The 123998-nt window shown below is 38.4% G+C and overlaps 1 protein-coding gene across 2 annotated transcripts; it reads left to right on the top strand.

Annotated features, from left to right (window-relative positions):
* Window positions 1-57409: 57409 nt before the first annotated feature.
* tusc3 (tumor suppressor candidate 3) lies at window positions 57410-121227 on the top strand. 2 transcript variants are annotated; one of them, XR_013786981.1, is made up of 11 exons: window positions 57410-57542; window positions 80621-80790; window positions 82834-82951; window positions 85854-85994; window positions 89522-89662; window positions 90295-90384; window positions 109152-109215; window positions 110662-110736; window positions 118621-118679; window positions 119115-119205; window positions 119637-119771. XR_013786981.1 is itself a non-coding variant. In XM_079461636.1 (10 exons), exons 1-10 carry the CDS (start codon window positions 57438-57440, stop codon window positions 119650-119652), a joined length of 1011 nt encoding a protein of 336 aa, XP_079317762.1. In that variant the 5' UTR covers window positions 57410-57437; the 3' UTR covers window positions 119653-121227. The 2 variants fall into 2 exon arrangements, 1 of the variants encoding a protein (XP_079317762.1); XM_079461636.1 differs by lacking the exon at window positions 118621-118679 and having other exon boundaries at window positions 119637-121227.
* Window positions 121228-123998: the final 2771 nt, after the last annotated feature.

Genomic DNA, 123998 nt, shown 5'->3' with positions numbered 1-123998 from the left:
CGCATTGCAATAGTCCTGTCTGGACAGGACAAGAGCCTAGACTAGGAGAATTTGCTCTTTTAGAAATATGCTCTTTGAAGACACCTCCGACCAGCTACTGAAAGGTCCAGGGGAATCACAAATGCCAGGAAGAGGTCCGCTGCTCTGCGTCATAGATCCAGTAGGAAGTAGGCTTGTCATGATTTTCACCCATCTGCTGGTCTGCTAGGCATTGTCAGGGACTCGTCACCACAGTCAAGCTGTGTTCCCAATTTCTAGCTGACTGTTTAGGAACATGCGAAGAACAAACAGACCAACAGACCTTACACAACAATGAGCACTGATACAAACATGCTAGCTTGGGTCAAAGTGGACGTTGACCTCTGGGATCAGATGTTAGAATGATAGGTTATACAGAGTTTTACGAGTTGGCTCACCCGCATGTCATTCAAACCTTTCTTCTAAAAGGAAAATATTTTTTTGAGAAAAATCTCAGTGGTTTTGTATCCACACAATGGATGTCAATGGGGACCAATCTTGTTTGTCCCAAACGCAACATAATTGATATCTAATTTGGTGTTCTGCACTACAATGAAAGTCATGTAAGTTTGGAATGACATGAGGATGAGCAAGTGATGATCTATTTAGGTACTTTATATATGGTGGTGCTAACAATACTGAGGTCATAGGTTTCAATCCCAGGGAACATACAAACGGATATTTAATGCTCTTTAATGCCTTTAAACATTTGCTTAAAGTATAATTTAAGTGTAAATTACTTTTGTACCCTTTATGTACAGTGAACTACTAACATTTTAAGGTGTGAAACCCAATTGCCAGTGTTCTTGGGGCCTGGGGCGCACTAAAAACCCTGATCAATATATGACCTTTCGCTATCATTGTAATATGTATGTATTGATTCTGGGAGACAGTGTCCATCGTGGAGCTTTCCTGAATGTCAACCGGTTTTTAAATATGAATAATTTCATGCTCAGAAACAGGATACTGGCGCCAGTGGATTTGATGTATTTGCAAAATACAGCTACCAGGGAGTCAACATTACTTGTTCTCTCTCCCTCTTCTGTCCACTTCCAGAATACTGAGCAGTTAGTAGCAATTATGTCTCATTGAACTGACTTTATAGATTATTGATTGGTTTGCTTTGCTATCCAAGACTATTTATGAGTCACAGAGAGACCTTTTTACAGCGCTGTGCTATGCTGATCCCTTCCTGTGCATGCCACTGTGTTTATGCGTAGGGGATATCTTTTGGGAAATCCCAAATAAACCTTGTGCCAGTGTTAAGGAAATCTTTAGAGAGAGCAATACTACCTGCAGCCCCATTAAACCAAATAACCGTGTGTGTCATTCTCAGAAAAGATAAAACGAACTCCAATGTCACTTTGACAAATTCTCTCATCTGAAGTCAAAAATAACACAAATGAGTGTTTAAACACGCTTGCAAAATCATCAAACGGGAGGGGGGTTGCCATAGAAACGGCAAACCTTACAGGTCAAATGCATTTTACTGTACTGAACATGCCCGAATAAGCACATCAAATAAAGGGAAAATACTGGAACTATGTGACCCAGTCTGTGAAAACCCAGCTAAGGTAATTTTTTCATCCAACATATTATAAAGAACATTCTGTGAAACCTTGATATCTTGATATATATTTATTGAGTGGGTAAGGCCATGTCAAAAACTTAAGTCAGTGTGAAATAAACAGTTGAAATACAGCATTGATGCATAACTCAAAATTTGATTTTGAGACTTTAGCCTGTTAAACTAGTATTTCCACTCATTTTAGGTCATATTGCATAGTACAATTGTACAGTAAGTACAATGTCCTGAAAAGGAATTTAAATACAAATGGGGAGATTTGCATATATCATTGACTTATTCGTTTATATTGCTAGAGAAACAACACTACTGATACTGCTCATACTTTTGGATAAGAGATCTTCCAAAAAAAAATTAATTATATGAATGTGAATGATTTAGAAACCAAACATCCGACACACTTGGGGTGGGCCACCCAGAATCCCTAGCAACCAAATAGCAACATGCTAAAAACCACTCCGACCACTTTAGCAACTACCTAAAAACACACTAGCATCACACTGGCATGCTGCAAGGTCAATTAGAACTCATCAGAAAATGTTAAAATCTATTAGACTTTAAGGTGTAATTCACCCACAAATGAAAATATTGCCATCGCGTATTCACCCTCGTATTATTCAAACCTGTATGTGAAGATATTTTGAGAAACGTCTCCGTGGTTTGGTTTTGAAAACAAAGGAAGTCAATTGGACCCCTGTTGTTGGGACATCAATGTTCTTCAAAATATCTTCTTTTTGTGTTCTGCAGAAGAAAAATCATACAGGTTTGGAATGACATGAGGGAGAGTAAGTGCTTGGAATTTTTATATTTGTAGCATTTTCATGTAGAAGTGCCAGAGCTTCACCATCAGACCTCATAGGAGAAGACCTGTGGGTTGGCCTTCATTATTAAAGGGTCTTTGCCAATCATTCTGATTTATAAGGTTTACAGCTTTAACTCTCCCGTTAGGAATCAGCGGTGGTGTAATGATGCTAAAAATAGAGTATCCGTTGCATGAAGGCTTCTCAGTGGTGCGGGTATTCGGTCAGGTGGTCCCGTAAAGGTTAAGAGGGGTTAAAGGCACAAGATCACATACTCTAATGAAGTCTCAACACTGTTGCGCAGAACTCTGATTCCTCACAGGCCATTACCTAACCCTGAACTCCTGAGAGCCGGGCGGTCATTATGGATGTTCCCAACAGCCAGTTTCCCTTCCACGTAAGAGCTGAGCCAGCCACTGCCAATTATCTCAAGAGAGAGTCTGAATATGGATATCCACCCCTCCTCTGCATCCATCTGGCCTAAAAACAGCCTCAAAAAGGGGAAAATTGGGAATTAATAAGCAGCATTGATGTTAGATAGGTTTCTCCGTCTTTTCGCAAGTTTTTGACGCTGGATTTTTCATGTTTCAATGCAGAATGTGGTGCTGCAATGTCTTCGAGTGTATCTCTCCCTCTTATTTGACTCTCTCTCTCTCGATCATTCTCACAGTCAGCTATCACAGTCCTTCATCTTATCATTCTGTTGAAGGATTTTTCACCTGGAGTGCAGAGGCAGGCCTTGGCTAAACCCAATTTATTATTTTTTAAAATCTTTTTTCCCTTTCATTTCTTTTAGTGCGTGGCAGCTACGTTCGATGATAAATATTCATAACCAAAATCACCACCGAGTGATGTGGCTTAAACAATAACCCACTGTGAGCAGGAAGGGGGAGATAAGGGGAGTGTAGGAGGAAAACAACATTGTTCAACAAACTGGGGAGTGTTCACAGGAGGCAAGGAAGGCGGGGCGCAAATCGCAGCCAATGGCTCACTCCATTCCTCCGTTTCGAAGCACTACGGCGGCTGACACAGCACTAAAATGACCTTCATTTTGTAAAAAACATATGAAGACATAGTTAAGTATTTTATATTGCATTAATGTCAATAAATCTTTAAAAAAAATACACAGTAGTTCTTTAAGGCACTGCTTCCATGTTACTGTGACTAGCTGATTATCCTGTCAATGAAATAATGCCTGTCTATCACGTTCACAAATGTGCATGACTGTAAACCGTTGGAAACAGACAGGCTTACTAGTGAGTAAACAACTCGTTCACTCGGACGTCAGTACATTTTGCACATGTCCAAATTTAAATGAACGTGAAATGATGATCTGTGAGCGGGGCAATTTTAGCAACCACTCAACTAGATTACATTTAAGGTGACCATCAATATACTTGCGTCATTCACCGAGCATTTGAGGGTTAATGAAGTGAAACTACGGTGACCATAAATAATAGTCGAACGACAAGGTAAAAGTCTAAAATGCATAAACAGAGACTTTGATGTGACTTGGTTTAAAATAAATAGTATGTTCATAGAAATACTCACACTTTGCTTTAATATATATATATATATATATATATATATATATATATATATATATGTGTATATGTGTATGTGTGTGTATGTGTATGTGTATGTGTATGTGTATGTATATATGTATATATGTATATATGTATATATATATATATATATATATATATATATATATATATATATATACACACACACTGTATATATTATGAGTATATATTCATTAAGAATAAAACCAATGGCCTTGGTGTTGCTAGCAGTTCAGATACACTTTTAACGATTAGAAAATAGAAAAATCATAATATTTGTTCTTAGTTGATCATTACACCGCGTCATAAGCAGATTTGATATATCAAAAGTAACTAAAACGTTAATTATTAAATGAATAAAGAAAACTCCAAACTTTCTCATCAATTGTAAGTTGGCACTACACAACTCTAAATGCACATCATCCAAAGACATCACAAATGCCAGGTGAGAACAGAAATTAAGAACACAAAACAGCTTCATCGAAAATACATCGATAGTGCAGGTCAACAAAAAATGCCGTCTGACGAATCTGATGTGATGCCCTGAAGCTTGTGTGAACATAAAAAGCTTATCTGGATTGATATACATAATATATTGCTTTTATCCCAGAATCCTTGACACATCCAGGGCCAGCACAGGGCTGCTCTCTTTATCTCCCCTCTGATGAAATGAACTCGCTGGTCCGCGCGCAGCACGATCTGATAGGCGATTCTTAAGGTGCTGTGCACGGGTTTATGTGCGACTTGTTTACAGGCCTCATAAAAGCTTTTATGGGGTTATCAAAGATAATAATGCCCAGAAAGACACAGAGAGCCCTGTGCCCCCTCAGCAACTTCCTCGGGTGATATGAAGACTCCCAGTCATCACAGATTGAGTTTCCTGTTTCTGTGAATTCATTCAGTGAAATCCTCCAGGCTTAGCCACTAACTACCACTGATTCTTTCAAACATAAGCCCTCTTTCAAAAATCCTGCCCTTTAGAGACGTGTTAGCATATGTAGGCACTTAAAATTCCCAGAAAAGCATATTTTTCAGGACACTTATTGTATTTACATTGAAATACAGCTTTAGACTAGTTGACAGTTCACCCAAAAATGTCAGCATTTACTCACCCTGTTGTCATTTGTATGACTTATTGCTTGCACATATTTCTAAGGTCATGATTTCAAAAAGCAAACATGTTCTGATAAAATGTACTTTGAACGCTGCTTTGGATATACACGTACCACCGAATGCACAAAAACAAACGTACAAATGCTTTAAACACAACATAAAAGCACCAAAAACCTTGTCCGACCCGCACCAGTCTGCGTCTAAACAGTGGCTGGGAACAGTGAGACGGGAAATAATTGTTGTTCTTGCCTTGTCAGGCCTGAAGTACTCTCAGGGGAGTCACAGTGTTTGCCTCATAATTGGCTCCAAGCTTCCACAAAACAACTCTTATCCCCCTTTCCACACAACACTCCATATAGTCCGGGCTATCTGACAATATCGTCACAGCGTCTGCACATCACTGGCCCCAGGAATCAGGAACAGACACCCGCTTCCCCCATTTTTAATGGTTTAAGATGGAAGTAAAGCGAGTCTTACTGGGTATCAAGCGCCCACAAAGTGCTGGTCTATGGGTAAACACCCGTTGAAGATCTGAGAAGGTCCAATGACCTGGATATCTTTGATGATTGGGGTGTCATACAGGAAGGCTCAGGTTAAGGCTTTGTCCACCAGTGTACATATAAGTTTCCAATAAAAGGTTAAACTACAAATAATAAGCTTAAAGCTTCAATTTATAACAGCAACCTGTCGTTTGGATAATTTTAGCCCTTTGTGAAGAAATGTAACAATCACATTTACATATAACATAATTTACATTGCACTAATATGAACTGTTGCGAGGTCTTTAAATTAAATTAATCTTTTCTCCAGCTTGTCCAGTCTCTTAACTCGGTTTCATTTCATGTGATGTCCACAAAAATTATTTGCACATTGTAATGAGGAAAAGGTTCCCAGGTGTCCATGACCTTTGCCCCTCAACAGACTTCATTCAACAATACAGAATACAGAAGCTTTGACCCCGTCACTCCAAAAGACGCAACAACATGGTATGTATAATTCTCTATCTACCTCCCTATTCATTGAATGCTTCTAAAAACCCTTACAAAAAAAGTGTTCTCTTGTATTGCCAGGATTTCAATGCTTGTCATTTCCCTGTTACATTTAGTGACACTGTATCCATGTTTTTACTCTACCTGGAAATCTTTCCGTGGATGAGTCAAGGTTTTGACATGAAATATTCACAGATGAGAAGGGTGTGTAAACTTTGTATCCACGGCATAAGGGGAGGTCCCAAAGTCACACAATATTAGTGGGAAAGGATTTTATTGGGTGTAGAAGGGTGAAGGACTTGAGGTAAAGTGAGGAGATTACAAAGCCATCATTTCAGTAGTAAAATCAAACCTTGTCCTCACAAGAAGAGGAGGCGGACAAAGTTTTGGTTGCTGGGTGATACAAAAAGTTATTAGGAAAGTTACGACAGAATAACATGGAATAAAGTGCAGCAATCATGTCGCCATTTGCAGTGGTATGAGTGAAAGTTTACTACCATATGAGGACTATATGTATGTCTCTAACCACCCCGAGAAGATATAAATCATAAGAGATCTCTTTAAACTCTTTCTTGCATAGTGAACAGAATCTCTTCATTGGAAAAATGGAACAGAGCACGAATTTGCCCTGGCTGCTATAAAATTCTATTCAAAATGAGATATTATTTATTATTTATATTAATTAGTTATTATCGAGATTAAATATATTAAAGATTTCATGACCTCTAACATTTCGTCAGAAATGTATTAAAAACCTGATGTATACAATCGAGATTTATTTAATATCCCCATATTCTTAATGGATTTTATGTGTCTAATTTTGATATATTTGTAATGCTAAATGATTTTATTCTAAAGAATGCAAGGCGTAAGTTCAGACATTAATAAAGTGTAACTAAGAAGTGAGCTCCTGAGATATGAAAGAGCTAAATGTTTCTCTGGGCCAGTACTTTACATGCACAACATATGACAGCGCATGTGGGTGCACTGCAAGAACTGAAACACTGGAACGCCTGCTGATCTCCAGCTGATCTGAAGAAAAGAGAAATTAATTTTAAAGTGTAACCGGTTTTAGATGCAAAGATGCCTACACAGGTTTGGTTCAGATGAACAATTCCCAAACCACCTATTATTCAAATATACCCACGTTCGGTTTGCTAGTCTGTGTTCGACATATTTTACAACAATTTTAGTGCAAGTCATTGCTGTAATGTTTATCACGTAACATTGATATTAGCATGTGACAGAATATGTACTGAGTGTTTGTTACAGTAATATAAAGTGAAAGGTCAAACTGTTAACAAAGGCATAGAGCACACTTTAGCTCACCATTCATTCAAAATTGGAATGTGGCAGCATTGAACCTTAGAAAACGTATTTATCCTGTGTTGCATTCCCAAATTGAAGTTTGGATTATTCCGAGGACATCTTTATTACTCAGAAGCTGTACCTTCACAGTTCATGAACCATGCAAGTAACAACTTTCTCAATTTTTCTTCTCAAATTGAAACACTCAAAAACGACAACTGGCGACACACAGTACAACAAGAGCACAGAACTGCACTATTCATGTAAAAACAGCTCATATATTTTGGACGAGGTCATCTTTGACTTCAAAAGTAGTGAATTTTGTATTTTGGCGAATGAGAATGTTGTGTCTTTTGAAACTCCAGAATAAGGCCTTCACAATATCAGATTTTTACTACTCCACAATAATAATGGCCAAAGATTTCACAATAACAGTATCACCGCGATGAATTGTCATTCAATAAGACTATCAGTCAAATTCATCTTTATATTTGGTTTCTTTTGAGTTCTCCAATGAATCACACTCAATGTATGAGTGTATGGAGACAGAGAAAGAGCATCTGTAACCATTGTGGCTCATGAAGCAAAGTTGAAAACAAGCGTTGAATGATTTACGATATAATCATGTGTGTAGTTTTAACGCTATATCGACAATAAAACTGTTATTGTCAATACAAGTATATTGGGCCAGCCCACTCCAGTATAAGTCTTTCTCTGGAAAAACAACAGAGAAGCCGTAGAGTTAAGCAAAAGTCACCTAATTGCATTGCCGTCTATGAGAAACAATGGAGATATTAAACAAGTGATTTTTCTATCTTATGAGTCACTTCCCCAAAAAAACACCCACTCCAAACGCCCGAGCCAGTTCATCCAGAAGAGCTGTAGTCATGGAAGGCCTATTCCTACGTTCTCTGAGGAAACAATATGGGCAGCTGCTGGTCTCCTACCGTCTCCCACTGACACTAATTAAGCTCCATTACATACACCAACACAGCACTAACAAACAACGCTGGTCGGGCGAGCGAGAGAGTGCTAGACAGATAGAATTACGTAGAGGGAGAGAGAAGTAGATAGTGATAGAGAGAGAGGCAACATAAAAGAATGAGACGACGGACTCTGAGTAAAAGCTAATGTTGTATGAAGCATATTGAATTATCCCAGCAGCTGATTTGCTGGAAGGCTGGCGGACGGATAGCAGCGGAGCTAATGCATGGGGCCGGCACCACATAATCGCTCCCATCGATGTGCTCGGCTCGTACCGTCATTTAAAAAACAGCTGATCTAGACAGTAGGGTCAGGAGGCCGGATGCGCACACCTGCAACATGCTCTCTCTCTCTCTATCTCTATCGCGCTCTCTCTCTCTCTACTAACATAATTACTGCCTGGTGCATCATTTACAGTGATAACATTGAGTATTTGTCCAGTTTAAAACTTAGTCACCATGTTATTTGTCCCACGGACTGCATTAAACAGAGGCTGCCTGCGTAATTGAGTTGGCCTCTGATGATAAAGCATGTTTTAGAATTCAATTAATCCCTCACCCCCCTGGACTCCAGCGCCATAAACAAGCCTTGGGTTTAAAACCAAGTGCCTTGTTTTTCTTTTATCTACACAGCCCGATCAAATGGAACTTGGAGGGCTACGGGAGGCTGAAAAACACATTTAGCGGTATGTATACCAGAAACCGAATGTAAAATAAAGGGCAGAGCTATTTTTTTTATTGTTCAGAAATATCATACCTTTGGCTGAATCCTTAAAAGGATCCTTGGGTACAGAGCTATGTATGGCTTAAAATATGAAAAATGGCATTGACTTTATAATTGTGATATAAATAAACAGTGTAACCATCACACTATTCATAAACTTTGAAAAAAGATTTACTTGGAGGCCGGCAATTTTTTTGCGTCAAAATCCCTGATGTCAAATGGTTGCAACCAAAACCTGTTCTCTTTTGCAACAGCGAAGCAGACACATTTTCCATATATAACAGCAAAATATGACACGTAAAACATAAGATCAGATATATAAACACACAGGGACAGGTGGCGGTATGTCCTCTTGACACAAGCCAGCCTGCCTGCCATAAAAGAACTCGTTCAGTATTTGTTCAAGGTAAGCGTGCATTAAATCATAGCTTTAAACTACCGCCTTTAAGACATTCAAGATTATTCCAGACATCAGCATCCACTAAAATCCTATACTTTATACATTATCAGAAAATACTGATAAACACAATAATAAGATGCTTGCAGTTCCCTATCGATACTTCACTAGCAGGAAGTAGCAGGACGCTTTGGGAAAACATTTTAACAATTTATTTTCCAATAATGCAGTGAAACTGCACAGCCATCGGTTTGTGAAAGGCAAACTTTAAACCAATGGCAGCGAAACTGTCTTTTCCGCCTGGTGTGCATCCCGCAGCACAGGCCCGGAATCTTGCGATGTATCATTGATACATTTTGATTTTCTGCAAACAGAAAATGGCTTTGCAGGCGTCAAGGATCTCTGCTATAGTAAAATAAAAAACAGCTACGATTAAATGCCATATCAGCACCTCAAAAGAGAAAATACTGTGGGCATTTCACACCCTCTGAATAAATTCCATAAATCACACTATGAGCGCGTAAAAATGAAAGGACGCCCAGGTCAGCGTTGCAACTTCGGATCTCTCCTGTGCCCGGATTTGCCAGGTGCACACATGACCGCTCTCAGCATCTGCGTCTGTTCTAATTGGCCCATCCTGCTGAAGTCAACAAGGGTTTTCACGTTTTAAAAAACTGAGGACAGATCCATTAGTTTAAGACTCTCACTCTCGAACATCTAATAGACTGTAGGCTCCTCCGGTCGGATAATCAAGGGCACACAAAGATTAGAGAAATATTTCAAGGCTTCTGTGCAGTTAAAGTCAGAATAAGCCACACTCTTGTTTCTACATTTCGTTTGTTAAAAGTGCAGCGGAAGCCAGGAATACGCCTGCGAATGAGACGAAAAGGAACTGATAGATAGCCCGACCAATGGGTGAAGCCAAGAATGTGAGATAAAATCATAAAACCTCTCTCTCTTCTTTCCTGAGCAAATCGATACTCCTTTAAGATTTATTGGGGGGAATTTGAATAGCCAAAGTTTTCTTCTTTTTCGGTGAACGCATTTCCCTGTCAACTGTTAACCATTCAGCAAAAACACAAGGTCAATATTCAGGCAGAGTCTGGGGGATGCAGATTGGGTGGACCCCTTACAGTAATCAAAATAAATTTATAATTTTTGTTTATTATGATTTTGATTAGAAATATTTAATAATGACTTTTATGCTAAAACATATTCATCACAACTTTAGAAGAATTATGTTTAGAATATTTAAAATAGAAAAAAATTGTTAATGTACACCTGGCATTTCATTAACCAGCTTCCTGAGGTTTCATGCTAAGATGCTTTCAATTTGTGTTAAAAGTAATAGTTTTAGTTCCAACATACAGTCTTCAGGGCTCTTATTTGCGGGCTTTTTCTTCATTATTCAGTCAAACATTCCGTTTTTAAATAAAAAGTTTAGTTTTTTAATAAGATAAATGGATGTGTTGATTGGGACAAGTCAATTCTAAATCTAAATAATGTCAAACATTCAAGCAGGCACTTTCAGATTAGAAGACTTCATGTCTTCATGATAAACATTTATTGTATTTATAAACAGCGAGATAGCATGCCAAGATATAAAGCTGTGTTTAAAATATTTTCAAACCATTAACCTATTGTTGGGTATAACATAAACCAATATAAACCCAATGGTTGTGTTCGTCCCTTTTAGACCCAATGCTGGGTTGAAAATAAACGTTTGAGTGCCTCTTTTTTTTATTAGTTTGTCTCAATAATTGTTTGCATAAAATGCAAATATATATATTTTTTTATTCTGGATCATGTCAGTAGTTCTGAACACATACAGTATCTAAAAATATTAAATTCAGAAAAAAAAATCGATTTTCTAAACCGTATCAGCACAACTACACAAACTACAATCCTATTTTTCCAACCCGTCAAAAGGAAACAAATGGTCGGTGAAGGTTGCTGCTTAACAATGAGAGGACTATATTTGATATGTATGCTATATGTGTGACTCATCGATCAAAGAAAGAGTGACCTGAATTGAGTCTTTCTGAATGATTCCAGGAACAAACAGAGGGCTGAGCTATCAAGACAAAACAGAATGGTAACTCTAGGCCATTGTCAAAAAGAGCAAAACATATGGTAGCAGGGGAAGATCAGCAATCCCAACATGTACACACAAACCCACACATGTGCAGAGACACACAAAATGACACCAACAGTAATGACCTCACTGTCTGATCTGTCACTTCCATCTGTCTTCTCTTTCTCACTGTATAACAGCACGGCTCTTTTTCCCTTTATCACTGTCCAGATCTCTACAGCAGCAATTCCATCATCGCGCTTTCTACCTCTGGCATCTCTTCTCTAACAGCATTTTTATCCCCTCCACTCCACCCCAGCGAATGCGTGACAATGCTCTCAACAACAGGTCTTGTTCCAACAAGGTCGTGAGGGACGGAGCCTTGATTTACAACCTCAGTCTTTTCCACGTCTTTATCCCCTTCTCGCGAACTCTCCCCTCCCTTGCCGATAAAGAGCCGCACTGTTGCAGTGGTGGACAGCAGGTGCGAGCTGGATCAGAGGGGTATCATAAGGTAGTGAATACCAGATGAGGAAAGCAAGGACACACCTCGTGAATCACGCCTGAGAGTCCTCGCTCGCGTTCCCACAGGACGAAAACAGCAGCAAGGACAGAAGCTCTTAAACTCTTTGGTTTCCTCCAAATTCAAATATGACAGGGTCAAAAGCATTTGGGATGAGAAACTGTCTTTTCGCAGCCGAATAAAAAGCTGAGAATACTTAGCAAAAAATGTAAGTTAATCTTCAGAACGTTTAGTCTACAAGGCTTCCATGAATCCTTATTTAAAGGAAATAGTCTGGATGTCAAAATAGTTTGTCTTATTTTCACAACATATCAAAGAAAGATAAGTAAACATTCACAGATCGGCCCCTACCAAAACGTAAACATTAAGACTCTGACATTAACACTTTGATGTTTATATCTTACACGACTCGCTCTGCCTTACATGTCACTCTCTACCAATGACGTATGTTTGGAGATGGGGCTACCTAAAATCAGACAGACAGCACAGGTACGTCTGTAAGACATCTGCTAAAGATCTGGAAAACATCTGCTGTGTAGAAACATCTTAGAGCAGCTTTACATACATTCTTAATCATAAACATCTATCAGACATCCTCTAGATGTCTATATGACATCTTAGAAGAGGAAGTCTCAGAGACATATTGCAGATGAGCAAACAATCAAAAGTATTTTCAGACATCAAGGGGTAGTATACCATAAACAAGTCTGACATTTGAAAAAACACATATCCAAAATTTTGAAAGATTGGCAAGACGAATGCAACACCCCACCCGTAACTAGAAACATAACTTTTAATGCGCTTTAATTCACTTGTCAGGCTTTGAAAAGTTTTAAAGGAAAAGTTCACATTGACGTTATATAGGATAAAATAAAAAAACAAGGTTTTCTAATATTATAACAAATAAAACACCATTGCATTGGTCTATACAACTTATGTGTTGCATTCAAAGTCTTTTAAAGCCGCAGGCTAGCAATTTGTACGGAGAGAAATTTAAAACAGTGTCGGGCTTAAAGGTTATCCTTAATACTCTGTTATATCCAGATAGGTTGTCTGACATGACACCTAAACAACATCGAAATAAGACCAAGAGTATTGATTGTGACATCATTATAAATCATTTGATATGAAAGATTACACGTTATCCCAGAAGATCCTATTGAAACATTTTGTATTCACACATGGATATTTAGCAGAAGTCCTTTACCAGCTCTGCGAGAGATGGATTAGAAAAGCATGTGGATGCTTACTAAGATTCGAGATGGGGTTGAGATTCAGAACGGGTAATTCAAGAGGCACCTTGATGCATTGGGGGCAGAATTAAAAGAAAGAGGGGAGTATTATTTTTTCTCCAAAATCTCACTTTCTGCAACAAGTTCAAGCTCCGGGGATATGAAAGAGGGATTTTTTGTGTATGAAAAAAAATTGCGTGACATCAAATCCAATCAGATCTTTCGTCCACCCACTCTTTCAACCTTAAATCATCTCTTGCGGGAGAAGACAGCATTGGGAAAAAGTTGAGATCCTACTAACTTAACTAGATTGTTAGTAGTGTGACAGTAGTTCAGGTGGTTTGAAAATAGTATCGTTTTACAGCAAAGTGAGAAAATGTAGATGTATGGGGAATAACAAAAAAACTTTCATAGGTTAATGTGTTACATTCCTGTTTTAACAGTCGCTGTATATGTGAAGTGATTAAATGTTGGGTGAAGAAAAGGAAAATATGCAAATGTTCATGTTAGAAGTGGCGGCCAATATTTAGAAAAGGTTAAGAGCTCTGCCTGGGGTTTGCCATAAGAGATTCTTTAATCACAACATTTTAGCATGTTAAAGGGTACAAAAGAGAAAAATGACAGAGAAAAAAGACTAAAACAAATGGATCATCTTTAATTTGATAGATTACCAATGTGTTTTACTGCTTTGGTTTATGGGCCTGGAACAGATGGCGGTCTTACAGCCAACCCCTCCTTCAAACGGCTGTTTTCCACAACACTCGCCTGCTTTTGCGGCATTAAAAGAGCATGCAGTTTAAAAACCTTGAGACGTGCTGGGCTGTTTATCTGGGGGAACATTCATAAAAGTGCAGCGCTGTTATCTAAGCCTTAAAGTTCGAATTAAGAGCGCCGGTTCTCTCTCACTCGCGATGGGTACACGCTTTAGCTGTGAGCATACTGATGTTCCACTTTTGATTTCCCTGCTGGTGGAGTCTGAGGGGCAAGAGTATTTTTCAGTACAGATATGGGGGCAAGTATTTAACTAGCTGATATAACAAGCAAATGAAGCCCGTTTCCATTTAGCGGTTTGAAATGACATGAGTCAGAGGCTTAAAATACTTCTCATAATCCCTTTGAAATTTACAAGGTGGCACGTCAAGTCCTTAATGAATTGATTGTTGGGAAAACAAACTGATTTTGGGCACGCTTTCAAGAAAGAGAGTTATTTTGTCCCCTGACAGGCACGTTTTGGTTATTCTTCAAATGGGAAGAAATACACTCACTCTTCATTTTGAATGTAAACAGTATGAATTTGTTCATCTACTGGATGGTCCTCCACAGATTAGTTCACCTGAAGGAACGTATGGTGTCAGAGTCCAAGAGCAATGCAACCTTTACTGTGGGCGCATCTTGAATGTGGGAGGAAGTGGGAAGGGAAAGAAAAGCGTTTGTTTTTGGTTTTAGCATGCACATCAAAACTGCAATGCACTTGGGATGAATGAGAGGAATTGGTTGAGCTAAGAGTTGTTGACCTTTACAGCTGAGGGCCATGAGAGGTAATGATACACGCTTATTAAACTATCTTCTCATGTACTTGGGCAAGGATTTTTTGAACAAGTGCCAGAAGAGGCACTACACAAACAAACACACACAGAGGAAAAGCATGGTATCATTTCACCCCTTGATATTTACCAACATCAAAACCACTACAGCTTGATTCAGTCACATTCAGTGACATGCACTTAGTTTAGCGGTAAACGCTCAGGGAAAAAAAGTTTGTCTCCTTGAACTCCTCATGAAGTGACCAATCATGAAGTGTGCTTACCTGCAGGTATCTCCAGAGGACTGTTCTGTAGGTCTTTTTAAATAAAAGCAACTGTTAATTAACCTACAACCATCCATGTTTTTTCAGATGTATATGCTAACCCGCAGCTATCCCTGTTGGATTATTTAGTCCCTTTTTTGGTTGCTCAGTCGATTACCACTCAGTCACCTCTCTCACTCAGTCTCACCCAACCACTCATTCTAACTCTCTCACTCAGTCTCACCCAACCACTCATTCTCACTCTCTCACTCAGTCTCACCCAACCACTCATTCTCACTCTCTCACTCAGTCTCACCCAACCACTCATTCTCACTCTCTCACTCAGTCTCACCCAACCACTCATTCTCACTCTCTCACTCAGTCTCACCCAACCACTCATTCTCACTCTCTCACTCAGTCTCACCCAACCACTCATTCTCACTCTCTCACTCAGTCTCACCCAACCACTCATTCTCACTCTCTCACTCAGTCTCACCCAACCACTCATTCTCACAATCTCACTCAGTCTCACCCAACCACTCATTCTCACTCTCTCACTCAGTCTAACCCAACCACTCATTCTCACTCTCTCACTCAGTCTCACCCAACCACTCAGTCTCACTCAGTCACCTCTCTCACTCAGTCTCACCCAACCACTCATTCTCACTCTCTCACTCAGTCTCACCCAACCACTCATTCTCACTCTCTCACTCAGTCTCACCCAACCACTCATTCTCACTCTCTCACTCAGTCTCACCCAACCACTCATTCTCACTCTCTCACTCAGTCTCACCCAACCACTCATTCTCACAATCTCACTCAGTCTCACCCAACCACTCATTCTCACTCTCTCACTCAGTCTCACCCAACCACTCATTCTCACTCTCTCACTCAGTCTCACCCAACCACTCAGTCTCACTCAGTCACCTCTCTCACTCAGTCTCACCCAACCACTCATTCTCACTCTCTCACTCAGTCTCACCCAACCACTCAGTCTCACTCTCTCACTCAGACTCACCCAACCACTCAGTCTCACTCTCTCACTCAGTCTCACCCAACCACTCATTCTCACTCTCTCACTCAGTCTCACCCAACCACTCAGTCTCACTCTCTCACTCAGACTCACCCAACCACTCAGTCTCACTCAGTCACCTCTCTCACTCAGTCTCACCCAACCACTCATTCTCACTCTCTCACTCAGTCTCACCCAACCACTCAGTCTCACTCAATCACCTCTCTCACTCAGTCTCACCCAACCACTCATACTCACTCAGTCTCACCCAACCACTAAGTCTCACTCTCTATTACTCTCTCACTCAGTCTCACCCAATCACTCAGTCTCACCCAATCACTCAGTCTCACCCAACCACTCAGTCTCACTCAGTCACCTCTCTCACTCAGTCGCAAAACAGATTTTTTTTTTGTGCACAGCATCACCTCCATTGGTTCAATATCTCAGGTCTGAGAAGAGCACCACAGCCTAGCTCTGACAAGAGAAGGCAGATCGAACTGAAAGTATTGCATGTGCAATCATGAAAATGGCTTTATGGCAAGCGATGAGATAGACACCTTCCGACATTGCGAGCCAGACGCAGGCGTCTTCACAAGACTATCTAAAAAAGCGATGGATTCACACACATCTAACTGATGGCTGAGTGGGTCACTGGGGATTACTGTGAGACGGGAGTCGGCCTGCCAGGGATTGAGAGAGCGAGAACTGCATTGTCAAGAAGAGTGAGGTGTCGGTAATCGACAGCCTCCCGCACAAACCCAAACGAGCGCATGTGCGCGCACACACCTGTGCATTTCTCCAGACGCTCCTTTGCCCATAAGCTTGACGACGGGAAATGCAATCTTCAGAGAAATGCAATCTTTTCGGCATCATACTCACACATGCGGGGACCCTCTGAGCTCCTGAGAGCAATACTGCCTCTCTCTGTTCATGTATTCTGTCTGTAGATCATAATGACCTGATCTTCGCTGCTTTGATTTATTTCTGTGCCGGCCTTTTCATACGTGCAGGGTCATTTCAGCCTCACACACAATGTATCTTTCACAAGTGTACACTGTGCAAACAATGCTCCCACTAATTCTCTGTTGGGATTTTAATGGTCAGATAAATACAACACACGGCGAGACAAACTCAGTTCATTTACATTAGCCACCAAAGCGGATAATTAGGGGTTTGCTGTGACTCAGTGCAGGATATAAACTGTGTTTGTGTGTGTGTGTGTTGTATAAGGACCCTGTGTGATGTTGCCCTAAATGACAGAACCATAAAAAAGCACATAACTTCCAATCTCTCTCACTGCTCTGTCTCGACGAGGCGAAACGAATTCCAGACAAAATTACTAACAAAAAGGTACACCAAAGGCACTCGAACCGAGCAAGCTTTCGTCTGAACTTGCTGAAACAGTTATTCACATAGTTAATCAAAATAAATCCTTATTTTTAACTCGATGCGGAGCATATGCTAGTAGCTGTGTTTTTAGCAGCTAGACAATCTTGGACCGGCAAAAAACTAGCTACCAGCTAGTCATACTGGCAATTTTGAAAAGCCCTTTAAAATAAAGTATATCAAACGCAGACTTGTAAGGTCTTTTAAAGTGATCCTTTCTATTTAAGATACTCATAAATTATTTAAATCATGTTTTGCTTGGATTCTAATTAAATCAATTTGTGTGTACAGAACTGACTATTATTGAAAGGGCCAATTAAAAAAAATACCTTCACAAGTCCAATGGAACACGTTGACTGATCTGAAGTGGTCCTTACCATTTAAAAAACTTCTTAACAGGCCAAATCGTGTGGTTTTAAATCTAATTATGACAAAATTTTTGCTTAAGGGTTTAGTCTTTATAGTGTGCATAGCAATAATATAATCTTAGTGTGCAACCATTGTATGTATGAGCAGTCGTTACTTATACAGTATGCGTACATACTTTGGAAAGAAATTTGCCCCTAAAAGAAAGCCAATTCAAAAATATTCTAAATATCCAAATATAGTCTATAGAACTTTTTATCAGATATTTCTTAAAAAAAACTCCCATGTTCCTTATTTAGAAAGCTAGGTAAATGGGTCTGTGTGTATTCGCATACATAAGATTCAATAATGTAACAATAACAATAGAGACAAACTGATTTTAGGAAGTCTGGCCAGTCCAGCTGCTGAGGTATCAAGTTATCATATCCTAATCCATTTTTAGCACTCTGGAGGAGAGAAAGAGAAAGTGCTTGTAAGCCCCATCACACACAAAACACACACCCCGGTGTTTATTATTAATGAAAAGCTATCTGTCTCTACCACATCTATAATGTGACTGACCGACTTTGTTCTCTCAGATCCACAATAGGTCTAACATCAGGGTGCCTCCAATCATAACCGACCACTTTGAGTTCCCATGGCTACCAGAATATTCCACCATCAAAGACCCATCACATATCATGAGTGTACGTCCAAAGAGCGCAGCACTCTGAATATCTGTCTGCATGCGGTCGGGGATTTTCAATTACAAAGGCTCCATTTGAAGTAATCCGGATGTTTAATTAGTGATCATTTTGATCTTGGCAGGCATCCTTTGAACGTCTGTTGGTACCTGCTAATGGAGAGAGAAGGGTAAAGAGCAGAATGTGTCTTGGCGCATTAGTCAAACCTTTGTCCTGTACTGGCCATAAATAATTTGAAGCTTACACACACACACACACTTATATTTGTGTTCTGTACTGAACACAAAGTCAACCTAGATATACTGTATAATGTTGTTTAGAATCTATTGACAGAAATGCTATATAACATACATAATGTCTTAAGAGGTGTTTAAACACATTCCATAATGAACCGTTGTGTATTTATTACCTTAGAATGAGCTTTTTATATCTACATACACCACTGGTCCCCTTGCAAGGATTTTGCCATGTTGTTTCTACAGTAGCCCTAAACAGACAAACGTTTAGTTAATACGTTCTTCCCTACGGTCAGAGAAGCAAAAATGTGACAAATTTAGCCACCGTATTGCTTCGAAGGGAAGGGGGGGGAAGGAGCTGTTGGTTGCAATGCGCTACCTCGCCGCTACATGTTGCTAAATTTCATGCACTGGACCTTTTAATCATAGTTTAGTCAAGTTTACTGCACGATAATTGTAAAACAAAATATTTAGATGATTAACTTTTGAACAGCAGTGTACAGTACATACCCAAGCACATTAAAAATAGAACGAATCCAATCAAAAGATATAAGAATGTGAATAATACATTGGAAGAGCGAGAGAAAGCAGATGAAGTACTTCAGAGGTCAAGAGTTGAAACATGCAGTAATACAGCAGAACTCTATATTGAAACCCACGTAAACCACGGTGGTCAAACCATAGATGACCACCGCTGAAACGCACACAGACTTAAGAATCAAGATGTTTTTTTTAAAACAAAAGAGTGAATGTAATACTTCAAAGGGCCTAAAACAGAAGAAATTAAGCCAAGCTATCCATTAAAATGCAGATTTCAACTTAAGATAAAGTGTAAAAATCTAAGCAAAACATCTCGGCCGCATTCACACTGTAAGGTCTGCCGCACAGATCCAATATTCTGAGACAAAAGAGGAGACAAAAAATTCAGACATAACCGACTGTGTACATTAAAACTTCACCAGACAATTTATTGATTTGTGCCATGCAGTTGAAACGGGTCTGAAGCGCGCTATCAGTGGGTCTCGCAAGCAAACGGATGTGCTCCCATGGGCTGTGCGGCTATTGGTCAGAGTTGCATGAGTTGCAGAGCGAAACGGTTTCGTTTTCGGTTGAGAGGCACATTTACATTCATCCAAAACAACTAACTCTGTATTCAAGTTATCAGTTTGTGTGTGTCTGTATGTTATTGTAATGTTATGAAATTAAAATGTATTTTCTTCTGATATAATTAGGTCCAAGATGGGGGGTGTAGATATTAAAAACTATTATACCATGTCTATGCCAAGTATAACCCACTGGATAAGTTCAAGCCTCACATCATTTAAATTTTCTGTTCAACAATAATTAAGTTAAACATGTAGCAAATTACATCTGATGTCTTTAAATAACCCAGAATGAGTTTCCAGTCACATCCAAACCATTGTTCTAACATCATTACATTTTTGCTGATCAGCTCACCCGTTTGCCTCTGTTCTTTCACGGACTGACAGCACCTGCAAGGGATTTCGTCAGAATACGTCAGAGCCGCAGCTACGTCCTTTCATCTGTAACCGTGAAGGTCCCACAGGTTGGCACCTCACCCTCTTAAATCGTGCTCTACCCCTGCATTCTCCACATTTCCCCTTCACCCTCTGCCACTCTCTGAGAAAACAAAGCTCATTCGACACGAGGTGAAGACAACATGGCCGCTCAAAACTGAAAACTGTGAATACGCGCATACGGAGTCATAACCAAGAAGCGATTTATAATTAACTGTCACAGAGTTCGGAGGGGCGAGATCCCTACACTGGGAAGCCTGTGGAGCCGGAGACATTTCAGAAACGTGTGTGTTTTGTGTTTGCACATGAACGGTGCGATCACACGCCACATTGTTGGCGTAATGGGGCAATGTGTCGTAAACAATCTGCGGTTAGATAAAGGTTTTGTTTGGGTTCCAGCACCGAAGCCTTCGCGGTGTGCAGGACAATGTAAACAGTGCTGTTGGGCTCTTGTCATTTTATGGTCACTTTCCCATGAGCACACACGGTGAATGCAAACCAAACACAGTTACCGCTCTGCCTCTGCAGATCACACACACTTTCACATGCGGTGCTATATACAAACATACACTGCCCCAGCCAAATTTTCTATACACACAGATAGCCTTGGTCAGGTAGTCCTTGTAATGCTGGCTGGTTTTTGTGGGATTTTACGAGGATTAGAGCAGAGTGCATGGCTGATAGCACACACACACATATACACACACACACACACAAAAATAAAAAGTGCTTAGTTGATAACAGTCCCCCACCTAGTTGTTTATGCCATAGGCGCTGCATTTCCACTGCAATGTATTTTTCTTGCCTTCGTTTTAAGAGTTGGCGAAAAACTTCTCTCCACATGGACCTTACAGGCCAGGTCAAATAATATATAAACTTATGAATACCAAAATATTAAAGGTCACAGAATGGCAGTGCAGGGCTGCAGAGTTTCGTATTCTTTAGGATTTCCTGCACTCGGCAGATGTTTTTAATTAAAGACAATTTTATTATCTTGCTGTCTACAGTAGTCCTATTGCCTAAGCAAGTAAGCTAGCTGCCTAAGAAACAAGTATTCTAACCGAAAGGACACCTATAAATTACCCTTAGAAATGTTTAATTTCAACTTTAAATTGACGTAACAAAGAAAGTTATAATATATTGCCAAGTTAACAAAACAGCCAAAACATCTTTTGTAAGGCTGCACTGTGTTACTTTTGTCTCTATATCATTATCTTGGTTCAAAAAGAAAAATTGCCGATTACTAATATAAAAATGGGTGGAATTCAAAAGACAAAAAACGAACATTATAATTTATACATCATTATCTTAAGATTAACAGTGAATCGGTAACGTAAGAAGACAGTTTTGAAAACTGATTTTTCTTATCTATTAAGTAAAAAAATGCATTCTGGAAAAGCATTCTGTAAAAACACATACAATGCTGCTCTAGAACCAAAACAAGAAGTGTTGGAAAGCATCATTATGCCGCCCACGTTTGGAGACAGACATGTCAGGACGGTGTCTAGGTAATGCTGTCTAGGTAATGCTGTCTAGGTAGGGCCCTATAACTAGGCATTGAAACAGAGATGCTGTCTCACACGGCTCACCCTGACCTCCATATTCTCCATCTCTATGTAAATGTCTGACTGACTGTAAAATAACAAGCTATGGAGGTCTGCAGGGGACAGTCCATTACCCACTACACACAATCATAGAAGGACTATGTATATAATCACAATAAATCAAGCTTTTTGTAAACAGGTCGGTTTTGTGAGCTGGTCGGGCTGGAATTGGAAGATAGCAGGTAAGACTGACCGTATGTATTCACAGTACAACGCACGCTTCACACTCTCCGAATGGGGAAACTGTGCACAGAAATGTGTGTGGAATGAGCTATTGTGTATGGAGAGAGAGATGCGTGAGTGTGCCGAGAAGGTGTCAAGGTTTTGCTTAGAGGTGAGGAAAACACTTTTACCATACGAATGGTCAAGAACAACAGATGTTTGTGCGCATGTCAAGGACCGGACAACCGTCCTCACCAGAAAAATAAAATTAGGTCATGAATTGTAAAAACAGCAGCAGTCAATGAGAAGCAATGACAGAAAAACAGATTCTAAAATTACAGCTTTCACAGTTGATGTCCTTCCTCATCACTTACTGTAGCCTACTTTTTTGGAATGAGTATAATCAGGAATGAGAAAAGGTCTCTTCACTCGCATTCTTACCGATGACCTTTCTGAAGAGAGACAATAGTGATTGTGTGTCTGAGCTCATAGACAAGAAAATCCAAAAGTCAATTCTCTTTTAAATCTATTTTTTTCTTCTAGACAACGATGAAATGAAATTAAGCTCAAATGGAGGCTTTTGAGATGTCTCCCGCATCTGAGGTGTTTCTTTGAGAAACCCAGTAAATCAAAAGCTTTAGAGGACATTTGCAGAAGTCTGATATGCAGATAAATAAAATAAAAACTCATTTTGTAATCAAATGTCTCACAATGCAAGTGGCACAACCTTGGCATACGTTCATCATCTGTGTCTAAACTGAAAGCAAAATTACAAACATTAGTCGTGATAAAGTTTTTAAAGCATGTACCAAATCCGACAGATGCCAGGTTTAATGAATAAGCATTTTCACAATGTCGCAGACACGTTATAACATTGTTAGCACCTCACCTGTTTCACTAACCTGCTACTACATATGTCGCTATCTGTCATGATTCTGCCTTCTCTTGTCTTGCTTTTCTGGTGTAGGGGAAGAATCATGACTGGCCCACATGTTTTATGTGTAGAGAGATGCATTATTGTCAATCAGGACATAATATGCATTCTCTCCAGTCTCGTCATTGGCCCCGCCCCTCTCGTTCCTAGTATTGCTTTCCACTTGTGTCTCATTCCGCACACCTGCCCATTGTTATCTCCTTTGTTAATTTCCCTATTTAATGCCCTCATGTCTATTGTCTTGTGCTTGTTCCTTTTGGTTGTCTGCTGTGTTCCATGCACTGTTCTTGGTCCGGTCATTTTGTATGTATTGTCCAAGTTCTTTGTTTATTATTCCTAGTTGGTTGTTTTTGCCCCCTTTTGGGAAGTATTTGTTTTCAGTTTTTGTATTTAGTTGGTTAGTGTTTTTCCCCCATCGTGGGTGTTTGTGTTATTGTGTTTATATATATTGTAGTTATTGTTTAACCCCTTCATCCTCGCTGCCTGCACTTGGGTTCTTCCACCCCAGATCATGACAGCTATCAAAATGTCTGTACACTTTCATCTTTCATAATAAAATGTTCATCTGTACTATAAAACAAAAGAGATCATATTTTATCTATAACATGCACCTTAATGTAATTATGACATTATACGTCAATATTAATAGCTTTTTCTGCTTTAGTCGGCTGATTATGTTTTGTGGGCCCATCTACCAAAACGCAAAAATGTCAATGCACTTAAAACCAAAATATCCCACAAGTATGTTCGTCTGTTTTTAGTTGTGTAGTAAAAACACTTTAAACAGATGTTTTGAATCAACTCAACAACATTTTTGTGATTTCTTGAAAGCCGACTATTTTCAGGCTTGGTCGTGCAACCCCTGGTGTGTGTCTGAGCCAACAAGCAAATCAAAAGTGCCCTTCCATTGTCCCGCCGTAATAAAATGCTGCTGGCTTACCATACAATTTGTTATTGAAAAAGACAGCAGAAACTCTCCACGGCTTTTCATCAACCGTTACACAATAAAGAGTCTAAAAATACCTTGAATGTTTCAGTGAAACATTCCTGTCGGTTTTGAATGGATGAAACACTTTTTATTGAAAATATGTTGCATGTGCATTTAGAGAAAAGCTAGCATATCAAATGCTTAGTCATTTAATCTTTATATTCTAATGAAAGTGGTATTCATTTCAAGCCTTTATCATATCAAGCATTTAAAAATACACCTTTGCATACATTTTTTTAATCATGACAAACAATCAGTCAAGTGACCCCAAACTTTTGATCAGTAGTTTAAGAGACAGAAATGAAATGTAAGAAAAATTATATCTAGAAAGGGAGAGAAAAAAGATATAAAGCGAGAGCAAAACAAAGAGCGAGAGAGAGAGAGAGGGAGAGGGAGATGAAGGAGGCTTTGACACTGCAGTCTATCAATTTAATGTGGTGCCAGCAGGAGTTTCACATCTGTTAGGGATGAGGCCAAGCTCTCCCTCTATATCTCGCTGTCTCTCGGCCTCTCTCTCCGTCCCTTTCTTAGTCCATTCCCCTCTCTCCCCCTTTGACAGGAGCTGGACTCATTATGCTTTTATTAGGACAGAGGAATGTGTGTGCGTGTTTGTGTGCCTGCCTTCACAATGACATCACAGAGCCGAAATGTCATTTTCCTGTGGGACGTGACTGGCTACACTTTCCTGCTGTAGTTCTTGTCCTTTTTGCCTTTCTCGTGTACTCTGCGGTTTTTACACTGCCAAACACTATGATGACAAGCTGCCCTTTTGACATAGAGTTAGACAATGTGAAATATGCATCCGTGCATTTGAGAGAAAGATAGGGTTGGGAGATGAACGTGTCAGGTGTGTTCATGAAAGCTAAACAAAGATCTGAATCATTACTGTTGGCCACATGATCAGAGCAGGTCGAAATAACATCCGTGATGTCGATATGCACTTATCACAGTGACACAAAAGGGCCCAACAGTAATAAATCATGACTCACGCCCTCTGGGGTTCAAACAAGCAATTTTCAGTTTTTTTATAATATGAAGAGTTTTATTCCAAAATTAGATTTTTCAAAAATCATGATTTTTATGATGTTATCATGTTTTTATTGTGTTTTATTTTGATAGTTAGCTGTATTGTAGTTATTATGGCTTAAATCAAAACAAAGCAACTGTAGTTTGATTGATATTATTTGGAAAGCACTATAAAGTGAGAGTTATCTCCTTTTGGAACGCAACTCTTCATAAACACTTATAAAATCCACTCCCAACCTGATCTGATGGGAATTTGTAACTATTTTACGAGGTGTATACATTTTTATCATGTGAATTAAACGAAAAAGCCCCTTCCCTAACCCCACCCCTAAATCTAACATCACTTGTACAAAAGCAAACTGTAGACCTTTTTACATGAAATAAAAACTTGTTTATATTTCTCTGTGTCATTATATTTTAAAGAATCTTCTCTTTACATACATGTTTGTTGATTTCATCGGGCATTGGGGTCAATGCTGTCACCATCTATACAAGCCCCTATCACTTCACTCACAAGCCCCTAGGGGGTCGCAAATCCCCGGTTGGAAAACCCTGCCATTAAGGTTATAGCAATAAAGGCAAATAACAATTTGAAATAGAAGTGGTACCGTCTTCTCTTGAGGGCGAACGTGACCTTCAGCCTCATCGACAGAAGCCAAAGAAAGCCTTTTAAAAGTGGGTGCCAGGGGGCTTTCAGGAAGCTAGTAGGGTTCAGCTGACTGCAAACTTGTCACACCCTGCATTTTTTTCATGGAATGTATAGCTGTGCTCATATACGATAATATAACTGTGTGTAAAAATGACAGAAACGTACAAAAACCGATATCCAGGGTGCAGGTGAACCATGTTCGGGCGGGGGGAATGTAACGTACAGAAGAGGTGAGGGTACGTACATGTAATGGGAATACATTTACATATGATATATCTAAAGTACGCATGTAGGAAATTGTGTGCGAGATAATGGCATCTGTATTTCTCTTTGTGCTTTCTCGTTTCTCAATCCTCTATTCCTCCATCATCCTCACCCCGTAGATAAAGCTCTGAGGGGCCTTCAGACGGAATAAAATGGTGACAAGACATCATCATTTTTCAAACGGGTTCGAGGGAAGACAGGATCAGCAAGAGAATGGCCTCTTACTTCAGTCCATAGAGAGATGACTTGGACCTTTATCTAGTCTCTCTCTCCCTCTGTTTGCGAAAGGCGAAATCCAACCTCGCTACACAGAACGTTTCTGAAACTCTCAATCACACGACGCCTTGAAACTCTTAAAGCCAAGCTCTCTTGTCTCCACAACCGCAGCCAAAGAGACACAGTTACACATTTCTATTTTTCACGCTCCGTGGAGAAAGAAAGAATACTGGCTTTCTTTGTTTCCTCAACTGCTTATGGTGGTAAGATGAAAGCATTGAGATCAAACACTTCATGTACCTGATAGAAAGTATGTGAGGGGAAGAAAAAAATCACAACCTTTAGCATTCTCTCTGTCCTCTGTCCTGGTTTCCCTTCTAATACACGGTACATGAAACAACTCGCTTGGCTCCCAGTGAGCACACGGAACATCAAGACCACAGTGGCACAACAGGAGTGAAAGATTGAGGGGTTTTGACCAGACCGACGGCTGGTTATGCATTACAAGCTTCACAGCTGGGGCTGTATGGGATTCATGAAGTCGGTAACAGAGTGTGGAGATGCATATCATAGCAATTTACAGCAAACAATTTCCTTTAGTTAATCGTGGGGTTAAACATCTAGCTTAAGTGCACATTGGTAAGGATCACGATTCAAGTTCAACCCAGCAATCTTTGGGTTATCTGCCCAAATGTCCAACCGCTGAGGAAATCACCCATGAAGCAGCACCACAGAACACCATTAACAGTAAAACGCAGCTTTACCAGACCATATATGAAATACCAGTACACCAAGCTACCTATTAAACACCATTTATACGATCATGTATTCACTTATTTACTCTTATGTCATTCAAAACTCTATGACTTTTTTTTTATGTTGATTTTAAATAATGTTGGTCACCGAACAATGGTGGCACCCAATGATCATTTCTCAAAATATTTTCTGTTGTGTTCCAAAGAAGTCATAAAGCTTTTAAATGACACAACGGTGAATAAATGATGATAGATGTTTTATTTTATTTTTGGGTGAACTATCCTGGTAAGAAATGCACAGAAAAACACTCAAGGAGCAAAATACACTGTGCATGTGTCCTATGGTGTAACATAAAACTGTTTATAATATTTATTAATTGATATTATTCACATTTCATATTATGCTTATAATATAAAACAGCATGAGGGAGATTTATCTTCATTGTTTACTGGATTTAATAGATTCAACTTCAAAATGTACACATACTGTAAGCATAACACACACATTCTGTATACACCAGTAAACACACAACTGGTCATAACATATTTTGAGGTGTCATGAAAATGAATTATGGATGCAAAAATATAATCGTGCCTACATTTGTAATTTTTGTTTGAGTAGAAAACTTAAAAAAAAATGTTTGGATGACTTGATGGTTAATAAACAAAAGTAGACAATAAGAACCTAGCATATATGCCAAATATTCAGATTCAAGCAGCTTCTTGTATAAATTACAAGGCAGAAACCAATACCACAAATTCTATGTCCTGAGGGAGCAGACAATCTTGTTTTAGGGGGGAATGCAGCATGCCTATCATTCAGTTTCCTACAGCCAACTGGGAATAGAGTTTGACGTTTTGGGGGCAGTTGACAGAGTGATAAAAAAGTACAAGAGAATGAAAATATCTTTGAAAGTAGGATTTGCATTTAGTGGTCCAAGAGTTTTGTGAGACCAGATGGTCCTCAGGGCTAGTAAGGGACTTGCACACACAGTGCAGGGTAATTTATAACAAGAGACTATCACTGTTGTCATGATGATTATCCCACATAATCCCATTCTAATGTGTCTCTGGACATGAACATATGGCAAATTAATCAAACTCCAGACACTGTCAAACAGTACAAGATCTGAAGGTCAGCTATCAAGGGCTGAACACCCAATATTAATTCTCATTTCAAAAATGACATTTTCTGCCTTCAACATGAAGTTTACAGTCTGTCCCAGTGTATGTAATTTGACATATATTTATAGTCAATTACAGACGAGTAATACAAACAATGCTGTGGGAAATAAATTATATATTATACGACAACACAGTGTATCGTTCAAGTTTGGTTATGTATTGTAGAATTTCCTTCGCATCGCTTTGTGAGATGAATAATCTCCGCTCTAAACCGATATTAATACACAAGGTGAGGATCGGCTCCTAGAAGAGTATGCAAAGCTTTCAAACTCATAGCAGTGCATCCTGTAAGGAAGCCCAGAGCGGACATAGCGTACAGTATTTCATCCGAGACACATGAAACACTGTTTCGTGCGAACTGTACTGTAATTTAAGATGTTTGAGGCAGGTGGGGCACATAGTAATGATGATGTGCGTCCAGCAATAACAGATCGCCAAAAACATGGAATGTAATGTTTTTAACTTTGCTGAGATTGGTATCTTTAAAATGTTTTATTTGTTTGTTAAAAGTATTGCTTAGCAAAAGAAAATTCATGTTTTATGTGTAATTCTTGCTGTAGCTATGGGGCGGTTTGATTTGTAATATGCATGTGATATTTTGTATGCATGTTGTGCTCTCTAGTCTGTAGTCAAGTGCATGGAATTCTCTTTTTGATTTAGTGTCCTGTTTTCTAGGTATGTTCAGTTGACAAAAATACATAAAAGTTGTTTCAAATTATCGGTCTTGGTCAGGTGACGTCACGTCACGTCGAAAATGAAAGTACATTAAAGGTATTTGCCGCCATTTGTAAAGTATCAATGCTGAGATGTTCTATCTTCTTCATTCAATTTCAGAGATAAAATGGTACGTTCTTGTTGTGTATTATGTTGAATACTAACACACGCGATAGAAACAGCCGAAAGCTTCACAAATAGGAAAGATGTTTTATGGTTTCCCTCTTGGAAAAAAGATTACGGACAGCATGTAATAGAACATTCTGTTATGCATTTTAAAACAGATTTTTAACCTTGTGTTACTTTAATAATAAAGTATGTACAATGGAATTGTCATATACTGTGTGTTTTTGGTTGTTATCAGTATTACATGACAGCCAAATTAATTATTGAAAATATTGAACAAACAGAGTAAGGTTTATTTGTAACGGAACCCACATAACGCATATTGCAAATCAATGGGAGACAATTACACTACATAATGAAGTATAAGTAAATGTACGTTTTAAAACCGTAAAGAACATTGTAATATCCAAAAATGAGGTTGGAGGCAGCAATGCCGGGGCACTCGACTATCTTGCGGCCAGGTAGTATGGATCTGTGTTGTTAATAAACGACAAATCATATACATTACCGTCTCTGACATATTTGGTGCATATTTGTATGTAATTGGTTGGCTTCTGTTTCTCCAATATGATGGTTTAACTGGTCACTGTACCGCTCGTATACTTTCAGGTCACTCCTCAATGCAGCGATACCTCCAAAAATGGCGCCTCAGTGACATCACACACATTAAACCCACGTGTCTGACAACTACAGACTGATACGTATAGTTCGCTTAAAATACGGTACATTAGTAATTTAAATAATTTAAAGCATCCACACGTTCTCTTTTTGCACACTCATAATGTGCAAACGCTCTTTATTTGATGCGTATTACTTATGAGTATTATAATATATGTGAGTAATGCTGAACATGCACACTATACATGTCTCATTAATTATTTATCATAGTACTGTTATACTGGACAATGTTTGTCAGGCCATCCATCCACAAGAAATCACAATCTCAGCAATAAAATTTGAGGGAACGTTCCTCGAAACATGCAATTACAGTAAAAGTCACAAGACTGCACAAAGCAACACCACACGCGGGCTAGAGACAGAGACATCTTCTTTATGAGGATGAGTAATGAGTTGACTAGTCGAGAACAAAGCTCTGACCCATGTTGTGAGCAATTAGATTAAAGAAACGCAGCAATTTGCTTTAATTACATGTTCCACACTCCCCCCTCAGGAGTGAAGGAGTTGGAGAACGAGGGAGTGAGACACTTAAGGGGCCGAACGACTACACAGGCTGTAAAGATAAGCTCAGAATGGTATGAGTAAGGCTATGGAGTGCATATAAAATGGCTGTCTGCCTTCAGTTTTACATGGGTTGACGAAAGACCAGAAGTGAGTGTGAGTTGGTGTCACCTTTAACCGATAACCGGAGGTCACCAATGCCTCCATTTTTGTTTCCAGGCAGGTAAAGTTTATTACAATAACAACCCAATCAAATACTGCTCCTTATGTGGTCCTAAAAATACCTTTGCTAATTTTACACATTTATAAAGGCACATCAGGACATAATCAAATCGCCGCCATGGAAACCAAGCTTGTGGATTGTGGAGACACATACCTGTGGCATAGTTGTCTTTATAATGTGCTATTTTCAGTGCCCCTTGACCCTTCTGGGGGTTTTCTCCTGAATGCTGGGTGTTTGGAATATGGGTTATTTCATTAGCAAAGCTTGTCTTATGCTGATGCTGATGCTGGGCATAATAAGACTCTAACTGTCAATGAGCGCAGTCCTTTCAACTACCACTCTAATTGTCGGACCTCTTTTTTTCTGGCTGCCCACAGTGCCTTTTTTAATTAAAATGCCTCCTTTTTACCTCTTCATCCAAGTCAAGAAGATTAAAGCAAGTAGATTTAAGAGATGGAAAGAATTAGTAATAGAGCCCAAAATGACCCTTTCATAAAGTTGCTTTATGAGTCTGATCCTAATCTAACCCCCTTTAACTCTATTGCTCAGTATCTAACCTTGACAGGAGCTTTTCTGTATATGCTCAACTGAGCTTTTCTGTATGTGCTACCACGATGCAATTTTGGCCATCTCCATACCAGGATCCAACACACAGGGTACGACCATGTACGTCAAAGACCTTGTATCTCATACCATTTAGATCCCACATCTTTGTGCAGAGTGTGTGTTTTTTTTTTACGGATCGAAGAGGTCAAGCCTGCTCCCCGCTCTGAGCGATGATGTGTTCCTACCCTCCAACCCACTCCACTCCCACCCACATCACGCACCAATGCTATGATACATCCATTACTGCGAAACAAAGAAAAGGGAAGGGCTAAAAACGAGTATGTGATGTTGATGCTAAAACGAGTGCACAGAGCACTAACCCAAATTCTGAAACCAAACCCTAAATTAAAAATATCCTACTTGGTAGCATGGTAAAATTTGCAAACCCATACGCCGAAAAGTTCTTAACGTTTTGTCGCAACATGATTTTTCATGTTCAGTCATCAAGCCTGATCTATACAAGTTGGGATTACATGAATGATTAATGTTGTGTAAAAATAGAATTGTTGGGCAGAGGATTTCTAGTTTCCAGCATGCTTTGCCTGAGACTGCATTAGGAGATGTTATTTTTTGTGTTTGAAATATGTGTTTATATTGTTTGAATGTAAATTATCTAGAAGAAATATTTTTCTAGTTTTGTGTTTCATTGTTTAGAAGCATTACTTAAGTTTTATTTGAACTTTTACAAATTTAAAGAGATAGTTCACCCAAAAGTGAAAATTCTCTCACCATTTAATCGAACTGAAGTTGTTCAAAACCTGTATAAATGCTACAGAAAGATATTTGGAAGAATTTTGGCAATTTCCAATTTTGGTGCATCATTGAATATTGTATGCATTTTATTTGTTCTGTTGACAAACAGAAGATATTTGGAAGAATGTAGTAAGGCGAACAGTTCTGGGGCACCCCCTTTGACTACCATTGTAATTGTTCCTATTATGATGGCCAATGTAGACCCAGAGCTAAAAATTGCTAACATTCTTCCAAATATTTTTCCTTGCTGAACTATCGCTTTAAGTCACACTAACAAAAGATAGATATTTTTCAATATGAACTGATATTCATTATAAAGTTCTATATATAAAAATCATGTTATTTATCTTAAACTTGAACATTTGAAATAATGGCGAGTGAACAACATTAATATGTGCATCCAATGTACATATTATGTTTGTTAATCTAAAAGATTTGTTGGTGTATCATGTGACATTTTTGAGAGAAACCTGATTATTTAATGTGGAGCTGAAGAAGATTTTTGGCTATTTGTTAACACTGTCAAATGTTATAACAGCCCAAAAGTGAAGCTGTTTTTGACTGAGAAAGCTTTTACTTTTTGTCAAATAAAATGAACCTAAAAGGGTCAACTTTTAATTTCATGGTCTCATGACGATTTATTTTAGCTTACGTTGCCTAGATGTATGGGGTACATTTGGGATGTCCTCATTGGACAGTTGTACAGATGCGCTGCTAATATCCTTTCCAGGCACCATTTCACAGATCAGGCCAATGTCCTGCTGTGACACATCTGTAACAGAACTTGTTCAACCAGCACGGGTTTGATATCTCACGGGCACACTCCCATCATCTCTCTCAAACACACTGACACACACCAAATGTCAAATTCAATTTCCCTCATTTGGGCTCATCTTATCTATCTCATTAGGTCTTTCACTCAGCACTCCAAAATTATGGTAAAAGCCTCACCTGCTGGGCAGCCGGGCCAGATATAGAACACACACATATTGATATGAATGCACCCTTGCATCATACAAATGTAAATACAAAAAAATATTATTTTGAATAGTAAGGACTATTTTAAATCTCATCCCAAGTCGATATGTATATTTGTGAAGACATTTGAAAAAATAGTGGCCCTCATGTGTTCAGGATACCCAAATGTGTACACAGGCACACGTGCTGTCGTACAGTCACAAACACGACGGAGAAAAGCAACAAGAAGCAGAGTTGATAGAAGGGCCTCTCGGTGACTAGAATCAGGAAGTGGGAATTTAGCGAGTCCTCCGTGAGCCAGACCCCTACTTGGCAGCCGAGGACTCTCTGAGGACTGCTGGGACAATTCCACAGTATTGATTTTTGGTCTTGTATCTGCAAAGAGTCTACAGTAAAGCTTCTGAATCGGGGAAGTTGTCTGTTTGTGTGTGCGTGTCACTTTAATGGCCTCTCGAGCCATCAGGTGGATTTCTCTCAGGAGGAATGAACAGAGCCTCGAGTGTTGAGACGTTGTGTGGAAAACACAAAAAGATAAACAGGACCGCTCTCTAAGGACCACGACTCCATGATCCAATTTAATCAGGAACCGCAGGCCACAAACTAGATTCACACATATCTTCAAAGACAATCCTGTGAAATCTTTAAAGACAACCAGGAAGATCTAAAGCATGTGCGCACCCATTGCCAACAAAACACAGACATATGACTCAGTTTCACTTACTGCATGCGGTTCATGTCCGGCATCTCCAAATGCACCGTTATATCCACCGTTTGCAGTTAACAAACAAACACAGCTGAACTTTGCGAACGCAGTGCTCTCTCTCTCTCTTGCTCCAGCTGGTTGATGTGTGGGCTTGCTCTTTCTCCCACTCTTCTTTGTTGATGGGTGGGCTTGCTTTCTCTTCTCCCTCTGGCGGGTTGACGTGTGGGCATGCTTTTTTAGGGAGAATTGTCCGATAAGGGATTAAGAAAAGTGTTTTTTGTTAGGTTTTCATGTTCTAAATACTTTCCGAAACCTATACGAATGTGGGGGAGTGTATAGAGCACAGAAATACTACATCATATTTCTAACTTGTTTTTTGACAAGTTGACCATCTCAAGCATGAGAATAAAAATTGTAGTTTAAAATTGTAAAGAAGTCGGAACGCATGAAACACGGTTGCACATCCCCTTTAAGATGTGTAGTCAATACAGGACGCAAGTAGTAGAACAGTGATCATACATCTGTCAAAAGACGTGGTTTCTACTCTTACGTTATGAGAAAATCATGATTGATTTCCTTAAGGGCTTTTAAATCCTACTATAGTAAATAAAACAGTGTACTACAGTATATGTTACAATTGCTACAGTTTACTATAGTAAAAGCTGTAATGTACTATATCATTGTTTCATGTGGTCACACTCATTTTGTCAAAGATGTTATTGTGGCTTTTAAGTTTGCTTGTGGCCTACAGCAGCACTCTGTGCTCGACTCCTATGTCTGAAGCAAGACACGCCTCCTCATTACCATATGGACACAGAAATGTAGAAATAAATGTGAAAAATAAATAAATGTGAAAATTAAAAAATGTGGATATACAAACAGTATATACTAACAAAAAAACAAAGTAAAAAATTTCTAAAATATTAATGATAAAATAAATACATATTAAAAAGAATGAAAAATATTTATTTAATCGTATATTTTTTATTTTCTGTATCTATTTTCGCTTTTAAATTTTTTCTTGGATTTTTTATTGATTGATAATTTGGGCAGGATTGGAATTCCATATCTAAAAAGAGCCAGGAATTAAAAAATGCTCAGATGTCGTTCGCCATTCAGAGGTCACCTACGCATGCTTCCCATCCCACATACTGTATATATTCTGCTTCACCAACTAGTGCAAGCTATAGGGCTCAATTTTTTTTAAAGAAATATCAGTAGGTCTTAAAAGTAAACTTTAATTTAAAGCTGCGACCTGTAACATTGTTGAGTCAAAAATAAACAAAAATCTGTGCTCAACGTTGACTGGTTTTCACATTGGTAAGCTTATAATAATGATTGTAAATTTAGCTGTCTGTATTATTTAGCAAGAAACATTAATTTGACATTATCCGGCGTAAATGTACCTAAAGTAACCTGCAATTTTTCGCCAGAGAGAATATAATTGAGCACATTAACTTACATTCATAGTTCTTCATTTTACTCTAGGGGTGAAATGTTGTGCATGTATTGTTTAGCACTCTTAAGTGCAAAACAAGGGTTAAGACGGATATTTAAAATTCTGTTCTGTCCACTTCAAAGCATTGTGTTTACATGAACCAAGAAAATCCATTGAAATTCAGCCTGGCTGTATCCGCATTACAAATGACCAATCCAGTGAACCTGCTGTCTAAGGAATGATAAGGAGGAAGGCCAAACTGTGAAAGGAAACCTGATGCTTTGACCCCAGGGAGGGCCAATGAGTTAGTGAGGAGAGTGAGATGAGTATGGTTCATTAGCATAATTACAGCTCTTGGAAAGTTTGGGTTTGATTAATGGTCGACACTCATGCTCTGACACTGGAAAGCCGAGGCACATCATTTGTTGTGTGTCATGAGGGGATTCTCTGTCTTTAAAGAGAAGCATTCGAATCTCTTTCATCTTTCACTGTGTAAATGCAGATAATCACACACTCTTACACACACATACAAACTCTCTCTTCTTAAGAAAACTTACTTAAAAACTTGACTTTAAAAAGGATAGTTCACCCCAAATTAAAATTCTGACATCATTTACTTACTCTCAGATTGTCCCAAACCTGTATAAAGTTCTTTGTTATTTTCCCTACTATGGCAGTAAATGGGGGATGAGATTTACATTTACATTTAGGCATTTGGCAGACGCGTTTATCCAAAGTGACTTACATTGCATTATCCTATACATTTTACATAAGTATCTGCAATCCCCTGGGATCGAACCCACAACCTTGCGTTGTTAACTCAATGCTCTTGCGTTAAGATCAGATGAGATCTGTTTGGTTACTGACATTCTTACAAATGTCTTCATCAGAACAAAGAAATTGATACAGGTTTGGAACAACCTGACGGTGAGTAAATGATGACAACATTTTTGGGTGAACTTAATCCTCCGGTCCCCTCTGGTCGTACTTTATCATGGATTAGTAATAAATCCAACAGGTCATCATGTTTTGGAGATTCACACAGTATTTTTTAAACCCAGAATTCAGGTTAATATTGGGATGTTTATGAGGCTAATAACATTGAGTGGACAAATATAGCGTATTTAATGAGGTAGGGACTTCATTATAAAAATGGACAGTTCACCCAAAAATGAAAATTCTTTCATCATTTAGGCCTACTCCCCCATGTCATTCCAGATCTGACTCAATATATTTTGGTTATTTTGGTAACTAAACATTGACTTCCGTGGTAGGCCTGAAAACATGTCTTAAAATATCATATTAGGTGTTCTGCAGGGAAAAAGAGCAATATCCCTCAAATGACATGAGGGTGAATAAAAGATACGTTTTCGTTTCTGGACTTAAAGGTGCTTAAAAGGTTCTTCACAGCGATGCCTTAGAATAACCATTTTTGGTCCCACAAAGAACCATTCAGTCAAAGGTGCTTTAATGATATACTGTATTTCTTTCATACCTTTTAATAATCTGAAGAACCGTTTTTACTGCAAAGAACCCTTTATGAAACAGAAAGGTTCTTCTTTATAGAACCATTTAGACAACAAAGGTTCTTCTATGGCATTGTGAAGCACCTTTATTTTTAAAAGTGCAGGTGAACTATAAAGACCCTAAAGTGAAACACAATACATTTACATTTACGCATTTGGCAGACGCTTTTATCCAAAGTGACTTACATTGCATTATACTATACATTGTATCCGATTACGTGCGATACCCTGGGATCGACTTCGGCGTTGCTAGTGCCATTATTTAACCATGGAGCCACAGTAACATGTACATGTACAGTACATCTACCTCCACCATCAGAGAAATGATGCACATACTGTATCAGCAAAAAACAAATCTCAGAAAAAGAGATCCTCCTGACTCCAGACAGTCGAGATACTGACGCTATCTCCTCCACTAATCCGGCGAGTGCTAATGTAAACAACCCGTGAGCGTGCATTGCAGCGATATCTGTCCTGAAACTCACTCAGTGTGCTAAATCGACTCATGTGTTGCTCAAAGCTTTCACTTATACATGCTGCGAATCAGCCACGCTTTTTCACCAGAAAAGAATCTGTCCGTCTCTTTCTCACTCTCCCTTTCAGTTGCCACGTCTATTTAAGTTTCTGTTCAGTAAAAGGCTAGTATAGAACCAGTTTAAATTCCCCATATTGAATACACATATCCCATGAATATTCAATTTTTCTGGCACGATACGGGAAGGCGTGGTGGAAACGGAAGGCGCTCACGGGCCGTGTCAACTCACACAGTTTGAATTTCACAAAGGCCCCTTCAAAGCGGCTATGCTGTGAAAAGTACAGCGCCCAGGTCCTCCGAGAGAGAGTTTATTTGGCAGGTTTATAGGTTTATGAGGCGCAATGTAATTAAGCAGCAGTGCTACACTGAGATCTGATTATCACAGGAATGTTAAACCTTACGATGGTAACCACGTTCTTTCAGTCGCACGCATATCTTGCAGCATGCGAGACAGAATCACTCGAATTACAGTCGTGCCTGGGATAATAAGATTAAAGGTCTACATAATCAGGTCACTAGATTGTCAGTTTACATTGATATTTTACAGAACATAAGGCTGATAATATTCCTGTAATTTATGACTGGATCATTAGGGTTTTCCGATTCATTTTTAAAATGCTGAGCACTCGGTGGCAAAACTACTCCCTTCTTTTATATGTAGTTTTTCTTGTGAATTTTGTAGTTTTTCTAACAAAATGCACATTTTGCTGTTATCCTCTGTTAAATATAATTCTGGAGAACGGGAACAGACACAGTGTCCTTGTTATTGTGATATGCCTCTTGTTACATGGCAGACGCTTTTTAAGGTATTTAAAAGAACATTCTTGCCCTTCTTTTTCATATGCTCCTGGTTCCATTCGGGCTGTTTTAGCAGGATTTGAAGCAGCAATGTCATATGTCCTGCACAGCTTTTTACATACTAGCTGGTTTCCTTTACACATTTAGATGTACCTAATGTGACAAATATTGGCATGGTATATTAGGAATGTATGCGAATGTGGTGCAGTGCGCTACAGAATTTCTGTGTATCATGCTTTGATACAGCATGAGGGTGAGGTCTCCCAGTTTAATCAAGTTTTTAATATTTCAAATGAGGAAAAAAGTATATTGAAATGATGTATTCACAAATCTAAATTACTGCAGAAGAATGAAGAATCTGTTGTGGTTGGCTCGATTTAGACAATGAAGGAAAACATGTTGGAATGAGGAGTGGCTGTTGATGGAGGAAGTGGAAGCTCTAGCTGTACATTAGATGGAGAGAGAGAGAGAGAGAGAGGGGGGGGAGAGAGAGAGAGAGAGAGAGAGAGAGAGAGAGAGAGAGAGAAAATAAAGAAGAGATAAGTGCATCTCTGGCACATTATAGAAAAACGAGACGCCACGGTGACGGGAAGTGTGGAAAAAGAGGTTTAGTCAATTCAATTGAATGCACTTTCAAATCCAGTTTTTGATTTATTTATTTGTTTGTTTATTTGCTATTGCTGTGGGCTCAGCTCTATGAAAAAGGCCTGTGACACCCAATGCATCACAATTGTTGTTCTCAGTTCTTTGGGTTTTTAAGAAATTCAACATGAAGTATGATCTCTTTCTCTTTCTGCTTTTTTGGCTAGATATATAGAATATAGAAGGAAGTGACAGAAAACACTTTTTCACACACATATCCTCACATATGTTGAGTAAACTGTATGTGTTGATGTTTAGTGGACCTGTGGCGATCCATCAAAAACATGAGCCAATGGTGTGTATCACAATCCAGGAAATGACACAATTATTTCACTATCTGAACGATGACACGTTCTCACGGAAACTATGCCAAATTTGTTCTAAGACCAAGAAGCTATTTAAATGGCGAATGCTCATAATGTGAGTAATTTAGCCCAGCACTATCTGGCTATGATCCTGTGAGTAAGATCTGTGTCTGTCTGAATGGCCGTAAGAGTTCAGTTATTAGATTACAGTTATTCTGCATTGAGGCTGTTTATTCAATGACATGAAATAAAACACTCACATAATGGAGCCCTATGAGGTGGCGTTTCAGCGAGTTAGTGCACCTATTTAGATGATATAAACAATTTTCAGTACCATTGTCCGTGCAATTTGCTGGTAGACCTCAGCTAGTGAAAAGGGAAATATTTTGCACCGTGTTCTCCATGTGAAGAAAATAATTGTTCATCTTGGAAATAACAGGAAGTTCTGCATCAAGTGTACGAAGACTTCTATTGTGACAATTTTACATAATTTGATAGCAATATTGTCTTGCAAATTTGTGTTTGCTATAGATGTTTGTAAGATAACTACACTAACCTGACTGCTGTGTTAGAAAGAGCTGGTTTGTAACACCACTCCCCCTTAAACAGGCTTTTACGACCTATATTGATCCATACTGTTTAAGAATTCAACCCAAGGACTTGTGGGTAATTAATGCTGGGTTTAAAGCAAACATCATCGTTCTTCTGGAAAATGTGTTTGGTTTTAGGGTTTAGAAGGAGAGGAGGTGGAAACGAGCACATGGGTCTTTAAAATCATGCTGACATGTACAGACAGAGTGTGTGAATGTGTATCTAGTTCTACCTCATCAATATCTAGACCCTTGAAACCAATCACAGTGAGGAAATCATATAAAATGCATGAATCTACAGTGAGTCGGCTTGTCCGTATTTTTATACATTGTCAGAAGAAAAATGGTCAAAAGATGTACCCAAGCTGTTACTGTACCCTTTAAGTGCACCCTTATATCAGTCAATAATCTGTATTCGTTGATAAAATCAATTTGTCACACCATTAGCTATCGGCCGATACTGTAGGTTATAAACAGCAGATGAATAGGGCCGATATAGCCTGTCAATCAAAAGAGGACACGAAAAATGCAATGAGTTTGTGCTCTGTATACACAAAATGTTAAGAAACATCGCCAGTTTGATGTTAAACATTAATAATCTTTACATGTATTAATAACATTCAGAAAGTTAAGAAATATTCATTTTATCTTTAGAACCGATATCGGCAGATATCACTCTGAATAAATGGCTATTGGTATCGGTGGAGAAATTTAAACTGTATGGTGCATCTCTATGGTACTAATACTGTATGTATTATGCATTACATATTAAATGTACCCCTGAGGTACCCCTGGGTGCCAGGGGTGGACTGGCCATCTGGCGTATCGGGCGTGTTCCAACGAACGTATTATAAATGCGAATACACGATCCACAAGTTGACTGCATCCGCAAACGTTTAGGAAGAGTAGCTGTAGGTTTTACATAACAGCAAAAATATCTAAAAATATGGTGGAGGAAATGAGGATAAAAATACCAAAATATCAACCTAATTAATAACAACTAGTTTACCCAATTTTTATGCTTATTAGAGTTCATTAATAGCATCATTAGCATTGTCATTAGCATCAAACTAATGGACTCAGTTTTGAGTGGCTTCCTTGCCTTTCATGTGAAGAGCTCTATTTGTAAAGGCCTATAAATAAACCTTCAAATCACTCACTTATGACGTTCAATTTCAGTTTGGATGCTGCCTTTGCAGGCAGCAGATAGCATGGCAGGCCATTAGGTTTTGAGATGGAGCTAATATGTTTGGAAAAATAACACAAAACACACTGTGACTCACGCATGCGCACAAAAAAGACAGATGGGCAATTGGGATGCTATTAACTGGTAATTGGTTCTTTGAGGAGAAGTAAAAAGTACTGGCCGAGCTTCTAGTTAGAATATTTTTCCAACCATACAAACACTTTCCACATCAACACACTCTCTCTCGCTTCTTCCTCAGGCTTTCCACATTAGATTAAACCACACTGGCACATCAAAGGTCTGTATGCCTTGACTTTTGCTTTTCTGCTAATTCATATAAGCCCAGTGCGTGCATTTGTGTTTATGTGTGAGCGAGTGCTAGTAGGTCCACAATACATCAGGTTTGAGTATAATCTTGTAATGGCCCAGATTGTTTCAGATTTATACCTCCCAGGGTTGGATGCTTTTCAAGAGGTGGCAATTCAATAATTGATTCAGACAGAAGAGAACCTCTTGGTCTCTTAAAATGATTGAGGTAGGGTACGACAAGAGAGAGAGAGGGAAGGAGACAGAGCGAAGTAGGCTATATCCCCTCCAACCAGCTTCACTTCTGAGTGGAGTGAGGAAAAACTAATAATGAAAATTTTTTCATTGTAACACGATGTCGTGAATTTAGTCATCTATAAACAGAAACCCAAACCAAAGATCTACTTCTCTAGTAGTCAGTATATTGGGACTGCAGATGTGACATAAATGAGGTCAGCGTAAGGGAAATGCATGAGTCTGGATGAAATCCCCCTCAACTATTATGATTTGTTACAGATAATATTTTCTGCATATTAGTTGACTTTCATTATTGATGGACTCGGAGAGGGATGTTGCTCATAAATATGCATGAAAAGCGCAACCCAGATAAAAAATATTTCTCAAAGTTAAGCTCAGAAGACAGAATGGAACTCAAAGCTGTTACATTAACATTTGGCGGACGCTTTTATCCAATGTGACTTTCATTTTTCCTATACATTTGTTTCTGAGTAGGTGTAATGCCCTGGGATCTTACCCACAACCTTGGCGTTGTTAACACCATTTTCTTACCACTGAGCTACAGGAAAGCTATTTCATTTAAGTATCAATAACTTTGTTTCTGATGGTTCTCCTAAAGATTTGTAAAAGAGAAAATTGGTGATATATAATAATAATAATTATTTATCAAGGTTATGAAAATGAGCCGACGATTTGCTCAAGGAAGTTTTTGGTGAGAAAGATTGAGTTTGTATTTGGTTTGTATTGAGTTTGACTTGCGACAGTTTATTGAGATTGTTTCAAAAACTTAAAAAGTAAGATAACTGGGGACTATTTTTCTTCTTTGCTCGACATTCAATCTCACTGCTGTCTAGAAGAAACATTTGGGACATTAAAGATATATAACTTATGGTTTAACTATTCTGTCAGAAGGCCTTATCTGATTGTAAGCAAAAAATAGCAGAGTTTCCATATAGCATATGTAACCCAACATTGACATTTTATTGACCTTAACATTTTCTAACACCAAAGTCATGGGTTCAAACCCCAGGGACTATGTAACTAGTATGCATCTTTATATCATGAATGCACTGTAAGTTGTTCTGGATAAAAGCATAAAATCTATGATGTATGTAGATAGAAATAGCTCATTCTATGGTAATACAAAACATAACGCTTTATTATTCATTGTGTAAGACAGTTACGTATATAGTATTATGTATATAACTTAGATCCAAGAAATTACACACTGGTTACATTTGTCTGTGCATCTGAATTGTTACTAAGACACCGCTTGCTAGTATTACCACCAGAAAGGCTCGCTTCCAACAAATCCACACTTAAGTGGCTGAGTTGAATCATGCTCCACTCACATATATATTGTCAACTAAAAGCACAACAGAAGCTATTTTAGTCAAGGAATGCAAACCATAGAGTCTCCAAAGCTGATCACTGTTTTGTCGCGTGATCTATTACTATAAAGTGACTGATAAATAAATAGAATCCTGCCGCTAGCAATGCAAAGAGGATGGGTTCGATTCCAGGAAACATACATGCTTAAATTTGAAATCCAACTCGTGTGGATGCAATGTAGACAGAAACAACGAAGAAGGTGCAATAAAACGTTTGCAGAATGAGTTCAACAGTACTGCTTGACTGTGATACCAGATAGTTTCCTTTGATCCACTTTTAATGAACTCTTTGTTAGCACTGGACTGCCTCAGCAGGCAAAGGTTGAGAGCCGGTGGTGAGAAACGCCAGGAGGGGGAGCAAGGGTGATCAACAGCAGTTCTTTCCACCTTTAGTTTCTCAACAAAGCTGCTATTCTTTTTGAGTGTGCTGCGCGTTTCGCTTTCACAAGCCCCCTTTCAAAATAATGTTCTACTGTAGGAGGAAATTGCAAGACGCGTGGATGGAGAAAAAGACAAAATGGGGTGGTATTGGGGTGTACGGGGAGTGAAATGACGTAACTGTCGGAGACGATTGGAGGATGAGGAAAAGAAGATAACAAAAAAGAGAGAAAGAAGAAGAGATAGGGGGCTGTAGATGCCATAGAACAGTACTGTGCAGTGCGGGTTCTATTTCGAGTTGCTGCTTAAGTTGAGGTCAGTGCTTTTCACTGTCAGACCGGAATGGTAATTAGAATGCAGGCTGATCACAAGGGGAATAGTACCAAAGAGCACTCCAATTCATACTTGCTATGCCAGCCCAACACATACAAACAGTGGAGTGGTAAAAGCACCAATGACAACGGTAGCTGGAGCAATAACATCCAATGGGAATGCACCTCCAGTGTTGTCTTCTCAAATAGGGTTGTTAGTGGGAATGCTGTGTTATTATAAGGTTTTGATCAGCGTGTAGTGTTTGATCAAAGGAATGGTGTGCCATTAAGACTCTCTCTCAAAGAGATGACAGCAGAATGGTCAGGGGGACCATTTGTTGTTTAAAATGTACCAAGGTGGTGATAAAATGTGAAAATGTGAAGCTAAGGGACCGGTTGCATTATTTGTTTTAAATCAGACATTCAACAGTCTGTTGCCATGCATTTACACTATTCACAGTCATCTTTATTGAGGTCAACATTTTGAGATTTGGGTAGGTAATAAACATTACCATGCATCATGTGGTGTGACAGCAAAAATGTAGAAAACAAACTGTTGATACAATTTATTTTTATTAATATTATTATTATTATATGTATTATGCATTGTTGGAATGCAGCTTTACACACAAATAGGTAGTGAAAATGTAAAGCGGTTATTCAACCACTTGCAGGAATTTCTATCCTTGTGATACACAAGCAACAGGCTTACAACAAAAGTTAATAAAAATACAAAATTTATTTATACAACCATTTAAAAACTAAACATAATTGTATGCATAATCCATTCAAGGGCTAGGCGTAAAACCACAATCTGGCACCCCCGGGCTAGACAGCGAATTAGAAGAGGGGCACACAAATCACCCCAATGAAGTCGTATGTAACGGTCACACGTGATATTTACACAACAATAGCAAGCAGCAAGTCAAAAAGGTATCAGTGTAAACACTTCAAACTAAACCCCACACATTAAGCAATAATTATATAACTAAAATCAGTTTGATCAGTATATTAGCCTTAAAACCCATTCGCGGGCACAAAGGCGGTCGAGCTTAACGCGTTGCGGTATCTCTCACGGTCGACCAACCTAGAAAGGACTGCATGCTGGTTCTTTTATCCAATGGTGGTACCGATGGTGTTGTACCACTGGCTCGTCAGTAACATTGGACACACCTGCAACAAAGACTTGTAGATACACATGCACACCTGATAGACATTAACCCCCCCAAACAAGTCGTCAAACAATAAGTGTTTTCCTCCCGTTACAAATACTGTGAAGAAAATAACCCAAAAAATACATTTATAAATAAGAGACACAATATATGGTATTAAACAAATGAAATTAAATGAAATTATTTTTAAGATTACAAAGTACATTTCTATAAGGTGATCCATTTGAACAGTAGTCTATGTTCTTATGTCTGCGGTTCAGTGTATATTTACACAATGCAATGCTATGTGAATTAGACAGGCTATTATAGTTGAAATAAGATTGTTTTATGCACCCAGTTTTTCTTTAGTTAGTCAGAAACATTAGACACAGGCTTATGTTCATGCAACTGGCCTCCGATACATCCAGACAACATCGAAGGACCAGACACTCACCTGCTTGACACATGAAGAAAACACAATTGAATTAAAAGTATACAAACGCATACTTCATATACTTTACAGATCTTTCTCAGCATTCTCAGCATCACAAACATGGAGTGTTAAACTATTATGTGTGTTGATGCTCTCCAGAAGCACAAGGTCTTGCATTTCCTTCATAGTCTTACCATCGATCCACGGTCTGGAAGATTCAACAAGGGAAACAAACCTTTGAGGGTGGTTTATGAGCTTCCGTGTGATGGTGCATGCCCGCGCCACCTTTAAAAATTACTATGTCACTCTCAGGTCAAGGTAAAACCTCAGAGACAATGATATGAGTTGAACACATGACACATTTGCCTATGGCTAACATCGATCAACTGTCGCTTTTTAATAAACATTTTATGAAATTGGGAGTTTACCCTGGTGCTAAACCTGCCCGGTGACTGACACCAGCAAGCTCTGAACTGTCCGCTACAGTCTCAACGGATTGAACATACTCGACCTGTCATACTTGAACTAAGAGAAAGCGAAGAAACAGAGAAAGTAGGGAATAGAACAGAAATGAACACGTTTGGGTAAATTGCTGTACTGGATAGCCGGTATATCATAACAGCTCTCGAATGGCTCTGAAATTGACCACTCAGTGGCTGCAGAAATGTGCCGATGGTTAGTGTGTTAAGTGTTAAAAACGGCTTTTCCGGCACATCTGGGACTCTGGGAAACTCTGCTGGGCCTTAGCCCAAACCTCACAGTCAACATGACCCTGATCCAGTGGGTCTGAATGCTTTCCCCCCAGAGGAAGCCTGTTCTCAAAAGCTTTTCTGCGCTCGTAGACAAACACACACACATACATAGACACACAGTTGAGCAAAGGCTCCTGCCCACCATTCTGGGAAGATACCAGATGTCTGTGGTCAGTGGGGGATGACATGGCAAAGTATGTGGGGGTAAATCCTCTTTCCCTTGATAAAAGGCTATTGAGGTCTGACTCTTTATCACCTGTTAAACAGTCTCAGATGATTATGGGAACCATAAGGACACAAGGCCATATACTTTAACTTTAAAGTATTTGGGCACAATATGGCAGTAACCACATTGTCCATTATTAGTGTTTTTTAATAAGTACTTTTTTATTAGCTTAAAGAGATCATTCCAACTCAAATCTGGTTCGAACCAGCGATCAGGCTAACTTTGCAAGAGAGTCTGACGCTCTAATTTCCAAGTAAACCAGCTCTGAGTTCAAGGTTTAACCTAGAGTTGGTTGAACCTCCTTATTGAAACGGCCCCCAGGTAATATCCAAAAAAAATAAGAAGCAAGTGAACAAATTTTATTTTCTAGGTGTAACGAAACCAAAAAGTGGTCAATTTTTAGGAACATCCACTACTCTTTAAAGCATGAGTAACCACAAAACTGCATTCGGCTTACTGACCAGACATCTGGTGACAACCTGTTGCACAAAATAACAACTACTGCTCAGTCCAACACTCAATAATATCTACGCTCAGTTGCACAGAAGGCAGATTAAAATACAGTCGTGGAGGGTGTCGGTTAACCTACCTTAATACAAGGCTCTGTTATCTTGTCAAATCAATAAACCACAAATAATTTTCTAAAAGTTCATCTTGTCAACAGCATTTTAAGGACATTTGGGATAATATTGATTTATGGAGATGCACACTGCTCAATAAACATACGTTATTGAATAAAAAATAACCAAAGTGCTGGTTAACTGGCCCATGACCTGCATCCATATTCACGCCTACAAAATCACAACAGAGAATCAGATATGTTTCTTTCAACATTACATACAATATCCACTGATTATTTGAAGTTTATATCAGTCTAACTGTTCCTGCTAAGACTAAAAACAGAATTTAAATAATAACAGACAGAATTTCTCACAAGCTACTTTTTTGTCTTTATTATTCATAGAACAGTAAGTGGATCGAGAGGTGACCTGGGTCGAACTCGAAACCAGACATGCTGAGTGTTACAGCTCCAACGTGGAATGTTTTTAAGCAAGTACGCTAAAATTGGGCGTGAACATGCATGTGTTTTGTGTTGCGATTCGTATTTTTTGCTCCTTGACGTGATCTTGATTGTTCTGCTCTGCCTGGACTTTATGACAAAAGCATCAAACATAAGGGCTTTTTTTAAAAACCTTTCATGTACCAGATAAATCAATGGCAAGGCAGATGAAGGAAAAAAATATTATTTGGAAGGCCAATTTGAGAAACCTGTCGAAAATCTATCACACACTTTGTCTGATTTCAAAAGACGACGATTTTCTATATTGCAAATTCAAGCTGGCATGAATAGAAGATGTTTCGCAAGCAGCCACTTCAATTACAGTACACGACTCTCTAGGTTAAACCTAAAACTTTAGATACTTTAACGACTAAAGAAAGTAAAAGGTAGAAATCTATATCTCAAGCAAATAATGATGTATAAATTAATAAATCGGATTTTAGTATAAACTATCCTAGAGAAAAGTAATGCTTCCACAGCTTTTTAAAAAGATAAAAAATGAAAGGCTTTTCCTAGAAAACAGTTTCAATTTCCTCATCAAAAACGTTCCACTGGGATTCTGCACCAGAAATAGTTTTGATGTCACCCATGAGAAAAAAGTAACACCGAAACCTTCTTAGGAAAGGACGTTTAAAAAAGCAATAAAACACAACTGAACAAGAGAGCTGTCAGAAGTAGTTTCTGTTTTTGTCCTTCATTCGTCTTACAGAACAGGAAACCTGTAATTCTACAGCATCTAAATGTCTTTGCTGTATTATAAAAACATTCTCTTTGTACCTGGTCTCGGCTCTGCTGGAGATTCGCTGTATCTCTTTGTTGTTGCCATCCACGCTTGTGTGTTTGTTTTTTATTTAGATTTTTCGAAAACATAATAGAAATATTGAACATCAAATGGCTTTTCAAGGCGAATAAAATAATCTTAAGCCAGACATTAGTCATGGAAGAGATGCTGAGGCGTGCTGTCTCACCACGGAGATCAAAAAGATACATCAAAGGGTCCAAGAAATACACATCCGAGAAACCGAACATCTGAGGCCCACAAATATCAGAAAGAGACGCAACAAATGCCTACGCCAAATGTCAGATTTACCTGAGACGGGAAGGTGGCCTACAACAACAAAGTTGCTTTTAAGGCTAGTGAAAAGAAAAATAGTGGGAAGAACAAAAGTTGCTTGATAAACACCAAAGGACATCTTTTTGTGCAAGCTTCTAAGTCTAAAGTCATCAGAAATGAAGACGGGGAAAGGGAAACCAAAGCATATCTCATATAGTGTTTAATTACTTTCTCCTTTAGATACTTCAGTTTAATCATGTCTTGCGCTCTTTGACTATTACCATGGATACTGTCAGGCAAAGTTAGAATGTGAGAAAACCAGAACATTACGGCAGATGAGCACAGTCGGACAGAGAAAGAAACCATTTAAGTTTGACAACAAGCGCACCCATCAGACACTTAATAAATTGGTATGATTCGATTTTTTATGATTGCTGTCAATTCAAGAGAACATTGTATTCAATAACATCATATAGGGCTGCACAATAAATCAAAAATCAACCAACCATGATTTGCCGGTTGTCTGCGCTTTTTTTAGCAGTTTGTCAGTGAGGTACGGTTAAATGCTGCTGAATATGAAAGCCAGAGGGCGTTCTTTCCCAGATACTCCAAATATATGCCACAGAAGAAGTACCCTAACGCACGTAGTTCCATGAAATGCCTATGGGCATCTTTCTATCACTGGCCTTCAAGCCTCCTTGATATTGAATGTTTAACGGGTGTTGCTGCATTTAAAATGCACGTAAACCGTAATGCTTTCAGATTGAGCAGCTGATCACAGAGCTGTGCTTCATAGAAAAACAGCACATGACACATAATCGGAAACGTTCTGATGCCATAATCAAGATAAAAAGGCACATTTATGCCATAGTTATGGTTTATCGGATTTATCGTGTAGCTCTAACAGCATTGATACATTTGGTACCTGGCCGATTTACGGTATTTATGAGAAAATAATAACAAATTGAAATATAACAGTTTATGTTATAATTACCGAATTGGGCTCTAGAAACTCGACTTTAAAGTCAATGCGAATTTAAAGTTATTTTTAGGGGCTATTTTTGCCTTAATTGGCACAGATAAGTAGTGCGCTGTAAGGAAATTGTTGTTTATATTTTTATATAAATTGGGAATGCGACTAATAAAGTTACACTTTCACTTTTTAAAACAATTTGAACACATTCTCACAGTAATTTGTAACTTTTTTGAGGTGGATAACTGTATAGCTTTTTCTAATATCGTTCATTTTTGTAGAATGCATGTCATGAAAATTCATATGAATCAGCAACCACAAGAGCCACAATGTGCTTGTCATCCCGCCATTCATTGCACGCTGTCGTATGGGCAGTTATCAACAAGTAAAAGAAAGAGTTATACTGTAGCAATGAAGAGTCATGGTCGAGTTACAGTAATGTTAACACCTCATAGCTCTCTAAGGAAGCACGTGAATTTACAGCAGATGAATGCGGGAACAGTCAGTGTGTAATGACTGTGTATAATTGTGAGTGAATTTGGCACGCTCAGCGTGCTAGAAGCCTCGATGAGATAATTGCATCGGCGCATTAACTCCTCTTGTACGATTGCAGAGCTAAATCTCAGGTTTTCACTCAATTTCCTCTCGCTCCTTGACAATAAAGATCTACAAGATCTGGTTGTTAACACCCCGTGTCTTCCGTGGCCACCAATACGGGACAAAATCATCCAAACCTTTACCAACAGCATTCTGTTCTCATCTATCTAAAAGACAAGTTCATGGACTGTCTTCCAAGATGCTGCTAAGATGTTGCTAAGAAGAACCAAAACGTTAACAAAGCACAGTCTGACAAGTCTATGAGACTATTTAAGCTTGTGTAAATGACACTTCGTGAAGGTTGGAGTTTAATTTGCTTTCAGAATACGCAGGTTAATTGCATTGGCAGCCTGAATTTTGATATGTGTCTTTATCATTCCTTTAGTTAATTACTGGAAATACAAATTACCAAAGAACAGTGCTAATGGCTAATGGCTCTCCAGATGGGTCAAGGCAGATGTTGAGTCAAGAAAGAAAAAGGGCACAAGGAATTGAAGCGAAGAAGATGTTTGGAGACTAAAATGCAATTAAGGAATAAAATAAATATAATTGAATTTAAATTTAAAATGAAGGACAGACGGACAGAAAGAAATAATTTGGCCTCTAGAGCTTCTGTCATCCACGCGCTGTAATGCTGGAAGTTTTACGGCAGGCGTATAGCCCATCTCAACGTGCCACTCGCTTCATTTGGCTCATGATGTGGCCCATCGGCCTAGATCCAGGAGTGGGCATGTCTCTCTTTCTCTCCCTCCGTATTTCTCCTTTCCCAGCTCGTTTCGTGTCCATTCGGAGTTGCTATTATCTCATCACTGCCCAGCTGTAGCCTCACAGTGGGAAATCATTGCAAAAAACAAGCCCTCTGCTCTCTCCTCCTCCTCTCCAAGCCTCCTCTGTTCTCCTCAACCAGGGGTGGAGAAATGGGCTTACTGTTGACACTACTGACAAGAGATTTAGAAGCAGTTTGGGTCTTAATCCCTGTTCTCCCTTAATCCCTGTAATTTAAAGGGATAGTTCACCCAAAAAATGAAAATGTTGTCATGATTTACTCACCCTTAAATTGTTCCAAACACTGTACATTTATTTAATTTGTTGCACACAAAATAAGATAGTTGGAAGAATATGATAAATCAAACAGTTCTGGGGCACTATCATGATAGTCAATGGTGCCCCAGAACTATGTCACAAACATTACTCCCAGTATATATTTCTTTGGGTTCAGCAGAACAAATAAATTAATAAATATTTTAAACAACTTAAGGTTAAACATTTTTGGGTGAACTATTCCTTTTTATTGTTAAGGAGGTCGCCAAGTTTTCTGCCCCCTAGAACCTCACACGGTATTCTACTCCTACACAGATGACATGTATTCATGTCGTATGCATATGTCAGGTTGAAAATGATCAATATAAATCTATGCAAAGATGCAAAAGTGGCTTGTTACCATGGCCACCCATTGGTAAAACGATTCTTGCAATTAAGCTTTTCTGGTACTGTAGATCGCAGTTGTAATTATAACGTTTGCCGTAATAGATTAAAGCCAGTGATTTATGGTGTAAATGAATCGGTAATTAAATTTGAGTTCATTTCCGTCTTTGTAATACGAGAGGAAGCACTTTAAAATCGAAATTACTTTGAAACAATAGATTTGAACCATCGCAACGTCCAAACCACGCTCCATTGCCAGGCACTCCTGAGGCAGTCAATCAGTTCATCATCTGCTCAACGCTTTCTTCTTCAGTCACGTTAACCTTTTCTTAACCCCCCTGTTCAGTGCTGTCGCAATTCAGCAAGACCCACTGAAGTGCCTCCATTCTTCTCCGCTACATGCTGAAGGCTATCTGGGGAAAATGTTCAACACAACTCTTTTTATATTCCTGTCCTCCTTCGACTATAATATATATTAATCATTTGATACTGCTGTTGTTGAGACTTGTGTTGTAATCGGACTGCCCTTTCCCACTGACGGAGTTAATTAAGTGTAAAATGGATGGAGGTGGGAGGGAAGGGGGGTGGAGGGGTGATGAAAAGGAAAGCTTGGCAAAGACCCCGACACACCAACACTGAGCCTAGCGAGGGGATCGGGACACCGATGGGGCCTTCATCTGCCAGTCAAACTCGGACCAGCGCAGCAAACCTAAGAGAAGATGGATTACGGCCATTTGTGATGCTATTAGTGCTATTGAGTGGCTGCAGCTTTTAGTGTCTGGTCCAGGATCAGCGTGTGTATGGAGTGCTGACACTGAAGACCAGAGCAAACGGTATGTCTGTTTGTTTGCAAATAAGTATATTTTACATTTATTGGGTGAATCGATTCAAAGCATCTGATCAAGATACATATTTTTAGTCTGTGGTCCCTAGAAATCAAACCCATGACCTTGGCATTGCGAAAACCCATGCTCTATCCAAAGAACAACACGACCCCTTTAGCTGGAGTTTCATTGCAGTATTAAGATTATATAAATGAAAACATCATTGAAAAGCAATGCAAGTATTTTGGGGAATTGAATTTGAGAATTTTTAACTTAATAAGGGCATATTCTTTCATTCCGTATCAAAATACATAGCCTACAATCATTTTAAATGCTAGAGGGGATTCAATTAATTTCCAATGGACTTAATTAATCTACTGTAGCTCAGCTGAAACTGCATGACTCAAGCAATGCTAAGGTCATGCATTTTTACGCCGATAAAACGTAATGTCTGAATGCAGGGTAAGTCACTTTGGATAAAAGCATAATTGAAATAATTTAAAGCTGAGGACGTGCAGCTTTATATCAAATAATGATGAAATATCAGCTGTTGCTGTGAATACAGCTGTTCTCTTCTGCCAACTGTCACAGTGGAGTTCCACATCAGTTTCAGAGTTTGACTACTTTGTAGTTTTTGAGTTCCTTGAGAGTGTTTTCTTCACGTGGAGTGCTTTCAATGTAAAATTATGTTATATTGCAAATGCACATTTAAAAACATTTGCTACAACGTATAAAAGGACTCTGTGCTCATTTACTCATCCTTTTGTCATTTCAAACCGGGATGACTTTAGTCCTTGTGCAGAACCCAATAGAATGTTGATATCCAAACAACGCAGTACCATTACTTTCACAAAACCAGTACTGCAGTTGTTCGGTTACTAACCTTCTTCAAAATATCTTATTTTGTGTTCTGTAGAAGAAAGAAAGTCATTGGGTTTGAAATGACAAGAGGGTGAGTAAATGAGGACAGAATTTAAATTTTTGGGGTGAACTATACCTTTACTGCAGATCTAATACAAATATCTGACAGATACTGATTACCATAGCATCTGCGGAAGTTAAAACAGAACTAGATGTAGTTCAAGAACATAATAATATTTATCGAATGTTAGAATAATTTCTATATAAATATTAGTTAAATAAATTATAATAATGAAAAGCAACAGTGAAGGTTTAATCACTCTTAAATGAGCCATTAAAGTGTTCATTTCTTTCTCGTGTTTAAAATCTCACATCAAAGTTTGTGGTCCGAACCCAAGCATTTTTCTGTCCCTTTAAAGGAACTCAACAGAGGTGGTAAAGGATTGGCAGTAAATTGAAATGACACTCCAAGAGATTAAGAAAGGCATTTCATCAGCCTCGGAATTCATAGGACATACACGCCTCCAGATAAGAGGCGAACCAGGGATGCCAGTTTAATTAAACCACCACTGAACATGCCCTGTTAAGGGCAAAGAACTGTTTGCCTCATCACCACTGTTTTAATGACTCGTCTATCTCCAAATCTATTCTCACCCTGTTGTTTAATGAAAAGTGTCACTTGTTACACACTGCTAGCAGTGTTCATATAACATATTAACTGTTATCATGACTCATTATAATACTAATAAGAAGTAGAATTGGACCTGGCAAACAGCCTACGAATAATTTACATATTTTACATGTTATTCATTAGAAGTACCTACTTATCTAATTACACAACATGGACACTAAAGTGTGACTCTCGTGTCGATCTAAAGAGGTATCGTTCTTTTAAAAAGCTCTCAATGGATTTTTAGCAAATTACAAGTGTTGATAAAATAGATGTAGAAGTATTATTTCCAAATTATTTAGAAAAATAGGCATTGGTACTCCATGTTGGACGGCACATGGGCTCTTATTACAACACAGCCAGCATATGTTAATCTTTACTCACTTTATAAACAACAGAAACATTTTTTGCAATTCTTGACAGATTTGAAAGATTGAACAACATCCTGCAACTTCAGTAAATCTTCCCGCCTTAAGTAGTTCATATCTACTTGATCAGACAATAGAAAGGGAGACCAGAAAGTGTCCGCCAATTTTCATTTGTCCTGATAATTCGGCATATTTGGTTATAATACACTTAACCATAATGTGTCACGTCTACATTGTGTTTTTCTAAGTTCCCACAGAAAACCGTACGACAGGCATACGTGTAAGTTCCGTGTCGTCATAGTGCTTTTGAGAAGCGTTCGTTTGATAAATAAATACACTTGGTGGGTTTAAATATTGAAACCAAAGCAACAACTACTGCAAGCAAGCGCATATTGGAAAATAAATAAATGTATTGACAACGTACATCAATCCAATAAAACATGCCTGCGCACGTTTGAGTTTTTTACTGGCAGATGTGTTGAGCAGATGTGTTGAGTTGATGTGTACGCTTGATATTCGCGTGCGCATGCCGATAGCACAAGAGAAATAACAACACACCGAGATCACCAACAAACCCGGCAATACAAATCTCCAATACAGCTGTTCTCCAGCACTCTAAATTCTGGAGCTGTCCACTGCCAGAGGTGCTGAAACAAAACCCGCCGTTTGGGAATCCCTGAGCAGGACTTCAATTGTCTCTTATCTCATCATCGCACGGACATAAACATTGATAAATAAGAGAAGAATGCATACGAGTAAAAAAGTTGCTTGAATCAGTTCAGACATGGCATTAAACCAACAGCACTGTATACGGTTGAATAAAGATGCACGTATATGCAAGGAAAATGCTTGGAGAGGCGATAGAGGGAGGGGTTTGACGGGGAAAGACTCGTTTCTGTGCAGAAATGCACAGTGTGTGTAAGGCTGACTAACTGCAATTGAAAAATTCGAAGTGCTGTGAATTGACATGAGATGATGAGTTCGCTCTCTGAAAATCCACAGACAGCGGCAGGTATGCATTTAATGGCCGATGGCCGCAACTTGATGGTGGGTTATTGAAATGCACCCCACGCACAAAACCCAGCACCCCACCACCGCACTGTATAACAAGCATCGAGCCCCGAACACACACACATACCACACGGACAAGCTGCAAACACGGCGTCCTAAAAACGGCACCACACCAGCAACTCACCTTAAGCGCCTCGATGTCCAGTGATGCCGATCGGTCCATATGGAAAGATAAAGTCTGAAACAAAAGTTGAATTTCTAGCCTTGTAGTTCCCGAGCGCGAGCCTGCCCAGATCTCCGAGCCGCGGCGAATTTCCTCAGTCTCATGCCCGCTGATCACGATTCCCGGTATAACACACAGCGACAATCTCAACTATTCTGTATTAAACAACTATTCGCTCAGAGCGTCTCAACACGAGATTAACAGAGTTCCAAGTGTTTCCATCAATATGAGATCATGTTGTCATTGAGATCATTGAGCGCGCCACCGACACATTACTGACAGCAACACTGGTAGATCAGTCCATTGAAAACCATCCTTTTGCGGTAAATTTTTAAGAAATTATGTTCGACTCGAGCCGACGGATGAGAAGGAGGCTGTCAGCCCAGTTCCGTTATCCGGTTGATTGATTGGTTGATTGATTGATGGAGATGCCAGGGACGGGGCGCACTTCGGTACTGCCCTACTTGGTGATCTCCACAAAACCTCGTATCCAAACACGCGTCTCCAGCCGAATCCCGGTCCTCTGAATACGGGCTCTGTGTCTGGGAGAGGGAGTCTGAGGAGGGAGGGATGGAGAGCGGGAGAAGGAAGGGGGGAGATCTTCCTCGAGTGTAGAGTGGATTGTGGGGGTGAAATTTTCTCTCTTTGGTGGTGACAATCCCGTTTTGTTTTTACGCTACTTCGCAACCCGGTGACAGTGCGGTCCCTTTATATTCGATTCTAGCCAGTTCTTTTTATCACTCAAAACTGTCCAGGTATAGTAATTCTCCTGGGTCCTAGAGCCACGAGGGGTGAGAGGTGTATATATATATATATATATATATATATATATATATATATAGAGAGAGAGAGAGAGAGAGAGAGAGAGAGAGAGAGAGAGAGAGAGAGAGAGAGAAAGAGGGAGAGAGAGAGACTCGCCCGTTTGCTGAGAGATCCGCAATGCTATTTAAGTTTTAATTCGCATGCGTGCGTGTTGCATCTCAAGTGCATTCTATTAACCTGTCCTGTTAAACAATTTCTAAAGTGCATTTCGATGCAGATAACCACATTCTGGAATGTAGATGATTCTGCTAAATGAACCTTCACAGCTGAAACGCATTGGGATCCTTTTTTCACTGTGCCACTCCGCAATTAATCATTCCTTGGCATGGATTTTACGTGCGCACCTGACCTCAGCTGGGTATATTGTGCGCGCTCCAGCACCGGTGACGTCAACTCCCAGTCTTGGACCCAAATTAACAGCCCACAGTAAAATGAGCTGAAACAACAGCGCGACAGGTTTCAAGTGGAACACCTCAGAGGAGATGGTGTCCGCGCATTCGTTCACGTGTGTGCGAGCGTGTGTGAGACCAGCGCAGACGAACACACACCTATTTACATACAGTCTGGGCAGGTTGACAGAGGCACGCGCACGATGTGTAGGTTTAAATATTGTGTCCTAGATAAGTGGTTATCATACATTATCTTGAGCCTTGCAAATTTGGCTCGCTATTCCTGGATGAGTTAAACTTTAAGTCTCTTTCATCCACGTATGCCATTCTAACACGGCTTACTGTACTCAGCATCAATCTATTTACTTAACATTATCTATAAATCAGATCACATAATCTGCTGCCACTGGATTTTGTTTAATAAGAATAGAGTTTGGCCCCTAAAGCTAAACACAAATGATTTGATTCCAACGTTAAAAAAGGAGCTACAATGAAGTAACTTAGTCTGACATTGCCACATGCATTTATGCATTGAATGGCATCTGTGTTTACCCGTGTCTGACCTTATATTCACCCTGCAAGGATAAGCATGCTGGCCAAATGAAGGAAAAAAATTCTATGGAGGTATGAGTGAGTCAGGTCCTTAGGGGGACATATAACAGACCATCCATGCAGATACGTGAGCCAATAAAAAATGATGAAAGAACAACTTAATATGGCTGATAGAAACAATAAGGACATATTGTTTAATATCATATTCTTTCAGATGTTTTACAATACAGGAGAGAGAATTTAACATCTCTTCATAGTCATTTATATGCACATGTACATAATCAGAGCATGTGACCACTCTATAAATGTCATAACATTTCACATTTGTGCAGATTGATATTTATTTACAATCAAATGCAGCTGTTAGACTGTAAATATCAGTTATCCTCCATTATAATTGTTGGCTATCACCAATTTCAGGAGACATTTCATTTTGCTACATCTCATACTACATAGAGAAATTAAAATAAACCTACACCACTGTGCAGGGATCAAGAGATTTGTAGGCTTAACTTTTAGTAATGAATATGAACACCTGTACAACAATTTAGAATTTCGTTTTAGTGGAATATTAATCGTGAATAATATTATTATTAAAAACATTATATAGGCGCCCTAACTGTTTCTCGTTTTTGCAAGTCATGCATTCTCCATGTCCAATATAATTCTGTGTTAGCAAAGACTTTTCGGGTTTGCCCCCCATTGGCAGAAACTGGAGGTACAGCAGTCCCATACAGTAGGCTATACAAGAGCATCTTACCCTCTGAATGCCAATTCTTTAACAAAATCATATATTTCTACACTGTTTAAAAAACTAAAATTATGAATTTCGTTGGTTTTATGGTTATTCTTCGAGCGTTTTACAAATCCTTAGCTGTTATTTCCTAATTATTTCAGGTGTTTTAACCCCGAATAATAAAAACTACAAGTCCCACAACGCGAGTGTGTGAATTCTGATTGGAGGTGAGAGTAACCAATCATATTCCGTTGCCACACTGATGCGATAGAGCATCTTCCAACATGGCGGTGGTGGTCAAAGGATTCCCAATCAACCTACCGTTTTCCTCCATATTATTCATTCTTCTGCTATGTCTCCAGTCAGGAGGAGGTCAAAAGAAAAAGGAGGTACTGATGCATTCATAAATGTAAATTTCACAGCAGACAGCGATGTTTATTGAGGGGAAATATGTCCTTAATGCCTCGTCCAGCTCTGTTATCTATTTCTGGTCGGCGCTGTTAAATTGTATTGACAGGAATATGACCCTAACACTGCTTTTTTATACACGCACGAGGCACACAGAAATATTCTGTGCGAGAACAATAATTTGTATTAGTGTATATCAGGTGTCGTGCACGGTTTTGGCCGTGCTGGTGACCGTTCTATTGTGAACGCAGCTTAGTGCGCGTGCCCGTGTGACGCTGTGCGCATGCCCGTGTAAAATGATGTGCGAATGCGATGTTGAACATAAAAAGTGTCTGGAATGATTGATATATGAAATAAGCCTGTTCGTTACCCATCTGTGTAATGTGTGTTTTGAATAGATATTTAATTTTGATGTTTATAATAATTCAATATGTTTATGAATTTATGTTTTTAATGGAAATGTATGTTTCAGTCACGTGACAATCTATCAATCATGAAATATTATTACAGAGTATGCTAAGGTTTTCAGATGCACATTTCAATACACTTATGTACAGTTTCTTATATTTGTTGTGTCACATGGTGGTTCTGGAGTTAGACTGGACTTTCAACTTTTTAATAAATTAGGTTGAATTATCAGTGGCATTCCGCATTGTTAAGTTTTTATACATTGTTCATTGCTTATTATTACAGTGTTTATATACAGTATTTAATATAAAGTGAGCTCTAAGATAATCTCTATGTTTCTCGTTGTCTTGAGGAAATATGATGTGTATTTGACCCCTTCATCTCCCTGCAGCAGGCTAGAAGGAAAATGATCATATTGGGCACAAATCAGGGATAGTGGTGAAGCAGCAACTTTCTGCTTCCCCCCTGCATTTTTTTTATTAAATTTCCTTTTGTCTTGTTCACCCTCTCATTCCTCCCTCATGGCCTGATGCTCTGCCGGTGCTGAGAAGGGCAGTATTGAGCCATTGTCTTTAAGCCTTAATATATCTGTTAAGGTTTGCGCTGCCCTCTGTGAATGCTGGAGGAGGAGAGTGGGCAGGGGTTGAGGCATATTTTTTCTCTTTCCAGATACTCGTTCATCATCACAGCCAAATTCTGTGCCTCTCGTTTCTTGGCTTGACTAATGGGAAAAGGTGAAAAAAGATGGAGTAAGCAGTTTTGGCCTGCTGGAGTTGCAGAGATTTTGGTTGCCTTTGTTTTTCGTAGCTAGCAGAGGTGGATGCTTCTACAGAGGGTTTAAATATCCTATAGTTTAGTTTCTGAATCTCTTTGTTTTTGGAATTTTGAAGGTTCAAATTTTGAAAGCCTTTGAGCCAGTCAGGTCATTTAACAACAGACCACTTCCCAAGATGGGCAATGGTCCAGAAGCACTTCCGGTTTCATTTTTGTTTTATTTTTAAATCCTACACAAATAATTAAATCTTAAAGATATTCGTTTGACATTTTGATTGGGTTATACATGTTCTGTTGGTTGTACTTTGTTCAAACGGTTGTGTAATTTTAAAACGTTGAACCAGCATTACATTAACATACATTTACATTTATGTATTTGGCAGACACTTTTATCCAAAGTACAGGTACAGCGCACAGTGCAGCGCAACATGTACCAAAAAAAATGTAACCATTAATTTACAGAATTTGTTAAGAACAGAATATTCCTTTATAATAAATGAAAAAATAAGCCAGATTCAAGTCACAATGTGCTAAATAAATGTTTTGTAGGTAAAATATCTTAATTGCAGGGGAAATTAATGGACAGTTCAGTCTAAGTATCGAACTACGTTTATTACAGACAAAGTGTTCATTTATATTTATATGGCTAAACATTCAGTGAGTGACAAATGTTTGGAAACGTGTACACATTCGTTTGAAGGTGCGTGCGGAACGTCCTGCTTCTGTTTACCGGTCTCACAGCACATGGAGAGACGTGATCCTGCACTGGGTCATGGCCAAACCTTGCGTTCATAAGCGCGGGGGGTTTTGGTACCCAACCTTAAGAATGTCCCATTTCTTGACATCATAAATATTATTTTTGGCGGTGCAGTGCATACCGTCTGCTACGCCACTGCAAAAATGGCATGATCCCCATTGTATAATACCTCTGCGAAGAATCGACTGTGAGATTGGTAGTGGAATAAGGCTCCTCCTATCGAAGCATCGAATCTTCGACTATTCGGGGTCAACCCTAATACATTTTGTGTGAACATTGTTAATGTTTACATCATCCAAAGTGGTCTAAAAACTAAGTTTTGTGTGTTGTTTCACCAAAAAAAAAAAATTCTGTCATTGGTTACTCACGCTCAAGTTGTTCCAAATCTGTATAACTTAATTTGCTCTCCTGAACACAGAGAAAAATATTTGGAGGAATGTTGGCAATTTTCAGTTCTGGAACATCAATGACTACCATAGTAGGAAAACTTAAAATGTGAGTCAAATGTGCCCCAAAAATGTTTGATTCATACCCTATGATTTACGTGATGCGAACGTGGAATCCTGCTGTATAAATCTATCACCTGCCGGTTTTGTATGTATGAGTGAATGTGTTGCAAAGTTTAACGTGCTACACGCTCTTGGTTTGTACGTGTCTCACTGTATGATGACATAAACGCATGAATCATGTCCAGAGTTGCCCTGAGAGTTTATTTCAACTGTTTTAGAAAAACTATCTTCACTGACTACACACACTGAATGTCAAGTGTCTATTGTGGGAGCATCTTCACGACGTCCCGCCAAAATAAAACACAGGTGAACCTAAACGCTGGAATGAAAAAATACAGAGTGTTCTATAGTTTTTGATGTAGCAAATTGTGATATTCTTGTTGTAAATTGATGAACTGCAGTATACAGTATTAATATTTTCTTTAGTAAGGTTCAAAACACTATATTATCTAGGAAGTTGACTGCAGTTTACTATAACCCTAGTAATACATACGTAGTGTACTGCCATATTTTTATGTGGATAAATATATTACTATTGTTTGGTAAAAAAATGGACAACACTGAACAATAAAACATGGGAAAACTAAAAATGATATGGCTCTAATTGATCCATTTGTATGTAACATTAATGTCATTTGTCGTTAACCAGTCTATTAATGTGATGACCTGCATTTGTGTTTTAAAGATGATAACAGACGTTTTGTACTTGTGCTACCTGTACAACGGTTTGGCCTGTGCTACAACACTTTACCTCTGTAGCACCAGTGCTATGTGCAAAAATAGTTCATATTTCCAATTCAGATCATGGATCGAGATTCTTTGTCACGAAGACATGCTTTTTATGGAAGATCGCCCAGCCTAGGTGAAATATACCTTTTAATATTGCACTCATTTCAGCGATACTTCTCATTAGACATTTTAGGTACAGTATATTTCAACATTTTATTACCGTTTGGATGTCTTGCTATTGGTCTTTAAAAACCCACAACAGTTGACCAGTAGTGTTATGTAATCCTTTGTTTCTTTTTATTTATATAGCATGTTGACACCTCAAACTTCAAGAATTGTTCATTTTCAACTAAGTTTTCTTTTTCATAACAATTGCTGGTTTTATTTTTTATCACAAGCTAAAATCAATATAACCTTTCATATTATTAGTCCAACACTTCTTTGGTATTGCATGCTTTAGCCATTGCTCTTAAATCAAAAACCTGTAGGCTATGATGAATCACTAGCAAAGCATGAGTCAATTCAGTATTTATCCAAGTTATTTTTGTCTGGATGACATGCTCTGTTCAGTGTTAGAAGGCATTAGGCTTGGATTTGCATATTTGCATGGCAGCTACTGTGAAAGAGGGCAGCTTTCCTTGAACCCTTTAGAAGCTTATTAATCTGACATCTGCCATTTAGTTTATGAATCCCAAAATACTTCGTCATCCTGTTAAATAAGCCATTTAGTTTGGCACTTGTACTGTATCTTGACCTACAGTATTTATGTATCTATCTGTCTGTTTCTCCAGTATTATTCATTTATACTCTCAAACAGTGCATCTCAATTGCTTTCATTTCACTACATTGCTAGACCTCTACTGCATTTACTCCTCACAGATCTAGCAGAAACCTGTCTATCGCAGGTAGTACTGCAAGTACAGTTTTGTACGATCAGAAACCTGTCTATCGCAGGTAGTACTGCAAGTACAGTCTTGTACGATCGTGGGCCTTACATGGCCCCATCCAGACACCGGCAGCTGGAGTCTCCCTTCCGCTCTCAAACTGTGGCTCGACTCATTACAGCTCATACTGCCACTGGGGCGGGAGGCTTGAAAGACAGCAAGTCGAGTTTATGTTCTGAAACAACTGAAATGTTTGAAGTCTTGAAGCCTCTCTCACGCTGGGGTGAGCGGTGCGAAGAGGGCCACCCCGCTGAGTGTTTGATGAAGGCAGTTTAATTCTAAAAGCTCAGAGACATAATGATGCATACATGTAGTCATCCATGGAGAGGAAAATAGCGTCATGCTGCTCTGCCTCTCTCAAACTACCTTTTTTACTTCCCTTTTTTCTATTTCGCTAACTCATTTCATCCTAACGTGATGGACTGTTATCGGGATGCATTGATTTCACAGATTGGGAAAGCAGTTGCAGAGTGCAGGCCTGCATATACCCATTTCTACAACGAGACCACATTCTGAAAGACAAATTGTAAATAGAACACGGCTCAATGCAAATCAATCTGTCGGTCTAATATTGAAAGAGTTGATGGCCTCCAGTGCATTAGGATGTAGTTTTTAATTTTCCACTTTTCCTTAAAGGGATCGCAGGGAGAGGGCCGGAAATTATGGGTGGGTGTGGCGAGGGATGCTGTTAAATGAACTAGACTCAAATTAAAATGGCTTGAATGTGCATCGTGGCTCAACGTGAGGGTTGTGCGATGACTGTTAGGTCATTGCACTATTTTAAAGTCCCACTGAAATAAAAAAAATTAAAGAATTACAATGCCTATTTTTTCATGCAATATTGCACCGTTTATTGTAAATAGTTTATCAATGTGGGTTATTCACTATTTTATAAACCGTGTGCCTTCAGAAACTTCAGCTAAAATCAGATTAACTTCCGTCCGGTAATGACTATCCATCTTAAATGGGGTATGTTAGAGGTCTTGCGCAGAACATCCGTTAACCCCTCCCCTTCAACTGACAACCTTTTGCCAGCTCGATTTCAAAATACAACAGCTGTTTTAACCATCCAATCGAATTGCAGAGAAATATGAAAGCCACGCCCACTTTGCCCTAAAGGGGCAGATTTTGTGAAATTTCCGTCATGGAGACAATGATCACAATTTAATATTTTAGCAATACTTTGCATTACATTAGCACTTTCTGATAAACCAAAATGTTATTTAACAATATATTGGCTAAAACGAATGGGCAGCAAAGTGACTTTGATGCCATTTTCTCTGTTTTTCGGTTTGGACTTTGGACCGCGCTCAAGCAACGCTAACCAATCAGTGCTCAAGGTGCCGCCCAAAAGGCTGCTATAACCAATCAGAAGTATTTTTTTAAACTCAGATCATCGTTATTATGATCGATCGTCGTTGTTGCGTTCGAGTACAAGAGTGATCGAGTACTGTGCCCATCCCTAACATGTATATACTTGACAATCAGAATATTAGATATTTCATGACATGTGAAAATGTTGAGTAAAAAAGAAAAATTATGTAAAAGCTCAGTGCCCCCGTTCCCACAAAACACCTATTCTTTTACGTGGTCATTTGGCAGCCCATATTGTGTCCTTCCGTTTCAACCACAGCCAGTGGCTGCTTTTCTCAGCAACAGGCAAAAGTTCTGTGACTACCATCAGTTGGGCCTATCATCTGATCGCCACTTCCTTAAGCGGCATTGTGGTGGAATTGGAAACAAAGCCCCTGCAGCCCACTTCCCACTAGAACACTTTTGCTGTCCATCCCCTCTCTTCAGCCTCTGCTGCCAAGTTGGCACACAGGAGATTCTTTCTTTCAAATGCTGCGTTAATGGCCTCTTCCCAAGGTACAGTCAACTCAACCATGTCCGGCCGCAGGTTGGTCACTGCGATTTCCAAGGGGAAAGTAAGTCTGTGGTTTAAATCTACTTGCATTTCCAATCCCTGGCTATACTCAGCAGGCCTGAATCTGGGGTTAAAGGCTTGGCCCGTGTTTTCTGCCCCTCCTGAATAAAGGGTTGCCTTTTTAGCGAGTTAGCCTGGGCGTTTTGGGGGATGGCATTTGCTGCCACTCTCTTGGTTTCTACTGCTGCTGCCAAGCACTTTAGTACTTGATTGTGGCGCTATGTGTATCTCCCCTGTGTCAAGCTCTTCTTTCAACCCATAAGAACATGTTTAAGCTTTAGGGGTACAGCTGTGGCCTAATGGTTAGAGCGTTGGGCTTGTGATCAGAAGGTTGCCGGTTCTAATCTCAGTTCCAGCAGGTCATGACTGAAGTGCCCTTGAGCAAGGCACCTTGTGATCAGCGGCGATACGTTCTGGAGCTCACATGAAACACACCACAGACCTTCCTTTTTAAGCGGACTACAATTCACAGTAGTGATGCGAGGAACAGGTTTTTTCCAACCTGCGGGTCCCGCTGTTATGAAATAATTTGGCCCGTCCAAGCCTGCGACCATTAAATAGACATACTAGGCATTGTAATGTAAATGAAAAAATACTTGAATTGAACCCGGGTGCGCACCAAAAGTGCTAATGTGAAACCGCCAAGTCGCCGTCAGTGTGCTGTTGCTGTTTTCAGTCTTCTTCTTAGTGGTTTTGATGACTTCTGTTATAATTTCGCGTTATAATGACCTCCATTAAAGCAGACATTCTTTTGCTGGTTTCGAAGCTTTGATTATGTTTTTTGTTTAATAATAAATGTTCATATTTCTTGTTTCAAAAAATGCTTTATATTTCACATATTTCAAGTCTATTGTTCACCGCTGTCATACTTCTAACAAAACGATCAGCTTTTTCCGGTTTGCATAAAGTCCCTCCTTCCGAAATGCTCTGATAGGTTTGATTACCCCTGATTGCTCTGCAGTAATGTGCCACTGTATAAAACTACTTGTAAGTCGCTTTGGATAAAAGCGTCTGCCAAATGAATAAATGTAAAATGTAAATGTAAGCTTTGCTGGAGCTGCACTTAATTGGCAGGCTGGATCCTGTCCATACCAAACATGAAGATTTGAGGACAGCACATCATATGTAGCTCTTATGATATAATACATCAGTCATACAGCTGCTGTGGCTCTGAGGTGTGTCATATGATAAGCAGTGCCGTGTCGCCATGGAAATGTTTATGTCATGACTTCGTAACGGAAAAGCTAGTCAAACATTGTAACTAGTGACTGTAGCTAGTCAAACACTGAAACTGGGGTCAGGAGAAGCCAAGCATCAGGAAAATAGTTTCAAAAGGCAGAAAAAGTGAAAAGCACTCTGGAGACCTTTGCACAAGAATAGTACTTTTTGGTCTTTAAAGGAGCCATTCCCTGTGATGCCAATGCTGACAGTATCCGTCCAGTGTCATTTCCCACGCCATAGTAGGAAAAAATATTGATCTCTTACAAAGATTTTTGCACATGCACTAGCAGACCCCTGTTACACTTTGATCGTCCTGCATGTTTTTAACTGATGAAGTGAAAATGATGCCATTGTTACTGTTTATTGCTAAAAGCTAAAGTTTATGAATACACGTGCACTAAGTCAGTGCCCCTGACCAATCACAACAGCCTGAGAAGCGGAAGCTCACTGATGGTTGGGACATCTTCAGACACGCGCAGGAACCAATCACGACAGATTGGTTCCTACTTGTGCAGAGACAGCAGTTTTTGCCAGAGGGGAACTGGAATCCCCTGGTTAGGCCTGGTCTCCCTCTGAGGTTTTTTTTCTCCTCCAATGGAGTTTTGGGTTCCTCGCCACCGTTTGCATACTGTTTTGCACTGTTTGCCTGGCCGGGGGGGCTGCTAGAATTTGATAGTCTTGTTTGATTGGCTCTGCATATAGGAATTTATTGTGTGTCTGATATTTGAACTGTGTTTTGACTTCCATAACCTTTTATGTTTTACTTATAGTCAATGTTTTCTTGTACAGCTGCTTTGTAACAATGAAAATTGTAAAAAGCGCTATATAAATAAAGCTGACTTGACTTGACTTGATTGTGTCAGCTTTACCTATCAGAGCATTTCGGAAGGAGGGACTTTATGCAAACCGGAAAAAGCTGATCGTTTTGTTAGAAGTATGACAGCGGTGAACAATAGACTTGAAATATGTGAAATATAAAGCATTTTTTGAAACAAGAAATATGAACATTTATTATTAAACAAAAAACATAATCAAAGCTGCGAAACCAGCAAAAGAATGTCTGCTTTAATGGAGGTCATTATAACGCGAAATTATAACAGAAGTCATCAAAACCACTAAGTAGGAGACTGAAAACAGCAACAGCACACTGACGGCGACTTGGCGGTTTCAGATTAGCACTTTTGGTGCGCACCCGGGTTCAATTCAAGTATTTTTTCATTTACATTACAATGCCTAGTATGTCTATTTAATGGTCGCAGGCTTGGACGGGCCAAATTATTTCATAACAGCGGGACCCGCAGGTTGGAAAAAACCTGTTCCTCGCATCACTACTGTGAATTGTAGTCCGCTTAAAAAGGAAGGTCTGTGGTGTGTTTCATGTGAGCTCCAGAACGTATCGCCGCTGATATCAACACAATCTTACTAAATCGCTGAAGTGAACCGCCATTAAAGACGTATTATTTTGTAAAAATGTATGCTTGTTTGTGTGTTACACTCACTTTTCTGACGAGTATGACGCGCTTCAAGCAGAGAGCTGTTTATCTAATTTCTCGCATTTAGGGATCTTAAGAGCATTTGCAGTACATTCATAGACAAAAGTGCCGTTATGTACTGAAGCTTTGGAAACAAAACTAGCGGCTTGATGACGCAAACTACCTCCAAAAAATTATATGAACAATCGAACTTGGGCTCGGACAAGATATTTGAACTAAATGTGAAACCAACCCGAGATAGCTGGGTGCTCGTGTCCCACATGAGCGCACATCAGTACAGTGGGCGGAGCTGAGCGGAATGATTCTCTCCTGGGAACAGTCCAAGTGGCGGTAAAAATAATATTTAAACTTTACGCATGTATGAAATATATCAATGTTTTTCGCGTATTTCTTTTTTGTATGGAAATGCTCATATGTTTCTCAATGCTCGTTTGTACTTCAGTTGGCTCCACACCGCAAGCGCATCTGGCGATGTGGACGAGGCTTGACTCACATGCGCACCTTGTGTCAAATTACGCCAGGCTCTACGTTTCAAACAAATGTATATTCTATCAAACTGTTTTGCTAATTTCGCTTTGATGAAATGAAACATTCAGCACATTTTCTACCTGTTTTTAAAATCCCAAATACTTATTTTTTTATTTAATAATTCTCTGACACAATACAACATTTTATGGATGCAAGGTTTATAATGGGAGTTGTATTTGTTTTACACAAACTATAATAGTGTACACTGGGATTTGTATTCTATTGGCGCGATGTAATCTGGCAGTTGGGAACCAATAGAACAACAGTAAGTCATATTTGAATAATGCCCTAAACACACTACAAAAATGGCTTTTGTAATGGTTTAAATGGAAACAATCTGAATTTATGTAATGATTTTTTGTTTTCTTTCAGCAGGGTAACCATACCCCCAAATCACACAACGATAGTCTGTTTTTTTTTTACTTGAATCCATGTGAACAGTTCCCTTGCATTTCTGTTTGGTGCCGCTAGTGGTTGGAAATGACACGCTTCACATTTAACTACTGAACACAGAAGTACAGAGAAGTATTCAATTTGCCATCAGGATGTTTTTGCCATATCTCCCCAGAACAGAAAGAGCAAAGCACAATTGATGGCGTGAAAGTGCAAAGGCGCATCACATACGCACTGCTGTCACCCCGTGTCTATCTGAAGACAGTGAGTTGTGTTTAAGGCCTATTTCTCATATGATTTGTATTGTGCTTGAGAAGCATTACCAAAATGATTCTCCATGCCATCTACACAGACGAGCCTCTCTAGCTGGCAGGAGGCTGTGAAATATCATCAACATTAGATCCAAAGCCATCGCACATGTATTGCTTATGGAGAATCATTCGGAATATTGAGCGAGACTTACGACTGCCCCTGCCCCACAAATCACAGCTAGGCCACGAATGCTTGGCCCGTTCTTTCACTTTGCGATTTAAAATGCAAAATGATGCTTTAAAAGGGAAATAAACAAAAACGCAATGAATATTTAGAATGGCCTGGACCTTCTCTGGTCTCCGCTGATGTCGGATACGGACATGCCATAATTGTATTTCCTCTGTATGTTTATTCAATATTCAAGTGATTTGTTGGAATGTATGTAACGAATGCATTGATATTTGTAGCGTTTTATGATGAGACGACAAATAAGCAATATACAAACAGTTAGATACATTTTCAATTCTCAATGGTAGGAATTCACAGTAAAAATAGCATTATGTGATTTTAGTAATTAGAATAGTAAATAAGCTGTTTTATAGTCCAAAACCTTATGTAGGCATATTCGTTTTAATGTTTATATTTAGTTGTTATAAGTATACTAATATATATATCTTTTTTTATTAGAATAGGTTTTTATTTCAAACACATTTGAGGTTTCAATTATTTCTGGTTTTTACTGACTCCAACATACTACAGAATTCAGAAACAATATATAACTTATTGGGGTGTGACGAGACACTTATCTCATGAGACAAGACAAGACACGAGACTGGGTTCACAAGAACGAGATTTTTAGACTTTCTTTAAAGAAATCCTCATTGGTGGCAAAATATTTAGGCATTATAAAATCAACTTTATGAAATACATTAAACTTCTATTTTGATGAATTATATTATGCAGTAATAAACCATATGTAAACACTGCAAAATGTTTTGACACAAACTCAAATGACAGGCGGTAATTGCGCAAAATGTATGCATTGTTTTCTTAACAGTCGTAGCCTTTTGTAAAGAGCCGTGGTTGTTTCCTCCATATGCTTTTGCATAGTGCTTGTATTAGCAGATGTTGGTGATCATATCACGGTGTCAATCCTCCTTCCTCCATTGACTGAACCCTCATAGCCTTCGAAGAAACGGTTAAAACTACATTAATAATTCATGTTTTATTCTAATATTGCACATACGTAAGAGATAGATGATATGTTTCCAAAGAGTTTGCCTGTGAATGTATTAAAATAACGTAATGTGAACTTGCAGTTGCTATACTGTACTTGTGGTACAGACAGCTCAGCTGCTGTTCACCCCCGCACTGCACGCTCCCAAATCGCTGCTGGCAGCGCGAACCGCCATAAACACTAGTGCTTGCTTACTGCGGGAGGCGCTGCATATGCGGGAGACGAACACGAAGGTTGAAACCTGTCCGGCTAGCGCGTGCTTACATAGAAAATGGTGGGGAAGTAGCACCATGGGATATAAAATCACGTTGTCTATGAATGGCCGGGCCGGTAACGCACATACTTTGTGCAGTTTTTAGCGTGTTCTGTACAGTAACAGGTGACACCACAACAAAATGTCACGAATGCTCCAAATATATGTTGGGGTCGCACAGATTCAATATTGGGAGCATATGCGACTGAAATGGTTGCAATATCGAGCCCAGCACCAGTCGGATCTGGTGAGATCTCATGCCACGAGATCTCGTCACACCCCTTATATTTGAAAAACTAGACAACTTCGCAAGTCGCAATGTCCTTTGTGTACAATGTTTCTGTTACACGTTTGACAGGCCGTTTCTTAATTTAAATGTCCCTTTCTATAAAACGAATACCCTATTTACATTACATAATATGAATTAAGTTTCTAATCAAAATGTGTGACATTTAATTCTATTTATGTATTTGAATGTTTTATTAGCCGCCCTGTTGATTGAATGATAATAGCTTGTGTGGCAGAGCTGTCCGTGTGATGGATGCTTTGTGTTCCCGAGATGTCGCCCTGCCATCTTTCTGACATTTTGAGTCATTTAATCAGAGGGCAGTTATTTTTGAAGCCATGAGATGGGAAGGGGATGTGAGATTGACCACAGGGAAGTCAGACATGCTGTGTTTAACATCAGAGAAAGGGAGGAATAAAGGTTCAGAAAATGTCTGTGAAGTAATGATTCCTTAAAAACAGTTCTTGATGGATGATCTGTGTACTGTCTTTGTATTCACACTTCATAAATATGTACTGAATGAAGAGCTCTATACAAGAAGTATGCTTTTCAGCATGTGTCAATGCATCTGGTTGTTTAATCTGGTTGTATGGCAGCATATGGAAAATAGTCCACAGTTCCCCAGTTCACATATGAACAAGCAATATACTGTGTATAGCTATCAAAGTTTTAGTCGTCGCTGTTTTTTTCCCATTTATGAGCCCTTTCAAACTAAGCTGCATCTCACTTCCAACCCACATGACCCAGCTATGTTGACGCGTATAGCAGAAAAATAAGAAATCAGACTTTACTGTAAATAGATGTGTGTAGAAATCAGATCATGCATAAACGACTGTAAATAATCCCTTATTGTCTGAATTTTGTCATGTGACGCCTTCTGTCAGGGTCACACAGGAGCTGTGTTACCCTGAGCATCGATCTATGCTTATCTGACCCAATGCCTCCCTAATAGTCACATCTAGAGTCCGACAGAGCTTGACAACCACACACCTCTGCTTTTGTACTAATGGAGAAAAACGCCAACTGTGAATTTCGACAAACATCGTCTTGACTTTCTTTGGAACACGGTACAAGGTTACAACTTTCAAATCATATTTATTTTCCTTTACCCTTTTCATCAGTCCCGTGTACTGCCCGCCTGTCCACCCCACGGCTTGTGACATCTTCGATCGTCCATTATCTGCGCTGTCATAGCGGGCATCGTCACAGCGTGGAGGCGGATGATCCGGCGGAGATGCGGTAGGCAGGAGAACGGCGTGGCCGTGTCTGCCTGTCGAACCGGATAACGCACGCAGCCTTATCAGTATGTGCCAGCCATCCGCACCGAAGCCTTAAACATGCATTAAAAAGCATATCAAAGAGAGTCGTTCATTAGCGAGAACGGTGACGGGGAATAGGGTACGGAGAACTCTTTATTTAGATATTAAATGCTTTACTATGTAAGTTCTTTATTCCCCTCTGAAGACATAGTTATGTATATTATATTGCATTTCTGTCAATAAGATACACCTTCAACATTGCTTCTCTTAAAAAAGTTTTTTTAATTGTTTCATGCACAAACGGAAAACTTTTTTGCCGAAAGTTGTGCTGTTGGAAAAATATTGCATAGAAAATGTCAGTTGTAGAGTCTGACACTTGACCTAAACCTATGTAAAGATGAGTATGTAAAGTGACCTGCAATTTTATTTTTCAAACAGATGTAAAGGCAAACTTTACGGATTGCAGCTTTAAGATGTCCACAAATTACGGCAAATAAAAAATTACAACACCACAATTGTGTAAATTGTGTTCAGTTACCTGATGCACATACAAATAACTAATCCAGTTTTAAAATCTGCAGTTTTAATCTGTTTATTTTGTCTATAGACCAGTTTGCAAGATGTTATACACTTTTCCCCCAAACACAAATCTTAAATATATAATTAAATCTGACATAAAGATTATTTTATCATTTTATTCCGTTTTAATTGTTTTGTTTGTTGTACTGTATTTTGTTAAAAAATAAAAGTTTTATTCTGGACCAGCGTTGTTTACGTCTTCCGAAGTGGTCTTTAGTATTAGTTTTAGCAAGTGAACCCTCCAATGAACAGCATATAAAAACAAAACAAAATACAATTGGTTACTTTACTTGTCCATCAGATATCTCTTTTTTGTCTAAGTGGGCTGTTCTCTATGTGGATCAGAAAATCTCTTTGATATGAGGCATATGTGACGCTGCCGGATTTTTTTTTTCTCTGGATTGTTCATGAAATGTCTTTTTCATTAAGTTGAGGTGGTTGAGGCACTCCCTGTCTGTGAACAAAGAGTGGATTCCATCTTCTGGGGATTTAATATCACTTCGTTCATGGCCATCGCAAGTCATTTCTCAGTCACCGGCTAATTGACAGGAAAATTAGATCCAAGTCCATCTCTCTCTTTCTTAAAATGGAGTATAGTGAAAGAACAGCGTTTAAGAAGGACAATAAAATGAAATGCAAAATGTTACATTGAGCTGCTTTGTCTTTTAATACACTCAGGCTTGACCCAAATTCAAAAGTAAATTATACTCCATAATTAATAACCATAATCCCAAACCATAAGGAAAGCATTGAGGGGTTTGTTGTCGGTGAGGGCAGCCTGTTATGCCAATTTTCAACTTTTCATTGCTGTTTTTACAAAAGATAAAGGCTGCGTTCACACAATCAATGTTTATAAATCGATTTGACTTCCAAATCGTCCAAACAGACCAATCAGGAACATGTTTAGTTGATATGTGTGGGATGCAATCCAGCGTCCCACACAAGTTTGTGAGTTCTTGGGATGCTCACATGAGATACTGAGTGTAAATGTCTTTTATGCACTTGTTAGTGTTAGATGCACATGAAGTGGGTGCCGATGCAGGTCTTCAATGATTGGTTTGTGGATAAATTGGCTGACTAGCTGCTAGCATTTCACTCCCGTCAAATAGACTTGCGTGGAGTTGCCGTGTCAGCAAAACCCACCTTTCTCCCCACCGCTTCGTGTTCCCTGCCAGCTTTCAGTTTATTGAACTAAAGCACCGTTTGATTTTGTTATAAACGGAGCATAATAAAAGCTTAAAAACTTTTATGTCGGAACAGATGTGGTGTTCTGGTTACAGTTTGGTGCTGGATATCAGAAGATTGCAGGTTCCAATCTCATGGATTCTGAGAGCATGTGTGCAGACACTGTGTCTAGGCCGATACCGGTTTGTATCCTCATGTCTGAAGAGGAACATAAAAAACGGTGACACGTTTTGGTTAAAGTTCACTTTGTCAATTTGAAGTCACTTTGACATCTTCATCGTACCGACAGATACGGGAATTCATCAAGGTAATTGGAGCAGAAAGATTCCCTGCTTGTGCTTGCCCAACAGAGCACAGTGATGTGCTTTTATCTGACACCCCCATAATTAAAGATAAGAACCTAAACATTAAAAGCACGCCAAGACGCCAGTCACATCCAAACTCGACTCCACAGCTTCTGTACTGTAGAGAGTTTGAACAACTGTTTTGATGATAACCATCTGTTTATTATTTTCCTTAAATTATTGATTAATTGGAAATGTAGCATAGTATTGACCAAGTGTTCTGCAGAACCGTTGTGCCTTAACTGGATCATGTCAGAGTTTATGCTTACAATGTGAGGATCGAATTGATCCGAGCTTTGCCGATCCTAGATAATCTTCTCCATCCATGAACGGCAAGATCAGGTCACACAGGAGAATTGTTTTATATCATCCACAATGTCTGGGCCTGCCAAAGGGCCGGAGCACAATGAGATTGATCCTGATAGAAAATAGCACCACGTCCAGTTTTTCTCCAAGCTTTGCAACCAGACTTTGGAAGCAGAAGGATAGAAGAGGTTCAAAGGCAGTTTGGATTCTGGGTAGAGTGTAGACTTTTAAAGATATAGACGACAAGACAGCGTGATGGATCTTGTGAGGTTTTACAGGACTTCAGAATAAAGTTAAAATCCCACTGCAGCTAGTCACAAATGTTCATACTATGAATTTAAGTTTATATGGTTGAAGACATTGGTTGTTTATTTATTTGGTGAATTGGCGTTATGCTAGTTAATTTCATGGCTGGAGTTCTTTATGTCCTGTGGCAACCAGACCTATTTACGTATCGATAAAGTCTGATCCACTCGGTAGTCTGTTCTGGAAAAGGTCAGGCAACAGGACGAGATGTACAACCAAACCGGAAATAATCCCATTTTATAAACAGCAGAGCATTCTTAGCAAATAGTTGTACCAAAGATATTGTACTGATGTAATTTACAGACCAAAAAAGTAATTTGTCTCCTAAATGTTTCATTTTCAGAGCAGTTGGCTCCCTGGGAATTAATTTAGTCTGGAGTTTGTTTTAGTAAAATTAAGCGGAGATCTGTTTACATAATACGAACAAAATGTGCTGTCAAGACAGAGAGCCTTTTTACATTAGATAAGACAAATCAACAGCAGTAGATTCATTCAAGTACAGTGTCTGTCAATAGACCAATCTAGAATAAGACATCCATAGATTCCTTACACGCTGCTTGTTATTTATTTATATTTTTATTTAACAAGAGCAGCTGGAGTTGCCATATCAATTACAGCGCACGCCATTAATCAGAAAAGCACCATTGCCGCTACATGTTAGTGATTATACAAGTTTCTCTCGCACAATGAAGTTTTCAAAGTTCAGCGCTAGATTCTCATTTACTCCCCAGCAGGTGGATGAAAAGACTAATTTTTTCATTTCTATGTTTAGGGGTTTGTTAATGTCTGCTTAATAGATGGAGTTCTTGGAGAGGTTTGAGGGTCAGTGAGGTGGAGCTAGATGTTGTTTGAAGGCACAATCTTCTCTACCATAAGATAATTTTTCCATTCTCCGGCAGAATGACGGATGAAATGGGGATTGAGTTGTTTCCTTTTATCTTATGGCCTTACCACGAGCCTTTTTTAAAAAGTGTGAGTATGCGTACATATTTGTCTGCTTGTCATCGCACAGTTTCGCACAGAATCTCTTTTCACATTGCATTATTTTCATTCTGTGTGTGTGTGTGTGTGTGTGTGTGTGCATGTGAACCCATTTCATGCCAATGTGAAAATGCCCTCATTCACTGTGGAATTCTAAAGCCATGATCAGGCCGCTTTCATTCCCGACGCTCATGTTGCGGAAACAAAAGAGAAATAAAATAGCCTCCGGTTCTCCAGCGGCACTCTTTTATCACCACCGGTCCTCAGCGGCCTCCCTTTACTAAATTTAGATGCTTCTGCCTTGTGATCAACGTCCACCCCACAAATTCGGGCACTATCTCACGAACATCTGCAAAACCGCTCTGTTATCAGCCTCCCAAAAGCTACTTCTTTGAAACTCTGCTGGCGCTTCCGTAAGAGTCCCTCATTGATATTCAAAGTGGATCTCATCCCACTGTCCCGGCAAACTCTCACACCAGGTTCGTTCTGCATCTTCTGCATATTCATGAGCCCGCGTTACGATACCACAGCCCCAAAACGCATTTCGATTCATGTCTCGCCGTGCCACATCGATGATTATGGATTGCATATGTTCGCGGGTTTGGGGGATGAAGGATGCCGCAATACAGCACGTGTGCGCAGAGGGTTAAAAAAGCAGACGGTAAGTGTTGTGAATAGAGAGAGAGATTAATGAGAACGACTCGGTCTCGTTCGATGACAGCAGGGATACAGATGTCCCAGCGCAGTATGTGGCCTCTGAACAAAACTACTGGAGCTGCAGAGAGAAATCGAAGAAGAGAGGAAAGATGAGCTGTTTTGGAGAGAGAGCGCGCGAGAGAGCGCGCGAGAGAGAGAGAGAGAGAGAGAGAGAGAGAGAGAGAGAGAGCGAGAGCGAGAGAGCGAGGCAGATAAAGGAAATGGTTACATTTTAAAGAATTTTTAATGAATGCAGGAGGATGAATATGTGGATGAAAACTGTCAAGGAAATGACAGTTCATATTTCACAAAGAAATCGTCAAAATGCAAGTAAAACTGTAATTTGCATGAAGAAAATGTAACTTGTTTTGGGACGATTCAGATTTTTTAACTGGGATTTTTTTACGATAATCAAGCACTTTTATCCACCCATTTCCTTCAGCCTACAGTAATGCCAAAATATTTAATTTCCCCCTAATTTAACACAAATATAAAAAAGTAACAACAATATTGTATTACAAAATTGTTATGAAAATATTTTTTTTCATCACAATTAAACACCTTTTTGCCCACCTGTACTGTATCTATATATTTCTCGATCTACTGTAATGCAATACTATTTCAAGGATATAAAAAATGAAACGATGATAAGTGTTGTAAATTGCGACGTTTCATTAGTCTTTTTTCCATTTACACAATACAAAAATGCGTGTAGTGTGCTTACTTGTCATAAAACATATATAGAAAAGAATAATATTTTTCAAGAAAAGCAATTTCCTTATTTAAAATGTATTTGGAGAAAACTTTGACCTATAGACCACTAAAGATGACGTGGTGGTTCAACGCTGGTCCAGAAGAACTTCCTATTTCAGTTTTTTAACACTGCAAAATACAAACAACAGAATATAACTGATTTAAAATTTTAAACAGGTAACTTTAAGTTCAATTATAAACGTAAGATTTAAAATAATAATAATAATGCTGAAACCAGACGTGCTTGGACTAGTATTTACATCTTGCAAAGTGGTCTATAAGGTTTTCCTCGGCGTTGCCTATTCTATTGATGGGAAATGTATTATTTCATACTATATTTTCATTCCTTTTTATTGATCGCCATTGCTGTAAATAACCTGTGATTAACCCCGACATTCACCAACACAAACTTTCTCCAGCAAACACACTCTCGTTCCACGGCGGTTGTGAACATGAATGCCCTTTTACCTGCTGAAGAGGATCATGGGTAATGACTTGTATCAGAAGCAGGTATAGGCAGTGACAGTTAAAGATTATTTCGCTCAGCGTCTCAGTCCGCATCCCAGCATTGTCTAGCTCTTATCTCGGTCCACCAGTCCGTCTTTGACAACGCTTATAGAAGAAGTCACAGCGGCGACAATTAGCCTCGCTGTAATCCCTTACAGCGTCTGGTCCTGTGGCAACAACACCTGTCAGGACACAAGGCCCTCGGTGTGGTCCGAGTGGCTTTTTTCTAAATGTCTTGTGTCAGAACACAGTGGGATGCTGGAAATCGTTCTTAACAGGTTTGTATTGTATCCTTATAGAAATTAGGAAAGGTCAGATTAAAGCTCTTTAAAACTGAGCTTTCAGGAATTTGTCTCTAAATTTTCTTTCCAGTTTCAGATGTGTCCGTTCAAGTTTCTTTGTATTCTTAAACGACTTATTGATGTCTGAGTTGAGGTGGGTGTAAATGCTTCACGGACACAAATGCCAGCACACTTTACAGTATGTGAGAGGGAGAAATGGCTTACATGTAACTTAAAAGGATTTACTGCGCTCAAACAGCATTGAATTGTGATTATGGAGCCTTGTTTGTGAAAGGTTTGATTAAGGTTAGGATTGAGTACAATCTAGATAAGTTATATCTACAGTATTTCTGCTCGCTGGTCATGGTGACACGGTAAACTTAAACCTTAAGTTTGAAATGTTGCCTAAAATTGCTGGTTAGTCACTAGAACCCAAATTCTATTATACTGACTTAGTTAAAAGTTGGATAAATACTGTACAGAATTAGTTGAAGTACTGTAGATTTTTTAAGTCCTACGAAATGCAACTACACTGTAAAAAAACAACTAGTAAGATTCATTTTTTTGTGTTTATTTGTGTATCATTCATGCTTATTTTTTACATTTATTTTTAGTTGTTATTAAGTTGAATTGACAAGTTATTTATTTATGAATAATTGATCTATTTATTGACTTTATGGAAAATCAGCAATTTTGTTAAATAATCGTGATCTCAACATTGATCAAAATAATTGTGATTATAAATGTTGTCGTAAAATTGTCTGATTGACAGGTGAACTGAAAGCTAAGCTGTTTGTTATTAGGTATAACAATATAACAAGTTACATTTTATTTTAAAAGAGGCTTTTTGGGTTGCCAAAGGTACTAGTAGACCAGTCTATTCTTATTGGCTGTCATTGGCAGTGTGTCACAAGGCTTTAACAACGTTTTCAGCTTTCTTTCAACTAAAAACCTCTTTCTTAAGCCTTTGTATATTACGTGAAAAAATAATAAATATATATTGTTTTCACACAAGCCATCCTTCCTATTACAGTGAGATTCTTTCTCATGAATGACAGACCCCCCAGCAGCACACCACCACAATACTTCACCCCAGGTGTTGCGCTTTTGAGTGGTACATCACACATCACTTTGGTTTTTGGATAAAAAGTCTTTCTACGTTTCTGGTTTCCACGATTCTGTGTAAAATCTCTCCTGTCCAGGATTCCAGCTATACAGTTTATATGATCATCAGTCGAAAGAAGAAACTCTGAAGGGTCTTTTCTATACAAATGACATCTGTACTTGACATAATCCAAGACACACAAACAACTGATGGAAGTTGTGCTTTGTCTTTTTCACTGAGACCCACCGTAGGGATGAGCATCTGTCACATTACCCAAACAAAACACCTGCTGAAGAAAAGATGAAGGAAGGTTAGAGAGTGAATGATTAAAGTAAAAGCTCTCAGTGGTGAGATTTGTGCTTTAGACATCAGGCACCTTTGACTGTTCCTGTTCTGACAAACGAGGGCATTCGTTTTTTGGTTCTTTGGTCTAAAAGAAATGAAGAATGAAAAGAGAGGGGACGAGATCAGAGGTATCAGACGTGAGGAAACGGGTTGCGTTGTTTGTAGTTTGGGCAGCATCTCTTCTCCGCTCGGCTGATCCTTCACATGTCGTGGTGGGTACAGCACATCATTAATGCCGGTCTGATTGACAGCCAGACTGACAGCTGGGATGTTTGGACACTGTGGATGGAAACTCAATTTTTCTCGAAGACTGACATGCTCACCAAAGAGACAGCAGGTGCATTGTGTAGTGCATTCAAATCTATAGATATATATTTTTTGTGTATGTACATTCTCTGAGGGTCGAACCCTTGTGTGCTACCAGTTGAGCTGCAGAAGCAACAAAATAATAACCGAGATACGAGAGTGTTGTTAAGTTCGAACATTCTCCAGGTACACCCCGCCAGATGAACATCAACATTTGCATAACTTCGTAACGCATTCCTGGAATAGCAAGTTGTTAAAGATTTTTAAAGCTTTTTCGCCCGATTCCTTTCCAAAGCTAACAAACATCTATCATGTCAGGCCCGGGGGTGACCTTGGCACAATGTTTCAATTTGGGCTCTCTGACAGAGCCATCACTTGCCTCCTTTCTGTCAGACTCTTTCAGTCCACAACAAAACCAGCTAAATAATTCAGCTTGCCCTTGAGTTCACACGCACACTCACAAGCTCTGATCATCCTTTAAACAAACGAGTGCCCCGAGCCGCAGCATCTGATGTGTTGTCAACTTTGGGGTGAAGAGAAAAAGCGTGAGAGAAAAAAATAAATAAAGGGCAAGATTATTGCTGGGGAAGGAGGGGAGAACCAGGCAGAGGAAGCAGGGCGTTGGGTGGGATTGATAAAGATGGCCATAGGAATCCAATGAAATGCTTCTGGATAAAAAAGGCTCTGTCTGTCTTTTTCAAATATGCTTTATTTCACGAGTTCGCCTATGCAGATAATAATGATGGTAGCAGGAGTAGCGAGGGTATGCTTAATTGGCGTGCTGTCAGGGGGTCGGGCCTCAAGCTCGCTGGTTCCTGTCAAACCCGGGTCACTCCTCCTCGATGGGGGGCATGCGCCGAGCTCAGAACCAGCCCGAACCCTGTGTATTTCGCAAACTCTTTCAAGGTAATTTCTCTTCTTCAAGTTAATTAAACATGACGAATTCTGTGGAATGATTTCAAACGAAGTCTCCTCCTACTTTATAATAGCATTTTTCACTCGGAGATATGTCACGTTATTGAAGTTAAAAGGGTTGCGAATGCCATGTTAACATTTTTATTAGGTTTTATTTCACAGATTCTTCTTTAAACCTTTGCTTCAAGTTAATTGAAAAGCACTGATTCTTTTTCATGAATTCGGTCTGTTTTTTAAACTAGGTTTTGGTGGATCGGCTGTTGTAGAATTCCCAAATATAAACCTGTTCTTCCGGATCTCAGCATGTCACACATGTTCTTTTCAGCATCACAGTGTGCTTTTGAAAGTTTTAAAGTAGGCTTTGAACTTCTGTCATTGCATTCAAAAGCAATAGAAGTGACTGCAATAATAAGAACATGTTAAGATTTAATTCTTTGTACTTGTTTTGTGTTTTAAAGTTATGGAGGAGACACTGAATGTCACTCCTGTTTTCTGACATTGTTCTTACTATAATGATGTAATAAGAAGTAGAGATTGTGATATGCACACAGTCACGTTCCGCCTTACGCCACAGAAAAAAATAAAGAGACCATTTAAAAATTATTTTCTATTTATGTTTAGGTCAAATGATCATTTTTTTTGTTTTTAGGAAAAGTTAGGAAAATATATATTTTTATGCGATAACCTCACAGTTTTCATGTGTCTTGTCATGCTGTCAGTCTTGTAGCTTTTGGATGACTTGGTCACTCCTGAGGTTTGATTTTGTTATAATTTAACAGACATTGGACTGTAATGGCAACAATGCATCTAGAAATGCAAATTAAATAAACATTTTCGAGTGGTAACTTATCCACAGCTTGTTTGCCTATTTTTTCCATATTCAAAAGAATATATAATGTTCAATATTCAAGATGAAAATGATTATACAAAGCATGTGTAACTTTTTAAATGTCTCCCAAAACTGAATAACTGCTTTAGAAATAAATCCTCGTTTTATTATTTATGTAATCTTGCTTTATTAGGTGAATTAGAAATAGAAAGATAAGTTAAATAAATCACCATAAATGTATGTTTTTTATGTATTTATTTTGAGAAGACGTTATTTGTGCAAGTCTGCTCTTGTGCAAAACACTATGAATTATTTGCTGATCTCTGGCATTTTCTTTTAGCCAGAACAGTTTTTTTTCTTAATGGTGACATTTACAGGATGTTTTGCTTGTACTGTGCTCAATTCTGTTGATGCAAATCAGTACAGCTTTCTAACCTGGCAGTTTCACTTAACACTGTAAAAGCAGATGAATGTATGTAGAAGTGTATTATTATAACGTTTCTCCTCTTTTAAATAACGCTTTTACTATGTTCTTTTAGTTTCTTTCAATGTTATAATTTGTATTATTCAATAACTGAAATTCCCTCTTTGGATTTCCATTTAGATTCTGTCACTCTCTCCCGTCTCATTCTTTACATTTCTTTGTTCTAGAACATGCTGGCAGAGAAAGTGGAGCAGATGATGGAGTGGAGTTCCCGGCGTTCCGTGATCCGTATGAACGGAGATAAGTTCCGGCGCTTCGTCAAGGCTCCTCCCCGTAACTACTCCGTCATCGTGATGTTCACCGCGCTGCAGCCTCAAAGACAATGTTCTGTCTGCAGGTGAGACAAGAACATCCATCTATCAGCACCTGTCCGCAAGTGTAACTGTATTTACTGCCGTAATACGCTTAGATAAACATCGGATCTGCCCCGGAGTGCCGACGGAAAACCCTCTACATCTGTCTGTTCCACAGCAGTCTCCACCCCGTATATCCTTCCCATCTATTTATTCCACGACAGCTACTTACCCTCTATCCACCCACCCTCACATCCATCTCTCCCTCATTATCCCTCCATCGCCGGGTAAAATGACTCGCTGCTTATACTGTCCTGTTCCCCTGCTGAATATCAAGCCTTTGAGACCGAAGCTCTCCTATTTGTGCTATTCAAAATCTACTCATCATCTGATCTACCGGCATTATTGAATGAGGATAACGTACTGGACCAGTCGTGTGTGCTACCAAAATAGAGAAAGTTAATCTAAAGTGGATCGACCTTTAGAGGCCCAGTCATCCTTTCGTTTTAACGTGACCCATAATGCTTTTTTAATTATCTGCCGCCTACTTGAATCGTGTTTATGTATATAGATGTTTTCCTCCTTTTTCACACTCTCTCTCTCTCTCTCGCTGAGTTTTCTTCAACTTAATTAATAGCTTTCTCTCTCTTCATTGTTTGGTCCTGAAGGACTGCAGCTTTGACTGCAGTAAAGTCTCAACGACAGATCAGTTAACATCGGCTCGGCCCTTCCCTTTTAAAACCGGACACTCAGCATATCATTAAACATTAATGCTTATTTAAGCGTTTGTTTTTACCCCCCGCAGAGTGTTTGAGAGCTCTGCTTTATTTATGTTTTATGAGTATGTTTATTAATGCAACAGTCTTTATAAAATGCAGATGCTTTGCACCTTCAAACTCATGTTGTTTACATACGTTGATACTAGGGATGCACCGATACCAGTAACGGTATCGGCCCGATACCAAGCTCGTACTCGTAATGACACATACCTCACGTGACATACATAGAGCCCTATGATTTCCGCAATACAGAAAACACGGACGGAATCAAGGAACCTGGGCTTAAAAACTGAAATTGCTGTACAACACATAATGGCACGGAATCTGGCAAATGTATTAAAGCCTAACAAGAAATTGAGCTGAACCGCTAACAGCTGACGAAATATTCAGATACTGTTTAAATATGTGTTCTGCTTGTTTTGCGCGACTGTGTGTGAAAGAGCGATGCGGTTGCGTGTACTGAACTTCACTGCATTGTGCTTGTGAAGCTTTCAGAGCCAGCGTTTCACTGCACGAGGACACGTACACATAAACGAACACCATTTGCGGCAATCCGTCATAACAAAAGTCCGGTTAACTTCAACAAATGCTCCTCGCGGCGTCCCATCAAATAAAAGTCCGGTTGACGTGAACAATACACTCAAATTTCAATACACCACCCACCTTGAATTTTGTATAATTCGACCAAAGAGCATTTGACCTAATTTAAAAATAGCACTTAAAATTAAGTAGACCAAAAAATGAAAGAAAAAAATAAGAAAATGTACCAGTAAAATCCTGGTTTATTGAGATAATGGTACATTTTACAGGCATTGGTTGTAGGTACCAGTATCGGCGAGTACCAGAAAAAAATATCGGTACTTGTACACGGTCTTAAAAAAATGGTATCGGTGCATTCCTAGTTGATACACCTGGTAAGTTTGTTTTGTCTGTGGGAGGTTGTGTGGGAAAAACTTAAGATCTTTGAAATGATCGGAGTGACTTTGATCTTTGTGAAAATTGATTTTGTGGTTTTATGGTGGATCTTGATTGCCAGAAACTGGCATGTGAATGTCTATGTTGTATCTGCAGAAAGACAATTGTAAGCATTATTCACGTGTTTTTCTCAATTTGTTAATGCTGTCTACACACATAAATGTGAATAAACAGCAATGAATACAAAAAGTAACAGTGAGATGACAGCCTTTTAATGAATTCTTTCTTCTTGCCTTCATGATGTTTGCTGTCTTTCTTCTAATGAGGAATATCTTATTCTCTCTCTCACGCTCTCTGTCTCCACCTCTATTTCTGTAAATGTCTCTGTCACAGGCAGGCTAATGAGGAATACCAGGTGTTGGCTAACTCTTGGCGATACTCTTCGGCCTTCTCTAACAAACTCTTCTTTACGGTTGTGGATTACGATGAAGGGGCCGACGTCTTTCAACAGGTATTTTACCAATTTCTCTGTGTTTTTCCGTCACATATGCCTGGATTTTACCAGGTCTGACTGGCCATTTGCTTAGAAGGTTTTACTATTATGCTTTCTCAGGCGAAGAAGTATTTTTACCAACCAAGCTGGACCATGAGCAAAGATTTAATTGGGGGTTGGGGACTTATTGATAGCAATTTTCTACTTGTCTAATGTATGCCTTCAGATCATAGCTATACTGCTTCACCATTCGTTGTTGTTGTGCGTTTTTGTTTTCTGTACATTTTACTGTATGCTCTCATGTCTTCAGAGGTGTATCTGTCAGATGTATTAAGAACACAATTGTAGTAGCTCACGAATCTGGAACCTATAACCTCTGGGTTACCATTGCATGTTTAAACGGTATTACCATCAGTCCAGTGTGACTATAGGGCTATCGCCATCCAATAAAAACATGTAGTATTTTGGATAGGTAGAACAGGAGTAAACACCACTAAACTGTTTATTAGGTAACATGAATATTGATATTTCCCATCATACCTATGGCAAATAAGGGGTAGGAATTACTCCACTTCATATGCATGAGAATGCAGAAGAGCGTAAACAAAAGCATATGTTTAGAAATTCTGCATTATTTATGAATCACTATTTATTCTTTATTCAAAACAGGAGCTCTGTTGCACATATTTGTCGCAAGGTCTTAAATAATTTTGCATGTTTAAAATACAGCTCGGCTGCCATTTCGTATTTCTGTTGAACTGAGACTCACCCACAGTGTCGCTTATCTCAACCGAAGCCATTTCTTAGAGGACATGTGGGTTAATGTTGATTTGATGTGTTTTCATCCGGAGCACGAGGACAGCAGTATTAGTCAGTCCATTAGCATGCTAATAAACAGATGTGTGCTAGAGGTGCTAGTTATTAACGTTCCCCAGTGTTTTTAAGGGACGGGTTTCTCGACAGCGATTACACGATTATGCCCCGTGATTGAAATTACATGTAATTACAAGAATATCACTTAGCCAGATTTTACCTCATTTACTCAACCTTATGTCATTTAATCCCTGCGTTATATTCTGTATTTTAGAAAAGGCAGAATGTTCATGTTGTGTTTTTTCATGCAAAGAAAATGCATATTTAAACTGCTAATGAAATAAATATAAAATAAAAGCACTGCATTCTAAGTCACATTTGTGAAGCCACACGATGTTATTAGAATTGTAATAATAAAATAATGAGGTAGTTCTCATGGTTAAAATGTCACCCTAAGAAAAATTAACCATGGTTTTATTATAGCAAAAGTTTTAGCAGATTGTACTCGTTATATTACATTTGTATTACAATATTTATGCTTCAAGTAGAGTACCGCGGGGATGATCCATTTTTGTATGCAAAAAAAACATTTTAGCACTTTTATCCTTCGCTCCATCGCCTCAAATTCTATGGGTTTTTAAATGGGTTTTTGGTAATTTGTCTGAAATAACATCTAGAGTTAACAAAACCAAAATTTAAATATTTTCATGTTTTAATCTATGACCTAAAACACAGTCGATATAACCAGTTTAAGGTGTTTTCAAAGCTTTATTGTGTCTGAAAAAAAGCGTCTGACTGCCAAAGCATCTACTAATTTTGGCGGGATGCATCAAGCATTTATTATAAATCCCACAAATAATGCAACATGGGCAGATATCTCAAAAAATTTGGATGGGGATTCATTCACAGACTAAATTCTTACCAGGGAACACGTTGTTTAATAAAGTTGAAAAGAGTGGTCAGAGGCTTGGTTGTGGTAACGTTGATATTAAGCGGCCGTAGTCTAGTCTGTTTATAACCTTACATTAGCTTTTACTTCTGTCGATTGTATTTAGGCTTGTTGTTTTAATTTTCAAAGATTATCTTGATAGACAAAACGTGTAAACATCACACATTTTTGTTAATCACAGAGCTTTTACAATCCTGCAAAATTCCATAAGCTTTTGGAGGAGGAAATTACTAGGGTTTGCCTAGAAACATGTCCCTGCGGCACTCTATACCATGTTTGTTTTTGTGAGATCGTAGTAAATATGTGATCACTATTGGTACTAGTGGTATTACTTATTAGAATTACATAACATTTACAAATAAACCAACAAATTATTTAGAATAACAAACAAATCCCAAAAACGATATTTGCCATTGTTAAGTCATGGTTAAAGGCACAATATGTTATTTTTGGATGCAAAGCTATAATGAAGGCGTAGCATGATGACGCTCCGAAGAAGCGTAGAATTATGGGAGTCTTCACCTCCACTGTCGATCAACCCGACGGGTCTCACAAATCATTTTCATGAATGTAAAATGAGTAAAATTGATGTTTAAACGTTGACAGCCAATGGAGATACATTTAGATTTATTACAGGGACTTTAAAATAAATTTCTCTGAATTCAAATATAGTTCGGGACATTTGGGATAATGTAAGAACACAAGTAAACAACACTTTTATGGAAATATTTTTAGGATGTTTTAATGCAAAAATCTTACATATTGTGCCTTTAAGACTTCTCGTCTTTATTCAATCATTAATTCTCCTCTGCTGTTCTGTCTTTCACATACTCACATATTCACACTTCCTTCTGAAATCTCCAGCCTGTTTTTCAGACATTAATTTATATAGCTGGTAATTCACCTCCCTCTGGAGGCTTTTGAATCGCTCCTGTCCCCTCACTTAAAGAAATCCCTGCAATATGCATCACATTGTTCCTGCTGCGTTATTGATTTATTAGTATATATTAATGTTTTTGTGCTCTTGTCTCTATTGTTTTCATCACTCCCCACCCTCCCCTCTCCTCATCTCTGTATCACTCCTCGCTCCCCTCTGCTCTTCACCTTCTTCTTGTCGTATCTTCTGCCCTTCTTCCCCAACTCTGTCCTGTCCTCCAGCTGAACATGAACTCTGCCCCCACCTTCATGCATTTCCCAGCTAAAGGGAAGCCGAAGAGGGCGGACACCTTTGACCTTCAGCGGATTGGTTTTGCCTCTGAGCAACTGGCAAAGTGGATTGCAGACCGCACCGATGTGCAGGTACGACAATATACATGTCTTTCACTTTCGGCCTTACTGATGTTACATCCAGCGTTTAATGACTTGTGCATACTACACACAAAACTAAGAACAGAGGTTGCATACTACAGAAAACATACCACACACAAAACTAGGAACAGAGGTTGCATTCTATAGACAAAACTAGGAACAGAGGTTGCATTCTACACACAAAACACACTACACACAGTGCATACTACATATGAATACTAAACACAGTGGATACTACACACAAAACTAGTGTTCAATGGTCCATTTTATTGTTCCTGATTCTTCTATTTGGATGAAGGCGTCTGCTAAATGTAAATTTTTCTATCATCTTAAAATATAAAAAGAACACCATTTTTAACTAAAACCTTTTTTGCCAGCTTGTTATTTTTTTCATTTTTCTGTAGAAGACGCGCATGTAATTCATGCACATCCTTGAAAGTAAAAATTTTTTTAGTTTTCAGTTTTAGTGCGTGGTAACCAATGAATATGTCCACAAGCAGAACTGTATTCTGCTTTGTTTTCAAAGTTATGTCTGTGAAATAGTCTCTACTTGTTTCTTTAGGACGGGACAACAATTCAAATCACTTGAGTTTATATCCATTTTCCACTTTTTCAGTGCAAATGATCTTTTTAAAACTTTTTTAACTTTACCATAAATGTTTCGTAAAAACAAAACGAACCCTGACTGGGTTCTTTACATAATCGGTGGTCTCCTCTCGAAAGGGCAGTTTCTCGTCTAGAAAAAGTCAAGAGCTGTTTTGTAAAAGATCCACTATGTTAGACTGTGTTTTAGCCTTTGGAAAATGTATCCTTGGCAGCCTCATTATGACATTTACGGTAGGTTTTGATAAAGCCTCAAGCAGAGTTTATATAGAGTTATATAAGTGTTTGTGTAACAGATGCCAAAAGCTTGACTTACTTCTTTAATGTTTTTTTATATCTGACATTTCTCCAAGAATAATCAAAAAATGAGTCTTCTCCTTAGACAAGTAAACCGCTTTGCTTTGTTGAGTAATAGATTTCTTAAGTTCTGTCAAAATACCCAAACCAACCCTTTTAATATAGCTTCTATAATCTTCGCTTTGTCTCGGAAGAGGGAATTTGTGTTCGTATTAATCCGGCCTGCTTGGCAAATCAAGCAATAATTCTTCTAATTATATTGGGATCAATGAGAGATTCATGAGGTCTTCAAGGTGGAACAAGGCTTACACAACCCAGACCCAGATGTGGGATTTTCCTCCGATAAATGGAGACGGATAACATTTGATTTCGCCATCATGTTAACATAAATTTTCCCTCCAGAGAAAAATATTACCAGCACCCTAATGCATTTCCAGATGAGCGCCTCGGAGCGCCGCCACTAATTCAGTCACCTTATTAAGACTCAGGTTGAGCGTTAATACTTTCGAATAAGTAACTTGGGGTATATCACCTTAAGGGAATGGCTGAGTTATGTCAGAGTCGATAAAAATGGAATTTTTAAGGCAGATTTTTCTCCAACCGAACGATCTCCAATTAGAAAGCAGCGTGTGGATTACGGCGGGGTTCATATGTCAGTAACCCTGTTACATTCACGAGTCAGACCTGTTATCTTTTGTCTAATCTTTGCATCGCGTTCACGTATTGACACGAATACACATCTTTTATTCTGGCCGAACGTATAAACAGTAAAGTCCCATTCGTTTTAAAGAGCCTGCGTAATTGTCATTCATCCGAAGCCATAGGGTAAAGTCGAGAGACGGCAAGTATAATGAATACATCAAAAGAGTTTATTAGTTTTTTACTCTGTTTACTTCATTACCATAACATTAGCTAAGGTAGCTATTAGTCTTTGTCGACCGATCCCGACGCATCGGAGCATTGCTCGTCCGCCCCCTGGAGTAGACTGAATAATAGGTGAAGCCGCCCATTTTTATCCCAGATTAATCTGATCTGATTTGGAGCGCGGCTGAGGGTGTTATACACGGTTTGAAGGCAAACATTAAGGCTTTGAACGTCAGGCACTAAATGTGTTTACAGCCTTCTGGGTCTCGCATCGCATTGCTCATAAATAGGGCATTCTGGGCATCTGATGCGTCTTAGACTTACTAGCCCTTAGGGTCTGCTTTTAACATCGGGCTTTGAGGAAGGCAAATAAAAAAGGTGGAGGGTGGCCAATGTGAGTAGGAAACAATGCGGTCAGCGGATACACAATGTTCAGTTCACTAAACAGTTATGGTGGTTCTGCAATCTGCGGCATTTCAGCAAAAACTGGTTAACCAATGCAGGGAAAGGGCACTGTAGTCACGCTTATTCTGTTTAGCACAAACACACCTTTTTTAACATAAAGCCTTAGTCATATAAGTACAATTAATATTGCACTGTCTGGAAAGCAGACAGTAAACGTTTGGGTTTTTTTCAGGAAAACTGTTAATTGATCTTTTTTATGAATTATGACAGCAGTAATTCATCAAATGAATGGAGGAACATTATTACCGGGCAGATATCCAGACTAGCAATGTGCATTTCGGTTGGGCACAATGTTTTGTGGTTGTTCATTACGGCGCGTGATTCATTCTTTGTGAATCCTATCCCATCTCCGACTGTTTTTAACTTCAGGCAGTAGTTACCAAAGTAGGCCTAGAGATGACTAACCTTCAACATTTGAACCCAAGCTTTAATTTCCTTTTTCAATCTTTCTGTTTGACCCTTTTTGAAGGATGACCCTGACCTCAACTATGTTTGCTTTTACTCTCTTAAGAAAGCAATGTTTACTAAAGGTGACAGTCCTCATTTTGAGCGCGAACTGTATTTCATTGTCTTTTCTTGATTTCTTTTTTGAAGGTCAACTACTTTCAATATTTTTGCTATAGAATAACAAAATGACACTTTTTGAAACTTAATTTGAATATTTTTTCTTTAACATTTTGGTTTTTGTTAATTTACAAGCAAAAGGTTCAAAACCTAAATGTTGTCACTTTATCAGTTATTTTGATAATGTTTTGCACTCTGTTATTCGAATTTCAGTTTGACTTGTTAAATTTTTTATTCTGTGGATCATGCATCTAGAAAGCTTGTCGCGGTACCATAAACATATCTTACGATACTATACCTCAATAAATATCAAGGTAAGAAGTAGTATTGCGGTGCGTGTCTTTTTCACAATTAAAATCTACAAAATTGCCCAAAATTCTATAATACCCAGATCTTAATGAAACATGTTGTATTTAGTGAACTGTATTATACTGCACACTGCAATATTTGTAGTATTAACTATAGAAATTGGATAAGTTTTAGCAAATACTATAGTTTCTATAATATTTACTGTGGTAAGATTTAAAACACTAGTGTCTAGTCATTTTAGCAACGTTTACTGTAGTATCTACCAAAGAAATGTTTTTTAACATTGGAACTAATTCAATCAATGTGCCACAAATGCCAAATTTATAAACCTTGGCTAAATAAAACAATAAAAGTCATGCCATCTGCTATAATCATTGTCCCTTAGTGTTTTTTGTGTTCTTATTTCTGTTTTCCAGATTCGGGTGTTTCGACCACCCAACTACTCTGGGACCATCGCTCTGGCTCTGCTTGTGTCTCTGGTCGGTGGGCTCCTCTACCTACGCAGAAACAACCTGGAGTTCATCTATAACAAGACTGGCTGGGCCATGGCCGCACTGGTGCCTAATTTATCAATATTACGCCCTAATTCAAACTAAACTATGGGGCCATGCACTCCCTTGAAAAGCTGCCAGATCAAACAACAATGCATATCTTGGCAGCGGTACTACGGTCAGCTCTCAATGGCCCTTAAACTGTTCGAAGTACTTCAACAACGACAACCTCAACACTTTGCTATTGCCATACAAGCTCATTTAATCAAATAAAACCAGCTGACCATGGAGTAAACCTAGATTGAAATTATTTATAGAGTTTTTTAACCATAAAACAGAACTATTTATTGAATCTAAACCCACTGTGATGAGATAATAAAAAGTCTAGAGCTCAAGGGGAAAAAGAAAGCTAAAGGTGAAGAGTCACCACCAGTGTGCTGACTTGAATAAAATGTTTGCTTTGCATACTAAGTTTTCTAAGTGCTTAGTGTGGAAGCAGTGTTAATTGTTAATGCATGTACTTTTAACAATTTCCTGAAGGTGGAAAGGATAAAGTTTGTTACTTGCCATATTGATTATTAGGGCAATACGAGAAAGTTTTACTACAGGCTTTAAGGATGTAATCAATCTTTTTTATCATTGTTTTCCACCAGACACACACTGCTGCAATCTCACTCTCTCTTGTTTCTATTTCACAGTGTGTGGTGTTTGCCATGACCTCAGGTCAGATGTGGAATCACATTCGTGGTCCTCCGTATGCCCACAAAAACCCCCAAAATGGACAGGTGGTAAGTGCTACCCTTCAACCTCACTTCCTGTTTCCAAAGACCTCACTTTCTTCGTCCATCAACCCCACTTCATGTGTCTATAGACCTCACTTCCTTTGTCCATCAACTTCGGTTCATGCGTCCATCAACCTCACTTCCTTTTTACATCAACCTCACTGCCTTTATCCATCAACCTCACTTCCTGTGTCAACAGATCTCAATTTCTTTGTCCATCAACCCCATTTCCTCTGTCCATCAACCTCGATTCATGTGTCCATCAACCTCACTTCTTTTGTCCATCAACCTCACTTCCTGCGTCCATCAACCTCACTTCCTGTTTCCAAAGACCTCACTTTCTTCGTCCATCAACCCCACTTCATGTGTCTATAGACCTCACTTCCTTTGTCCATCAACTTCGGTTCATGCGTCCATCAACCTCACTTCCTTTTTACATCAACCTCACTGCCTTTATCCATCAACCTCACTTCCTGTGTCAACAGATCTCAATTTCTTTGTCCATCAACCCCATTTCCTCTGTCCATCAACCTCGATTCATGTGTCCATCAACCTCACTTCTTTTGTCCATCAACCTCACTTCCTGTGTCAACAGATCTCAATTTCTTTGTCCATCAACCCCATTTCCTCTGTCCATCAACCTCGATTCATGTGTCCATCAACCTCGATTCATGTGTCCATCAACCTCACTTCTTTTGTCCATCAACCTCACTTCCTGTGTCTACAGACCTCACTTCATTATCCAACGACCTCACTTCTTTGTGCATCAACCTCACTTCCTGTGTCCATCAACCTCGCTTCCTCTGTCCATCAACCTCACTTCCTGTGTCCATCAACCTCACTTCCTGTGTCTACAGACCTCACTTTCTTTGTATTTCAACTCTACTTCCTGTGTCCATCAACCTCACATCCAGTGTTCATAGATCTCACTTTCTGTGTGTAAACGCAATACATGCTATGAAACTCTTTCAACACGCTCTTACGTTGAAACCAAACAACACAGTCCAAATCCCTCACTACTCAACGCATTTTGACATGTGCTTAATCGCCGCTGTCCTTGAGATGAGTGTTTATGCATCCCTAAATTTTCTCTGTCATTAATCCTAGTGAATATTAAGTTTTACCAAAGGTGTAGCCCACATTCATAAGCAAAATGTTATACGCACGCTGGAGTATAATTCTGAAATATTTATGTGCAGAAGCAAGCTTTGCTCACATGTTGTTTTGCATTTATCTCTCATTGGCTTCTAAGTAATCCCTCCAGTCAATAAAATCAGAACTCTCGAATGAATTAGGGCCTTTTAATTATTAAAACATAAATAAGGGGATCAGCTACTTACAGTCCATAATCCTTCCCAGTACAGCTTCATCATCGTCCCTCATTAGGCTCAAAGCAGGAAGTTCGAAGCCCTCTAATAGCCGTCTGAGACAGAGGTGAACGAAAACGCTGATGACATGGAAAATTAAAGTCAGCGAGGTGAGGTTGTAACATCTAACCTTTGTAATACGGAAGATATCATTAGGGCTTCTGTAAATCGTACCTTCATTACACCTTTGGCTGGTAAGGAAATTTGTTCGCGCTACAAAGAGGCACATTTTTGTGAGTTCTGCAAAAAATACAATAATGATTTTTTTGGACAGGCATCAGAACATCGCTGCTAAAAATGGCTTTAAGTTCTATAGGTTTGAGTTGTTGACTTTTATACCCTGTTGTTCTCTGTAACATGGCCTTGCATGGGATGTGACACACTTACAAGCTCCAATTACCTTCCTCAATTTCTTATAAATAACTGTTGTCCAAAATAAAGCTTAAATCACCAACATACTTCCTTTACTGACACGAACCATCTGGTGTTTCAGCATACAGCATCGTGATGATGTTTCTAGAAAACTAGTGCAGTTTTAGACTCCACCTGGACCTACAAGACTTTTATGGACTGTACTTTGGGCCCAGCTGCTTCGAGTCGCGTGGGGGAGTGGTTTCGCATGTATGTGCACTGAATATTTTAACATCCAGAGCTTGTAGCCACAGGGTTAAGAAGAGGTGCAGAGCCAGCACGTCTACTGCAGTAAAACGTGTGGAAAATGATAGGCGGATGTGTAAGGAAACACTGCGGCTATGAGTGATTTTTGTATCCGTGGAGTTTAGCGGTAAGAACTTGCTAATTAACAGAGTTTCAGTGCTAGAATCCAGTTTCATTTAAGCATGGGGAGACTTGACTTCAAAAGGTCTCATATTTCTATTCATATTTATGTTTGTACATCTTGCCTTTCGAAACACTACAGGGACATTTGCTAAGAGCTAATTGCGTCAACTGATAGCGTCCTGGCTTACTTAAAATCAAGCGAATCAGGAGATGAATTACTGATGCCATGATCAATAGAAACACTTTGCATTTATACAGTACCGCAAACTGTGGCAACATCTTCAAGATGCTTCAACAACCTTTCCAGAAACTAAAGTACCGTGAAGGTTTTAGGTACTTGTGAAAATTTGCTATAAATTGAAGATGTTTTCAGAAATAATGCCATCAATAGTTTGTATTGAATAAATAAACTTTTTTTACTGATGCAAATATTTGGCTTGCATGCTGTTTTTAAAAGCTTTGCATGTCGGTTGTCTTGAGCATAGTTTTATTTCTCTCTTTGTAATTCCAGACATCCAGAGTCGATGGGAAGGATTAGATCCCTTTGTGAGATATATTGTCAAAAAATGACCACCCAAAAATGGTTGGAAATCTATATTACCAATAATAGCTTTGTCTCTGGAATTGTGGACAGGTTTTATGTAAAGCCATGGAAAAAATGAAGAGACCATTCCAAATCAGCATTTCTAGACCCATTGTGGCCATTTAAGTCCAGTGTGTATTGCATTTTAACAAAATCAAACCTTCAGCAAATCTAAAAAAACTGACAGAAGACACATGAACTCTTGTGATAACTCTAGATGATCACATAAAAACATTTTTTGTCAGGAATCACAGAGAACGAAACCAAGCGCAGGCAACAGGAGATGAAGGGGTTAACAAGACTTTAATAAATAATAAAACAGGAACAAAACAAAAACCCACGAGGGAGTAACAAAACAGTACACAATAACAAATATGATAAACGGATTACTAAACACTCAACAAGAACTCAATATTAAACACTAAGACTAGACTATACGTTACTTGACAAGGAGTACAAGCAAGGGATATTGTACAACCAACGAGCACAAGACAATAGACAAGAGGGTATTATATAGGGAGACTAATAAAGGGGATAACGATGGGCAGGTGTGGGTAATGCGACACAGGAGGAGCGCTATACTAGAAACGAGAGGGGCAGGGCCAAATGACGAGACAGGAGAGAACGCATATTATGTCCTGATTGACCATAATATGTTCCTCTCCACATAAAACACGTGGGTCTGTCATGATTCTGCCCCTAGACCAGAAAATCAAGACAAGAGCAGGCAGAATCATGACATTTTTTTACTTTTCCAAAATGCATGTACAAATATTACTGTTGTGTTGCTTCAAAGAGAATCTGAACTTGTTTTCTTTGCAGAATTTGAGTTCTGAAAAAATACAGTGCATCTTTTCTGTTATTTTCACCTGCTTCTCCAGTTTTACTTTTGTGCAAATAAATGCAAATAGAAACAATATTTTATTTGAAATTTGGAATAAATATTATTAGTAGTTCGTAGAATAAAACTAAAATTATAATTTTACCTAAACACATATATAAATAGTAAATTTTCAAATCAGAAAAAACATCACGAAATGGTCTCTTAATTTTTCCCTGGCTGTATATTCACCCAAAAGTTCACTTTAGCTTACATGTCTTGCTTAATTTGTAGATACAAAACTACGCATGTATACTCTGTCCCAAAATGTAAAATAAGCATTATAAATAGAACGTGGAAGCCCTCCAAATATGTGTCTTGCCAGCTCAAACAAAACAAACAACGTAGAAAACAAACAAGCCGAAAACCATCCCCGAACGACAATTAAGACGAAGCCGAAGTGGCTAATGTACTATAAATTGTTAAAAAGGCTCATCGCTTGTCTCATTTGTTGTACAGGGTAGGATGGTAAAAATGGTTCATTTACTTGGACGATGTGATGCTTAGGGTGAGCGGGGGATTGTTGATTCTTTTAATCTGTTTTATTGTCATATGACTCCAGTTCTGAATCCTCACATCCGTAGAATGTAGCCTGTGGACAGCCATTATGAAATATTCAAGCCTGAACATTGATCCATACCCGTAAACATGCCGCTTCAATGCCATGAATCTCAGACTCCAGGCTCAGGACATCTGCAGCTCAAAACACTGAGAGTTCAGTCTGGAGTATTTCTTAATGTTCTGTTCTCTGCCCTAAATACGACCTGAGGGGGAACACGTTTATAAGCAGGAGATTACAGTGTTGAGGCGATACTGTATATGGTTATGTATGGATCGTATATCTATATTTGTTAACCTTTAACTTTTGTTTAATATCAATTAATATAGATTTACTGTGTGTATTTTTCCAATCAGAAGAGTAATTTTAACCAATAGCATAGTGGAAAAGTTACTTCAAAATGCAGTTAAAAATGTGACCTTGCCTGTGAAAACACAGCTGAAGTAATTGTTTTGTGATTTACTGTTTTCTACATAATGTAAAGAATATTACCTAGGATATATTTATAATTGAGGGAGTTGAAGCCATGTCGAAGAATCAAGTTTAGGAATCAAACTTTCAGTATGTTTTGTACTAAATAAAAATTCTGTTATTTTAGTTTTTATCATATTGAATATTTTGAGATTGAAATTTGAGATCTGTATCTAGAAATATATCATTTATATAATTTACTCAACTTTAGTCTGGATTCCAGACAGGGTCACAATAAGCATGTTTTCCAAATATTGAGCACAAATATTTATTTGTACTAATAAAAACACTACATACAGAAACACCATAAATGTTTTACGTAAGCATTTTAACCAAAACCGTTTAGGGTCACTTGGCTGAAATGATTTTCTTGATCTGAAGGCAAATGTATAGATTTTTTAAATTAATTAAATGGAGAAAATTGTGCCAACATATTGATTTCTTTCATAATAAATCCTGAATGTTATTAGAATAATATTTAAAACGTATTTACTTGGGCCATTAATAAAGAAAAAGCAGCCAATAACTAAAACTTATGCTTTGGGATATTTTGCAGTACTGTATAAGCAATATTGGAAAACATTAGGGATATTTATTAACAGGCAGAATATTTTTTCAAGTATTTTGTAATTTTTAAAAAAGCCTTCCCTTTTTTTTTTTTAAATGTTTGGAATCACTGGACTTCCAGAACCTACGACCCAAAGGGGATTTATATGATATAATACCTAATCTGATATTTTAAGCAACTCTGTCAGGCCACACATGCGATTAGTTATCACTGGGGAAAACATTCTTTTTCGCTAAAAGCCACACTCAAAACTATAGCATGTTGCTGAGATAGATTTTCGGTCATCATTTATGGTTGTGCACCGAAGTGTGAAATTAAAAAAAAAGGTGGAAATAGGTTGTGCGAGAGACAGTGGTTGGGGAAAAACATTACCCTGATTTTCTAAACTAAACGCTACATTTGCATGAAATTATATTTCTCTAGTCAGACTGTGAAAGTGCCATTTCCACATTTTCGCTGGCTTCATCCTGCAGCCCAGAGCAAAAGCCATTTAGAAAGTTGAAAGTTGTTTTGAAAATGAAAGCGCCGGCTGCTTACTGACGAAATGGCGAGGCAATGTGAGGTGAAGCTACACATCTACTTGTGCTTCACACCTTTGGACAGATCACACACACACATGAGCACCTCGCTGTGTTTATTCTGGATGAACATACTCCGGGCCAAAATGGCTAAACAATTCTCAACATTTTCTCTGGCTTTTATGTCGTGCTATGAAGCTATTAATTTCTTCTCCTTTTTGGCTCCTGGCAAAATGGCCATTCTAATAATTTCCTAAAAAAGCAACTCCGATCCAGGTGAAAAGGATTGGGGGTTATTTGTTACAAGATAAATGTTCCTCCTGAAATTGTGCCTGCGCGAGCCTGTGTGTCCAAGAACCATGAAGCCACGACATGAAATGGATGACATTCCAATTGCAAATAGAAACTAGAAAGCGTATACATTTATGGATATCATTTATCCAGATAAAGTACTTACGGACATCCAAACCTAGAAATGCGTTTGGTTCAAATAAAGGCCTAGCAAATGATAAGCTCAATGTTGCTGCATTAAGGCCATTTAATTCATTCACAACATCCATCGAGAGGTCTATTGAAATATTTCTCTTTTAAAGTATAGTTTCTCCATGGTAAACTAAAGAGCCACTGATGATTTTGTGCTGTTTTGTGAAATGAATGGAATAATTCATTCAAAAATAGAAATTTTGTCATCACTTTGTGACTTTCTTCCTAAATGACTTTCTTTCAGGATAAATAAAGTTTGTGCTTTAAAATTCAAGGGGTAAATCAAAAGACAAAATATTAGTAAGCTAAATATAGTCCATATGACATGTTTGTGGTCTTCTAAAGTATGGGATACTGTACTGTAGTGAAGATAAAAATGTAAGTCATTATTTATTAATACAATTTATATGACGTGATCTTGTTAACGGTTGCAAATAATTGAGTCAGTGAACCAGATATGATTTGTTAATGAATAAGGACAGTGTTTGAGCCATATCAAAATTAAAAGTCATACAAAATCTGACTTAAAAGAGGCTGCAGCTTTTGCCAGAGGGAAACTGGAATCCCCTGGTTAGGCCTGGTTTCCTCTGAGGATTTTTTTTCTTCTCCTTTTGCGTTCCTCTCCACCATTTGCATACTGTTTGCCTGGCCGAGGGGGGCTGCTAGAATTTTATAGTTTTATTTAATTAACACTGGATATAGGAATTTATAGTCTGTCTGATATTTTACCTGAGTTTTGACTTGCATAACCTTCCACACGCAAACGCAGTTACCGGTAAATGAAACCAAACTTTTTTTAAATTTTCGGCCAGGGTGCAGATTTTTTTAAACAAGTTTCAGTTTTGTCGTGTAGATGGTGAAACCGGACAGTAGCTATATCCTTTGTTTGTCAGATTCCAGGCTTCTGATTGGCCGACACGGCTTTTTAAAATGCCTGTGTACATGTAGACTAGGCCTTATTCAGTATATACGAAACACCTATCGGTAAATAATCTTAAATGCTTTATTACTTTTGTTAGGGGAACATTTTGCTAGTCCGATTTTATACAGTGAACTTTTTTCACACAAAGTTTTTTGGGCTTTAGACACTTGGAATATATTAGACAGACTTGTATGGACTATTCTATAAATATGTTTGTTGTTTAATAAGTTTTAATATTTGGCTGAACAGTCTTTTAATTCATCATAAGAGTTGGTGTCCTAAACTTTCTTTGTGGACTTTGATGTGCAAGTTTATCCAGTGGGCTGTTTCAAAGTCACCCCGACTGGCCGCTTCTCAGGCCGCATTATCCTTGCTTCGCTTCACCATTTTCATTTAATTTCCCACAATTCCTTAATGAACTCTCACAGCCTCTTTGAATTTACCACCTCTTAGGGCCAGCGAGAGGTAAATCATCCGTTCTTCCCTTCCAACCGTGTTGTCACTTTTATTGCATCTCTGAAGAAATTTCGGGTTTGAGCTTGGATGCAGCTTTGCTGGGGAGTCTTTATTAACTGAATTGAACTGTGAACTGAAGCATTAAATAAATGTTGCACTTGAGGCAAAGATTTTTCAAGATCTCATCCCGACTCGTATTTATTTCTCAGCGACGATGCCGAGGGAGTGGAGCAATAAAAATGAATCTGTAGTAGAGCAAATGGGAGCTTTAATTACAGCCGAAACAAGAGACCTGCAGAGGAAAATAGCAAATGAAAAAATAAATAAGAGAAGCAAAGGCTGATTAACTGCGAATTAATCACATTGATGCAAATCTTCCATTTTGCCACCAGGACCTTCTGGCTAAAGAAGTTTTCACAATGGCTGTCAATTTATGAGTAACAATAAATGGGGCACAAGCATCCAGAAAATACTTGTAATAAATGTACATTGTCATACAGAATGAGCCACCTCGTGTGTTTCCCTTCGTGCACCTCATTGTTGATTCAACATGACATGTCAGTCATATTCAGATAAAAAGCCTTGAGACTTGACCTCTAGCTGGTCAGTTTCATACAAAATATTTTTTCTGATATTAATAGAATTTTATGGTGTGTGGCTTGGTCGATTTCTATCCGGTGCAGTGTGGTCGATACGTAATTGTATTTATAGTACATTTTAGAAGGTATTAAAATGACATGAAAGACATTTATGCCTGTGTTTGATGAAATGTTTTACTTTACTCGTCCATAGTTGCATTGAAAGTCCTAAGTCAAATAATTGTAAAATGACTAAAACCTTCTATATTAGGTGGATGCAGACATCTCAATTGGTCTGAGCACCCACTGGCTCAACCTGTATGATGAAATCTTCAACCACTGTGTCTGTCTACGAGTTCCCGTCTTCCTCCGTGCAGACTCTTTCCCGAGCTTGTTAGGCTCTATACTGTTACGCTGAAGGCTTGCCGTCGGCTGCTGGAGTGTTGCTCTGTCCGTAAGCTTGAGAATTCTTTTGACAGGCCTGAAAACTCTTTCACTAACTTGTGATGGCAGGTTTATTTTATACACTCTGAATGGTTGTTTGCCCTGCCACGTTCAACTGGCGTTAAGACGGTGGAGAAAGATTGTCCATGTGTGTTTACGGACTTTTAAATATACCGATTGTATGGTTTTGTTTATTTAAACATCAGCATGTGTTTCAGGGCATGTTCGGGTTCCGTGGGTAATGGTTGCATTTTGCTTGAGGGAAAGTATGTGTCATGCATATCCAGTGTGTTATATTTGTATTTTTTTGTCCTAAAAGTATAGCTGGGCAATTCCATGCAAATGCCAACTTTTAAGATGTCAGTACAGGGGGTTTTAATTTTTGAGCATTTTTTGTGTGTGTTTTTAAAGCATGGTTCTCCGTAGTCAGGTATAATCGCACCAATGCTAAATAGATGTAATTCTATTTTGATTTGTGAAAAAATCTAATTGAAAAAATGTTTTATATTAATGTGTTAATGTGTGCCTTTTTCATTTTTATGTTATAATTAGTGAATACACCAAAATAATAGAATCAACATGAATCCTGACTGATTTTAGGATTTCATAGTGCATTGCCTCATTTCTAACCAAATCATTTTCAGAGTTAATATTTTCTCTCTTAATGACGGGTTCATTCCCTTCATAGTGTGAGGCTGGTTCTCTGGCTGTCATACAGGCTTCATCCGAGTACCTCTCGGAGCAGACTGCTGATGAGCTTGCGCTCTAGAGATTGATCTGAATGAAAACCACTCCACCCCTAAACAAGCTCTTATTTCAGCGGAGAGATGTCTGCCATTCAGAAACCTCTGACTGAAACACGATCTATACAACAGACGGTACGGTACGGCGTGTACTCTAGATTTGGAAGGCACCTAGAGCACAGTGTTCTCTCAAACCTGTTCTCATATTTAAAGACCCATCATCACTAACTGAACCCTACAGAGAAGCTGTCACAACATTAAAGCAATAGTTCACCTAACAATGAAACTTTAGTCTTTGTTTACCAAACTATGTGACCTTACTTTTTTCAGAATGCAAAATCAGACATTTGAGGAAAAAAAGTTTTGTAAGCCGTGTTGAATCAGACTTTAATACCATCAAATATCATCATATCAAGACATGAGTCAGCGACATGATGTTATTAAAGGGATAGTTCACCAAACTTACTTAACTTCATGTCATTGGAAACCTTTATGGCTTTTTTTTCTTCTGCAAAACACAAAAGAAGATATTTTGGGAACCAAACAACGTTGCCCTGCATTGATTTCCATTGTATACATTAGACACAAAAAACACTTTTCTCACAATATTTTCTTTTGTGGCAGAATTTTTATTTTTGGGTATACTACCCCTTTAACGTCCGCCATATTAGATGCGTCCTGTTTTAACCTTGAAGCATTGGTCACTGTTCACTGTCATCATGCGAATGACTTTTCTTGCTTTTTTTTGGGAGAAAAACACTAGGGTAAATAATGACAGGTTCTTTTTTGTGTACTGTCCCTTTAAATCCACCATCAACATTTCAATATATTTAACATCTCCTTTAAAACACACTTATCTTTAAACAAGGCCGGGACTCATTGGAAGGAGTAACAGGCCTGAAGGGAACAAAAGCCACAATGATGCCAACACTGAACCACTGCGCGTGTCAGCGCATCACCAACACTTGAGTGAGTAGAGAAGTAATGCTCGATGACAGTGTAGGGGTAATGAAAGGTTGCTCCCACACAGAGTAAACATTCAATCTGCCTGAAGAAACCGCAAAGTTCCTCAGAAGCCTCCAAGACTCATAGATGCGGTTGTCTCTTAAAGCGATAGTACACCCAAAATTCAAATCATGTTACTTTTTACCCTAGTTCCAAACCTATATAGCCTGTGACTCAGGTTTGACAACTTGTTGTTACTGGTGTCCCATACCATATTTGATTTAAGAACCGCATAATGATTTTAGACTGTCATAAAGACTTCAATTTTGGTCGGTCCACGAGTCATATGGAAGTTTTTATTGCATTTTCACTTTGAATTTTTGTTTCTTTTTTGAATTTGACATCATTTGGTCTCTCTAAAACTGTGTGGAGTGCATAATGATTTTATTCATAATGAAGTCTTCTTTTGTGATTCACTGAAAAAACAACAACAGGGTGAGCAGGCTGATAACATGACAGATGTGTGACGATAATATATATTTTTCCGAAAAGCCATTTTTTAAATCCATTTTCAGTTGTTTGTTTGCTTTGGTCGAAATTCTGAAAGGCCATTGCACTTTTGAGTGAGCACTTGAGTTGTTGGCACAGTTTCACCACTAAACTGATGATGCACGAAATGTCTAAAAAAATACCTGACCTTTTCAGGGGCTATTTAGCACTCAAAACACACACAAATGTTACACGGACTCGAGCGCCGACGCGATAAAAGTTGCATTATAATGGCATTCTTATTTATTACCATATATTTCCATTGCATTCATAAAGAGACCCTGTTAATTCGCTGTCTCGTGAAAGTTTTTTTTTGTTCGTGCTCATTGGCATCATTAAAAATAGACTGAAAATGAATAGCTTCTGTGTAAATTTTGCTGAACTCCCTCCTTAAGCAGTGATGTATAATTAATATCCCAAACCCCCCAACCTCGTTCTCTCACCTACTATATGATATATCTGTTTCTCTCTTCGTCTTTTTCTGCTTTGTTGACTTCTCATTTATCTCCATCACTGACTCATTCATTTGACCTTCTATAGAGAAGCTTTAACAACATTGAGAAAAATCAGGAACAGAATGATTTGCAAAGGTTACTACATCAAAACAATTTGCCCAATGTATGTTTACGGAAAAGATAATTTGTCTTCTGCGGTAGGAAATGGAGTATTATCCATCAGGATTGCTAATTTAGTCGGCCATTACGGCAATTAGGTGAGAAATGTAGAAGTTTAAACAGCAGGGCTTTTTCCAAAACACACAGCCTATTGTGTGGGTCATTAAATTTGTTGTATGTGAGACTAGAAACAGGAATGTCATACATATTAACTCCGGTAGAATGAACCCTGTGACACCATGTAAGGTCTTAAAACCACAAAGCTGTTTGATTGTCATGGAGACATGCTTTGACATGTGTTCATTTATAATAAAAGTTCCTCCCTAATATGTCCAAATTGTTCCCAGTGCGGTATTTTCTTCGAAGGTCCAGTGTGCCGTTTTTTTGGAAGATCTATTGACAGATTCAAAATAATATTCATAACTATGTCATCAGAGGAGTATAAAGACCTAACATAAGCGTTATGTTTTTATTACCTTAGAATGAGCTATTTTTATCTACATACACCGTGGGCCCCCTGCATGGAATTCGCCATGTTGTTTCTACAGTAGCCCTAAACGGAGAACCAAAGTGTTATAAATACGTTATCTCCATCGGAGCACTACGGTGGTGTTAGCCACCGCAGTGCTCCGAAAGGGAGGGGTAGAGCGAGCTGTTGGTTGCAAGTCACAACCTTAACCATAGATGCCGCTAAATTTCACACACTGGACCTTTAAATAATATTTTTGTTGTAATGTAAATTATACTTATTTTAAACTTCTTTTATTATTCTTTACTTTTTTACAAAAGTTGACATTTTCTAGATTGTCTCCAATATTGGACAGTACCTACAGTTTTCAAAGTCAACTTCATTATGCACTCTCTAAAACAATTGTTAAAGAAAAGAGACACTGTAAACTCATTGAACTTTATGAATATGATTGTGTTTTATTCCTCACTTCTCTTACTAAGTACAGTCAGCCGCAACTTTTCTTCGTCTGAGTAAAGGAAACATAACACTTAATTCATCAGATCAATCGGCAGCGTGCAAAGAGTATTAAAGTATTTGTCATTGCGACTAGCGCGCGGCTGCAATTTGCAATTTGGATTAATGTCATCGCGTTAATGTGCAATGCATGTTCCTATGGCTTTTTGAGTAAGAGCTTTGTATTGTTTCACAGATTGAAAGCAGCATTAAAATAAGCCATTCAAGTGGAAAATGAAGGGTATAAAAAAAGAAAAGAGCCAAAAATTAGCATGCCGATGAATTCATATGTAATGTTGTTTATTGGAAACTTGGTACGTGGGGAAATGTTATTATGTTGCTAAACATAAGAATTTGATCTCTTGTGCTGTAACACGTCGTTAATATTGTTCGAGGTTGATAAACAGCAAACTTTGAAGCATTTTTAAAGTGGGCTCTAAAAACATGAAGATTTGCAGTGACAATTTTAATTATTGCCATGTTACTGTACATGGGGCCGTGGATTCATTTTTTTTGGCAATACATAAACGGTGCTTTTAAAAAATAATAATAACGCTAGTTCCCTTGGACAAAAGCATCTGTCAAATGCATGCATGTAAATGTTGGAAGATGCATTTAGTGATTTACTGTTTATGTGAAATATAAAACCTTACATATAATTTCCTTTGCTCCTGTAGAGCATCACACTATAAACATCAAATTTATTTATGTAAATCTGAGATTAAACTCCTCTGCGCTGGTAGAATGGAAACATAATGTAGTCTTATGCATAATTTGATGGGGTTAGTTGTCTGTTATGTGGAACATCAATTTTGGTGTTCTGCAGAACGTTGAACACATGGTTGTCTACGTGTAGTGGGTTTTTATTTACAAATATGCCCAAAACAAATAACAAGTACAAATACTTTTAATCTGCAAATAATCAAAGCCAACAAACACGTTTTGTGAATTCCAGCTCTCCAAGAAAAGTAAAGCACAATGATTATTCTGTCATGCTTTTAAGCGCAAAAGTACAGCAGCTGATGAATTCTCCCAAGGCACTACAGTCGGCTGATCTCTTGAGGAAATTAGTGGCATTGTTAAGAACCCCACACACCATTAAACCATTTACTGAAGCGTCCCAAGACATTTCTGACTAAATCTATTTCTTGAATCCAATTCTAAACGTTCTGTAATAACCCAATAAAACAATTTACACAGAGGGGATCTCTCACATATTTTCAGACTGTACATGTGTTTGCCAAATCTGACCAAATCTCCCGTTGGCGACACCCATTTTGGTGTTTGTTCGTTTTTTCTCCATTTTAAACAATCGTGGGCACAGTATGTCTTTTTAAAAAAAACAAATATGCAAAAAGGTTTTTGTCCTATCCAGTTTTGGCAGTAGTGGTAGGAAATACTATTTTTTTATTGAGGCAGTATCAAAACAATGTAAGTGACTGGAAAGTAGACATCTATTGACATACATGTAATATAATATACATAACTATGTTTTCCGAGGTTTATAAAGCTTACACCGTTTCTACATTTCAACAATAATGATCAATATGTTTTGTAGCCATATGTTTAAGACAAATATGTTTAAATGTAGCCAGAACCTTTTTTTTTGCGGTATTTTAAAACTACAAAAACACAATCACTTAAGTATTTTGATACAAAGCACCTATGGTACTACTACTCTTTGTATGACATATCGCTTATTGCTCCCTGAACTCTTTGTAAGTTGCTTTGGATAAAAGCGTCTGCTAAATGTAAATGTTTAAAATATGAAGATATTTTCACCAACGCTATCAAATACATATTACAAAATACTATTTTGTGTTTTAAATGCATTTATCATAAAAACTGCTCTACAGAGTGCATTTCATAAATATTCGGGATGCCACAATTCTCAATATAATATTGAACCATTCGGTATGACCTCCACGGTTCAATAAGCGTAAGTCAAGTGCTTTTTTCCGGTTTTGCATTTAAAATGATTTCCGTGCACTTAATTACTCTCTGAACGGTTTCTGTCCGTGTTTGTCTGTATGCCTGTGCGCTGAGATGGATAAACCCATCCCCACGAGTAAATATCTAAAAGCGAGTGGTCGAGCGGTGAAGCGAGGCTGCCTGCAACACGACAGCGCCCTTCGGACAGCTACTGGCATAGCAGCGTTGCATTTCTTCCAATTTATTGTAATGGCAGTGGCGCAGATTGTTAATTGTTATTATATTACCCATTTAGCGCTAGTGTTCGCAATGTTAAACGTGCAACGTGCCTTTGTTTACTTCCATTACAGCAATTGCAAGTTTGCATTACGTTATTTTAAAGAAGCTTATTTTATCTGACATGTTGAACAGTAAACCAAGAACTGCTGTGAGCTGCCAGTGTAAAGTTATCAAATACATCAGTAGATTTTTGCTGAAACAGAAAAAAGTAAGTCTATTTTACTAAAATAAGTCAAGTAAAAAAAGAGAATTGCCACAAATAGTATATATTTTTTGTTGTTTCTGTCACATAAGCATATAACAATGAAAAAAACACTTTAATGTGCCAAGCCATCCGAACACAGCCGAACAGAACCAAAAACTGTGGGTAAAAACAGTTACGTATTGAACCTTGGGTGAGCTGTATCGTTGCATCCCTTGTAAATATGTGGTCTCCTTAAGCAAAGAAGTAAAAACGTGACAACATTTTAGTTCTGCGTCAGCCATCGAAGTGCTTCAATAGGAAGGGGTGGAGTGAGCCGTTGGTTACAATGCGCAACCTCACCACTAGGTGTCGCTAAATTTCATACACTTGCTCCTGGAAAATTCTTTTTTAATATTAATGTTCTCACCACATAATATGTTTTCAGCATTTACCTTCATATTGTCAACATTAATGTGTTGATAGGCTAATGTATCCTAACTTGGACACTATTGAAAGATGTCAATGGAATACACAAACCACACAGTTCTGGTGAAAGACTATTTATTCCATTTTTTTCTGTGTTGTTTGCTTACAATTGAGGGATCTTTCTTGTCCCAGAAATGCACTCATTTCCAACATCATTCCTGTTCGGTTTGGAAAGCTGATTTCTATACTGTATGCTGTGCACTTGTTTTTGGTGTTGATTTGTTTCCCTCGTTGAACAGAGGCTAAATCCAAATGAGTCTAATAATATTTAATTGTCGTAAATTGTCCACATATTGCACAGTTTAATATTCAGAACAGCTACAGAAGTCAAAACATTTATTGAATTGACGATGCACTTTCTTAACTTTGTGCATGAGTCAAAATGAATTAATTAAATGAAACGCATGTGGGTGTTAAGAATCATCCTAATGCACCTACACATCTACACATCAACACTAAATGTGATGATGTGTCATGATTCATCAAATACTGACCCCAGCGCATCATGGGTACGAGTGGTCAACGTATTGCCTAAAAAACCAGAGCAGATGTCAATAGTGCATAAATGAACATTAACAGTGTATGAAAGCATGTGACTACACAACAACACTTGTCACTTGACTACTGAATCACAATTTATCACAACTCTTCATTCACACTTTTTGTTATTTAATATTTGTAAATCGCATTTAACAACAAATAATGCAGCATTACACTGTCGACTGTATTTTCTAAACATTGTGTGTTCAACGTCTTAATTTATATGTTAAATTTATAAAATTTGTATGTTTTGTTGTGTTATTTCTCTTTTATTGAATCAAACACTAGTGGTTTAGTGAACTTACCTGAACCTGCCCACCCACAGATTGCAATTAGGTAATGTCTTTATAAAGGAACCTTGTATAAAGAACCTAGACACTTAACATACAAAGTTTCCAAATAACTGAAAAGCCTTTTTTTTCTAAAAGCAGCAAATGATTGATTATAAGGACACCATTCATGCCCACTACGCAGATCCGATACGCATGTAGAATAATATAATAGTGTCTCGAAGTTGGCTCTAAAAGTGCTTCTAATATGAATGCTGTTTTCCTTAATATGAAAATTTGCAGTGACTGTGTTTAAATGTTAGCAAGATGCGTTAACCCTCAGGTGACAGGTGACGTGACAATGATAAATGCAGTGGCCTATTTGTTCATATCCTCTCCTTAATGGCCCCCTCCCTTTCAAAACCTTTCATATCCCTCTTTTTCTGTCTTTTTGCCTCCAAGTGACAATGGCCTCAATACCACAAAGCTGCTTACGGCAGCATTCGGGTCCGTGTGCTTTCTTGTCGCCGAGTTCGAGTCAAGTTCTGTTTTAGAGATTTAGAGCATAACAAAGGTTTATTTTCCCTCCGGTAGGACTTTTTACTCAAATCAATCAGTCTTTTAAGCTGGTTTTTGGTTAGATGTATTATGAAAATGTTTTACTAAAGCATGCAGAGATGAACATACTAGAGAGCATTGTTATGTACGGCATTCTTTCAAAATTAAAATAAAATGACACAAATTATTAATTATGACTATACGTAAATGTTAGATCCTGCAGATGGAGCAGCAGGGTTGCCAAGTCTGCAGTGAGAGGAAGGTCAGATGATGTTATTTATGAAAACAGACGGTTTATGATTTAAAGAAGAAATTGTCAAAGAATTGTGTGTAACGGATAACGTGAAAAATATGTGTTTTAGTTGAACTGCATTATTTTCCAGAAGGTTCTATGGTTCGATTCGGTTCAATACTCGTACTAGACCTCTCTAATCTTGTATGCTACTTGAAGATAGCCAGCTCTGTATTTACAGTAACACTTTTACTCAACCATGAGGCAGATACACAGATGTAGTGGAAGAACAGCAGGCAGGAGACAAAGTGATGATAGAATAAACCGAGCAGAGTTTATTGAATCATTTTAGTTGCATTCGCAATGCTCAGTCTGACTTCATCTGAAACAGATTTGACAGGTGTTATCATACCGGTGGAAAAATGCCATGCTTTTCATACCATTCTCTTCTGCATCTGATAAGAATACGCAACATAATTCACAATTGTAATATATGTTTTGAAGAATGGGAAATTAGTCAAATGAAGCAAATACAATGAAAATTTTTTATTTGAAACAGATTTATGTCTGTTCTCAGTTTTTCAGTGATCAGATATACACACCGCTTTTAAGAAACTCAGATCCTAATATCCTTCCATGTATTTATTTTTATAACACTCCTTTGTAATTCTTATTTACGTTCCGTAGCAACCCAAAGGGATGTCCAACTTTAAGCAATTGCCATCTTTGCTCTTTATTTATATTTATGCATTTGGCAGACACTTTTATCCAAGGACTATACATTTGTTTCTGACTATGTGCAATACCCTGACCTTGCGCCCTGCTCTAACCACTGAGATACAGGAATGCGAACTATTATTAAGTTATTGAAATATTGTATTAAAGATGCATTAAAATGTGTGTTTGCGTGTTGCATCAGTGCGATTGGAGTATAAAGTGAAGCTCAGCTTTGAGAAAAAATGCACCCAACACACATAGACCTACTCTGTCAAGTAGCCCAGGGAACCGTTTACAGTTTTTTCAATGTAAAAAGCCACCATTTGCTGAAAAAACTAAAGTGAACTGTTTAGCCTTGAAACAGATTTATATCAATAAAAGAACAGTAGTTCTGACAAAAAAATTCAAGGTCTTTTCAAGCCATGCTTCTCATAACTTTGGCAAACGAAAAAAGTCACCTGTTAAATGTTTATACAGCCTTAATTTCGGATAAATAGCGTGTTTTATGTTTCACTGCGAAGAGGAATTCCTTCAGGCTATAAACAGCGTGAGCTATCAATGCTAACAATGCTATCCGTGTGCGCTGACAGATTTTATCAGTTCAAACTGCTTGAAGCTTTCACGTGTGGAAACCAAGCGTTCAACTTCTTTCTTTGAGATTGTCTGCGCTGTTCCTGCAGATTCGTGATTCAGCCACACATGAAGCAGCATCTTGCTTGTGTCACAATGCTTTTACACCAATGTTTTGATAATGCAGATGATTTAACAAAGGCGTGAAGTGATGGTCTTCACTTATCCAATGTAGCTTTTGTCATTCACTTTCAACATTTCTTTTTAGTTTTGTTTATATTCCATTCATCTCTCCAAGCATCTGCCCTGACCTATAGATCTTTTTTATATGAATACTCTTTGACTATTTTCTTTTATCTGACCTTGAACGGAATGATGCTTTTATTTATTTATTCGTTTTTAAAGGAAATGTCAGTGCGTGTGTGTGTGTGTAGGTTCATTCTGGCATCATAAATACAAAGGCGTACTTATCCCAGAGCCACAGTGTCTGACATCCACGGGACCATGTGAAAGCCCAGCTTGAAAGGTCTATTGTCTGCTTATTTGTCTTATTTTTTCTCTCTTTATCTCTGTCTTTTTCAGAGCTATATCCACGGCAGCAGTCAGGCTCAGTTTGTGGCTGAATCTCACATTATTCTTCTGTTAAGTATCCTTTGCCATAAAACCTCGCTGGGCACAATAAACATGTCGCATTGTTCTGTAAATGAAGTGAAACTTAATAACCCACTGACATTTTTTAACACAGATCTGTTTATTTTCTGAAACGTTGTGGGATTTAGGATGTGTCTTTGTAAATACGTTCTCTTTTCGAGGTAAGTACGCACCAGGCCCAGCTTATTTTTTTGTCGTTTAGTGCTCCATGAGTAAAGAAAACGTAAACAATCAAATTTAGGCAAATGAAATGATATTTTGCTCCATCCTTCAAGCACTTGGCAATAGGAACACCAATATGTTTGAAAGTTGGAAATATCAAAAAGAAAAATCCCACTTTGAATAGAAGGCAGCATGGTTCTTCAGTATAGTCATTATTATTTCAGAAGCTCAGATCCAAGCGTAGGATTTATCTGAAAGTGCTTAAGGCTACAGCCCACAGGTTGTATGCCTTAGCATCATAGATACAGGCGTGAGAAGGTGGAAGGTCTCAGAACACAGCTGCAGTTGAGTAGAAGATTCAGTATATGGTAATCAAAATTTCTGTTTTCTGAATACCGGCTTAAAACATAAATGTTATATTGTATATTTTAATCAATGCTAAAGCTTTTATCTAAACTTTTTTGGTCTACTTAAACTGATTTACAATTTCAAAGGAACAGTTTTGTTCCAAAATAAAAAAATTCCGTCTTCATGTCCTCACTCAAGTTGTTCCAAGTCTGTATACATTTCTTTGTTCTGATGAACACAAAGAAAGGTATTTGGAAGAATGCTTGTAACCAAACAGTAATTGGCCACAATTCAATTGCTGTTTTTACAAAAGCAAAAACTGTAGTCGTTGAGAGTTGGTGGTCGAAATCCATCTAGCTGCCGCAGTTCAAAAATCGTTGGGCATGTCCTTTTGAACATCAATCTCTGTGTGAACTTCCACTGTAAGTACGGGAGGTTTCTTGACTGTGTCTGATGGGCACATCATAGTGCTATAATCTAATTCAGCCGCTGGTAAAGAGAAAAAAGGAGCTTCTAGCAACTACCACTACAACCTGTAGCGTTTGTCCCTCTACCCCTCACCGATCGCCACTTCACCCCAGGCTGGAGAAGACATCCCAATGAAGTGTGCTCAGAATTAAGGAGTGTCTTGTGTTTTCATTGTGTTTACTGAAATGACAGATTAAGGGATGTTTTTATTACACAGGTAAGCATGATTTAAAGGAACAGTTCACCCAAGAAAATCCTCAATGAAAATGTATTTACCCTAAGCCATCTTACTTACTTTTCGTGAACACACATTTTTTTTATATCATACATCTAGACATATGTTTAGCTAAAGAAATATTGAACATCCGGGTGGTATGAGTCAATTAGGATTATTTTCATGAACTGTTCTTTTAAGAATCTGTGTATTTTAAAGAGAAAGCCATTTCCTTAACTTCCATCACAGATGCGGCGATCACCATGGGAATGGTTCTTCTGAACGAAGCTGCCACCTCCAAGGGAGATGTGGGCAAACGACGAAGTGAGTTTGTTTTCTTCCTCTTTTGATGCAGTCCTTAAAAATTTTATTAAACCTGTTGCATAATGCACTGGTTATGTGGATCACACAGACATAAATCATAGCACTTCTGGTTGAGGTGAGGTGACGCCTTCCCTGAAACTCACAATATTTACCTGTTGGATAAGACTGAATAAACAAAATCTCATAGCTTACATTGAATGTGGCCCTTAAACCAGACAGCAGACACACGGGGTTGACCTGGGTCAACCCCTGGGTCTGTAAAGCAAACACTTAGTAATGCCCTAGCAACCACCCAGTGCCCTCTAGTACACGCATAACGTATTTGCGTCTTCCATTTTGGCAGCGATCTTTGCAAGGGCAGACACCTCTACCATTCTCCTAAAAAGAGCATTTTGAATTTGCGCAAACACGCGTCAATAAGTTCGAAGCTTTCCGTAGTCATGGTCTCAATATCCTTTGAGGCATAAAATGATCAAGAGAAGTCTATTTTTCCTCTGCATACACAATGGCGTGTCTTAGTTTGTGTATTTCATCGTGTTTAAAGTGTGTTCGCCTGCTGATAAAAGAGCACGGGTCTGCGTCTTGCACACGGGTTAAGGTTCGCATGGGCACGTGTACTGATTCCAGGCCTTTTCTTTTGGGAACCTGACGTCACATTCCCTGCAATCCTCCTTGGAAGCAGTTCTAAGGGGTTCCCAAAACAACGAACATCGTTTCAAAACGCCGCAAATGGCTTTCCATGCATTATCACTGCATTAGCTGTGGAGACCACTTAATATGATGGCCTCCAACCCACTATCACGCCGGCATCACAGGATTTGATATGCTAATAGCTTGAATTATGGGTAATATGTAAATGTTGAGTTACTTTCTGGCCTCGCATTAAGTGCTTTTTATTTCTGAATTTGGGCCTAACAGAAAGAGAAAAGAGCCCTTTGTGTAAAACGCAGGGAAACAAATGATTATAATTAGTGTGTGTGTGTGTGTGCGCGCACGTGTGTGTGTGAGGGGATAATTGTGTAAACTGCTATTTCTATGTGTGTGGAAGAGGGTGCTTGTGTCACTACTAGACCTGATGAGTTTTGGCAGTCATGGATATGTAGCACGGTTTACATTCGGTGCACAGGTCATTTTTTTACACTGCCATCATTCCACTCAAATCCCCAAATCAGTTTTAATTGAAGTGAAAATAGAATTAATACTGTTGCAGAATTAATCTCGTTGCCTTTTGACCATAATTGTAGGCCAAATTGAACCCATTCAAATCAACAGAATTGAATCGGATTGTTAAGCCACATTTTCCGAGAAAACAATGTGTGTTGTATTAGCTTCACTATTCTCCATCGTTTTCTATTTCTTTTAACCAAATGGCAATTCAAGTAGATACGTTATGTCAATTGACTTGAGTTTAGACATGTGTTGCAGAGTAACCACAGGTTAACTTTTTATATTAACTGTGGGAATGTTCCAAAAGTCACTTCGTTATATATTTTTGAAATGAAAAATAATGACATTCGCACAATTTGAAGCGTGGCTTAAAGGGATAGTTGACCTAAAAATCATCCTCATGCCTTTATATACCTGTATTTCTTTCTTTCTTCGCCCGAACACAAAAGAAGATATTTTGAAGAATGTTGGTAAACAAACAACATTGGGCCACATTGACTTCCATTGACAATATCTTAATTTCTGTTTCACAGAAGAAATACTCATTTGACATGAGGGTGATGACGGATATTTAATTTTGGGGGAACTATTTTCCAACTATTTCCAAAAATCACAAAGAGGTGTGCAAAAAGAGTCCAAGAGATTAAAATAAAACACCAATGGATAAACAGCTAGCTAGGTTAGCCTCAAATATCAATAGATCTATATCGCTGTTTGTTCTGAATGCTATATAATATATAATGATATATAAACACTAAAATATACAGTATATATTCTACACAAATTATAGGTTTATGTCAGAATATTTTTATTTTCCACTTTTGTAGTAAAATTGAATCAAAAGAAACTCAAGAGTGCTAAATTCAAATGACATGTTTTTGGCTTCAAATCTCATTGGTTCTTGTGTCTCTCATTACTAGTTCTTATGATACTGTTATGGTTGTGGACAGAACCCAAGCGCAGGCAGACATGTGTCGAACAACAAGACTTTATTTCAAAACAAAGACCCTCGATGGGGAAAACATGAACACAAACAAGACTGAAAACTAAAACTTCCCACAAGGGGGACAAAACAAACAAGGTCTTAAGAATAACAAACTAAGTCCACAAACTTGAGTCTAGGGAACAGGAACACGGGTAATCCAGACAGACGAAGGGTAAATATGCAAAGTGTGCAAAATGAACCGACAAGGGACAGAGGGAAACTGGGGCTTGATAAAGGGAAAGACTAACAAGGACTGATGACACAGGGAGAGTGGCCACAGGTGACATGGATGAAACACTAAGGGAAAGCTAACAGGAGGATTGCACGAGGCAGGTGAGGGGACTGAAACACTAAGGGAAAGATGGACCAGGGCTGGAGACAAGACTAACACTAATGGACCGCTAACCGGGGAAACAAGGGGGCGGGACTAAAGGACGTGACACCGGAGAGAGAGCATGGCTTGTCAAACCAAAACAATGCTCTTTCTCCACACAAAACACATGGGACTGACATGATCCTGCCACAAGACTCGAAAACCAAGACAAGGAGAGGCAGGATCATGACAGATACTTTGTCACAAGACACATGGATCATTTTATTATGGATGTATGTTCTTTTCGGATGCTTTTGGAAGTATTGTGGAGATTAACCTATAGTAGTATGTATTGGTTATTTCTTGGGGTCCAAAAATTTTAAAAGGAATTCCTTAAAAATGGAATCAATACATTACAGGCCCGAATCAGAGCTGCATCTCCATCAGCATTACATTACATGAGCACCACTGCTTGACATCTTAATGAAAATTTCTATGTTAATGTCTAAAATGTACTTACAGAAATATGAATCTAGACAGTCAGAATAATGCCTATTAAAATAATTGTATATTCTTTAGAGTTTAATTAGCGAGTGCTTTTAGCGACACATACCTTCTTAACCTGCCCTCTCCAGAGGTTGAGGCTCACATTTTCCCGTGGGCCCCCTGAATTTGCAGTGGCCGTCATCCGCCATACCAGGGTCAGAGGTCACCTTAGCTCAGTGGATAATTAAACCAGCGGTGCCACCTCGTCCGCCCAGCGCAGGGCTTTTCCTACACCTGTCACTGTTAATTGACCATTAGGTATATATAAATCTACATTATAATAATCTCATCAGTCAGCCTCTGAAAAGGTTTCGAGTGCTTGAGTCAATGGGCAGCAGGTCATTTAAAAGAGAATGAGAGTGAAGGATGAATAGATTATGTTAGGAATTGACGAGAAAATGTGCCAACTTGTATTTTGCTATACAGATATATTTGCAGGGCTGCTTTATGTTATTACAAATGAGAGCAATGAAGAAATGTGAGGTTACACTTATTTACTTTAGTTTGGTTTAGTCCAAGTTTCAACTGAAAAGAGAAAATCGTGAGCTGAAGTATAAGACGACAGAGAGGGATAAAGGGAGGGTTCAGTGCCCATCTTGAAGCACTTTCCCTGGGGTGCGAGAGGAGAAGGAATGCCCTGCCGCTGAGGCAGATGTTTGCACTGTAGGCACTGCTGGGCGACCCTCTGTCACCCACTGGAGGTACACGAGAAGGGCACACTGACTGATTTATCCGATGGGGTTTGAGTAATAGGTTTTGACTGATGAGTTGTGCCCGGCGTGAGTCATATGCACATGCATGCTCTCTTTGTAAATAAATATACGATGCCAGGATTACGATGGCCATAACTCAGACATTTTTTGCATATTTCATGTTAATCTTCAGTGCTTACAGAATAGTATCGCACCCTTCAAATATCCGTAGAGTCTTTAGTTTGATCACATTTATAAAAGACTGATACAGCTGTACGATTATATCCGAAAACATACCGTGCAGGGGGGGGACTAAAGCACCCATTGCCAACAAAACACAAACATATGACTCCGTTTTACCTACCGCATTCGGTTCATGTCCGGCATCTTTTAGTGGACAAACAAACACACATCAACTTCTCTCACTATCGCAACTTCTCTCACTATGCCCACAGCGCATCCAATCTTTACGCAGTGCAGCCAATCTTGATGGTAAGCGATCTTCCTATCACTCGTCGGTTGATTTGTGGGCGGGTTTTTTCTTTGGCCTTGCCGTAGGGACTAAGGAAAGTTGTAACAAAACGGATTTTCATGTTCGAAAAAAACATTCTGAAAGCATAGAAATACTCGTTTTTTGACTAGTTGACCATGTCAAGCATGAGAAGACAGCACATTTATCATTGTAAAGAAGTCAGAACGCATGAAATATATATTAAATATAACATATTCTTGGGCTCTCTCAGAGAAATAAATAACTATATTTAAGACATGGGCAACAAACTGCAATACTTCACATAATCGTTTTTAAATGTACCGTAAGCAGTGCTTTTAATGTTTTTACTGTTTATGCCGATGGCAAGAAGTATTTGTCCATGTCTAAAAATTGTGCAATGTTACAGTAGATATTTAAGCACTGTATATTTTCACATTTATGTAAAACATTTCTGGACTCTGGAGTTACATTAAGGTGGTTAGCTTGAAATAAATGAACAGAAAAAAGTAATGTTTGTTACTACCAATATACAGTAACAGTGTGCTTTGAATGACTATGTAATACAACATCATATGAGATTATAATGATTATTGGCTTCTCCAACATAGTTGAAGTGGTCAAACTGGAAGAGTGAGAATCTGTGTTAGTTGTTTTGACTCAATATGTGAAATATTATATTATTATAACTATGTAATATATTGTATTATATTTTATAGAGCTTTTATAAATAGTAATTATATACATACACACAGTGGGTCAGTAGGATTTCCAAAGATTTATTTTGTCATTATCCATAATACTCCAGTAAGATGTGTGCACAAGAAGTGTGACAACAGCCGGCACTCCACACAGAGATCTGGTGTCACCATCTTTGAGACGTGTCTATTACATAAAGAAAGAGAATAAACTGAAACAGACTAAATAGGGAAGAACTGTAGCAAAGTTTCCAAGGCGATTGAAGAAACTTACCTGCAAAGATAATCAGCTTAATACCTTTTTGGGGGGGGGGGTGAAAACACATGTCTTTTGCATAGAACTGTATATTTAAAATCATAAGCGTAATTTTGTAAAAGTAAAGTGAAACTCTTCTGACAAGAATAAATGGCATGTTAAACCATAAATCAGACAATTGTTTTTAAGTGGTAATAAAACTCATTATGAATGTCCAGAAAGCTAGTACAGAGGAGGTCTCGAGTATTTTTTGCACTTTTTACAAGAGGAAAATTACTCATTTCAGGACTACACTGTTTAATCTTTTGCTAACCTTGAAAAAAATGCACTTTACGCGGAACACATTGATGTAATGTGACATGTGTAAGGTGTTCTTTTTTACATTGTATGACTTACCCCACCAAATTCATTAAACAGCAAAAATGTAAACATTTATTATAAAACCATTGTTTTGTCCAATAAACTGTAATTCATAAACTGTATAATATTACACATGACAGTCCATGACATGTAATAAAAAAGTTATAACAAAAATAATTTTGTTTTGAGAATTGAATTCACAAACATTTTATTACTTTAAGACAACATTATTGCAAAACCCGGAGAAAACGAACATTTGTGCATTTTTTATGATTACTGACATATAGCCCTTGTGACAAGCCCTGGTCTTCTTTATAAAAGAATAAGAATAAAATAAGCATGTGCTTCTAAACTGCTCACAGCTGGCGTCTGATGGATTTGTATCAGATAGATGGTCCAGATGTTTGATGCACGAATGCCAATGCGGCAATATAATAAACTTGCATTTTATGGTCATAAAAATGATCACAGACCTCAGCCACTCAATAAAAGTATATGCAAGCAGTAATAACATAGAGCATTATTTACTCTATCCTTCCATCTGTTTGCCAAACACCCTTGAATGGAGGCTCATAATCCGTCCTTTACAATTTCATTGAGCAAAATATAAAGGTACAACACGGAATGAGAGCACTGAGCGTATTGAATTGTTACTTTTATCAAAAGGCGTACTAGCTCACTCAGTGTGGTGCTTTCAATAAGCTAGCGTGAGCTAGATAACAAACTGGAACCTCTGGTGACTTAAAATGTTAATTGCTGCTATGCAAAGTAAAAATACTGGCACAGTCGGTGGTTGATCAAACCCAGCTGTTGTCATGGAAACACTTCCTTAAAAAACCTTTAACAATATGCTAAATGAAGATCGTCAAGAATAGAAAGCGTTCGGTATCAAACACCGCCTCAATAACATTTACAGCAAGCTGCTCGTCGCAGGAAGTCAGCCATACGCGACCTCAGCGCAACGCAACGTCGCATTTGTTACCCCCGCGAAGCGGACGACCCTGAAAATAAATGTTTAGCGCCGTTTGAATGTCACATCTCAGTTCTTAACGTTAACTATTATCGCACAACGCGGAATCCTTTCGGGAAACGGCCGTATGGCTCATCTTCTGGGAAAGCTTTCCGTAATAATATGTAATTGAAATGATAATGGGCTCCAACGTGCGAAGGTCTCCAACAAACTTAAAAGCGAAGTTGGATACATTTGGGAACTTGAAATAGATGAACTGCGTACGGCCAGCCTGCTTCGTGTGTGTATTGTGTATAAGAGGCTGTTTCTGTATGACTAATCTGGAGAGGAGAGCTGCTGGCAGTATGGTGTAATTGGAGGTGCCCCTCTTTTGAAGAGGTTAACAGACTTTGATTAAGCTCTGATTAGCTTCTCATTCATCTAAACAGCAGCTGCCATTGTGTCACACTTTAATGTTTACTAGTTACACAAAAGACTCTCACGTATGCACCTTTTGCTTTAATCGTGAGCTTTCGCTTATAGTACTGTACCATGGAATTACATTCTTTGAGGTGTTGATTATACATCTTTGGACAATGTCTTTGAAGTTTCATTGTGTACGGTGTTAAAAGGATAGTTCTTTATTTACTCTCGTCATTTGAAACCTGTATGACTTTCTTTCTTCTTCTTTCTCCTGAACACAAAAGATCCCATTTACCCATTGACTTGCATTGGTTTTGTGTCCGTACAACAGTCAATGGCAAGCGCCATTATTCGGTTACCAACATTCTTAAAAATATCTTCTTTTGCGTTCTGCAGAAGAAAGTCGTACAGATTTGAAATGACAAGAGTAAATGATGACACAACGCTTTAATACCGCGGTACACGTACTTGTAGTAGCTGCTTGCGTTGCATCAAGCTGTACTTCATCTATGACTATTTTTAAAAAACATTTTAGCGATTTGGTTATTGTTAGACGTTTTTATGACCTCATTAGTTAAGCAACTACGTGGAATATTTGTACTTGTAAAAGCTCATTTGTCACACCGCAGGGCGGTTTTAGTGAATGGAAAAAAGTGATGAAAATACTGCGTAATAATAAAGAATCCTCAGACAACTACAAGACAAAGCACTTGTTTATAAATTTATATCAATTTGTGCCTTATAATTGTGATGTTAAAAAATGTTGACCGTTCTATTGTCACCTACCTTTATGACAAAATACCACAGTATTACCATTTGATACCTCCTATTACTTTACCATGATACATCACTGTGTTTTTATAAAGGATATTTCACACAAAAATAAAAGTTCTGTCTTCCTTTTTTCACCATTATCTTGTTCAAAACCTGTTTTACTAAAATGCCTTAGTGGTTTTGCATCCATACATTTGAAGTCAATACGCTCCATTGTTGTTTGGTTATCAGCATTCTTCAAAATATCTTCTTCGGTGTTCTGCATAATAAAATGAGTCATGAAGGAGTGTGTAAGTAATATAAACTTTTTTATTTTTGTGTGAACTATTTAGGTCAAAATAAGACACTGTGATTTTGTTTCAGTCTCGCACTGTTTAATGCATTATTGACTAATCTTCAAAGTCACCTTATAATTTGATGCATCAGGTTATCATATTTTGGACACTCTCTCCTCGCAGGAAAAAACAGCTGACGATGTGTTTTTTATAAGCATTTAAGTAGCGATTATTGTTTCATTCATTAGTAATAGCTTCATTTAAGATGCCTGTTTGGGATTAGCTCTCAGATCAAAGTTCATGAAAAGAGATTTTCACCAGCGGCTTAATCCCATTATAAAAGACCACAGCTGCATTCTAATTAGGTTTGATCAATGTTAGCATTTTTTTGGCTCATCGTGATAGGAAAACTCAATGTGTGTTTGCTTGTCTTATTTCCTCTCTTTACAGTTATCTGTCTCGTTGGGCTTGGTTTAGTAGTGTTCTTCTTTAGCTTCCTTCTCTCCATCTTCAGATCAAAATATCACGGCTATCCTTACAGGTAAGAAATGTTCATCTACAGGGTTAAATCGAACTGCTGGGATACATTTTTCAAATTAAAAGTCAACGTAAAATTAAATATGACTCCATTTGCTTTCTTCTTGGACATCTTGCTCAGATTTATTGCAAAGCCATGTTTCACCCAATGATTACTGGCGGAATTTCTGAAGGAAAATAGTTTTGTGATTTAATAAAGTCCAACCAAGTTTGTCCTGTTGAGTTTTGTGTTTGACTCTCAATTATGTAACAATATGCAAAATAATAAACAGTACATAGTACAGCAGGGAGAATTTTCCTAGCTACTGGTAATAGTAGCAAGTCAAGTGCATGACCCTTTGAAATTGTCAATTAACAATCCTGTGTTGATGTCATTTCCAGTCAGCGAAGACTTTTATCATTCACACATTTCGCATATCTTTCTCTCTCTTTCAGCTTCCTGATTAAGTGAAATCGTGCAGTGAAAGGAAAAGTCGGTGTTCTTCAGAGTTCACTGCATGAATTCAGCCGCTCTTTATACTGTAACACGTTGCACATGTGACCGAAGAGAAATAAACTGAGCTGTTACCCAACGCTGTGCACGTGTGGTCTGTACGCATCCCTCAAAGTTAGACGAATCATATGTTTGTTTATATTACCGGTTTTCGCTTCTAATTGCAAATTGAGCATTATGTCCTCAAGGTTTAGTGCAGAGGAGTGTTTGGATCTGCGTGTGTGCGTGCTGCATGCGCGGCTGTTATTTGTTATTGCAGTTTATGATACCTCTCTTGAGGCAATTGTGCGAGTCTCAGCAGATTGTGTCCTCTCTTTGTCCCCTTCAGTCAGAGTTCTCTCCCTCTTCTGACATCTGGGAAGGAATATTTAAGTCTTAGATTATTTTTCCCGCTTTCTGTGGGTAGGTGGTGAAGGGGGCTTGTAATCCTCGTTATTAAAACCGACTGGAGATCCGCCGATCTAATTAAATTCAATCCAATATCGGAACCAACATATTTATTTAACTTCAAAGGAGAGAGCTCGGCGATAACGTTTTTGACATTTTTCTTGGAAGGCACGGTTTTTTTAGGGATGTTATCTAAATTAGCTGTCATCATAGACAATAATGCAGACCGTTTCCGGCAAACTTCGGATACATTTATTGGTGAACTAACTTCATTAAAACCGCTTTTGTTTGATTGGTTGTCAAAAAGCATTCAATTAGTAATTCTAGGCTCAAACTATTTTCCGAACCGTAATGTACTGCAGACAAAATTAATCACATCGTCATATTGAGTTGACAAATAAGGACACTTCAAGTGTACTGTAACTATTTAAAATAAAATAGTTGAGGAGATGTGCAATGCGTGCATTCACCATATTCAGTTGTTTAAGACATTGGTGCAACTCAAGTCTGCATTTGTTTATTTACAGTTTCATCGCACACATGTGGCTGGCCTGAACTTAACTTTCCGTCTGTGTTGGGTTAAAATATAACAGTTTATTTCATATTCAGTTTAGATTTTATTCATTTGATTTCATATTTTATTGTATATTAATTGTGTTCAATGAAATACACAACAGTTGTTGGTGTTTTGCAAAGGTTTACCAGAAGTTAAGTTCAGGCCGCATAACGTTTATGTTGTTACTGCTGAAACCGTCTATTAACCCAAACAATACGGCAGATGGTTTCTCTTATGAAAGCCTTGTATTACAATGTGTACGGTTTTGTCAAATTTGCATGTTTTATGTTATTTTATGCCCGATTTGTAAATTGGCCGTCTATTGGTGTATTTTGACAGAATTGCGGTTTCTTGATAAAACTGTAAAATTACTGTTTTTTTACAGTGTAAGCTTATACTAATGATTTATAATTTCAGCTGCCATGTACGATTTGCAGAAAATGTCAGTTGGACATCATGTGACGTTTGAAGATTTAGTACATGAAATATAAAGTCGGATTGCTGTAAATTAAACATTATGGAACTCAATAACAATAATATGCAATCATAGGCACATGTTGTTTATTCAGTATAAAGCTTTTGTCTGGCACAATAATGTCTTTTAGTGTCAATGTCTTTAGCACAATAATGTCACAATAATGTTCAAAAATTATCTTCATTTGGGGACTTTAAACGGTAATAAGGGATTCATCGTGATTAATTGGCATAACATGCTGTTAATTTGATTACATTTTTGACAGGACATCTCTAATGTGGGATTAATATATAATCTGTCTAGGTATATACGAAAAGTAATTAATTTACCATTTTGTTTTCATTCTACGGTAAATCCATTTATCATGCGGCATGCAGACATAAGCACACGACAGTATCGTGGCGATAACGGTGCCGTTGTTGCGTTTGTTTTTTGAATTAGTGGCTTCTTGCAAATATGAAAAGAGGGTATTGTGCATCAAATCAGAACCAACAGCAGCATTACATTAGAGAAAATTCAAGCTGGCAGTAATTCCCCCTTTAGCAGTCGAAAGGACATTAATGGCCACCACTCCATTCTTCATCTGCAGAGAAGAGATGACAATCCAATTAGCATTATTATATATTTTTATTTCTCTGTAGCAAACCTCTCTGTTCCCACAGCGTTTCTATTTGCTATCAAAGCATACGATACGCTGAGTCTTGGAGAAGGATGATGGAGAAGAGTTCGAGGTAGGGTTCAGACACAGCATTTGGACATTCCATCACATGAGTTTTACAGTTCAGGTGACTCGTAACCTAAATACAAGCTAAAGAAGATACTAACTCATTACGGTTTAATTCTATCACAGTAGGGGGTGTCACCAAGCAGAGAGAAACTCTCTTAATATGACACTCTAATAGCTGCCAGCATGCTGTCATCTCACTTTTGCTGCTTATCCTCAAAGGGATAACTGAGTCTCGCAATTGTATTTTTTTTAATCCAAACACAATTAGCATTTCGCTCTCATGTCTTATAAAAATAACTTTTTAGAAGTAACATTTAATTGCGAGTCGAGTTATTTATTTATATGTGTTCCTCTTCGCTGCAAATAACAGGGTGTTTTGAAGTTTCAGGGAATTTAATTACATAGGTACACACACACATACGCTTCTTCAAAGAATCAAAGAGGGCTCTAGACACTTAGACCCTTAGCTGATTGATGTTTTGCTGGACATTCTGAGCGCCACTGACCTAAATGGCCTCAAAATCGTTGAATGTAAGATTGCAGAAATGTAGACAAATCCGGTGGCTATAGTTTTCCATACAGATGCATCATAAATGTCCCAAAGCTGCCAAAACTGATGTTTGTCACGATCAACGGCTAAATGGAGCCGCAATGACACATTAATAGCACATTTTATTATTGACTATAAGTACTGCAGCTGTGTTGAGTTTGACAATAGAACTCAAGTTCTGTTGGTGCTACTTGGTGCAGTTTCTAGTGCGTGTCTTCATACACTGCTGGAACCATTTTTGCTGCTGTAAGGGTGGAAAACATAAATTATGCTAAAATTAAATAACTTTAACATTGATAAAATGAAATTAAAACTGAGCCCCCCTCTCTCTCTCTCTCTCTCTCTCTTTCTCACTCACTCACTCACTCATGCACACACACGTTCAAAGCCAAGAGTTATAAAAATCAATGAGAGGGCCTCGCTTCTGAATTTAGAATCAATTTGGTGTTAAATCAACACTAATGAATCATTAATTAATTAAAGTACTTAACCGGAACAAACCCCTTTCATGATCCATGAAGTCCCTGGAGAAAATATTTCTCCGCCCCTTCACTTGAAATGCGGCAATTTAAAGGGATAGAACACCCAAAAACGAAAATTCTTCCATTACTCACCCTCATGTCATTCCATATCTGTATGACTTTTTACTTCTGCAGAGAACAAAAGAAGATTTTTTTTGAAGAACGCAGACTGTCCCACATTGACCACTGACACATTTCTCAAAATATGTTGTTTTGTTTCACAGAAAAAAAAAGAGTCATATACCAGTTTTGAACAACATGGCTGAAAAGATAATGACAGATTTTATTTTTTTGGGAATACGATTACCTCATTGGTTGACTGGATGCAGTTCATGTCTAAAAGTCATGTGTCATTTTAAATCACAGTTTCACATAAAAACACAACACAATACAAATTGTACTTTGGTTTTCATTAATAATTCCACGCAAATAACAAGATGTATATTTGCAACAGAAGAGCTTTAATTAATTTAATAACTACGTGCCAGTTTTATCAAATGTCAGCAGCATGTGTCCTTGGAGACTAATGTGGGGGACAAGAAGTAGCCAGAAACGTAGAATGACAGAAAATTCAAGCAATTTAGTTATTTGAATCCTTTCCTGTCACATCTGCACGCAGTTTTTCATCTGGTGGAATAGAAACGCGTCGAAAGGAGAAACAACTGAAGTTACTTTCTCAAATCCGAGGCAACAACGTGACCCCAAGCATTGAGTGGTATGGTACCCATGTAACACAGACACAGACAGACACCAAGACGGCCGTTATAAAAAATGGTTTGAAAAAAGAAAGAGTTGGAGGAGAAAATCTAAATCTTTATCAGGTTATCCCATCATAAAGCAGCATTAAAGACCAGATAGAGATGCATGTGATCTTGGTTTGTCGTGGTCAAGCAAAGGTTTAAAGTTTTACTTGCTATGTCTCAGTGCATGAGTCTCCACACAGACTGGATCAATCTGTCACGTCCTTCTGCTTTGCTGTCCGTCCACACGATCCTATAAAGGCAAAAAGTCATAAAGTAAAAGAGATTTCTTTTATGCACTTTGCTGGACGGCTTTAAATCCGAATAGAAGCGTAGGCTTATATGCTA

The sequence above is a fragment of the Barbatula barbatula genome, assembly GCF_947034865.1.
Source record: "Barbatula barbatula genome assembly, chromosome: 8".
NCBI lineage: Eukaryota > Metazoa > Chordata > Actinopteri > Cypriniformes > Nemacheilidae > Barbatula > Barbatula barbatula.
Note: the sequence above shows the minus strand (reverse complement) of the source record. Positions and strands in the feature narration are given on the sequence as shown.

Bases quoted from the DNA above. Each gene is read 5' to 3' on its own strand.
- tusc3 (XM_079461636.1), top strand. From the start codon at position 57,438: ATGGCGGTGGTGGTCAAAGGATTCCCAATCAACCTACCGTTTTCCTCC. The intron at 82,952-85,853 runs GTATTTTACCAA...CCTGTCCTCCAG, and splicing joins GGGCCGACGTCTTTCAACAG to CTGAACATGAACTCTGCCCC. The intron at 89,663-90,294 runs GTGCCTAATTTA...TCTATTTCACAG, and splicing joins GCTGGGCCATGGCCGCACTG to TGTGTGGTGTTTGCCATGAC.